Consider the following 144179-nt stretch of genomic DNA (forward strand, 5'->3'; position numbering starts at 1 on the left):
ATAATAGCAGGGAGACATAAGAAGGTTTTCTTAAATGAGCAATGACAAGAAATGGAAGAATACAATAGAATGGGAAAGATGTGGTCTCTTCAAGGAAATGGGTTGGATAAAAGACACAGATCATTGGGATTTAACAGAAGTTGAAGAAGTAGTCAATATGTCCTGCTTGTCAATGTTTCTATCTGAACTTTCTCTTATGTACTTGAAAAAAAAAATCTCCAATGACTCTCTTTACTTTCTGCATTCTGCATGGGTATATTGTTCCCTTTCTCTTTTCCTTTGTATTTGTCTTCTTTCCTCAGCTATTAATAAAGCCTTATCAGATAGCCATTTTTGCTTTTTTTGCTTTTCTTTTCCCTTCGGAATAGTGATACCAAGAAGGGCAGCTAGGTGGATTAGCAGATAGAATGTCAGGCCTGGAGATTAGAGGTCCTGGGTTCAAATTTGGTCTTAGACACTTCCTAGCTATGTATCTCAGTGAGAGCTAGCAGATGGAAGGATTGGGAAAGCAATAGATAATAGATTAAAGGAACTCTGTTGACTATGCTATAGGCATCCTAGAGAGCACAGGGCAAAGGTAATTGGGGTAGGTCATGGGAGGAGACAAGGTTTGAGAAGAATGAGAATAAGAGATCTGGCAGCAGGGAGATAAGGATCTGAATTTGATAGCTTATGAAGCTCAGAGTCATTGAAGTGGGTAATCATTGAGAGGGAAAGAACAGGAGATTGTTAATGGCATAGGAAATAATTAAAATAGATTTTCAGTGTCCAAAGGGGTTTGGCGTCTGGATAGTCTTCTCAAAGCCTTAGCCAATTTAATCAAAAAGTCCTTCAAGTCCTTGAAGCTAAGTGCCACTTCCCTTCCACCAAGTCAGGAGAGCAGAAGCAAGAAGAAGTTACAGGAAAGATGTTAATATCACTGATAACCACAATAGTGTGGTTACTAATTTAGTGTCATCATTCTAGAGAATGAATTAAATTAGATCTTAGGAAACATTGCTACCAGTAAGGCTAGTGGAGGTGATGGCATTCTAGCAGAGCTATTTAAAATCCTATAAGATGATGCTGTTAAAGTGCTGCATTCAATGTGCCAGCAATTTTTAAAAATTCAACAGTGGCTAGTGAATTGAAAAAGATAAGTTTATGTCCCACATCTAAAGAAGGACAATGCCAAAGAACATTCCAATTACCAAATAATTGTACTCATTTCTCATGCCAGCAAAGTGTTAAGATTCTGCAAGCTTCTATGTGAATTGAGAATTACCAGAACTGAATGGTTTTCAAAGAGGCAGAAGAACTAGAGACCAAATTGTCAAAATTTGCTGGATTATGGGGAAAGCAAAGGAATTCCAGAAAAACATCTAATTCTGCACTGATGACACTAAAACCATTGACTTTGTGGATCACAGCAAAATGTGGCAAGTCCTCAAAGAGATGGGAGTTACCAGGTTATCTTACTTGTCTCCTGAGGAAACTGTATATAGATCAAGAAGCAATAGTTAGAACCAAACATGAAAGAACTGATTGGTTTTAGATTGGGAAAGGACTATGATACCATAAAATATGCAGATGGTACCACTCTAATGGCAGAAAGTGAAGAAACATTAAGAATCCTCTTGATAAGGGTGAAAAAGCTTGAAGCTTAACATAAAAATACTCCCTTAATATCATTTCCTTCCTGGAAATAGAGGGAGAAGAAAAGGAAAAACAGAGTCAGGTTTTACATTCTTGTGCTCAAAGCTCCCTGTAGACAGTAACTGTGGATGTGAAATTAAGACACTTGCTCTTTGGAAGGAAAACTATGGCAAATCTGAATAGCATACTAAAAGGCAGAGAAATCACCTTACTGATAAAGATCCTTATATTCAAAGCTAGGATTTTCCCCATAGTCATATATGACTCTGAGAATTATAGTATAAGAAGTTAATTCAGACTATTTACTGGAAGGACGAATACTGAAACTGAAGCTTAAATAGTTTGGTCACATAATGAGAAGACAAGACTGATGAGAAAAAACTGATGTTGGGAAAGTCTGAAGGCAAAAGGAGAAGTGGACAGCAGAGGATGAGATGGATAAATAGTGCCATGGAAACAACAAATAGGAGTTTGAACAGACTCTGAAGGCGAGGAGGCGAGGAGGGCCTGGTGTGTTACGGTCTCTGAGATCACAAAGACATGACTTACTGATTGAAGAACATATTGATGATGAACTCCATTTCGCCCACCAAAGCCTAGAGCTATTTCATTAGGGGACAATTCTCCAGCCTCCATACTTCTAGGTGTCTTACTGTATTGAAGGAAAGGGGACATGTGATTCCTGAGGGACAGAAATCTAAGATTTTATGCTGGTTTTTAGTTTCATGAGGGGAAAATAGAATTCTTTTGGCTTGGAGAGATTGCTAAAGAAGGCAGAGAAGGAATTCAGGAGAGAGGAGGAGAAGCAACCACAGACTTTTGAATGATGGATCAGAAATTTCCCTGCAGCTGCAGTCACCCAGGAATGCCAAACATCAACATGTCCATTGATCCTTAGTGCTTATAAAAGGAGGTTTTGAAAAAAGAGTGGGGTCATTCTGTCCTTGGGCGAATCAAGATTTTGATCTCATTTTCAGTATAAGAGATCAGTTACTCTACTGTATTCTTTCACCTCCTCTGATTATTGTAACTGTCTGGGTATACCAAATATTGTTTGGAAGGAGCCAAGGTGTGAGGCTTTGGAGTGAACAGAGAAAAAAGATGTCTCAGATTCTAAAATCCTAAAGAGTCAGTCTTCTTTTTCTAGATCACAGATGTTTTAAGTGTGGCAGATACATATCTAATCTGAGATCTGGAAAGCCCCATTCCACATTTCCAAAGTGAGACTATGACCTTTCGCCTTGGTGGAGAAACCTCCAATTCCTGGTCTGCGTTTATTGGTAATAAAAGAAGAGTTTTGAGATATTGCCAAATTCCTAGACCAAGCCTCCTAGAAAGAAAAGGGGGAGTTGTGAGATAACACCGACTTCCTAGATCAATTCCAGGGCTAGCTTTAATGTTCTATGATTCTAAGCCTAAATGGCCAACAGATGGTAGCACTGATGATTCAGGCTTTTCAAATTTCTTAAAGGGTAATTGTGCAGTGACTTGATGGCTGGAAATTCCTTTGCCAGAATCCTACATGATGTCTAATAGCAGTACATATTTCACCCAGGACATATTGCCAGGATGTCCAGGCTTGAAAGGAAAGAAGGAAGGAAGGAAAAAATGAAGGAAGAAAAGAAATAAGCATTTAATAAGCACCTACTTTATGTGGGCACTATGGTAAGTGCTTTACAAATATCATCTCATTTAAGCCTTAAAGAAATTCTGAGAATTAGGCACTATTATTATCCCCATTTTACAGATGAGGAAACTGAGAGATATAGAGGTTAAATGCCTTTCTTAGGCTTACAAAGTAGTAAATATCTGAAGATGGATATCAAAAAAACTGACTTGAAGATGGCCACTGAGTAGGCGCAGAGCTCTTCTTCTCCTCTCCACAGATCAAGACAGAGTGCCTCAAATAGACAAAAATAAGATCAAACGAGTGAAGGAGTTCCACAGTAGGGCACAGAACAGAAGGTAGGCAAAATTAGGGCATTTCCACGCTTAAAGGGGACAAAATTTCCCCCACCAAGGGGAGAACTCACCACCCCTCCTCCATTTCACCTATCTTTTCAGAGTCCCAGCGAGTATGGGACAAAGTTCTAAGTTCTAGGAGGGAAGACTGGCTGAGTTCAACACAGACTTACCCTTAAGAGAAATGACTCAGAACACTGGGAGGCTGATGAAGTGTGGAGATAGGGAGTTGCGGGGCTTGGGGAGAGAGGGCAGCTCACAGCAAAAACAACACAGAGAATTGTAAAAAGCCCTCAGCCTAAAACCTCTCTAGTGCTCAATACAGAGACCTGCCTACACTCTACACCTAGACTTCTGCAAGGCAATCTTTAAGCTCTTGGGGGCTGGACCTGCCCCTAAGAGAAGCTGGATGCTGAGGACTGGGGAAAATATCCTCAGAGCAAAAACCTCTCCAGAGCCCAATACAAAGATCACCCACATTCCTCACTTAGCCATCTGACCAGGAAGGAACAAGGCAATGGCCACCAACTCCCAGGAACTAAAATCCACAAATACAAAAACAAAACAAAACAAAACAAAACAAAAAAACAAGAAGAAATGTTGACCCTTGATAATTTTTATACAGAAAAAAACTGAGACTAAAGAAGAAACAGCAGAAGATGACCAACAATTAAACATACCCAAAACTTTGGGGGAAAATGGAAATTGGTCACAAGTTCTTGAAGACTTTAAATCCGAGGTTGTCAGAAAAAAATGGAAGAGATGTGACAAGAAAAGAGAGAAATAGTACAAAAAGAAAATAATAGTTTAAAAGACAGGATCTTCCACATGGAAATTGAAGTCCAGAAATCAAATGAAACAATAAGCAAACTAAAGAGCAGAAATGACCTGCTGGAAACCATGAAAAGCAGGATAGATCAAACCAAAAAGGAAAATCAAAAGATATTAGCTGAAAACCAGTCGTTAAAATATAGACTTGCTCAAGTAGAAGACAATGAATTCACAAGACAGCAAGAATTAATAAAGCAAAGTCAAAAAAATGACAGATTAGAAAGCAACCCAAAATATCTCACTGAGAGGGTGGTTGACCTTGAAAATAGAAGTCTGAGAGATAATTTGAGAATCATAGGCCTACCTGAAAACCTGGAAATAAACAGAAACCTTGAGACCATACTACATGAAATTATCCAAGAACACTGCCTTGAGACTCTGCAACAAGAGGGCAAAATAGACATTGAGAGTCCATAGATCACCCACCACAATAAATCCTCAAAAGACAACCACCAGGAATGTAATTGCCAAATTCAAAAACTTTCAAGCTAAGGAGAAAATATTACAGGAAGCCAGAAAGAAACAATTCAGATATCAAGGAGCACCAATCAGGATTACACAGGATCTAGAAGCCTCCACACTAAAAGACTACAAGGCTAGGAATATGATATTCAGAAAGGCAAGAGAATTGTGTCTTCAACCAAGGATCACCTATCCATCAAAAGTGACTATATACTTCCAGGGGAAAGTATGGACATTCAACAAAATAGAAGGCTTCCAAATATTTGTAAAGAAAAGACCAGAACTAAACAGAACATTTGACATCGAAATCCAAAAACCAAGAGAAACATGAAAAGGTAAATAAGAAAAAGAAGGGTCTTTTTTTTTGTTTTTGTTCTCTAAGGGCCTCAAATAAGGTCAAATCATTTATATGCCTATATGGAAAAATGTTATTTGTAACTGTCAAAAACTGTATGTACTATTATAGTAGTTAGAAGAATTATCAATAGGTAGAGATTGGGGTACTAAGTTGTTTAAAATCATATATAAAAAAAGAAAAAGAAAGAAAGGGAGGAGATGGCATCAAGAGAAACTTGAAGGAATAAGAAAATTAGGATAACCTATAGTAAACAAAAAGGCACACAGGAGAGGGAGGGGAAGAATAAAACTATAAGAAGTAGAGGAAGATAGTGCTAAAAGGTAATACTCAAACCTTATTCTCAGTGGAATCAATTCTGAGAGGAAAGAGCATTGAGACCCATTGGGGTATTGAACTCTATCTTACCCTATAGGGAAGTTGAGAGGGGAAAACTACAGAGGGGAGTTGGGAGGGGAGTTAGAAAAGGGGGAGGAGGAAAAGAGGGGGAAGAGAATTTAATAAACTTTAAAAAACAAAGGGGGAATAAAAAGGCAGGGGGTAGAAAGGGAGGGTGAAGAGGGAAGTAATTCAAGGGGGGGGAGAGTATGTGGGGTAGCTTACAAAAGACCCCAAAAGAAAATTAAGAGAGGAATAAAAAGGGATGAGGGGAAATAAAAGTGAAATAAGTTTGAGGATAAGGGGGACTGATAAAAAATAGAATACTGGTGTAGAAGGAAATAATGAAAGAGGAGAGAGCAGGACAAGGAGAAAAAACGAAAATGTTGGGAAATACACAGCTAGTAATCATAACTTTGAATGTGAATGGCATGAACTCACCTGTAAAGTGGTAGCAAATAGAAGAGTGGATCAGAAACCAAAATACTACCATATGCTGTCTACAATAAAAACACATGATGAAGGTAGATATGCATAAGGCAAAAGTAAGTGGATGGCGCAAAATCTATTGGGCATCAACAGATAAAAAGAAGGCAGGAGTCACAGTCATGGTATCTGACAAAGCCAAAGTAAAAATAGATCCAGTTAAAAGAGATAGGGAAGGTAATTACATCCTGATAAAAGGCAGTATAGACAATGAGGAAATATCAGTACTCAACATGTACGCACCAAATGGCATAGCATTCAAATTTTTAAAGGAGAAACTAGTGGAGCTCTAGGATAAAAGAGATAGAAAAACTATACTAAAGGGAGACTTGAACCTTCCTCTATCAGAACTAGATAAATCAAACCAAAAATAAATAAGAAAGAAGTAAGAGAAGTGAATGAAATCTTAGAAAAAATTAGTTAGTAAATATGTGGAGGAAAATAAGAAAGGACAAAAAGGAGTACACCTTCTGTTCAGCAGCACATTCACAAAGGTTGACCATGTACTAGGGCATAAAAGCATTGCAAACAAGTGTAAAAGAGCAGAAATAATAAATGTAACCTCAGACCACAATGCAATAAAATTAATAATTAATAAGGGTATAGGGAAAGGCAAATCAAAAATTAATTGGAAATTAAATAATATTATTCTCCAAAATCAGTTAAAGAACAAGTCATAGAAACAATTAATAATTTCATTGAAGAAAATTACAATGATGAGACATCCTTTGAAAATCTATGGGATGCTGCTAAAGTAGTACTTAGGGGGAAATTTGTATCCTTGAGTTCATATATTAATAAATTGAGAGGCCCGAGGTCAATGAATTGGGCATGGAAATTAAAGAATTAAAAAGTGAACAAATTAAATATCCTCATATGAAAACTAAATTAGAGATCCTAAAAGTTAAAGGAGAAATTAATAAAATTGAAAGTAAAAGAACTATTGAATTAATAAACAAGACTAGAAGCTGGTCCTTTTTAAAAACAAATAAAATAGACAAAGTACTGGTCAGTATAATAAAGGAAAGAAGAAAACCAAATTGACAGTATCCAAAATGAAAATGGAGACCTCACCTCTAATGAAGAGGAAATTAAGGCAATCAACTAAGAGAATCAATTAGAGAATCAACTAAAAAACTAGTGGAAATAATCAACAACTTTACAAAGTTGCAGGATACAAAATATACCCACATAAATCATCAGCATTTCTATATACTTCCAACTCATCCCATGAGCAAGAGTTAGAAAAAGGAATACCCTTTAAAATCACCACAGACAATATAAAATACTTAGGAATCTATCTGCCAAGACAAATGCAGGAACTATATGAAAACAACTACTAAACGTTCTCCACACAATTAAAACTAGATCTAAATAAATAGAAAAACATCAATTACTCATGGGTAGGATGAGCTAACATAATAAAAATGACATTCCTACCCACACTAATTCATTTATTTGAGGCCTTACCTATCAAACTACCAAAAAACGTTTTTATAGAATTAGAAAAAAACCATAACAAAGTTTATTTGGAAGAACAAAAGATCAATAATATCAAGGGAAATAATGAAGAAAATGTGAAGGAAGGTGGCCTTGTAATACCAGGTCTTAAACTGTACTATGAAGCAGTGATCATCAAAACTATATGGTACTGGCTAAGAGACAGAAGGGAGGATCAGTGGAATATACTTGGGGTAAGTAAGACAGTCCATGATAAACCCAAAGACCCCAGCTTTTGGGACAAAAATCCACTATTCAACAAAAACTGCTGGGAAAATTGCAAAACAGTATGGGAGAGATTAGGTTTAGATTAACATCTCACACCCTACACCAAGATAAACTCAGAATGGGTGAATGACTTGAACATAAAGAAGGAAACAATAAATAAATCATGTGAACACCAAATAGTATACATCAGACCTTTGGGAAAGGAAAGATTTTAAGACCAAGCAAGAGTTAGAAAAAAATTACAAAATGCAAAATGGATAAGTTTGATTACATTAAATTAAAAAAAGTTTTGTACAAACAAAACCAATGTAGTCAAAATTAGAAGGGAAGCAACAGATTAGGAAACAATCTTTATAAAAAAAACTTTTGACAAAGATCTAATTATTCAAATTTGTAAGGAACTAAATCCATTGTACAAAAAATCAAGCCATTCTCCAACTGATAAATGGGCAAGGAACATGAATAGGCAATTTTCAGATAAAGAAATCAAAACTATTAAAAAGCATGTGAAAAAATGTTTTAAATATTTTATAATAATAGAAATGCAAATCAAAAGAACTCTGAGGTACCACCTCACACCTAGCAGATTAACCAACATGACAGGAAAGGAAAATGATAAATGCTGGAGGGGGTGTGGCAAATTTGGACATTAATGCATTGTTGGTGGAGTTGTGAATTGATCCAACCATTCTGGCGGGCAATTAGTAACTCTGCCCAAAGGGTGATAAAAGACTGTCTGCTGTTTGATCCAGCCATAGCACTGCTGGGTTTGTACCCCAAAGAGATCATAAGGAAAAAGACTTGTACAAGAATATTCATAGCCACGCAGATTGTGGTGGCAAAAAATTTGGAAAATGATGGGATGCCCTTCAATTGGGGAATGGCTGAACACATTGTGGTATCTGTTGGTGATGGAATACTATTGTGCTCAAAGGAATAATAAAGTGGAGGAATTCCATGCAGACTGGAACAAGCTCCAGGAAGTGATGCAGAGCGAGAGGAGCAGAACCAGGAAAACATTGTACACAGAGACTGATGCACTGTGGTACAATCGAATGTAATGGACTTCTCCATTAGTGGCAATGCAGTGACCCTGAACTATTTGGAGGGACAGATGAGAAAGAGCTCTATCCACATCCAGAGGAAAAACTGTGGGAAAAGAAACACAAGAAAAACAACCATTTGATAACATGAGTTGGTGGGGCTATAACTGGAAAAGAGGGCTCTAAGACTTCACCGTAATGCAAATAAGGAAATGGGTCTTGATCAATGGTACATGTTAAACCCAGTGGAGATGTGCATCATATATGGGAGGGTGTGGGGGGAGGTAAAGGAAGGAACATGAGACTTTTAACCATGGAAAATTATTCTAAATCACCTAATTAAATAAAATTCAAAAGTAAAAAAAATGAAACAAACTGACTCAAGGTCCTGTACTCAAGGCCCATTGTGCCAGTAATAAATTGTATTTCTATCAGTCTGATTCCAGCCTGGAATTGTTGAAGAGGGTCATTAAGAATTCATTAGATGCAAAAGGCTGATGTTTTTGTTCACAATAAATCTTGAAAAGCAAATACTTTGGCACAGAAGGGTTTTGATCTGTCAGAGGAAGACAGATGCACATGGGTGACATTATGGATCCTGGAAGCATGATTGAAATATGATTACTTTTCCTTATTATATAAGCCTTAGCTTTAGACTCCAAGCTACTAAAAGAAAGGCTACTTAAAAATTTTATATAATCTTAGGCCAACATGCACTTCCTGTGTAACTCTTAGAAGGGTTTCTAGGCTCATACTCATTGATCTGATTATCAGTCTTCGTATATTGATGATGGACCAAAGTAAGTTTTGATCTTTCAGTGGTGGGTAATCTGTGCAGGATATAATCAAGTCTAATGTGGCCTAAATGTTTTGGGACCGGGTTCCAGCAAATAAGAGAAAACATTTGATGCAGAGATGATGCTAGGGAGGACTTTGGTACCTGCAGACACTAAGCAATGGGCATTACTTGGCTGAGCATGACTTTTAGAGGAGAAGAACCAAGGGTGATAGGTGGTTAAAAAATCATCCGTATCACATCAGTATCCACTAATTAGTCATATCACTCTCTTCTTCCACATTATAGGCAGGTTGAATCCAGAAAGACATGTATTCCAGTCATTTTCTGGACATGATACCTTTTGTGACTTTGGGCCAGTCATTTAATTTCATAGTGCAATAGGCAGCTCTGACTAGAAGATGTAGAGAAGGTACTGCCTTGCCCTGGGAGAGAAAATTCTGAGAATTCCACCTATGTAAACCACAGGACCATTTCCTTTTACATATAAACACAAATACATATGTGTTTATTATCACATATTAGATAATATATTTATGAATGAGAGATACAATGTGTTATGAGATCTCCCTACTTCAGCCAACCTTGCTAATATTAAATTGGGATGTAGTCTAGAATGCCTGCCTCTGCCCCTTTTATCTGTATTCAGCGTGAAAAGTCTTGTTCCCAAACTGGTCAAGAAAAAATGGTGCAATTTTCTGTTTGTAAATAGGATAGTGACTTTCTTGATTCAATAAAATGGTGCCTCCCTAACCCAATGAATTAGGAGGACTGAAGAAGTGGCTTTCTTTCCGTTGATGATCTCGGTTTCTATTTTCATAGTTATTTTATTTTTTTTTGTTTCAGCTTTCTTCACTCTGCATTAGATCGTATAACTTCCCATATGTCTCTGAATTTTCATCGTTTCTTACAACTCAAGAGTTTTTCAGCATTTTCATGTGTTATGAGACTCCTTTCCCCCATCCCCCGCCCCCTTTGGAATATGAGAAAACGTATGAGAATCTGGGTGTTAGGGGCATGGCCTCCTGTGATCTGGAAAATGCACGTGAAATTTTTTGGCCTTCCCTTCATACTGGAGAAGTTGGAGTTTTTTCTTTTTCTTTTATGGGGTGTTTACTGTATCTATTGATGGTATTAAAAGATAAAATACTATCCATCTATTTTATGCATGTCTGAGTTTCTAAACTTTTTTCTTTATCATCTGAGCCTTCAAAACTCCCCCAAAACTCTAATTTGTTTTCTTATGGCAACCCACTCTATATCAGAACTGAGATGGGGAAGTAAGGTTGGGAAAGGGATATCTCTACTCTACTTCGTTCTGGCTTAGCATTGGTGTGAATCTCTCTGATTAGATACTGAACAGCATCTCCAGGAAGATAATAAAGGGTGGATGCACATTTTGGGGCTCCCTTTCTGTCTAGCTTTGGAGCATGAGGATGATTCTGCAAGCTGTTTGAAAGCTCAGCTGTGGGGTGTACATGTTCCCTCACCCACCACCAACAGGAGCATGGGCGTTCTTGAGCAAGTCTGCCCATGTGATGGGGGATGCTTCCATTCTTCAGCATTTTTCCTTTGGTGTGGCACACTCAGAGAGCTCAAGAGGCTGGGAGGCAGCAGCAAGTGTCTTCCACTAGGCAGTTCCATCACTGTTAGGAAAGAGCATCTCCACATTGGCAGGAACAAGCTGCTCTGAGGCAAGGCTTGGCATCAGAGGGATGGACATAGATGATCCTTCTTGGCATTTGATCAAATCATATTTATTAGAGGTGAAAGGCCAACCTCATAATTAGCAGCTGTGGAAAGAGTGGTTTGTTACTCCATCAACAAGTATTAAGTGCTTCTAGGTGCCAGGCACTGTGCTGAGCACTAGGGGATAAAAACAAAGACCCAATATACGTATACAAATATATATACGTATATATATATATATATATATATACACACACATATACATATATACATATATATGTATAAAACATGTCTATGTGTATATTCATATTTTTGCATCTGTACAGCATTCATGCATGTAGATGATGTTATTAAAGTCTTAGAGAGATTTTAAACTACTAAAGCTTAAAACGGTATCAAGACTTTGGGGACACTTTAATAAGGTTACAATTATAGATAGATGTCTACATTTATGTATGTAGGTAAGTATATATGCATACCTACATGCATATATATATATATATGTAAACTCTCTCCTTTCTCTCTCTCTCTCTCTTTCTCTCTCTCTCTCTCTTTCTCTCTCTCTCTCTCTCTCTCTCTCTCTCTATATATATATATATACACATATATATTTCTGTTTGTAAATAGGATAGTGACTTTCTTGATTCAAATTGTGCCTCCCTAACTCAGTGAGTTAGATGGACTAATCTACCTATCTAGATCCACATTCGGTAAGGAGCTAATGTTAAAGATTGTTGGGACGTTTAGGTGTGTTTATATTTCACCCAAGTGTCTATTAGAAGTTAAAACTACTCTAAGACTTTTGGGGCAAAAACCCAACCAATCCTGAGCTGCTCGATTGAACTAAAGCCTTCTACATGAAATTAGCAGTCGGGACACTCCTAAATTCGATTCTCGTCTATTTTACGGGTCTCTGTTGCTCTAGATTCTGTTTTCTGTGTGGGAAAAACAAGCCAACTGCCTATTCTATACTTCATAAACATTTGGAAACCACCTACATTTTTTTTTACTGATTCTCCTTTTGAGGAAACCCTAAATTAGAGCAGAGCCAACATTAATACGATGTATTGTCATGTAATAATATAATTTAATAATAAAAATGTAACCAGTAATTTGCTACGTGAAGCTGAGATGGGGGCAATGAATGAGTATGTGAAGTGGGGAGTCAACTTCTCCTCCTTAGAAGTCAGGCTTCCCTTAGAGTCTGCCTGCCTGCTGTGGTGCTCGATACATAGCTGTCAATGGTAGTCCCCTTAGTTTGAGAAACATGCCCTTGATTTTTCTGATGAATAAATATCCCACTTTCAGGGAGGATAACTACAACCTAACTGAATTAGTTGCTATTTTCCCTTTTCTTACCCTGAGGTTTCTTTCCATTAAGATGGATAATTGAGCTTTGTCTGTATTTGTAAAATTCCAATGTAAGGTGAAAATCATCTGTCTATAACATACTTACTTTTGCTTGTGCATTTGGTCATTTATTTTTTTCCCCAATTACATGTACTAATGAATTTTCACACAAGTTTTCCAAAGTTACATAATCCACATTGTCTCCCTCTCTCTTTCCCTCCTTCCTCCCAGAGCCGGCTTTGCTTCATATTTAAAAATTCGTATCTCCATATAGTTCCAGTTGTAAAATGGAAACATTACCTACATTCATTTTGTGAATTACAATTATTTTGGAAAGTTTGTTCATTTAATATTTTGTGGTATCAGATTCCTATGTTCAGCATCATATGTAATATGTAATTTGGAATTAAAATTCGTAATGATGCATATACACATATACATATATATTAATTTTGAAATGCTGATACAATGAAAATGGAATCTGATCAAAGATTCAAATATAAATCTCTGACTTCTTCCACAGGGAAACTTTTATTAGATATATATCTTTCAATTTGCTTTAGTACTTCTTAATAACAATACATTGCATTTTTATAGTGCGTTTTATCCAATGATTACAAAATACATTGAAATAATTTAATTCTCAGTTCTCCTTGGGAGATCAACAAATTTAATATTTTAATAAGAAAAAATAATTTACACAGGGAGCTAAAATTATGAATAGTTTACTTTTTTAGGGGTGGAAGGATTTACAGCTCTGGATTTTTTATTTTAAAGAAATCTTTAAGCCTTTAAAAGTTTAAACAAAAACTTTTCACTATTTTGAGATTCTGAAGTAACCTTTAAATAAGATTGAATAAACAAAAAAGAGAAAAACTGCACTACTGTCAGTTTAGGTCAGGAACTTGTTATTTCCTTTTAAAGAGATGTTTCTTTTCAAGTGTATCAGATTTTAAATATTAGAAGTTTGGCCTTCCGTTACATTAGCTTTAAGGAATATTTTTGATATTGATATTTTTATTAAATTAAAAATATTTAAAATGATATATTAGATAACAAAGTTATTGCTATTTGTATATGTAGGCTACATAGTACGATGTAATAATCTTCAGAAAAAGTAAAGAAAAAATAAGAATTATTTGTTGGGTCCTTTCATAGATTTTGAAGAAAAAGACCAGCTTTTCCCTTCCACCTTATTCTAACTTATCTTCTTCCTTTCCTGGATCCTAGATCCAGTATGTACTGAGCAAAATTTGAAAATGAGTTTTTGATTTTATACGCTAAGCTATCACCTCTCTGTCTTGAGGTGCATATTGTGTATTATCACTGGTTCTCTGGCATTGTGGCTGGTCATGTTTTTGACCAGAGTTCCTAGTTTTTATAAACTTATTTGTCTTTAAAACATGGTAGTCATTGCAGAAATTGTTCCCTTGGTTTGCCTCAATTCACTCTGTATCAGTATTGTTTCTTATACAAAAATATTAAAAATCTTGAGGTCCAATAATATTCCATTACATTCAAATACATGGTTTGTTTAGCCATTACAGTCTATATTGACATACCTTTACGTTCTAGATTTTTGCTATATAACCAAACAGCTTGCTACAAATATTTTTGTGCTGTCATGTAAGAAAGAGAGATCCAGGGGGTTGCAATGAGAAGCCAAGCTGAAGGAGATCTGCTGAAGAGCAGCAGAGGAGGGGCAGAGAGAGAGAAGCTCCAACAATCAAGGGTCTTCCAGCCTGGGATGGGGAGGAAGAAAGGAGGTTTTCTTGGAAACTGAGAAAGAGTCCATCAGGTTGGGACCTGTTATTTCTTCTGGGACCCCAAAAATACCTCCACTAGGACTCTTCAAGAACAACTATCTGAATTCAAAAGGGGGGTTTGGATTTGGACTCAAGCTGGCCAGAACCATCCAGATCTTTCCCTGTGATTTGTCTCTCTCCCTGACTTGTTCCTAGACACCTTAATTAAAAGCTATTTAGCTGAGGAATAGGGATCAACCAACAGCTGGCTGGAGGAGGGTTCAAGGCACTCAGACTTGAACCCTGAGAACTTGGGGGGGCAGTCTGCCAGAGGGGACCAGTGTTAGGGTTTCCTACAACCCACTTTCCTTGCCTGACACCCCTACCTCTCCTTCCCTGTGTGAACCCAAATAACTTGTTTACTACTTTAGAATTAGATCTGGTTGGTTTCTGACACTAGTAAAGGGGACAGAAGATTTGGGTAGAATCACATCTCTTACCAAAAGGGAAGGTTAGCTCTGGATCTCAGGGATCCAAACTGCCTTATCCAAGGAACAACATCTCTCCTTGACAGTGGGGTGATCCCAGGTTTCTGAAGGGAAGTGACAGTGGCTGTCCTCCAACTCCAATAAAGAACACTATTCACATTCAGAGGAAAAACTGTGGGAGTAGAAACACAGAAGAAAAACAACTGCTTAATTACATGGGTCAATGGGAACATGGCTGAGGATGTAGACTCTAAATGAACATCCTAATGCAAACACCAACAACATGGAAATAGGTTTTGATCAAGGACACATATAAAACCCAGTAAAATTGCACGTGGGGGAAGGGGAGGGAGGGAAAAATATGATTCTTCTAACCAAGGGATAATGTTCTAAATTGACTCAATAAATAAATAAATTAAAATTAAAAAATACAAAAGAGTTACCTTTTCTACAATGCCCTTAAACATAATTTATTTACACATATATTTTTTGTGTACATTTTATTGCTTCTTCCTCTGACATCATATGTGTTACCCTCATTTTTTTAAATTCACCTAAAGCCTTACAATGACTTCAATTCCTTCCTTGAAATCTATGAATCTTTATATCTCAAGAACATTTTTGTAAGTAGGGTTGATCTAAATTCTGTGGGTCCTCATCTCAAATTATAGTCAGAGTTGGCAAGTTGTTTCCTAAAGGATGAATATCTCTTCCCCTTTATGGTTCTAGGACTATCCTGAGGAATTGGAGGATACTTGTAATGCTAATTGCTGCTAGGCTCAAGCCTAGCTTCTGGTATGTTCTCCCCAGTATCAGTCACTGATGATTACTGCCCAATACAATTTTATTAAATAACATCAATTGGCTTTTTATAAAGTCATATTTATTTAAATGATATGAGATCCAAAATACAAAATGTCCCTTAGATTGAAGCACACTCATCCCTCTATCATCTAGTACCTGGAGAAAGGAGGTCCAGACATTCCTTAGTTTCTAAAAAACCTTTTCTCCAACCCCTTTATTTCCTTAGGTGGCATAGTCATTACACAAAATCGTTCTTGTGCTTGTGAATCCACTGCTGATATGAATTAAGCATGTGGTTCTTTAATTTACCTGATGGTAAACTCAGTTCACTTTTCCTAATTTTCCCAGATCTTGCCATCTTCAATTCTCTTTCATTCAAGAATAGGGAAGGGTAAAAGGAGAAATACTCTAGTACTGAAAGGAGGAAGGACATGAAGTTTGATGTTTCTTATTAATTAGGAATGTGTGAAGAAGAATAAACAGACATGGGGAGAGGAAGCAGGAAATAGCAACATATTCATCTTAAATAGGCAAAGGAGACTTTTTTTTACCCAGCAGTACAGTACTAGTCAGTATTCCTAAGACATTAAAAATAGGGGGAAAGAACCTACCTGTCCAAAAATATTGATAGCAGCTCTTTTTGTGGTGGCAAAGAACTGGAAACCAAAGGGATGTCCATCACTGTGGGAATGGCTGAACAAGTTGTGGTGTGTGCCATAACAAGTGACAAACAAGATGATCCCCCAAAACCTGGAATGTATTTGTGAAATGATACGAAGTGAAGTATGGAGAATCAGGTGAACACTGTACTCAGTTACACCAATAATGTATGATGACCAACTGGGAATGTGAAATTAACTATTATCACCAAGGCAAGAAGCCAGGACAACTCCAAGAGACTCAAAAAAAAAAAAAAAAAAGAATATCTGCTGCCATAGAAGGAAGAGATGGAGCCCAAATACAAATGGAAACTTACCATTCCTCCATGGATCTTTCTCTAGTGAAAGCAATATGTATCTTCTTTCACAAAATGATGAACATGGAAATATATACTATATGATAACATGTATATACATATATATGCATACAACCTATATATCATATTACCTGCCTTCTTAGAGAAGGGAGAGGAGGGAGAGAGAGAGAGAGAGGAAAGCAAAGATTGCAAAATGTCAGACAATGAAAATTCTATTAACATGAGCTAGAAAAAATCTATTACTTTAAAAGGCAGGCAAAGGATGATAGAAATTGCCAGCATACTCAAACATATCCAAGCACTTTGTATACAACTTTAGATTCAGCAAGGAAACAAATGTTGCATGCACTCTTTTACTTTCATTACATTTTTCTTTGTAAAGATACATACTCTCTGAATGTGAGTGGGATGAACTCATAGTAAACGGAAGAGAAATGGTTGAGAGAACAGAAGCGAGTGATGTTATTTGTGAAATGGAGGAACTGATATATAAAGTTCCCATCCTGGGAACATGAAAAATGGAGGAGGTTGAAGAGCAGCTTCTGAAAGTGTGTGATGAGGTCAGTGAAGAGGCCTCCATCACTACATCAGATATAATGCAATTATTTTCTGATTGCTTTCTGACTTCTTATTGCATGGTGAAGAAAAGCCTTTTAATTGGCTGCTGAGCTACACTTGAGTGAAGGTTTATACAAAAGCCACTAACTGGCCAAGTCAATCTGCTTTCCCTGTGAGTAAGAGAGGGAAGAACTATTGAGGACTTGCTGATGGGGAATGAGGCTCAAGCCCTCTTCATCTGGGCCCGATGCCACATGGACCACAAATGCATGGCTCTATTCTTCTATTCTTTCTGTTTTTATTCTTTTGGAGGTCAGGATGTCATTGGTTCTTTTTGAAAATGAAAGCAAACAACAATGAAAACATGAATTCTTTTTGGAATTTTATCTCAACTACAAAGGGGCCAAGGACTAACTAGAAACAGATCCAAATGTAAAATTGAGCAGAAAACCCACCCTTTTATGTAGGTGTTAGTAATTTTTCTTTACTCTTTGACTTTTAGTGGTTGTGATTAACTTCAAATTTTTTAATCTAAAATAAATTTCCTAAAGCCAAAGAAAAAGAAATCCAGCCGACTTTAGGGAAAATTATATTACCCATTAAGATGAAAATGATCTAATTATTATAATGGGATATTACGTAGGGATGGGCAACTTCTATTGCCTTACTTCCTGAAGCTTCCTGTCTCCTGCGGCAGAGAAAACCTGTTTTAACTGTTCTGCTGGTTCTGATATATATCAGTAATAAGGAGTAACATTTAACTAAAAAATGAAGTCAGTGTTTGAGTTTTGTGTCCCCCCCCCCCTCGCTTAGTTGTCAGATGTAGAATGAGTTGTCTGAAGTCTTTCATATTAGTTTGTGATTTTGAATCTCTATTATGGTGACTTTGTTATACACTTTGTTGACTAAAATCTTCCTTCATTGCTCTACTTTTTTGGTAATCTTTTTTTCTTGTTAACAATATAATTTATTATAATAGAAACATTATTTAAAACATGTTGTAGTAGAGAAGGTGATTTGTTCTGAGGGTGTTAGCCTAATTTTTTCACACTCCAAATTCAGTCTTAATATCTCAGTGGTATTACGCTTTGTTGAGATATAATCTTGAGAATCTCACTCATCTGTAACAGTTTAAACAAAACCCTTTTATCCATATTAGTAAAATAAAAAATTATTTCCTTTTAAGTGCTTTTCTTTTCAATATGTCTTATGAAATCATGAGAGAATTCTGCAACATATATAAGGAACTTTGGCTGCCTTTTGCTTGGGCTGGGACATATGGCCATAATTTTAGCTTTTCTACTAAGCCTTAGTTATTTGTCTGGATATATGACTTTGAGAAGTACGAATTAGCGTGTGAAAGATGGAAAAAGAAAGTGTATTTTTATTGTTTGTAACTCATTCCATTGTGATATGCTCTCCTTTTAACGAATATATGTTAGAGACTTCTGATAAGGAAATGGTGTCCCCACGTCACACACCATCACCCAAGCAAATGTGATTATTTTAATTGATCATTTGTTCTGTCTTTTTTAAATATGGCTTTTTTATCTATTTGTAATCTTCATATAATTGTTAATATTATTTAGGGGTACAAAAAAGAAAGAACTCTTCCTACTTGGCCCTCTCCTTCCCCTTCCCCACACATTCATATATGCATACATTCACACATGCATATTTACTTACGTGAATATTGTGTCAATTTTTTTATATAATGAAGGGTCATGGAGTCCATTACAATGACTTAGATTTTATTCCTGGTATTTGTACCTTAAAAGTGTGAGACCTAGTAGACAGATAAAATAGGGCTTACCCATGCTGCTGTACTATAAAAAGCTTAACACAGAAATTATATGAAAAAAGTGTATTAAGATGCATTTCTATTCAGTCCAAAGACCTTCAACAGTTCATGTGTGTGATCTAACATTGTATTCTCACTGAGAGCTTGTACTGAAGAGAAAACCAATATTCAAGGATGAGCATTAGAGATCGAGTCAGCAAATACCTAAAAGGTTTGACTTGAGATCTTTAACCAAATATGTTTCATAACTCATGAAATCATAGAATTAGAGCATAAAGGGACCTTTTATGTTATCAAATCCAACTCCTTCATTTTGTAGGTAAGGAAACTGAGGCACAGAGACATGGCCAGACATTAATTTTGATGGCAGTTCTGGTTAGATTGCATTGGGATAACCTCTTGCTAATGCCTATCAGAACCCTTCTTTACCTTGTCCTTTAATATAATTCTTGTCCATAATTTCCCATAAATTCTCCATTGAAGATTGAAACAATCTGACAAGAATGCTTTTCTCATTTTTTTTACCCTCTTAGGGGATCCATTTTAACTCTGTGGACCATTTGTTTATACTACCTTATTTTTTCCTTATACATAGTCTTTTCTATGTCTTTTGTGAGATTTTTTCAAAAGCATCATTACAGATAATGTGCTACAGCTTGCTTGAACCCCATTGTTGCTGTTAATTTTAATTGTGGGTTGGACCTGAATATATTATTAATTAGGTGGTTTTATTAGGTGGTCACCAGGGATTTAATTTCTAAATCTCAAAATGAATTACTAAAGTAAATAGAATTTATGGTAGTTTGTTTACAATATTTACAATAGAAGGAAGCTATTAAAGAATGAGAGAGAGAGAGAGAGAGAGAGAGAGAGAGAGAGAGAGAGAAAGTGAAAGTTCTGGCATCTTCTGATACCAGTTAGAATTTCTAAGCCCCAGCCAGGTGAAGAGAGTCTTAAGAAGATGGACCTTACCTGGAAGCTTCACACCTCCAGAAAGGCAGAGTCACCAAATCAGCTTTTCACGAACCAATGGTGATAGTCTAAAAGAAGCCTTCAGGTCACTCCTCTGAGTCAGTGCCCAAATGTTCTAAATCCTGAATGTCCATCTCTCCGAATCTCTGACTGACTGTCTGAAATGTCTGAATCTGAATGAATGATCCTTCACTCCAAGCCTACATGACTGACTGTCCTCTTCTGGCTTTTTCGTCCTTTCTTTAAAAATCTTTTTCTCTTGTGTCACCTCCCCTAAATTTTCATGTCTACTAATCACAGTAGATGCATTTCTCCAGGACAGCCCATTCTTTAGTTCTAACCTTATTTGGTTAGATTATATCTTTTTGGGTTACTTAATACCTCTTTGGTTAAGTTCACCTTTTTTAGTTACTTAACACCTTTTTGTAGTTAAAATCTAGAAAAAATTGTAGCTTACAATTCTAGCTTCACTATAAAGGAAGAACTAAGTACCTTCATTGTTACAATCAGGAGATTACAATTTTATCTTTACAATAAAGAAAAAGCTAAGTATCTTCATGGTTACAATCCAGGAGATAGCTAAATCCAATCTTCACATTGCTGAATTATTTATAACCTTAGTTTTTATGAAATGAAGGTCCATGATTGTTAGTGATATGTCATCAACAAAAAATAATGACTAAGAATATAAGTTTTTGTAGCTATGAGAAGTTTAGGTTCATTTAAAGTATGGCACAGTTTTTCAAGTGTGTTCTAGCCTGAAAAACTATATATCTAGCTCCATTTCATAATGCTGAAAATTGATCCTTGAGCTTTTCAAATATATATATGTTTATATATATTTGATATATAGTTATAGATATATAATATATATAGTTCCTCTGCTTTGTAGGCATTTGCTCGATGGGATGATTCCTGGGCTCTTTCTGCCTTCTCATTATGGCAATTGTTTTGCAGCAGTTAAATTTCTCTAGGAAATGCTGACAGCCAATGCTTTTACTCAGATCAATTTTCTGTTGGAATCATAGCATCTCAGAGTTGAAAGGGTCCTCATAGGCCATATAGTCCATGAGAAATTCCTTCAATAGAATTCTACTCTCTTCTGACTTGAAAGAGATATTATTATAAGTAAACTCAATGCTTTTGGAAAGAATTTGTTGGAAACCTGTATCCACTTTCTCTCTGTCTCTTAGAATCTCTAGTCTTATTTATATCAGACAGATCTCATATTCTTCCTCCTGTATGAGGCCATTTCTGATCCCTCCAATTGGTAGTATTTTCTCCATGTAATTATAATACACTTTTTTGTATATGTAATTTTTATTTATTTTACCCTTGTGCCTTTTGTACCTGCCCTCTCATGCCTATAAAAGCTTTAGAGGACAGTGATTAAATTTAAAAAAAATCTTTAACTTTAAAGTACTTTAAACAGTGTCTTGCATATAATGTGTGTTCAATGAGTTAATTAAAATTTTTTTCCCATATTATATGTGAATACAATTTTATATTAATTTTCTGACATTTTGCAAACCATTCTCTTCTTTCCTTGCCATCCCTCCCTATGCCTAAAGAAGGCAGGTGATATTATATAGCATGTACATATATTATCGCAATAGAGAAAATAAAGTGAGGAGTGGTATGCTTCAATCTGCATCTGGATTCCATCTCTTCTTTTTATGGCATAATAAGTCTTTTTTTTAAGTCAATGTATTATTGAGTTATTATTCTAAGCTATTTTATAACTCTAAAAATTAATAAATGAGTGACCTCTCAAAACTTTGATTAAGTATGCCTTTTTCCAAAAAGATGGTTACCTAAATTTACAGAATGAGGCATTTTCAAATATTGACAATGTGCTGATTTGTTTTGATTAACTGTAATAATTTATTAGAAGGGGTAGAAATAAAAATATGTTATGTTTCTCCTACTTCTTCATTTTTAACCCTAGCCGTATTACTTTTTTTTGTAGAATTTTTTAGGGTAATCTGAATTCTGTTTTATTAAAAAATAAACCCCAACATTTCTTTTAATTAAGAATTTCCCCCTTAGCAATAGTGAAAGTTATTCCCTTTTAATCTCTCCTAATTTTAAATGGTTCCTTTTAATATTTATATCATCCAATAATTTCTTTAACTATTAAAGTTAAGGGCATATTTTATATTTATCTTTCTTGATATTTCTATTTTTCTAAGGAGTAGCATTTTTCTTGGATAGTTTCAATTTCCCTGATTTATCCAAACCTATCTTTTTGTCTTTCTATCATTTGATGGTTTTCAGAAAAATTTCCTTTGCTGCTTTGTCATTCATTTCCTGATTGGTAAGTATAGCTGTACCGTAAAGCTGCACCTGTCTTAGACTTCTTGTTTCATTGTAAGTTTTCTAACTTTATGATATTAAAAACTCTTGTAAGCTCAATTGTCACCTCTGAGTTGATGACTACTAAATCTATATGTCTTCTGAACCTAGTTTTATACCAAGAAAAATATGAATGTCATGGAAAAAAGTGACTTGGAAAACTGAGTAATAATTTAAGAAGAATCATCACTCTTTGAAAAACATAACCAAATATACCACCTAGACAAGATATTTTAAGAAATCATGAAAGGAAACTGCCTAAACTAGAGGGCAAAATAAAAATAAGAGTTCTAGAGGGAAATATGAAAATAAGAGTTATCATAGTCAAAATCTAGAACTACTAGGTCAAGGAAAATACTGTTAAACAACTAAAAATAAATAATTCAATAATTAAAGGACCCTCATCTGGAACACTCAGAAATGCAATTACTTCAAAGGAGTGGAACTCTTAGACTATTATATTCCAAAACACACACACAAAAGGGGGAAAAAAGGCATAAACAATGGTTTTACTTACCACAAAAAAGAGTATTATTTAATACCTACAAGGGGAAAAGTGGAACTTTAATAGAATATAGAGAATGATATAAAAACTGAATTGAACAAAATCTTTTAAATGCAAACACAGGAGATTAGGGAAATGTGTGCCTTCAGAATCCAAGATTTTTTAAGTCTTTCAGAGAATAAAGAAAGAGAAACATTAAACTGTAAAAGTGAATGTGTTCTATTTTGTTGGTTTTAGGAGAGGAAGGAAAAGAAAGGAATATGGGAAGAGAGAAATGTGGAAGAAGGGGCAGAAATTTACTGTTTCTCATAATTATGGTTTATAACAAGAAGAATATATGTATACACACACACACACACACACACACACATATATATATATATATAAATGGAGGGGTAGTTTATAAACCTCACTCTAACAAAAAGTGTTCATAAAAGGGTTAAATATACATATGCAGACAATTTGGTATAAGAATATATTCAAATTCAATGCCAACTGAATACAATTCAGTAGGGAAACAGGCAGAGACAGTTACATACATATATTTTTCTAAAAACTAAAGGTATCTACTGGCTGTTAATGGCAAGTACATTGGGAAAGGCTTGAGAAGTTTGGGCACAAAGGGTGCACTTCAGAATTTGATCTGTACTAGTCTTCCATCTGGACACCCAACCTGCCAGTCTGTGAGTGAGAAGTAGCCCAAGGTGGGTATCACAAATCTTTTACCTCTAATTATATTTCCTCTTTTGGGCAGTCTGTATTAGAGAACTTGGACAACTTCTCTGTGTAGGTAGATATGACTTAGACTTTCTTTTCTACGTAGATCTTCCAACCATGTTCATTGTGGACGTAAAGTACCTAACTGGTTTTGAGTGTGTGTGTATTTGTGTGTGTGTGTTTGTGTGTGTGTGCACATTTCAGTTGTTTGGTGATATTTTAGTCACGTTTGACTCTTCATGACCTCATTTGGGTTTTCTTGGCAAAGATAATGGTATGGTTAGCCATTTCCTTCTCCAGCTCATTTAACAGATGAGGAAACTGGGGCAAATGGAGTTCAATGACTCTCCCAAAGTTACCCAGCTAGTAAGTGTCTTTAGGACAGATTTGAACTTTGGAAGATGAGTTTTCCTGACTTCAGTTTGGCATTCTAACCATTGTGCTGCCTAGTTGCCCCATTTGTATACATACATATATATCACATATGTATAATTAATATATATTATATGTATGCATGTATGTATGTATGTATCTATCTGTCTATCTGTCTATTCATCTATCTATCCATCTATCTATCTATCCATCCATCATCCATCCATCCATCCATCCATCCATCATCCATCCATCTATCTATCTATCTATCTATCTATCTATCTATCTATCTATCTATCTATCCATCCATCTATCCATCTATCTATCTCCCTGGTACCAACAATTTGGTGGCTAGCCCTTTGCTTGCAAGCCCATAATCTTTATTTTTATACTTCTGATAAGTGCCTTCTTCCAGGCCAAGTGTAGAACTTTTCCTGGCACTGGTTAGTGCTATGATTAGATATCCTGGGGGCAGCTGGGGAACATGCATGGAATCTATTGTTCTTTTGAGTTGTCCAGAAATACATTTGCTTTGAGGGGGAATGTATTTGTCCAAGGAGGAGAATAAGGCTCTTGACAAAAAGGAAAATTAACAAACAAGAAGAGGATATTCTAAATATGTTCACAATCCAATATAAGCCTTAGTAATTTGATTTGTAGGAAATGGAGAACTGAACATTACACACAGAATGCTTCTCAATAATTCATAATAATTACTTTAACGGGGAAATCCATCACTTAGCTGTAGGCACACAAATTACCTCCTCCCCCTAGGATGAAGAATGCACTCTTGGTTTAAATAGGTTTAAATAGATGTTCACACCCTCCACATCTAGAGTTACACAATTATTTGTGTTCCTTTAATTAGGGGCATTGAAGGCTTATATTCCTCATTGTCCCGTTGGAGGTATTAAAGAGTGACAGTTATACTTTTCATTAAAAGGAGCAGTGGTCTGGTTTCCATGAACAATGCAGACTTATCTTTTGGGTAATTTGATCTGTAGTATTTTAGACTTTTGGCACTTCTAATGTCATAATCTGGATTTTGATGTGTTTATGTCATAACCTTGACATAAGAGGAGACCACTGTTCCTCCTGGCATGCAGTCTGCAAAGAGTGGTGTATGGAAACTGGGGCCAGGGAATGATTTAGGCAATGGTGAGGTATAAGCAAATGCGAGGAATGGAAGAAGAGCTATTGATAAAAAATGGAGAAGGCAGAGCCTCTTTTATAGAAAGACAAGCATTAGAATTATCTAAACATTCTCACGATTTCAAGTGGATTTGTTTTTAGAAAATTGTGCTGCTTCTGCTTTCATTTTATTTTATTTTTCTGCGTATAATAGAAGAGGGCAATAGGGTCAAAGTATTCTACCAAAAAGAAATTGTGAAAATATTTTAAAATATTCTCTCTTTTACTTTTAAAACTCATTTCCCTTATCACCCTAAGCCTTCCTTTCCCTCACTTTCCCTCTTTGCAGCTGCTGCTTGAAATCCTGATCATAATCTTTTTCCTATTTTTTAATTTGCACATGATTGTTACATTTATTCTGTCAAATGGTTCAGTATGGAATCCCTATTTTGCCTTCATTAGCAAAGCAAGCCCATTCTTTGGCTGTTGAGTCCCTGGTCCTCACTTAGAATCCTGGTTTCTTTTAGTTGCAGTGAGTTCAATAGCATGTGTTTTTGTTTTGGAAGCAGCTGCAATGGTAAAACTCAGGGCTAAATTGCTGGACAAAGCCCACATTGTGCACGTCCTCGACTTGTTTGCTGTTCACTTCAGAAAGGTCTTGGGCTGCCAACTTGTCATGCTAGTATTACCCACATGCCTGCTTAGGTTTTCCCTAGCAGGCATGGGCCCGTCGGTAGCCACGACTTTTGTTTTCTTATTGGTTGGCTTAAAGCTGTTTGGTTTGCTACAGATCTGTCACTGGCAACCACTGCAGAAAAAAGTTGGAATAAGGCAGCCGATAGTCTGTGGCATTTCTGATGACATGGAATGGATTTTGGGCTATAAAACTTTACTTTTTCCTTTGGTCAGCATCTTCTGAACTAAGCAGAGGCTACTCAGCAAACTTCCTGTGGCTTTTGGGAGTGCTCTGCACTGCACTATTTTCCAGGTTTATTGGGTGGGGAGAGAGAGAGAGAGAGAGAGAGAGAGAGAGAGAGAGAGAGAGAGAGAGAGAGAGAGAGAGAGAGAGAGAGAGAGAGAGAGAGAGAGAGAGAGAGAGAGAGAGAGAGAGAGAGAGAGAATGAGTGTGTGTGTGTGTGTGTGTCCATGCACACACATAAAGAATATTTGGATGGTAAGGAAGCAGAGACCTGCTCTGGGTCTTAAATTGTGTCTTTAAGAATGAGGAGAAGGAGAAAATTCTAGTTTCCTGTGACACAATTTTTTGAATGATCATTATATTGCCCATTGCTGCCTGTCATTGGTCCCTCTTAAAATTTGTATTATTGCAATAGCTTTCATTTGGGTTCTTTCTTATCAGCATTGTTTAAGTGTCTAGTCTTTATTTTTTCATTTTTATATTTTATTTTTTTCCAATTTCATATTTAAAAATTTTAAGTTAAAAATTGAGTTTCCAAGTTATTTTCCTCTTTTTCAAATCTCCTTTCTTCTTGAAAGGGCAAATAACTTGATTTAGATTAAACTTGTGCAGTCATGCTATAAGTATTCAGATATTAACCATGTTACAAATGAAAAGACAAATCCCTCCACAACCATCAAAATCCAAGAAAATTATTGTAAGTTTTAAAAAAGTATGTCTTCCTGTGCATTCAAATTCCATCAGGTTTTTTCTTTGGAGACAGATAGCATTTTTCATGAAAAAAAATCAACCAGAATTATCTGGGTTCATGTTATTGCAGAGAATAGCTAAGTTATACACAATGAATCACCATATAATATTGCTGTAATAATATGTAATGCTTTCCTGGTTCTGCTCACTTCACTCTGCATCAGTTTATGCAAGTCTTTCCAGATTTTTCTGAAAGCATCCTACTTGTGATTTCTTGTAGCTCAGTCATATGCCATTCCAATCACATACCACAACTTCTTCAGTCATTCCCAAATTGATGGGCATCCCCTCAATCTTCATTTTTTTGCTACCACAAGAAAACCCAAACACATGGGTCTTTTTCCTTTTTCTTTGATGTATAATGGGTACAGACCTACTAGCAGTAGTGCTGGGTCAAATGTATGCACAATATTATAGCCCTTTGGGCATGATTCCAAATGGCTCTCAATGGTTGGATCAGTTCATATCACCATCAAGAATGTATTAGTGTCCCAATTTTTCAACATCTCCTCCAACATTTGTTATTTCCTTTGCTATCATATTAGCCATTCTCAGAGGTGTAAGGTGTTACCTCAGGGTTGTTTTAATTTGCATTTTTCCAATCAATAATGATTGAGCAGTTTTTTTTAATATGATTATAGAGAGTTTTGAATTCTTCTGAAAACTGTCTATTCATATTTTGACCATTTATCAATTGGGAAATCCTCTTACTTCTTATAAATTTGACTCATTTTTCTCTATATTTGAGAAACAGGATCTTTATCAGAGAAACTTACTGTATAATTTTTGTTTGGTCAGTTTTTATTTTCTTTCTCATTTTGGCTGTATTGGTTTTGTTTGTTCAAAAGTTTTCCTTTTAATGTAATAAAATTATCCATTTTACTTCCTGTGTGCCTTTCTTTCTTTTGTTTATTCATAAATTCTCCCCTTATCCATAGATCTGACAGGTAAACTCTTTCATATTCCTCTAATTTGCTTATATCACCTTTTATTTCTAATTTCTATACCCATGTTGATCTTAATTTGTAATTGATGTGAGATATTGGTCTGTACCTAGGCTCTGCCAAACCATTTTCCAATTGTCAAGCACTTTTTGTCAAATAGTGAACTTTTGTCCCAAAAGCTTAGATCTTTTTGTTTATCAAACAATAAGTTATTATGGTCATTTTTTACTGTGTGTTGAGTACCCAATTTATCCACTGATCCACTACTACTATTACAACTACTTCTACTTCTTAGTTAGTAACATTATTTCAACAATCACTCTTTTATAGCAAAATTATTTTGGGATCTAGTACTGCTAGGCCATCTTCCTTCACACTTTTTTTTCTGTGAAATTTCTTTAATTCTTTAGACCTTTAGTTCTTCCAGATGTATTTTGTTGTCATTTTTATCGAGTTCTAAGAAATAATTCTTAGTGGTTTGACTGGTTTGGCACTAAATGGATAAATTAATTTAGGTAGAATTGTACTTTTTATTTTAGCTTAACTTCTCATGAGGAATTAATGTTTTTTTTTTCAATTGTTTCGATGTGATGTTGAGTAGAAAGCATTTTGAAATTGTGTTCATATAGTTCCTGGGTTTGTGTGTTGGCAGGTAGACCCCCCTCATGTATTTTACATTAACTACAGTGAATGTAAACATCATAAGCTTATGGAATCTCTTGTCATATCTCTTTCCTATTAACCTTTTTATAGTTCTCTTGAATCTTGTATATGAAAGTCAAATTCTCTATTCATCTCTGGTCTTTTCATCAGAAATGCTTGAAAGTCCTCTATTTTATTAAATATTCATTTTTGTCCCATGAAAGACTATATTCAGTTTTTCTGGGTAGATTATTCTTGGTTATAATCTTTGCTCCTTTATCATATTCTATGCCTTCCTATACATTAATAAAAAAGTTGTTAAATTTCATGTTATCCTGACTGTGGCTACATGATATTTGATTTGTTTCTCTCATGCTGCTTAGAATATTTTGGCTATGATATTGCTGGGAGTTTTCATTTTGGAATATCTTTCAGATGATTTAGTAGATTCTTTCAAATTCTATTTTACCCTCTTGCTTTTGGATATCATAGCAGTTTTCCTTTTTAATTTTTTGAAATATGATATATAGGTTCTATTTTTGGACTCGGCTTTCAGGTAGTCCAATAATTCTTAAATTATCTCACCTGGATCTGTTTTCTTCTAGGTCAGTTGTTTTTCCAATGATACTTTTTACATTTTCTATTTTTTTCATTCTTTTGATTTTGTTTGTTTCTTGAGGTTTCAAGGAGTCACTGGCTTCCAATTGGCCAATTCTACTTTTGAAGAAGATTTTTTCTAAAGCAAATTTTTGTACAATAAAAGCCTCTAATTATTTATGTTTTGTTACTATTATCAGCATGGGGGGGAATTTGGGGAACAATTAACTCTGGAGAGAGAAACATCAACGTAAGGTATAAGAGAAGTAGAAGAGGTCATGATCTCCAATGGAAATCTTAAACATCCTAGTGATTCATGGAGATATCATCCCTTACTATATTATGCTTTATAAGCAAGAAGAATATAAAACAAAGAGAAATCAGTAACTTAAAGTGGATTAAAATCTGTACACCTAGCCCTTGAAGCAAAGGGGAAACAAAGACATGGAAAGTAATGAGACAGGGAGGAGATTTGTTACCAGAAAAGTTACCCATATATACCCTTTGGATTCTTTACCAGAGCTATTTCTCTTGACTTCAACCAACTTGTAAGTTAAAATGGGCATTGTCTGAGAACCCTCTTTATTTGAAAGAATCACTGTGTGCTGAGATTCCCTTTATATCTGGCCCAGACTCTGTGGACTCAACCAAGAAGTATTTCAGCATTGCAGAGAATAAATCATCACTCTTAAATCTTCCCTCTTTAATGTATTACATACATAATGTATTACATTTGGAATTATTATTCCAAAGAAAATAACTCAAGAAGATAGAATGACAGCACTGTAATGGAGGAAACATGGTAAGAGTTTTGGGACTGGGTAAAACCTTGGTACAATGAGCTGTAAATTCTGCAAAGAATAAATAAAGCCTATGTATTCCTCTTGTGTGTTGGGATAAGAGAAGGAAACCAAGCCTTGAAACCTTGTCTCCATATTAGATTATATCAGATAAGGGCACTTAAACATCATTGTCTATTGTTTTAGTTGTGAAATATAAGCTGTGTAGGAGGGTCACAGTGGAATAGGTCACTAGGAATTCATTTCACAATATTCTAAGCTCATCTAGTTCTATGAATCATTTTATTACTGCCACAGATCTCTATTAGATTGTAGGAACTTAAGAAAGCTCTCTGAGTTTTATGGTATTTACTGGCTGATTTCAAACTTCTTACTCTTTGAGTGCTTGATAAATACTTTCAACTGCTGATGATCATTTTAAAATTATATGATGTTGATGATAATTTAAAAAATATTTTTTAAACAAGGAGCTCAAGGAGAAAAGAACGAATGACTTCTGCCTTTGTTGACTACATTTTTAGATGGTCAGGAAGTAATTTTCATTTGAAATTCTTTTTGTGTTTTCCATAAATTCTTAAAGTGAAACTAGGTTTGATAACTAGCAAATAGCAATGGAAATATCAATGAGTATATTCCATAGTCCTACACTTACAGTCCTTAAAATGTCATCTTAGACTGGTATTAATCATTGTCAGTTTTGTATATAGCTTTTCATCAATTAAATGGAAGTAAGACTTGTCCTTTCTTAGGAAGTAAATAGCACATATGGATTTCCTCTTAGCAATTAATGGAATGGTCTGTATAGCCTTCTTGCTTGTAAAAAGACTTTGGACTGAAACCATCAGCATGTTTTTTATTTTTATTTTTTGTTGTTGGGGGTAAAGCAAAGCAGATGTGTACAGAACCTCTCTTTCAGTGAAGTTGAGTTTCCTTTAAAAGTTACCTTGTGAAAACACCCAGGGGCGAAAGCATTTTCATTGTCTTTGGGTCTGAAGGGAGGGGGGAGCTGCAAGAAAGTGGGGGCATTTTAGAGCCCTTATTATACCTGAAGCAGGAGTGAACTTACTGTAATGGCTGCACTGCTGCCAAGTTTATGGGAAAAGGAGTTTGAAACTCCTAAGCTCAGGATAGAGAGCTGATTCCAACAGGGATGCGTTTCGACAAGCTTTCTGGATTCATGGAATGATGAGGCAATTACCCCTACCCAGGCCTGATGACAGAACTGGAGTTTACACAAATGATAGTGGATTAGCACTCCAAGCACTCTCCACGTATGTTGAAACAATCTTCCATGACCCTCAAACCCTCCTTTCTTATAAACCTCATCATTTATCTGGGATTAAAAGAGCCATGTTTTGACAACACTGTTGATTTACGCATAACTCATCGTTGGGGTAGCATTAATCTGAGGTGATTAGTGCCAGTTTCTTGGGCCTGGTGCCTGTCGTTCACTTGTTTATAATGTCAGTAAAGGATGCTTTTTCTACATTTTCTAAAAATGACTGGTTGGGGTTAAGGGCAGGTGGGTGTCTCCAGATAGCCATTCTTGTAATCAGTCCATCGAAGCCTGGGGGAAGTCAAAGATTTATGACTTTTCAGCATGTTTCCCTTTAAGTGATAATCCATCAAAGTTCTGGAGCGCTCTTCTCGGACTGGAATCCAAAAAGATGCATGGGTATCTCCACTCTGGCCCCGAGGGCCCTTCCACCCCTTAGAGAGGCAGGGACCCAGGACTCTGCTTAGCCTTCTTGGAAGGTGAAATGACAAGGGCAGGCAAAATGGAAAAGTGGACACTGGCAGGTCAGCACAAAATGTCAATAAGTTAAAATGAATGGATTTAAAGCATGCCATCATCATCTCCTTGGTGTTGCTTCTGCATTGGAATCTGGTTTGTAATCACATCTCTAAGATAAGAAGAGTGCTCAGTTCAGGCTCCCCAAAAGGCTGTCTTTCTAGGTACATTGCAAAGAACACTACCCAGAAGATTAGAAGATCTGACTTCAAATCTCTCTGACCCGGACTAATCGGGTATCTGTAATGGAGTTGATTAAGCTTCTGGGATTTAGTTTCCTCATCTGTAAAAGGAAGGGATAGTATCTTCCATCTCTAGGTCTATCATCGTATAGACTAGAAAAAATTTATTTTTAAAGACTGAAGTATTTCCATGTGTAGAGTGGCTATATTGTGGGAGTAAAAGGTACTTCAATATTTTGATAATTAATTAGATATTTAATAGTATTTCTTAGGAATTTTTATTATCTTAAACGTATATTCTCATCCACGTTATTTTTTCTTCCTGTCTTTCTGTTGAGGAGTGATACCTCGCTTTGAAGTCCCATGATTCTCTAACAGAAGAAGAGAAACAGGGAAATGAAATCTGTACATGTTTTTAATAAATGTATTTTGTTTTAAATAAATGTATTTCTAGTTAGTAATACTAACTTGCATTTATAGAGAGTTTTACAGTTTGTAAAACACTTTCCAAACATTATCTCATTTCATGCTCATGACAACCCCTTAGATATTGGTGCTTATTATTATTATTATTATTTTACAGATGGGACTGTGATTAAAGGTCCTGCCTGCCATCATCCAGCCAGTAAGAATCTGAGGCAGGATTTGCACCAAGTTCTGAATCCAACTCCAACACTCTTATCAGTCATTTCATCGAGCAGCCTCATTTTCAGGATAGATTGTGGGTTCTAGCTTGAGCAGAATTCGATAGCAGGTCCTTAGGATGAATGTGATTCTGTGGCTGCTTTCTCTTGACATCCTATGAATTGTACAACTAATACGTCTAGCCTCCTACTCTATGAGGCTGCCATAAAGCTGGATAAATATGGCCGGCTGTATTTTACTGTTGAGTTTGGGTTTGTCCCATGAAGACAACTCCCTGAGTCAGTATTCAGCTGAAATAAGGAAGCTAACACAGCTGAATCTATTCTTTTTCCCTTCCATCACGATCAGAGATTGTTACAGCACTGAAAGGGCGACACAGGTAACATTGATTTGGTATTGTCCAGACAGTCAGAAGGGTCATATTGGGCAAGATACAGCCACTCAGTGCCCCCCAATCTGCATAGCCTATGACGTGAGTTTGCCTTGGTCCTAGTGAGCTGCTGCTCTCAGACGATCCCAGGGTAATAAGGCTGGATCTCTCTGTGACCTCTGCTGGACAGAGGCAAGACCAACTCAATCATTTCATCTTAAAATAATTGTTAATATTCTCTTTGTGATTATTGTGTGATTGGGGGGGGGGCAGGAAGGAATGGCAGACAGAGGTCCCTGCTTTAACCTATTAGTAATATTGCGTGTCTTTTCACAATTATGAATTTAGGTTTCCTATTTGAAATAGTCAACACCCTAGAGAGGAGTCATGAGTGAAAGCTTTATTTAGCTAGCACCCTATTTAGGACTTGTTCAGTTCATTGGAGGCAATAATGAGACACAGGATAGATTGTTGGGTGTGGAGGGAGATTGTGGGGAGAGGAAAATGCCAGGGTGGAGGGGGGGTAATTGATTAGGAAGAAAAATAGTCTCAGCACCCAACTCTATCTGCTTCAGCATTTTGTTAGGGCCCCACCACATGCAAGGATGGATGGAACATGCAGGCGCCCCTGATGCTTACGAAATTAAAACAAGACTGTGAAATGATGGGATGGTGGCCAGGGCACATTCTGGTTATGCTGCATTCGGGGGAGGCACTTAGTTTGGTGCTGGAAAGAAGACACGTCAGAATCACTCACCCTCCCTGTCTCTGCATTCCTACTAAATGATGCTCCTGGAGGCTGATTTGTATGGAACGGGAAGGATCCTGATGGGAATTGAAAGGCTTGAAAGTGATTTTCTCCAACTCAGAGTAGATGGAATTTGAAGAGTGAGAGCCTTAAGAGAAGAAAAGAAGCCACAAAACTAGACTTCATGTCTAAGGCCATCGAGGGTTCTCTTGGAAAGGGGGTAGGAAAAGAACGAAACATGACTATCGTGCCCATTATATGCCAGACCCTGTGCTAAGTGATCTACAAACATTATCTCTTTTCAGCTTCACAGCTACTGAGAGGTAGAAACGTGCCCTTCAGTTCAGATAGTCTATGATTACAGTCTCACGGGTTCTTCTTAGCGATGTACTTCTGTCTCTTCACATCATTAAATATCTGAACATCCACCACATATTCTGGGATCCCCCAAACTCACCAGTCAAGCCTTCATGGTGCCCTTTTGGTGGACAGGTAGGGCATTTTTCTTACCTCGATCATATAATCCAACAGGATATCATAGAAGGCAAAGCAGATGACAGAGTAGGCTACCTTTACTTGATCCAATGAATGGATGGGTCAAGTTGATGACGTCAGCAGGTCAGTCTTCCCAAGTATTAGAGAGTGAAGAATTGTCAGAAAAGGATGAGAGAGGGGCAGTCTGTTGGGCAAGACTCAATGGAATAGGACCATTTCTGAAGGAAGAGGGATTTTTCCTGGCAAGATGAAGGGCCACCTCTATGTGAAGCAGGCAGGGAAGAGAGGATGGCACATAGCATCTGACAGGTGATGTGGGTTACAGGGGATAAGAGGGAAGTCTCTGCAAATGATCCCATTTTTTTTCAGTGAAATATAAAGCAAGGTTTTCATCTGAGAGAGCAGAGAAGAGAAGTTTAAGGAGAAAGGAAGGAAGGAAACAAGCATTCACTAAGTGCCAGGGACTGGGCTAGTCATTTTACAAGTATTATCTCATCTGATCTTTACAACTTCTTTGAGAGGTCGCTGCCATTATGATTTCCATTTTACAGTTTAGGAAAGTGAAACAAATAGAGAGAGGATAAGTGGTTTATCTAGTGAGATAAAGAGTGGGAATGAAATTATAACCAATCTTGGAAAGGGTATTCAGGGAAGGTGGGAAGAGCCTTGGGAGAGGGCCAGGTTTCACTGAAAATCAGAAGATATAAGGAGTTGTAAAAAAACATTTCAGATGATATCTAGTTTGTATACCAGAGTAGACGTTCTAGAGAGCACAGTGGAAAGGATGGGTGGTTTTAGGGTAGAAGATGGGGAAGGCATTGGGGAAGATGGGGAATAAAGAAAAGGTCACTGGGGAAGTGAAGAACATGATGGGATTGGGATGATATGGTAGAAGTTTATAAACCATTGAAGAACAATTATAAAAATAAAGGAAAGGAAGAGGAAAAAGCATCTATTTAGCACCCACTGATAAAGAACCTATTTATTAAGCCAAGCTCTATGCAAAGTGATTTACAAATATGCTCATTTGATCCTGATTTTAACCTTGGGAGATGGGTGCTGTTGCTATTCCTATTTTACAGTTGAGGAAACTGAGGTAGATGTTAGAGGACTTAGTCAGAGTCACATCACCAGCCAGTGTTTGAAGCCAGCTTTTGACCAAGGTCTTTCTGACTTCAGCTACCTGCCCCAGACACCAAGTTGTCTCTTAAGTAGTGGCGTGATTACCTTCCAATTTATAATATGCCAAGTCTCCCAAGCGTTGATCTTAAAACTACACTAAGATGAGCACAACTACAAAACACTTTCCACACAAATAAAGTCAGTTCTAAACAAGTGGAAAAATATTAATTGCTCATGAGTAGGCCAAATCAATATCATAAAATGATAATCCTACCTAAGTTACTTTACCTATTCAGTACCATACCAATAGGATTACCAAAAAATATTTGATCGAGCTAGAAAAAAATCATCACAAATTCATTTGGAAGAACAAAAGACTCAGAATATCAAGGGTGCTAATGAAAGAAATTCAGGAAGATAGCCAATTATCCCAGATTTCAAACTGAAGTAGAAAGTGACTACCATCAAAACACTAGAGTACTGCCTGAGAAATAAGTAGTGGACAATGCAATAGATTAGGCACTCAATACACAGGAGTAAATGACCACAATATACTAGAAGTGTTTGGCAAACTCAAAGATCCAAGTTTCTGGAAGAAAAACTATTTGATAAAATCTTCTGGGAACACTAGAAAACAGTATGGCAGAAACTAGGCATAGGCCAATATTTCGTGCCATATACCAAGATAAAGTCAAAATGAATTTAGAAATAAAGGATGATATCATAATCAAATTAGAGGAGCAAAAAATAGTGTATGTCTGACCTATCAATAAGGGAAAAACTTATCAACAAATGAGATATAAAGAACATTTCATGATGGGAACTAGATAGCTTTCTACATTAAGCAGAAAAAAAATTTTCACAAACATAATCAATGTAACCAAGATTAGACGGGAAACAAAAAAATAAAAAAAAATAATTTATGGCAAAGGTCTCTGACAAAAGCCTCATTTCTCAAATACATAGAAAACTCAGTCAAATTTATAAGAATACAAATTATGCTGCCAATTGTTGAGTTGTCCAAGGATATGATCAGGCAGTTTTCAGATAAAGAAATTAAAACTTTTTACTCATCTGAAAAATCCTCTAAATTACCATTAATTAGAGAAATACAAGTTAAAACAACTCTAAGGTGCCATGTCTTGCCTTTCAGATTGGCTAACATGACCAAAAAGGAAGTGAAAAATGTTGGAGGGGATATGAGAAATTTGGGACACTAATATACTGATGGTGGAGTGGTGAACTAATATAATATTTCTGGAGAGTAATTTGGAGCCATGGCCAAGGGGTCATAATACTGCTCATACCCTTTGACCCAAGGTCTGTATCCCAAGGAGAGCAAAGATAAGAGAAAAGAATCTACTGGTGTAAAGTTATTTAGAGCAGGTCTTTTTGTGGTAGCAAAGAACTGGAAACTGAATGGAGTCCATCGACTGAACATGCTGTGGCATGTGACCATAATGGAATATTATTGTACCATAATAAATGACAAATAGAACGATCATAAAAAGTCTGGGAGAGACACAAAGTAATGAAGTGAAGTGAGAAGAGCCAAGAGTACTTTGTACACAGTAACAGTTATAATGTACAGTGATCAACTGTGAATGACAACTATTATTAGACAACTCCAAGAGTCGCATGAAAAAGACTATTGCAGAAGAAATTGATGGAGTGTGAATGCAAATTTAAACAAACTGTTTTCACATTATTTCTTTCATGAGTTTTTTTCTTGAACATGGAAATATGTATTGCATGATTTCATATGTATAACCTATATAATTTTATCTGTAATTTTAGGGAGAGAAAAATAAGGAGAGAACATGGATCTCAAGATGTCAGAAATGATTATTAAAATTATTAAAAATTATATCTACATGTAATCAGGAAAAAAGTATGATAAAAAATTAAAAATTATGCAAAGACTTTTGGGGTACCGTGTATAATTACAATTAAATAATCCTTTCAAAAGCATTTTTGCTTAATTGTTTGCCTGCCAAGCCTTTACTTGATTTTGCTTTCTTTTCATTTGAATAGAAAGAAATCCTCGTTCTGGCCTCTTTCTTGATTAATATCTTAGTTCTGTGTAATGAATAATCAAATCTGTGTTTGACTTTTTCATAGCAAGCAAATTACATTCATCTATTGTTTTATGTATTCTGTCTTCTTTTGTTAAAAAAAATCACCTATCTTCGTTTAGCTACAATTGTTTAAAGACATGGTATTGTACTTTATGGATGACTTAAGATGTTTTCAAAGGTAATTATATTTCTGACAAGATGGGGGGATTTTTAATTTTTGAAGTGATTTTGCAACCTAATCCTACTGTAAGTCTCCCCAAAATCCCCTCCAATTGTCTCTAGTGAGTAGTGGGAAGAGTACTTGAGGGTGGAATTGGAACACAGGGATTGTGTGACTTTGGCCGAGTCATGTAAGCTCTGAGCCTCAGTTTCTCCTCTAAAATTCAGCTAATAATAATGAAAAAAAGACTTGAAGTGGTATGTAGAATTTAAAGTCTAGATGCAAATTAATAATAATCATCAAAATGAAATAGAGAAAACGGGGATACAATATGACAATTTTGACATGAGACATTAATCTTCAAATGTTTATCACTACTGCTGTATAATACATCATTTTAGGCATTTTAGGCAATGTAAGAAAAATAAGAAATTCTGGACTTGGTGGCAAAGATGATAGCATCCCGTCTACTCAGGAGGTTGGGACTGATGACTCATTGACTGATCTCCAGATTTCTGAGCTGCTGTGGTGTAGACTACAGATGTTTATGCAAAACCTGGCACCAATTTGTTGAGCCCTGGGTTGCTTAAGGTGAACCAGCAGAAGTTAGAACTCTTGAGACAGCTGCTAGTGAGATTGTGCCTATGAGTGACTTCTGTATTCCCAATTTAGGAAGAAGATAGGAAGACGGAGTCTCAGAAAAACAAACAAAGAAAAAACCTTAAAAATAATTTCTTTTATTTATTTTTTTTGGTTCAGTGCATTGAGCTCCTAGAATGGAAACTCTCCACAGTTCAGGTTGGCACCTATAATTTATAATAATTTGTCAGGGCACCGACACATTCAGTCTATCCAGTTACACTTTTTGTATGCCAGATTCAGAGTTTTATTTTGGGTCTTTGCAAATTACTTCATAGAGTATCTTATTTGAACTTCCAAACAACCTGGTGAGAGATGGATTGCAGGTATTTTAAGGATGAGAAAACTGAAGTTCAGAGAGGTTGAATACTTGCCTGTGATCACTCTGCTAATGACTATCAGAGGCTTGTTTAAAACCACAGTTTTTCAACTCTAGGTTCAGTATTCAGCTCCATACTCCATTGCTTCATAAAGTCAACTAACTGATATGTTGCCATTATTTGGGGATACTGTACCTGTGAATGTTAACTTAGGAACTAGAGTCTCATGTGTTGTATTATTCTTTAAATGAGTTTCCTTGCATTATGTCTGCAAATGGATATCCTGGTTTTCATTAAAACCAATAAAGCTATGGCTCTTCATATGAGTTTCAGATGGTGATGTATTCCACACGACTCTTGGTTAGCACAACCATGAAATCCAGGTTTTTTAAAAAATCAGTGCTAGCAGACTAGAAGGTAGATACAGCAGGGATCCAATTTTATGGTATCTATTTTTCCCAGGTCATTCATTTGCTGTCCTATCTTGTCAAAATGTTTCCTGTAGAGCTTCTCTATTGTTTTTCAGAATCCTGCTGGCATATCTTTGCCCTATAAAGAGGCTTATTTTGTAGTTTGACTAGGTATTTCCAAAAGATCAAGTTTATGGGTCCAACATAACACAGACAATTTTGTTTTTGTATATTACAGCTATTTTATTTATGCATTTAGGGACCATACCAAGCTACCAGCTTCAGATCAACAGCTGTCAATGGGACTGGCAAATTAGTTTAGCTAAAGCAGTTAAGCAAGATATTATGAGATAGAGAGAGAAAGTTGCCTATGCCAGGAAAATCAAACTCTGGCCCAGCATCTTCCCTTACACTGAAAGGAGATAGCCCTTGACCATATACTCAAGAGCCCTAGGAATGGCAATGACCTTAGATCATTGGTTCTGCTTCTTGTCTCTCCCCGTTGGGCATACTTGAGAAGACCAGCTGAAATCCAGTACCAGCTTCCAAGGTTCCAAGAGATGTCTGAAGCCACAATTGTCACATAGAGAACCTAAGGTATCAGCATGATCAGAGGTCTGGAAGCCCCAGGAGAGCAGACTTAAGCCAACATTTTTTGAGTCAGTTGCTCCATTAGGCAGCCAAGGTCTAGAGACAATATTCAAGGAAATTGATAATGTCATCTAAAGATCAGAAAGGCCACAGAAAACAAAGGGACCTTATACTCTGAAGCCCAGGGTGGAGTTTGATACAAAGGCTCCATCTGGTAACCATCTCCAAGTCAAGACTATAATCCCAGAGAATTGTGAATTAGAAAGGATCCCTCCAAGTTTCTAGGGTAGAGCAGAAGCAGATTCTAGTCTTGGAATGATATTGTCCCATTATGGACTTCAGAGACAGAAAGGACCTGAATCTAAATATAACATCTAATAGCATAAGAAGGAAATTTGGCTCTGGAATAAAGTTCTTCAAGAGCTAAAGCTGTAAGAAAAAAATTAATGGGAATCCTAAGACAAAATTAAGGAGGTAAAAAATTATTCTGAAATAACCAGAAGTAGAACTTCAGAAAATACAATGGATAAATCACGAGAACTCTGAAGATGGATTAAGAAATGATGGAATAGAAGAAATAGATTAGAAACCGAAATTAGAATACTTGGAATGCAAAATAGTTTGAAGGCAAATCTGAAAATGTAGGGGTAGCAATCTTGGTAAGAATAATGATAAAAGTATAAATGGTAAAAATAGATAAGTTAGGTAATATTATGTGTTAAAGCATCAAAGTAATGAAATATCAAAGTTAATAAGTATATATATGTAATATGTACATATATATGACATTGCATCTAAATACTTACTGGACCAATTAATTACAGGGAAAAGCTCATGGCTACATGATAAATATTGAACCTAAATATAATTTTAGAAATAGTAAATATGATAGCTCTTTGGGGATTATAGAATGGGAATTGAAAAGAGTATACCTAATTTTCAGCAGTTCATGGAACATTTACAAAAATCAACCATGTTCTATGGAATAAAGACCTCATAAATAAATGCAAAAAAGAAGAAAGATTGGAAATGTGCCTACTGATCACAATACAATAAATTTTAAAATCAACAATGGATCTTTGAATAAAGGATGGAAATTATTTAATCCTAAATAATCAGTAAGTCAAAAACCAAATCATAGAAACACTATATAATTTTATCTGAAAATTATAATTAGAAAAGATAATGATACTTTTGGGATACAGCCTAAGCAATCCTAAGGAGAGAAAATTGAAGTAAAAAACAGAGATCAGCACAAAGTAGAAAAAATAAATCAGTGATTTTAACATGTAACTAAAAGAAAACAAACCAAGTATGCCCATTGTTACCAATGTAATCTAAGTAATTCTTTATATGTTAGTCATAGCAATAAGAAAAAACATCAGAGAATATATGCACTGACTAAAAAGAGACAAAGTTAATACTATTTGATTATTAGATGATAATTTCCTTCAGGAACTCAAAGAGTAACAGAAAAATAATGGAAACAATGATTTCATTAAATTAGCAAGAATATAAAACAAACCTACAAAAAAGCATCAGCTTTTGTATATGGTATTAACAATGCTCATCAGGATGAAATAGAAAAAAGAAATTCCCTTCAAAGTATCTACAAAATGTATTTTATGTCTGGAAGTTCATTTGCTCAGGCACCCTGATAACATAAATAAAAATTAAAAATGCTTTTTAAAATTAGAAATAACAGAAAACTTAAATAATTGGAACTATATTATTTGCTCATTGGTGAACTAAACTATTGTTATGAAATGACGATATTACCTAAATTCATTTACAGATCAGATTCCATAGCAATTAAACTACAATTTGATTAACAAAATACATCTGGGGGAAGAGTAAACATTAAGAACTTCAATGGGAAAAAATAAAAAAAATGACTGAAGGAAGCCTAGCAGTATCCCATCTCAAATTATATTATGAAGTAGCAATCATTAAAACAATAAGACTGATTAAAAACAAAACAAAAAAGAAAATGTGTTCTTTGGAACAGATTAGGAAAACAAAATTTAGATGTAATCAAACATAATAGTAAGAATCCTCTATTTTATAAGGTTATGGAGAAAATTAGAAAGCAATGTAGCAGTAATAGATAAATAATTTAGATTTAAAATGTCATATCATGAAAAACATAATACAATTCCCACCTAAACATAGAATAGGATAATTATGAGACAACACAAATAGGTTTGATTAAACAAGATTGAAAAACTTTTGTACAATGATATTCAAAAGGAAAACCATTTGGAAATTGGACGATTTTCCTATGATCCATTGTCCTGGTTGTATGATCAAGTCATTTAACTTTTCAGTGCTATAGGCAACTTTGTAAGGTTATACAATAGGGAGAAAGTTCTTGCTTGCATTGGTTGAGGAAATTTCATCTTCCAGAAGTTCTCTATATCAATGAAATCAGAGGTCTAATTCATGAGCCCTCTATAACAACTTTTCCCATATATAGAAGTGGAGTGTGCTGGAGCCAGGTCTAACCAGCTTGTAGATGGTTATCAATCAATCAATAAAAGTCAGGGCTTGATTTGTTATATTGTTGATTTTCTAGACTTAAGAAAGTGTTAATAATGAGGATTAAACTTGAAAGCATGTGTATAATTTTTTTCAGCCCAGTTGTTAAATATTTATCAATATACATCTATATTGCTTTATAAACTGTGCAGGGAATACAGTAGGAATATAATAGAAGACTTCGCAAATGAAGTCATCTCCAGGCTGGAGGTCTGGTGACTCTAGGCTAACAAAAACAATGATAATAATAATTGATGATAATTTGCATTTATATTGAACTTTCAGATTTACAAAGTGCTTTACATCCACAATCTCAGTTGAACATCACAGTTTATTTATAAATGATCAAAGGATGTGAACAAGCAGTTCTCAAAGTGACAAAAAGCAAAGTGTTAACAACCACGTGGGGAAAAAAAAATTCTCATGTTTTTCTTGATATCCCAGATCGGCATAGATGACAGAAGAGGGAAATAAGAATCGAAGGATGATAGGCACATTAGTGAACTCTTGGTGTAGCTCTTAGTTAAGTAAAATATTCTGGAAAACGATTTAGAATTGTATTCCAAAAGTCACAAAAACTATATATCCATTTTATTTAATGATATGATTATTAACCATGTACGCAAATGAGATTTGAACAGAGGCAAAGGACATATATATACATGCAAGAATATGTAGAATGGTACATTTTGTTGTGGCCAATAATTGGAAACAAAATAGCAATCTTTCAACTGGTCATGGATGAACAAACTGTAGTATGTGAATGCAATGGAATTCTGTTGTGCTATAATACAATAAGTGAGGCATTGGGCAGATGCAGAGAAATATAGAATGATGCAGAGTAAAATGAACACTAGAAGAACATCTTATGGGATGCCCAATATAGTATGAGGTAAATAATTCTGAAGCACTTCAGAAATTTGACTGTCAACAACCAATTATGATTACAAAAGATCAATGATGAAATATATCATCCAGCTCTTCATTAAGTCATGATGGGGTTCTCAGTATTTCATTTAATTTTGCTTGATAATGCATATTTGTGATAAGGGAGAGCTTTTGCTTGAGGTGATGGGAAGTTGGTTGATGGACAGTGATAAATATGGGAAAAAAATAACATCAAGGAAGAAACTCTATCAACAACAATTGAAAATGTCCCAAATAACTAATAATTAAAGAAATGAGTATTAAAGCAAACCTAAGATTCTATTTCACACTTACCAGATAACAAAGATTACAAAAACATGATCTCATAGAGGTTGTAGGGAAATAGGCACAATGATGCTGTAAAATAGTTGAGTCCTTTTAGAAAGAATTTGAAACCATTCTCTCCAAATTACTATATTTTATATATGTATGTTATATGTGTATCCATGCATTTATATACATTTATGCAAGACATTATATATGCATACATATGCACTTTTGACCTAGTTATAATATTACTAGGGTTATACCCAAAAATAAATGTAAATGACTTTTATGTACAAAAATATTTATAGCACAATGAGTCACATATTTTGGGTCATGGTCAATAAGGGAAATTGTTTTGCTTGACTATGCATATTTGTTAGAAGAGTTGAGCTTTTCTTTTTTTTTTAATTGAAGGTAAGTGGTTGGATGAGAAAATAAATACTTGAAAATACGTATTTGTTAAATGAAATGAAATAAAATAAAAATGTATAAAGTTATCCAAAGGGAAGGGAAAAGAAATGGAAAAGGGGATAAAATGGAGCAATTAATCATTTAAACATATATATATCTATCTATGTCTATATATTTTACATACATGTGTGTGTATGTATTTTAAAAACCTCAAAACACTGTATGTAGAAAAATCCCTATTTTGTTTTAGTCCTCTTTTCTGTTCTTCATGTCTTGTGGTGTTTGATTGTTGATGATCATTTAATTCACAATTTAAAAAATAGGCTATTAGAGAATGTTCTGCTCTGGACTTTCCTGACATAGAACAGTAATCTGAATTGTGCATATAGGGCAGTCTCTCTCAGTGGATGTCCTCAGGAGCTGAGCAATTAACATATGAGGAGAAGGTTAAATTCTAATAGAAGAGAAAGGGTGAGGTCTTTAAGAGTGTTTTGTCATAAATTGAAATATAGAAGATAGGTAGAAAGTTGAGTGTCACTCATGAGGATATTAAGGTCTTGTTTGTCATTCAACTCCCAACTCTTTGAGTTTAGCATTGGAATGTTAGAAAAAGGAGCACTTTATCTATGGGTGACCTTGTTTGTTTGTGACTGTGTGAATCATGAAAGAAAAGAAACCCGTTTTTCAAAATCATTTTGTAATTATAGTCCAGTCATTTATTAGAAAATGTTAACTGTTTGTGCTCTGTAAATTTAGTTTAAAAGATTCCTGGAAATTAGGTTTTAGTATCTGAAAAAAATTTATTCTAGAAGGAAGGAGATATGGATAAGAACCTTAAATTTGCATAGCATGGTATACCATTGAAAGCTATTGAATTTATCTTTATTACTTAAATTCTACACCCTATATGATTCCTACTGGATTCCTGTGAGTTAGGTCAGGATTAACATCCATATTTTACAGAGGAAACTAAGTATTATAATGGTTAAATGGTTTCAATAGATTGGAAACTAGTCCCTAGACTTTTTATATGAAGGTCAGAAATATTGTTAGATGCAGAAGGAAAATATTTTTCACTTGTTTCTATGGGTATTGGATGTGGGGTTTGGGTTTTTAAAAGATTATTACAAAAATGAATGTTATGGAAATAGATATTGAGGGATAATATATGTATAACCTGGTGGATTGCTTGTCAGCTCTAGGATGTGGGGAGGAAAAAAGGTGAGGGAAAGAACATGAATCATATGTCCATGGAAAAATACATAAATAAAAAAATTAAAAATATTGTTAGAAAGTAAAAGTTAAAGATGTGTTAAAGATAATGAGTTTGGGATTCAGTGAGATGAGGAATGCATAAACAATGAGAAGAACATTAGGTACAACCCGTTTGATGACCTTGTGGGATGACATGGACATCTTGGCTCACAGGATGGCCATTATGGACAGGTAGGAATCTACATTATAAGAGGGAATGTACACATTGAGGAGATCATTGATCCAGTTGAGTATCTGAATATTGAATATTAGAAAAAATGTTTTTCTGACTGAAAAGGTTATGAGATCATCACAAATACTATAATGTCAATATGGTGAACACCCTACTCCAATAGTTAGTTGCCTAAAGTAAAGGAAGTCCACTTAAATAATAATAGTAGAAATAAAAATGAAAATAAGAGAAATTATGACTTTTATTTATATTAGAACTTTAATAAAATATGAAATGATTGAAGAAAATCATGGCATTTTACATTTTTCAAGAAAACACTAATAAGAAATTGAAAGTATCTCATATGACGTTGTTGAGTTGTTTTCTGTCTAGTCCAATTCTTCATTTGGTGTTTTTTTGGCAAAGATAGTAGAATGATTTGCCGATTCCTCCCTAGCTCATTTTACACATGAGGAACTAAATCAAATAGAGTTAAGTGATTTGACCAGGGTCACACAAGAAGGGAATGTTTGAGACAAGATTTGAACTCTGGAAGATGAGTCTACCTGATTTCAGGTCTAGTATTTTTATCCATTGTGCCACATATCCACGCCTATCTTCTTTAGTGCTACCTAGGTGAAATATTGGCTAAAACATTGGACTTAGAGTCAGAAAGTCCCAAGTTTGAATTCCACTTCAATGTGACTGTGGCACTTAATCTCTCAGTCTCAAATTCCTATCTTCAAAATCAGAATAATAATAACACCTATTTTCATTGGGATGCTGTGAAGATCAAATGAGATAAAAATGTTAAATGTTTTGCAATCAGCCAATAAACATTTGTTAATTGCTACCAGGTAGTATACCATTTAGCATTTATTTATTAAAAGAGGATGCAAAGAAAGGTAAAAATACAATCAATCCTAGTTTGAGGAATTCATATTTTAATAGGGAAAACAATTTGAAAAGAATTGAATTTATAAGATAGAGTAGGGCATGGTGAGTGGGCAGAGAATGGGAAAATTATTGAAGATAACATTTAAGTTGAATCCTGAAGAGAGCCAGGAGGTGAAGGTGAGATGGGAAAGCAGCTTGTGAAGCTGAAAGGACTAGATAAACATTAGCTATCATCATTATAGAACTGTTACCAATTTCTTAAGTCTTCAACAGATTTTAATATCTATTTGACAGCAAATATAATTAAATCCCCCAAAGTCATAGTTGTAGGATTTTTCTTTCCAGAAAAGAAGAGCAATCAAGATTTTTTGACTGATTCTAATGCCCTTCCAAGGTAGATGGTGAGCAATATTATAACCAGAGGAATGAAAATTGGAGTGCATAAGTAATTGGCCTTTCAAGTAGAAAGTCAGAGAGGAGATAAAAATGGAACCCAATGGCCTCTTCCCAGTTCCCTCTAATCTACTTCTAAGTCGAAGGCAGGGATTAGAAAAGTTTGATGTGCGAGTTGAGATAGAAACTATGGGAATCCATCGAAGTGTGCCTAAAAGAGTAGTTGTGGACCTTAAGAGGTGCCTGTGTGCTCCTCTGCTCAGGGAGAAGTTTGCCTAGGTGCTCAGGCTTTCATAAACATCCTAAAGCTATTTGCTTCCTGCTAGCAATCTTCCTTCATCTCTCAGCTCATCATTGTTAAATGTCTGAGACTCATTAGAGCATACCATGAACATTCCACTTATCAAGTGAATGAAGGAATGAGGGGAAAATGATGGTGAGCAAACAGTGTATAACAAACATGTGTGGCAGGCAGCTTTGCACAGACTGATCAAATTACAGTGGGAAGAGACTGTGAACTCAGTCCAAAACAAATGTTCAGCCTCTATCTCTGCTCTATCGCTGTAAAAAAGAATGTTGCTGAATGGCATAACCTTAAATTACACTGTTAGAATTTGACTTTGTTTAATTGGATAGAGGGAAAAGGCATGGCTCATAAGAAAGAGCCTCGACAGGAGGATTTCTCCAAGAATCCGTTTGAATTGGATGAGACCTAAATTAGCTTTATGATCAGATTGTCTTAGATGATGCCAGAGAAATTTTTTAGAGGCTCAAATGAGTGTCTTCTGAAAAGGAACTACTTGGATTGCTTTTAAAAGCAAAAATCTGTTTATTACATCTCATTATTTTGGGTACTTTGAACCAAAATCTGTATAATCAAAACAATAGGAATGTAGCTTAGTCAGATAGTTATCTAATCAATTCATCCTAATGAAATAATCAGAAGGGCCCATGTACAAATATTATAAGTGCCTCATTTTCCTCCCTTCCTTCTCTGTGTCTCCCAATAAAAGGACCTGAAGAGGATTCTTGGGCAATTTTCTTTCAAGATACAAATATTATATTCATAATTTGGTAAATGAACTTTAAAAGAAATTCCTTAATGTAAAAAAAAGATAAAAAAGCAACCTTCTACCAGATAACTCAAGATGTTTTGCTGATATATTATCTAATTAGTTATTACACAAAGGGGATGATTAGAGTGGGGAGTGTTGAAGCAAAACCATTAATAATGTACTCTATGTTTTAGGCACTAATCTGCCAGAAACATTGAAACAATTTTTAATATTATTTCAAATATAAGCACATTTCGCTTAGAGAGAAAAATGTTCAAACTGCTTTGTTGCTCCTGTTCTTGGACATTTCCTAAATCAGCTGAGGTAACTGTTATTGAAATCTTGTTGAAGAAAAATCACAATATGCCATTTGAGTTAACACTTGAACTCAGACTTTCTCAGACCATTGTCCTTAAGGACTAAAAAGTGTCTTTACCATATCATTCCTTCTGAATAGAGAAGGGTGGACCAGAGCATCATTGCTTCAAGGGATAGGGACAGAAGGACTGACTGCCCTTCCCCCTTAGATGGGTCAATGCGCTAATACCTTGAGGTGACAGGGAAAGCAATGTTCCAAAAAAGACAAAGAAAAAAAAGATTCTTTGTTCAAAGTTCCATTTTAGACGTTAATTTATTGTCTTAAGAACCTCTTATGTTCTACAGCTTGCCCTCCTAAGGAAAAGGGAGGAAATCAGAAAGGGGATTTTAAAGCAGAGAAATATTATTTCTTAATATTTTCAGTTGAACTGAAAAGGAAGCTTTTACTATATTTCCAGAATTGGATTGAATCTTATCCTATGATCAGTTAGTGGTAGACAAAGTTCATTTAAATCTATAAAAAATTCTCTGCAAATTTACATGTAGATTAAAATATGCTCTACACATGATATAAACAACATTGTTCATAATATTGTATTCATGAGTTTTACAGGTGTAATTGTACCTATTTAATTGGCTATACTTTGTTCAAGCATCCTTTTAACTGCTATGCAGCCAAGGAAGCTTTAGACATGACTCAATTCATGAGCATGAAAGAATGAAAATATGGGTGTGACTGAGGAAATATTTTCTTTTACTCTATTAGAAAATGGAACGTCTGTGTGTATGTGTGTCATTATAGGAAGTCCAACAATCCACTATTTGATAAAAACTGCTGGGAAAATTGGAAGACAGTGTAGGAGAGGTTAGGTTTGGATCAACACCTCACACCCTGCACCAAGATAAACTCAGAATGGGTGAATGACCTGAATATAAAGAAGGAAACTATAAGCAAATTAGGTGAACACAGAATAGTATACATGTCAGACCTTTAGGAAGGGAAAGATTTTAAACCAAGAAAGAGCTAGGAAAAAAACACAAAATGTAAAATCAATAATTTTGATTACATCAAATTAAAAAGTTTTTGTACAAACAAAACCAATGCAACCAAAATTAGAAGGGAAGCAACCACTTGAGGAAAAATCTTCATAACAAAAACCTCTGACAAAGATCTAATTACTCAAATTTACAAAGAGCTAAATCAATTGTACAAAAAAGCAAGCCACTCTCCAATTGATAAATGGGCAAGGGACAGAAATAGGCAATTTTCAGTTAAATAAATCAAAACTATTAATAAACACATGAAAAAGCATTCAAAATCTCTTATAATCAGAGAGATGCAAATCAAAACAACTCTGAGGTATCACCTCACACCTAGCAGATTAGCTAACATGATAGCAAAGGAAAGTAATGAATGCTGGAGGGGATGTGGCAAAGTCAGGACATTAGTGCATTGCTGGTGGAGTTGTGAATTGATCCAACCATTCTGGAGGGCAATTTGGAACTATGCCCAAAGGGCGATGAAAGACTGTCTGCTCTTTGATTCAGCCATAGCACTGCTGGGTTTGTACTGCTGGGTTTGTACCCCAAAAAGATAATAAGGAAAAAAAAAACTTGTACAAAAATATTCATAGCTTTGCTCTTTGTGGTGCCCAAAAATTGGAAAATGAGGGGATGCCCTTCAATTGGGGAATGGCTGAACACATTGAGGTATATGTTGGTGATGGAATACTAATGTGCTCAAAGGAATAATGAAGGAGGAATTCCATGTGAACTGGGACAACCTCCAGGAAGTGATGCAGAGTGAGAGGAGCAGAACTAGGAAAACATTGTACACAGAGAATGATACACTGTGGTACAATTGGATGTAACTGACTTCTCTACTAGCAGCAGTGCAATGACCCAGGACAATTCTGAGGGACTTATGAGAAAGAATGCTATCCACAGCCAGAGGAAGAACGGTGGGAGTAGAAACACAGAAGAAAAACAACTGCTTGAATACATGGATCAAGGGGATATGGTTGGGGATGTAGACTCTAAATGAACATCCCAGTGCAAACACCAACAACATGGAAATAGATTCTGATCAAGGACACATGTAATGCCCAGTGGAATTGTGCTTCGGCTATGGGAAGGAAGGGAGGGAAAGAATATGATTCTTGTAACCAAGAAATAATGTTCTAAATTGACTCAATAAATAAATACATTTATAAAAAAAGAAAAGAAAAGAAAATGGAACAGCATCTGTGTGTATATGTGTCATTATAAGAAGTCCAAGGAAAACCAGCAAAGATAATCCACTGAATAAGAATTTATTATAATGCAAATTTGACTTCCTCTTTTCAATCATAATTGCATATCTTCTATCTTTATGATTTTGTTGAGGACTTTATTCTACTTGTGCTATAATAACTTTGATAGATTTTTATGTGTAAAATAAGCTAAATATTTCCCCATGTAGTTCATGTAACTGATAACTCAAATTTCTTTCGATCTATTTTCTATGGACTAAAATCCGTATTGTTTTGCCTGTCATTTAAGGTCCTCCATAATCCATTACCATCCCACTTTCTCAATCTCATCTTAGGCTTTTCTACATACTTAGTATATTTTAGTTAATGTAGAGTATTAATTCTCCAGATGTATCTGCTTATATTTTATTCCTTTATTTATACTGTTACTTTTTAATGGAATGTCTCCCTGTCTTCTATGATTATTGACTATTTCTACCCATCCCTTAAAGCCCAATTCAATTCACATGTAACATTCTCTAAGAAATCTACTCTGATCCTCTAATAGTAATAACTTCCATTTTGCCTTGTCTCACTGTTCCTTTAGATATAAAGCACTTTGCATATAGCTTTTTTATGCCCTTGTCATCTATTGTTTTGTACTTGGATAAACCTATGATCTTATTGGTTTGGACACTCTTTCCATAGGTGTTGATTACAGCTTATAGATAATTTCTCATCCTGTGCAGTTTCTTGTCTATGTACTCCTCCATAGAAAATTTACTCAACTCCACAAAACTGTACTCTAAGTCTTTGTACATTCCATAGGTACTAATGTAGCACTCAGTCTGTCCATAGGTTATTCCTTGTCATTGTTATGTAATCGGGGTTGGAGAAAAGCCATTTTAAAATAGAAATCACAATTATTATTTTAAATATAAAATTCAAGATAGTGTATAGACATCTTACAGTTATCTATGTATTTGTCTGAACCAGAATGGCCTGACTTGGTAACCCATCATTTCCAATCCCACTTTTCTGAGATTCTTTTGGCATGATATGTTATGATATAATTAGGTAATTAGGTAAGTCTGTACAGATAATGAATTATCATTTTTAGTTTATTTCCATTCAACCAGCTTTAGAAAAATGAGTCTTTTGGGGAAATAGCTTAATCTGGAGTCCACAAGGATGAAAAATTCAGGTGGGTAAGGTTAGAAAAATGACTTAATAATAAATTGAGTTGAGACTCGTTATTTCAAATTCAGAGCATGACATTCTGATCCCTTCCTGGGATGCTGCTGCCCTACATAGAATCTGATTGTTTACAGAGAGATTCATTGTGAGAAGCTGTTCTCTGGAGTCCTGGGACTCTTTGGAAGGACAAGAAAGCATGTTGTGGTATCCTCAGACTTTGTATGTTTCAAATTGAAGAGTTGGGTATTTTTATTTTTTCACTCAGTTTTAGGGCTTTGACGTTTTCTTTAGGAACAGAACAATTTCCTCCTCCAGAGCAGTCAGTATATAATTAAAACCACACCATTCTACTTTAATAATATTTCCAGCTTTATTTTATTATTAGATCCTTAAGGACTAGCTGAACAAAGCATTTTTAATGTATTCGTCATCCTTTCAAAGCAACTGTCAGCTATCAGTTATATCCCAGCCTAATTCTCTTTTTGTGCAGAATCTTCCCCCTTCGATTCCATTACCAGCAGCTCTGCCATCACCTTATGTACTACAGTATCTCTACAGTAGCTCAGACGATTCCCTGGAGCTTGATGGAAATGAGGCTGTGCCAGAGTTTATTTGGTCCTAATGTCATTCTCTATATATTTTATCCCATCTAAGACGTAGATATCATAAATCTCACAATTTCCCCTAGAACAACCTTTTTGAGTCTGTAAGGCTTTGTCTACCGTTACCAATGGTTTTTTTGGAAAGAATGCGTGCATTTAAAACAATAGTCATTGACATTTTCAGGGTAGCTGGAAACAGTGAAGATTAGCCATCTTCTCCCTTCCTTTTACAATTTAAGATTCCATTTTCCATTTTCCTTTTCTGAAATGGTACAAATATTGAAACTTAATTCATCTCATAGATAATTTTTATGACCTTCTTATGTTAACTTTAGATAAAGGTATTAATTATTTAGCACGAGGAAAATAAATTTCTCCCAGTGATGGTAGGAAAAAATGGTATTTCCCTAAACTTAGCAAAAAACAACAATAACCAAAGATTAGATGTAGCTTTATGGGGAATGTAAATAACAATTATATTATATGCTATATAGAACAAATCACATCATGGGGTGATGTCTTGACTTGTGCATGAATATAATTTAATTGAGGCAGAGTTGCACAATGTCATCATCCTCACTTTCTTTCAGAGCCATTGAAGTCTAGTGGCAAGACAAAAGCCAGGACTGAAAAATTACCTGTCAATATAAAGCAGTGTACAGGCACTGTATTCAAAATGTATGCAGAGCCACTTAGATCAAAAGGATTCTAGGTGCCAAAGGAGTACTAGAAAAATAAAGAGCATCTATATGAATTTAGACATTGACTATAAGAGTCCAAGAAGTTTGCACGGAAGAGATGTGATTTGTTCCGGGCTGGGGAGAAAGAGAAATGGGGGCATTCCAAGAAGATCTGGAGAAAAAGGACAAAGAGGGAGATGTACCAATTTGTGCAGGAGTCTGTAGAGAGATCAACAAAACTAGAGCACAAAGTTTGGGTTTGGGAAAAGTCAGAGGTAAGTCGGTACAGATTGAATAGAGAAAGATGGCATAATGCAAGTCTCAAATATCAGGCAAAGGAATTTAGACCACTAATGGTTCTTAGGTAAGAAAATAACACAAAGAATGTGGTGGTTTAGAAAGATCAATAAGCAGCAGCCTGAACAATGTAATAATAGAATCAGGGAAATGACATGTAAAAAAATTAAGGGAAACGAGTTAGGACACAATTGGAGTATAGTTTTAGAGATCATCTAGTACAATTCCTTCATTTACAGCTTTGGAAACTGAGGGCCAAGGACAGAATTCCCTAGGGTCACATAGGTAAGAAGTTTTGGCTTGAAGGGATATAGGTCTAGTTGAGAGAAGTAAAAGTGAAGGTTATGAAAAGGTGGAGGCAAGAGACATCATGAAATCAAGGAAGGACGTGGGTCATGTTTGAGACGTGAAGGATGTGAAGGATGGGGTCATATTTTGTCTGAGGGTAGGAGGGTTGACAATTCACAATTGTTTTCTCTTTGAGTGACCGAAGTATCGAAAACGTTAAGAGAAATCGCTTGAACATATGAATTGAGTCATAGGAATTATTTGAGCTGGTCACCCTGATTTTAGGAATATCAAATATTACAAATATGTGGAAGGAATAGTTTTTTTTTTCCTAACCTAGTTTGGATCCTGAAACCTTGCTGGCTTGATTGCCATTTTTTAATGTTAAATTGTAAATCTATATTCATTTTCAAAACCCAATTCTGACCACTCCTTTCTGGCATGACGTCAGGTAACCTTTAGCCATTATTAGGCACAACAAGGGATGTTAAGGTAACATTCTTTCCTTTCTACTTACTTATTCATTTTGCTTATTTATATACTTACAGAGGCAGAGGACACTTGCCCTTAGAAACTTTGAATAATTGCTTGGAATTGGAGGAATTTACCTAATCTACATTACAGAGGATGGTCAACAGTTAAATGATCCTATTATTTATTGTACAGAGCTCAAAGGAATCCTAGAGATCCAGTGTTTCAGTCCCACATTATTCTGAGCAAGAAACTGAAGTGTTGAGCATGGAACTGACTTGCCCAAGGTCATCCAGCTAGAGTGGCTATGATTAAATTCAAGCTCTATCTATTTTCCTTTTTCTCCTTTTCTCCTCCTCATTAATTTAACCATGACCCTGTATGAATTTGATTTCAGTGAGAAGCATATTACATAATTTATGGGTACATTTTCACATTCAAATACAAAGTCAACCTCTTTCTGAATTCCATAAAATCAGAATAGGGCTTAGAACTTGACATGGAACAATCTTGCATGCACAGTTTTATATACTATATAAATAATATATGTATATATTTATACAATCCTGTTAAAAAAGTCCTATAATTCCATGTTCAATGAAATAAACATTAAAGCAGGGTCTTTATAATGCCAGCTTTATCCCATGATAGGGGTGTTTGGGAGGGGAAAAAAGAAGAGACATTGTAAATGTTTAATGGTCTTTCTCGGATGACATTGCCTGAAGTCAAAGGGCAAAGTGTTATTCTTGAGTTTCATCTCCTCTCATTGATATCAAGCCATTTACTGCTAATACTGTTAATAATCATATTAACAGTAGCTTGAGTATATTATTCATGGCAATGGTTTGTCTCCACAAGCCAGCCATTGTTGATTTCATATTGGGATATTTATTTTAATTTTTAAGTTAATTAATTTAAATTTTTAAAAAATGTCAAATTGCACTCGTTTTTCTATCATGTTGATGTCTGAGGGTTTTTAAGAAGGAGGAGAGAAAATGTGTGTGAAACACTGGCTGAAGAAAAACGTCTTAAGATGCCTTAAGAACAGCGGTTATTGTGCTAGACAGTGATTGTGGCTTCTGTAGCCCAACCTTTTTTTATACATTTGATTATCATCTAAGGATGGGCATGGCACACTGTGGGAGAACTGTGAGTGCCAATTAGCAAGAATGCCTATTTTCACTTATACAAATACTATATATAACTCCTTGTTTCAGCAATGTGTTAATTGACATGACATAATATGTCTCTAATTCACAGTAGAGCAACTTCCTTTCGGTGTAGCTTTTTCCCACTACTCATCATTGTTGCACAAGTGTTGACTTGTGCAGTGGTAATAGAATTTCTAGCAGTACTTCAGGCAGGAGCGGAATGAATGGAGTAAAGAAAGTGGCCCTGAGATCTAAAATGCTGAGGCAGCACCCATCAATTAGCATGGGAAGCTTGCTCGATCTACATCCCTACTTCAAAAGGACAAAATAGACATCATTATCTTGGATTTGCTTTACTGGGAACTTGTCACCGAGTTCTTGTATCTGACAATATGAACACATTTTCAAAGGGAAACACTGAAGAGTACACAGTGATCAATAAAATATTCCAATGCTCTTCTGCATGTTAATTTGGATTGCACTTATATATTATAGATATGCTATGCCAAGGTTAAAAAGCTTGTCTGTTCAATGGAAATCTTGTCCTAATTTTAAGGCTAAAACAACATTTTGTGATTAGATGATAGGTACCTTTTGTCAAAGGCAATGCATTGCATATTACTTTTGGATAACACCCCTTTGATGCCCATTTTTCTACTTATAAAGCCATAAAATATTTTCTGATTGCCTACACTTTTTAGACATTATAACAAATATTTGAGAAAAAAACACGATTCGAGATTAGTTTTGTTTCTCGTTGCATAGGCAGGTTCAGAAAAATGTTTGAAAAAACATAAAAATTCCTAATTAGTCCTAGACCAGGTTTCCATCATTCTTCTTTATATTTGAAATAACTCTTTAGGATATATATTGGAAAATTTCATCAGTAAAGTTTTCAGTGTGATTCATTTATTAATTCAACAAAGATCAAGAAAACAAAATTCCATCCCTAGAAGATTTATGACTGTTAACACCAATATTCTTTTGGTGATGTGTGACTGAAAGTCATGGAACATCAAGTGCTTTTTAAACGTTTACTGTGTGCCAGGCATTAGATTAAGCACTAGGAATAGAAAGAAAAACAAAAAGATCCCTGCTCTCAAAGAACTTATATTCTAATGGAAGAGAAATCATGTACATGAATAGGTCTATTAAAAAAAAATATATATATATATATATAAAATAGATACAAGAAATGTCCCTGGAAAGGTCTCCTGGAGAAGGTGGTGTTTGAACTGCATCTTAACAGAAGCTAGAGAATCTAGGAGCATGGGGGACTTTGTTTTAGGGAAGAGACTGCCAGTGAGAGGCAGAGACTGGAGAAAAGAGACAGAGAGCATCATGCCTGCAAGCGAGCAATCTACAAGAAGACTGTAAAGGTAAAAAAGGTCCAGACTGGGACAAGCTTTAAGTTCCAAAGGTTAGAAGTCCCAAATCATCCTAGTGAAAGGCCACCTAGAGGTAACAGGAAACTACTAGAGATTATTACAGAAAACATGAGAATTGCCCTTTATCATTTTGGTCGCTACGTGGAGGATGAATTGGATTAGGGGGAAATGTGAATCATGGAGACAAATGTGTTTGTTAGTGCAATAATCTAGGTGTGTGGTAGCTGTGGGAGTGGAGATAAGGGGGGACACGTATATATGAAAGATGCTAGGAAATTGAACAGTGAAATCTGGCAACGGATTCAGTATGTGGGAGGTGAGCGATGGGGAGGATTGGAGAAAGACGCAAGGTTGCCAACCTGCAGTGCCCTTGACAGTAAGAGGAAAGTTTGGACGAGAGGTAGGTTGTTGGGGAAGATAATGAGTTCTGTTTTGGACATGTTTGTGTCTGATACGCCTAAGGGGAAAGAAACCTATTGAAGAGTGTCTGATATACTGAAAGGTATTTGGTCAAATCCAAAGGGGATCCATCTGAAGAAATATGTTTGCAAATTCTAAAAACATGCGATGGCTCCTTTTCATGATTTGAAAACACTATAAAATGGAGAGGACTCTTCGATTTCAGCTCAGGGGGATTGGGGCTGCCCCTCCTTAAGGAGAGAAGTCATGTGCATGACAAACTTTCAGGCAATAGAGCAGGTGTTTGGTGCACCTGCAAGCTCGATTAGAGAAATGATTACTCTGGGCCCTAGCTGGGAGATTCATTTTGGTGGCATTTGTTTATATTATGTTGGATTGCGGCGAACACTGAAAGAAATGAGGGCTCTATTAACGTGTTGTGCATAGAAGGGATAAAATGTGCTAAAAGGGAAAAAAAAAACAATAGCGATTAAAGGGGAAGATTTTATTGGCCAAGTTATTAGCACACAAGAATGTCTCAGAAAGCAGTTGGTACACAAAGCTCCATCTCATTCCCCTTCTTGTCAGAGAAAGGGAGTTTTCTCTATTATACTCCTGGAAGATTTGCTCTTTCCTCATTACACCCCTTCACTGGCAGCATAAGGGATGTGATTCTAGAGCGAGCAGGTTGAAGTTGACCTTGGCTGTACTCTCCTGCACATATTGCTCTCTGTTGAAGTCTTTGTGCCTCATATGGCTTTCACTGGGTGACCATCTGTGGCCATTCTGCAGCATATCAGTATTCATAGGGTGACCTCAGATGTTACTCTAGAGAACTGGCAGTTATTAGTGCTATGTACTTTTGTATGTAAATGTGAATAATTGTCTAAAAGTGGGGTTACCATTCAGAGTGGTCGAGGCCAGTCATGCCAAACTCAAATAGAAAAGATGGCCCACAGGTTGTGTATTGACTTCAAAAACCTCAAATTAACATTGTCTATGTTGCAATGTACTTTTACTTATTTCTTTAAACATTTCCCAGTTCTACTTAATCTGGTTCAGAACCCACTCCAGAGTTCTGGAATCTTATGTGCTTTAGATACCTTTGGTGTGATAAACATTTTTAAACCCTTACCATGTGCTAAGTGCTGGGGAAACAAATAAGAAAAAGTAAAATAGTTTTTGCCATGAAGGAGTTACTAATTTCATTGGAGAAAATAATGCACAAAAGGAAGCTGAAAAGGTCGGGGTTGTGAGGCCAGAGGCTGCTGACATCCAGCAATGATGAAGGTGATAATGATGGAGTTGAACCTAAACTTTGCAACTGGTAGTGAATGAAATGATGGCTGCCATTTTGAACTCTATATAAAGGGAGTATAGGGGAGGAGATTGTTTTTGTCTTTGATTCTGCCTCCCAACTCTCCAATCAGAAATACAAGCAACTAAAGGTTCTAATTCTGTGTGAATAGCAAAACAATATCTGGAAGGTGTTTAGAAGGTGCTCTCACCACAAAATGTTCTTTTCTCTAGGTAGTCTTGCATTAAATTCTGTGAAAACACATCTAGTCCATTGCATTAAAGAATTCATCTCTTTTAATGCTCTTTTGAAATGTTTATAACTTGTGTGGTTTTATATATTGTGTGTAATGATTATTAACATCTTGGTGTGAATTAGCACTTTTGTCTCATGAAAGAATCTTCATGCTATCCTATCATAATCTGAGTGCTAGTGAATGTGGATATTTTCTTAGGCATAGATGGAGATTTTAAAAGTAGAAAAAGAGAGAAAATCCGAGAGGGGTATTTCCAAGTAGGATTTGGATAACAAGAGAGTTCATTAGGAAACTAGATGGAAAGGTGTTGGATTTGGAGATAAAGGAGGCATAGCAAGGACAGGTGGTTTGACATTGAAGAAAAATTTGCATCTTCTATGAAGGATATTATGGAATTACTAGGAAAGGGAGGAGAGATGATGTACATTCATGTTGAAGTTCCCTCAAATTCCCTCAAATTCCAATTTCTCAATCTCTTCACATTTTGTAATCTACTATATTCCAGTTCAAACCTATTCTTTATCCTCATCTTGAATGTCCAGTTCCTCCTCATATCAGTACCTTTACAGGCTACTTTTCTTGCTCTGACTTCATTTTCCTACCATTTCAATTTCTTTCTTAAAGTTAACCAATTCAACATCACACTGTTCACTCCATGCATATTCCTCATCCCTTTTCCCTATTGCTATTCATCCCTCACTAAATTCTAAACTCAGATAACTTCATTTCTCTACATGTGCCTTCAGTCTCATCCCTGTCCATCATCTCCAGTAGATTGTGTTCTTGTATCTGTTCTTTCTTTCACCTTTTCCTTTTTATGGATTCCTAATTTACTGTCTACAAAAAAGTTCAGGTAGTCTCATATTTTGAAAAAAAAAACCCTTCACTAAATATTACCATTTCCTCATACTATTATCCTATATCTCTTCTTTTTTTGGTCAGAATCTTACAAAAAACAATCTTCAATTTTTTTTCATTTCCTCTTCACTCACTTTCCAGAATTTTTCAGTCCATTCTCTAAGTGAAATAGCTTTTTGTAAAGTTACCAATAATCTCTTGAGTCGCCAAATCGAATGAATTTTTATTATTCTTCATACTTCTAGTCCCAATGCTGCATCTGCTTTCATTGACCAAATTCTCTTTCTGGACACTGTTCTCTGTTTTTTCATAATATAACAGCCCTGATTCTCTTCCTACCTGTCTTGGCTCACTACTCAGTCTCCTTTGGTTATTTTTAAAAATTAATTTATTATGTATTATTTGTTACCATCTTCAGCTATTTCCTAAAGTTCTCTCCTTGGTTTTCTCTTTTCCTCTTCCCTTCCCTTCCCTTCCCTTCCCTTCCCTTCCCTTCCCTTCCCTTCCCTTCCCTTCCCTTCCCTTCCCTTCCCTTCCCTTCCCTTCCCTTCCCTTCCCTTCCCTTCCCTTCCCTTCCCTTCCCTTCCCTTCCCTTCCCTTCCCTTCCCTTCCCTTCCCTTCCCTTCCCTTCCCTTCCCTTCTTCTATTCTGTTCTCTTCTGTTCTTTTCTCGTCTTCTCTTCTACAATGGGTCATACCTAAAGTGGAATACCTAGGATTTATCTTGGAAAAGGGGATGAGAAAGATTTCCAAGAAAAGAGTAGAGGACATACAGAAGCTCACCATTCCAAAAACTAAGAAAAACAGAGAGAAGAAACAAAGAGGAAAAGCTGAAATGGACAGCTAAGACTTTGAACTTTGTAAATTTGTTTATATAAGAAGAGGACAGATGGAAATAAGACTTATATGTAAGGCTGAGTATGTTGAAATAATAAAACAAAAGTAATTTCACATTTTAGCGAAATAGCATGTATCACTACATACCTTGGAAGAAAGAAGAGATCCATCAGTAAACATGAGAAGTGGAAATCTGAAGAAACTTGATAAGTATTATTTCAACACAACACTATTAGACACAAAATACAAAATCACAAACTGACATATTGGGAGACCTTGTTTAAATAAACAAGTGTCTGAAATTGTATTTATGAAAAATGTAAATACGTATATAGTTAGTTCCATAAGGTCTTAGGCAAATAGAAATATCAATAGATATTTCTATTTGACTGACAAATGAACAAGGTATATTATTGTATTATATGTAAATAATCTCTATAAATAATGTATATACTCTAATTAGGTTAGTAACAGTGATAGTATCTGTAAACATTTAGCATAGCATGTATATATGTTGTACATAAGATTAGGTTATAGATTAGACTAGAGACTTAGACAATAGTTATAATCAGTAGGGAACAGATTAGGAATAAGTTAAACATAGCATAGATAACTAGTTATACATAGAAATAGACAAGCTGCATTTGCAGATAGTAAACTTTTAATTGTTTATTGTAAAGCTGATGCTGAAATAGTGTTTAATGGAAATATATATATATATATATATATAGATAAGATAGTCTGCAAATAATAATATATATATATATATAAATAAAATAGGATAACTATTTGTTTTTGTTACTTTGCAAGAGTAAGTAGTATTAGCTCTGATTCAAATTTCTTTGTAGTGGGTTTGTTCAAACATTTATTGTACTGAATTTATTGTAAAACCCTAAAACTACCCTTACCCAAACTTTCCTGCATAGAATTCCTTAGAGTAGATTTAGTAAATTGATAACCATAATAAAAATAAGTGACCTTGGGAATGTCACAACAAAAAAAGGGGATGATTGTGGAAAGGAAACAAGGAGAAGTTCTGGACTTTCTGCCATTGTGTTGAAACAAGCAACAGTGGGAATATCCATAGAGAAGAAATTGACAAGACTGACAGTTGGTGGGGAAAGGGGCAACTGGGAGTGGCAGTTGGTCTTGTGATTTGGGAACTTCCTTCCTGGCATGGGGAGTGGGAGGAGCTTGATCTTCACAGTCTCTAGAGAGTGGTGCCAATATTTTGTTCAGTCTGAAGATATTGGCCCAATCAGCTCTGAAAGTCAGAACTGTTCTTGTTGCTTGCTGTTTACTGCTAAGATTTTGAAATTAAGAAAACTAGCACTGATATAGCATAGACGGGAGTGGGAGAAATCCCCCACCAGCCTATGAGGCCAGGCCTCAGCTCCAAAGCTGAGAAAGACCTTATTTAGGGATATCCCTCTTCCCTTTTCCCTGATACCTCTCGAATCCTAAATGGTTATTAAAATTTATCTTATTTGAATATTACAGTCAGATAAGTGGACTATCGTTTCTGTAGCATAGAGGGAGCTGAACCTCAGTTCAGTCATCCAGTTACAAATGTTCCTTATCAGACCCCTGCTAGGTGACCAAAGTCAGGGGGAAAAGGCTTGTCCCTCGGGAGGGTCCATGTTTAGCCTGTTCTGAGGCAGCTTTGGTATCAATCCATAGAGAAGACATCCCCGCAGGCTATCATAAGTGGCTCAGTTCTTGGACACCCCATTTTGTTCAAAAATAGCCTCTTGGTGGGGCCATCTCTCTCCTTTTCCTCACGCAGCCATATTCCCTCTCTTCCTTCAACTTCTCCATTCCCTGCACAAACCTTCCGTATCCCCTGTTCTTCATATCCACCCATTTTTCCTTATAAATATTACAATAGATAAGATGGATGGATGGATGGATACACCTAAATTACTATCTCCCTTGATAAAACATTCTTTGAAGTTAAGAGTTGTGTTTTACTTTCTGTCTTTGTATCATCATTGCTTAGCCCATTGTAGCAGCTTCATAAATGCTTGTCATTGAGGCATGCTTCCTAAAAATTTGAGCCTATATAAAGGTGCAAGGAAGTAATCACTTGTCTGATATTATTCCTGAAGTTGAGGGAAACTAATTTGGAAGTGGTCAAGGAATGAATATGGACTGAGACATGAAATAAATTCCATTAAGGGAACATTTACTAAACATGCCCACAGAAAAAAATATCCCTGACCTCAAGAAAATTACAGTGTAAAGAAAGGAATATTTTAAATATTTGTACTGTACCAGAAATTCTTTGGGAGTGGAAATGGGCAGGTTGTAGCAGGGAGGGAAAAACATGCATACAGATAAATATAAGATAATTTGAGGAGGAAAGGAACATGAAGAACTAAAGAATCAGGCAAGGTCTTATGGAAGAAATGAAATCTGAACTGAGATTTGAAGAAAGATAAGAATTGAGGGAGTGGGAGCAAAGATGAGTTAGAAGTGAATTCAAGGAATTTGCTTTTATGAATTCATCAAGGAGGGAAATGGAATTCTAAGATTGAGAAATAGTGCGTAGTATGCTTTGGTTGAATTATAGAGCATATGAAGAGATGGAAATGAGACTCAAGTAGATTGTTGATGCTCAAGAGATTTAAATTCCAGGCTGAGGAGTTTGTATTTTATGTTAGAGACAGGGAGCCATGGAAGGATTCTGAGCTATGGAGATCTTTAAGAAGATTGTATTGTCACCTGGGTGGAAGACAGATCAAAGAGAGGAGAGATTGGAGTCAGGGAGTCCAATTAAGAGACCATTAACAATATTTAAAGTAAAAGTTAGTCAAATTCACTTCTGATGCTGATGAAATGTCTAGCAAGATTCAAGATGCTAATAAATTATCCAGGAAGAAAAGTCTAGGAAGTGGCTGGAAGAATGAGGATAGAGTTCAGGAGATCTTTGCACTACATTTGGACATTATGGAGTGAGTATATGGACTATGAGAGTGCTTGGATTGAAAGAGGAATCCCTTTAGAAAGTCTGATCTTGGAAGTTTGAAAAACTAAACAAAGAATTCAGAGTCAGAGGGTTCCGCGAGTGCATATGAGAGAGAGTGACTGACTCAGTCAGTTTTGAATGTCGGGACAAGTGCAGAACTAATGAGGCCAGGCTGGGTATAAGCCTCAATCTGAAAGATAGTCCAAGGGCAAGTTTGTGACCTGGATCCCATTCCTTCACCACCCCCTTCCCGAATATCCAAACAGTATCTAGATGCCACCACAGAGGACAGACAGGCCATCATATGATCTCTTGTACACTTTATCTGAATCAAGGCTTCTGACCATGTCTTAGTTAAGGGAATAGAGTGCCCTGGGTGCGGGTGTGACATACCACGGGCCTCGGCCATTTCTGATGACAGTTTGGTGCACAGTCTTGCTTCAGAACTTTGCCCAGGATGGGTTCTCCATTTGCCTCTGGGCATACCCTATTGTATGTTCACTTAGGAGGCGATGACAGTGTGTCCAATAAAACAAGCAACGGGCTCAGAAAACGCTTGGGGGGGGGGGAGTAACTTTCCATAAATAGGTAGTCCTCTTTGTAGCTCTGACTCTTGTACAACAGTGGAATTTCACAGGAGAGGATGCCTATTCCCAGAGACTTGGACTCAGTATATTTGTTTCTTTTTATGTCTTGAAAATTTTTATCAAGTAGGAACTAGGCTATTCTACACCCGGGGCCTCTAAATTGGCTACAGTGTCCTCCCTACGGGAATGATATGGTAATTTGTCATCTTTGCCATCCACTGCGCCTTATAGCTGATTCTTCAATTGCTTCACCATTTTATTTGTAACTATGTGGATTGAGATGACAAAATTATGGTTGGATCAGTTTTCAGAACTGCTTTGCCACCTAAAGAGGAGGTACAGCCCAAGTTAACTGGAAATAGCCTCAGAGATGAGCCCTTCTCTCCCCCCCTCCCCATTGCCTGTTTGTATCCTCCGGTCTTGTTCTCACAGAATTAAGGTAACCCGACATAGCCTCACGTCGGGCCTCAGGGATGAGCTCTCTCTCTTTTTCCCCCCTCTAGAATTGCCTGTTTGCATCCTTGGGTCTTGTTCTCATAGACTTAACTGGAAGTAGCCTCACGTCGGGCCTCAGGGATGTCCTTCTCCCTCCACCCCCACCCCCCAATTGCCTGTTTGCATCTTCCCGTCTTCTCCCCAAATGCGGACGTCAGTCCTCATAGAATTCTGGTCAAGGGCTGCCTTCTGGGTCACTGTCTGCCTCCAGTGCAGTGACGGATGATCCGGGCTGCCATGGCAGGCACGGCCCACTGTGCGCTGTAGTTTCTATTTGTAGCTTAGGAGAATTGGCAGCCGTCGGGCCCTGGCAGTCCCCTCCAACATAGTCTTTGGAGGAGCACACACTGTTTTTGCATCTGGCGCCTCTTCCCTCGGCCTCCCAGTTCAGCCCGTCTTCCCGAGCCTTGCGCTGGCCGCACACTTCATCACATTGGGGGATGGGCGCAGTGGGCTCCACACGGCACCGGCGTCCTCTCCCATTTCTGAATCCATCACTGCTCGGGAAGCTTGTTGGCCTCAGCGAGCACTTACTGTTCGCCGTGCCCAGCAGCCACGTGTGGAGCTGCTGCCAGGAGGTAGATCATGTCGGAGCTCCCGGGCGAGGAGAATCAGCCTGCTGTAAAACACACACTTCTGCCGCCGTTCTACTCCATAGCCTGTCCCCAGGATGATGGTCGCCGCTCCTCCCTCCCTCCTCCGAGGGTCTGCGAGCCTCCACAAGCCATTCCCACTGGTGGATGCACATGGCTGCCTCCCTGTAATTTGATGGAACTGCTGGGCGCGTTTCCTGCTACTGGCTAATGGAGAGTTCTGACTCCTCCATGCTCGGGTTGTTTTTTTTTTTTTCCTTCTAAGAGAAGGGCCGGGGCTTTTCCAAAAGGAAACCCCTCTTTTCTGTCCTCTGCTCTTGAAGGGACCCAGGCTTCATAGACCACCTTTTTATCAGGAAAAAGCGCATTTTTAGTGAAGCTGGCTTTGAGCATTTCTAGAATTCACAGTAAATGCACCATGAAAGAAGACCCTCAAACGAACAGGATGGGCTTTTAGAGTGTCCTGCCAAATAGAAGGGAGCAAGACACGCTCCTGATATCCCCTTCACCTTCAGTGTCATTTTTATCTGCGGTATGTATGTTTCCTGCTTAGTATTAGCTGGCAACGGACAGCGCCTGGCTGAGGGATCTGGGAGAGCAGCCAGACGACAAACAGCAGAAATTAAACAAGAGGACTGCTTGGGCATGTAGGCACATATAAAAGAAATACAATGGTAATCACGGGGCCCAAATGGACCACAAGCTGAATATGGGTCAGCGGTGGTGTTCCTTAAGAAAAAAAAAAAGGAAGAATAAATGCAGGGTAGTATAATATTAAATTAATTAATTTAGAATATTCTTCTATGGTTACAAGATTCCTGTTCTTTCCCTCCCTCCCCCTCCTGTAGCCAATGCACAATTCCACTGGGTTTTACATGTAGGGTAGTGTAATGGGAGATTTTAGGAAGGCAACTGGATTATAAGGACTGTCCTAGAATGCTGGGAAGCTGACTGACTGACAGGGGTTAACCTAAAATCTCCTATTACAATAGGGAAAGTGAGGAGGAAAAAGAGGCAGGGAGAATGTGGTCCTGTAAAATAAAATAAAATCGTTTAAAAAATAAGCAATTTTATCACCTCTAATTTGAACCCATCCCTGATACCCACCCCAACGGGTAGCACCCTTCCTCTTAAACTACCTCCTATCTGATGATCTCACTTTGTATCTAGTTGTATCCCTTCACTTTATATTTCTATTGTGTATATTTTTATTTGTACGGAAGAAGCCTCCATTGGTATGTAAGCTTCTGGTGATACAGATGGTTTGACTCTTTGTACTCACTCTTATCACTACCACACAGCATAATATCTGGAATCTGATAAGCAATTAAAATTATGTTTTGATTGATTTCAATAAAAAGGCAATTTGAAAAGTACTCAAAATGAACAAAAATCAAATGTGCTAAAAAGAGAGGAACCAGGAGAGGTTATGAAATTATCTTCTTGAGCCATTTAAAAAATATTCTAAGAGCCCCCAAACAAAATAAAGAATTTAGACAGGAGAACCACAAATATGATGAAAGAATCATAAAATAAATCCTAGGAGGTAAGAATATTTTCTTATTTGATTGTCTCAGAAAACCTGGGAGGCATAGTATCCCAATTTTATAGAGAAGAGAACTGAGATAGAAGTTAAATGACTTGCCCAAGGTCATACATCTAGGAAACATCTCAAGATAGCTTCCAAACTCAGGTTTTCTTGACTTTAGGCCCAGGGCTCTGGGTCTAGCTATTCGTGGTGGAGAGGCAATAGTTAACTAAATTTAGTTGGGCAAACTAACTGATTATGTATAGAATTTCACTTAGAACAAAAAAAAGCAAAATTATATTAATTGCCTAAAAAAATAAACTTTTGCTCAGATGAAATTTACACATGAAAATTATCTAGATAATTAATTTATGCTTAAGACTCACTACACACAGCTTTTTAACTCATTTCTTTTCAGAGTTGTTCTAGCTTCCCCAGATGATTTTTTTTTTCAGAAACATTTAAAATTATTTTGGATATAGATATAGCCAGTGAGCAATGCTTTGTCCTTAGATTTTGGTGTAGGCCAAGACTGATCAAGACATCCAGGTCTGACCAGGCCTTTGGGGACTTTCACAGAAATGAAGGAAAACAAGGCAGTGACAGTCCAATCAGAAGCTAACAAAAGGAAGTTTCTTCAGCTACTGCAGGAGAAAGACATTTAGAACAGGCAAAGGATGTTCACTGAAGATACAGGTCATTCAGGGCAGCAAAACGGTCCTAGTTTATGGTTGACCAAAGTCTGAGGTAAAAGCTCCAGCTCCTTCTATCCTGGCTGATAATGCATTTAGGTGACCACAGATATTTGTGTGTGTAAGTCTAGTTTTTGATATTTAAATATTTAAGCAAACTTTTTTTATTTTCTCTCTCTGAATTGTTAGGAAATTGCCCTAGTCCTTCATTCCTCTTTGTATATGTAGACACATCTGTGGCGTCAGAGAAAAAAGTCTTTACTTGGGTGTTCCTAAAGTTATAGAAAATAAAAAATGAACATGTAATGTATTTTTAAAAATTCGAATTCCATAAGAATCAATCAACTATTTATTAAATGTCTACCAAGTGCCAGGCATTGTTTTACTTATTCACAGAGGATAAATTTGAAAAAATGAAACAAGTCCTTCTCTCAAGAAGCTTAAATTCCTTCACGTGAGACAGTATTTAGGTTTTTAAGTATACACAGAAGGCACATAAAATAAATTAATGCCAGTTGGTTTTGAATTTCAAGTGGTGATTGGGATTATGAATCACCAACTTCTCTAAACTGGGTTGGTTGGATTTCTAACAAGTCATCACAAATATGTAATGTCTACAGTCAACGCCATGGATCTTTGTGAGAGACACACAGAAGTGCAATAACTTTGTATAGCTCCTATAAGAGCAATTTTTAAAACTTGCCTACAAATTACAATTGGGATAGTATTAATGTTATGTATAGATTACTCTGCTAAATTTAGGTGCAACACTTTGTTGCACTGACAAATTGAAACAATGGTATCCCCATCTACTTTATGATTAAAGTTGGGGCTTTGATGATGGCCTAAGATGTTTTCTTTTTATAATTAAATGCCTCAGTCAAAATATTTGCAAATCTGATCAAAATCAACTGGAAGCATCTTGTACTATTACTTTTCCCCTTAATTTCATAGCTTTGTTGAGATGCAATTACATATAGAGGAAATGTCTGTTTATACAATAGGACAAGTGAAGAAAAGCATTTTTTCAAGGAATTACATCAGAGATTATAAAAATCTCCATAAATCTCAATATCTTCACTAAAAAAAAGATTGGACAATTGTACACAAAATTATATATATTGCTGATAAAGAAACTTCAAAAATCAGATTTGACATGTCATATGATTGATTTTGATGAGCTCTTTCTTGGGAGGTAGATATACACACATATTGTCTTAAAGGATATTTTATTTTCCCAATCACACATAATAACAATTTTCCGCATGCATCTTCTGAATTTATAATTTCCAAATTTTCTTCTCTCCACCTGCTGGAGATGGTAAGTCATTGGATCTGATTTATGCATGTATAATCATGCAAAATATATTTCAATATTGTTCATTGTTAAATAAAATCAAAATCCCCCCCAAAAACACAAGTAAACTAGAATGAAAAAAAGTGTATTTTGATCTGCATTCCAACTCCAACAGTTCTTTCTTTGGAGGTGGCTAGTATTCTTTGTCATATATCCCTCAGAAATCATCTTGGATCATTGGATGCTGAGTAGCTCAGTCTTTCACAGTTGATCATTCCACACTATTGCTGTCACTGTGTACAGTGTTCTCCTGACTTTGCTTATTTCACTCTGTATCAGTTCAAGTAGGTCTTGCCAGCTTTTTCTGAAATCAGCTTGTTTATCATTTGTTATAGCACATTAGTATTCCATCACCAACACACCATTTGTTCAGCATTCCCCTGTTGAAAGACATCCTCTTAATTTCCAATTCTTTGCCACCATAAAGAGCTGTTATAAGTATTTTGTAAAAGTAGGTCCTTTTCCCTTTCAAGATTTTCATTTATTTTCTATGGGGATCACCTGTTCCAACCTTTTCATTTTACTATAGATAAGGAAATTGAGAATCAGAGAAACTGAGGGCAGATGTTCCACGGGACTTAAGAGCCAGAGCTTCAAAGCTGGTCACCTACCTTCAAATATAATCATTTCACATAATTACACAGATACAAAATTTATTACAGAAGTTGAAATAAGACATGGCAAACAATTAAGTGTATTGGATAAAGATGAAAGATGAGTCAAGGATGTCTGTGAGGGATGGATGAATTTATGACAAATAAATGAACTCTACAACCAACCTGATCTTACTTGGAATATATTTTATGTACATATAATAAAACAAAACAAAAAGAAAAAACACTCTCATTCTACAAAGGGATTCATTTAGTGACAATGGATAGACATAGCCTCCATTCTCAAAAATTTTGTCTTTTGAAAGAGGGATCAAATATTATAGAAAGTCAATCAACTGATAAATATTTAAGAACTATTATATGCCAGAAACTGTGCCAGGTGAAGGGATACCAGAAAAAAAGAAAAGATTAAAGGGAGCCCTTACTCTCAAGAAGTTTACAGTCTAATCAGAGGGACGACATGCAAATAATATGTACAAACTAGGTTATATATACAGAATACATAGGAAAGAATTAATAGAGAGAAGGCTAATTGGGAAAGGCTTCCTATAAAAGAGAATATTTTAATTGAGACTTAAAAAAATCCAGGGAAGTAAGTAGGCAGAGCTGGGGAAGGAGAGCATTCCAGGCAGAGGAGATAGCCAGAGAAAATGCTCAGTCAAGAGATGAAGTGCATTGTTTAAGGAACAGCCTACAGTCTAATGCCAGTGGATTAAAAAGTATTTGAAGAGGAGTAAGATATTAGAAGACTGGAAATATAGAAGGGCTAGGTTATAAATAAAGGGTTTTGAATGCCAAAAAAGAGTATAATGTATTTAATCTTGGAGGCAACAGGGAAACTCTGGAGTTCATTAAAGGGGGGAAGTGATATAATCAGACTTATACATTAGGAGAATCAATTTAGTTTAATGTTGAATAGATTGGGTGGATGAGAGACTTGATGTAGGGAGAATGAGCTAAAGAACTTGATACATGTATTTTCATGACTTGCATGTGATTTTTAATAATTGTTTTCTAATATTGAACTTTTTGTAATCCATATTCTCTCTGTCTCTCATCTTCCCTCCAAAGACAGTATGCAATATGATATACCTTATATGTGTACTATCATACAATATGCATTTCCATGTTTCTCATGTTGTGAAAGAAGTCACATATTGCTTAAATTAGGAAAAAACTCATGAAGGAGATAAAATGAAGATTAATGTTTCACTCTATCAGTTCCTTCCATGATGGTGTGAGAAGGGAATTTGTATTTTTATTGCATCAGTCAGAGAATTAGATTTCCCTTCTATTTATTTTAAATTTGGGACAATCAGTAACCAGGGAATTGATCCCACAGGCACTGCCCTGCTAATCGAGGAGCTAAGATTGGTTCCTAGGGAGTGATGTAAGAGAGCTAGTGGGTGTAGTAAGGATTTATAAGATGAGACCCAGCTGGAAACTTGGGGGACCGTTATTTTCTGAGACTGAGACTCAGAGACAGACACTGCGTTGTTAGGCTCTGGATTATTAGGCTAGGAAATTCTTCACCTCCTTTCTATATTTCTCTCTTATTTTCTTTATCTTATTAATAAATCTGGCTATTAACAGCCTTGTGACTTAAGAGTTAATTACAATTTTTGGCAACCACCCATTCTAACGATTACAATGGCAGATAACTGTTTTTGTCATAAGTCTCTTGGACCTTTCTTGGATCTTTGCATTGCTGATTATAGTCATTTACAGTTGATCATTGCACTTTATTGCAGTTACTACATAGAGAGTTCTCTTGGTTCTGCTCACTTCACTTTGGATCACTTCATATAAGTTTTTCCTGTTTTTTTTTTTTGAGATGGTAATTTTTATCCTTTCTTAAGACATAGTAGCATTTCATTACAATAAATCACATACCACAACTTGTTCAACTATTCCTCAACTGATGGACATTCTTCCAGTTTCCAATGCTTTGATATTCGAGTAGCTATAAAAATTCGTATCTTTGAGTAGTTTTAAAATTTTTTGTACCAATAGGTTCTTTTCTATTCTCTTTGATCTTGCTGGAATACAATCTAGTAGAACCATTGCTGGGTCAAAGAAAAGGCATAGTTTTATCAGCCTTTGGCAGACTGCTTTTCAGAATGGTGTATTACTGCCTCGATTTGTCCATGTCCCCTCCAACATATATCATTTTCCTCTTCTGGTCAAGTTAGCCAGTATGAAAGGTGAGAGTTAGTATCTCAGAGATGTTTTAATTTGCACTTCTCTAAAAGTAATTTGGAGCATTTTTTCACATGACTAATGATAGTTTTAAGTTTTTCATCTGAGAACTGCCTGATCATATCCTTTTACCAGTTCTCAATTGGGGAATGAATTGTATTTTTAAAAATTTGACTCAGTTCTTTCTCTATTTGAGAAATGAGGTTTCTGTCAGAGATAATTGCAATAAACATTTTCCCTGTTTTTTTTTTGTTTGTTTCTGTTCTAATCTTGGCTTAATAATATTTTAATATTTAGATAACCTTAATTGTGTGAGCCCTTCCCACAGCATAACCCTAAAAATACATTGTCTTGTCCTTCTTAGTAGGCCCTTCTCTACAATTAGATTGATTTTGGGGTTTCGAACATGTCACCTATTGCTGAGCTTTTACTCAGTCTTTAAAAATGTTGAAAGGTACCAGAATTTGTGAACCATGTATATTGCCTTCCATAATAGCTAGCATTTATAGAGCACTTTAAAGTGTACAAAGAACTTGAAAAACATGAGCCCCTTTTGTCTTTAGAGCAACCTTGAAAGGTAGGTGCTAGTATTACTCTGTAGGTGTTATCATTCCAGATTAGGAAACTGAGGCAGATGGAGGTTCAATGACTTGCCTGGATCCCAAAGCTAGTCATCTGAACTTCGATTTGAACGTGGGTCTTTCCAATTCCAGGTTTAGCATTCTATCTGCTCCCCCAGGAACACTGACATGTCTTGATCAGTCCCCAGAGTAGGGGCTTCGATGGAAACTTATTGTTAATAAAATAAAATAACCTCCCAAGCAAAGTGCTCTTTACCTTTATAGAAAGCATTTCTTTAGAACTTAATACCCAGGATCTTTTCCAGTAAAACGATTGCCAACAATCTCTCTCTGATCTTTTGTTCTAACTCTTGAAATTTGTTAGCAGCAACTTTATAATCTGGGGGGAAATGAAGGACAGAGAGAGCAACAGAACTGATATTAAACCACACTGCCTTTATTTGGTCCAATATGCGGGGCCACTCAACCAAACACCAGAAACCTATTGACAAGCCAGAGATTTGCCCTCTCTAGGGATAAAGATGCCTAAATGAAGGGAAAAGATATTGAATGCTTTCCAGCACTATGGCCCACTTTAAAAATGAGAACATGGAGACACACACAAATCAACAATTATACTGAAGAAGGATCTTCATGTGGCACTATGTTTATAATGAAATAATTATAATTCTACCCCAGGAATGGATTCATATTATGGATTAATGCCAACTGTTGTTCCTTCTTATTTGGTCTGCACCCACTATTGTTTCCATGGAGCCTATAGGATTTATTTTGAGGGATGTTTTTGTCCCCTGAGAATTTCCCCTTCATCTCCCTCATCCCACATTTATATCAGGACCCCTGTAGCCTACTATCTTATTTTCTATTATCTACCCTCCCCTTTTTCTGAAGATCAGAGATCGCTGACCATTATGTTTGGCTAAAGATAATCTCATTTTCCAATGATCTGTAATATCCAATGCTTCACCACTCTGTCTAAATGAAAGCAAGTAAGGCATCTCACTTTTTGGGTAAAGTTTTTCTGAAACCAATGAATTTTACCAAGATTATATTTGTAACTTATCTTCCTCCGAAGCATGGTGTTGTTGAGACTATTCCCTTTTTGTTTTTAAGTTTTAATTCTCTTCTCTGAAGTTTTATTATATAGTTTATTTATTATTGTTTATTATTATAGTTTTGGGGGGTGCCATGTGTTTAGTAATTCATCACTTATTGCCTTGCAATATCTCTTTTATCATCGTGAACCGTTTAAGCTTTTTATTGTTTAATTTTTGTCATGTTTGTTTTTTCTTCTCAACAAGATTGAATTGCCTTAATAATAATAATAATCCACCCTTATATAGTACTTTAAGACTTTTCAAAGTGCTCGCCTTATACGGTACTCTGAAATAGATGGTATAAATAATGTTAACTCTTTTTACAGATGAGAAAACTGTACCCCTTCTGGTTCCTCATACATCATTCCAGGTGCTCAAGAAATACATGGTTTGATTTCATTTTAGAATAACAAATATTTGGGACCTGCAAGATGTTTTGTTTTTATTTTTTAATGTTATTTTTAATTTAATAGCCATTCTAATGTTTTCAACTTTGGAAGAAAAACATAGACTGCACCAATTTCACCAAGGTAGTCCCCTAAAAGCTGCTTAAAATCCTAAGTGAACTGTAACTCCTCATTTATCACAAGCCGCACTCTCTACTTCCTAACAGAGAACTATGGGTAACTTATAGACTGTATCCTATTGGCTTAATTATATTCAAATGAAAATATACTTCTTTTAGGAAATCACCCATTTTAACATGACTAATTTTAGAATATTGATGATTACAAGATGTTTTTAATAGAATAACTCCATATACTTCAAATTCTCCATATTATCCCTTCTCCAATGTGAACATTCAAATTAAAGACACAAAGATAACAGGCAGCACAGAATAGTGATGGAAAGAGTTCCTGTTCTAGAGCTGGACTCAAACCACAAGTTTACCATTGGTCCATGTAAAATCTCAATTTCTGCAAGAAGCCTTTTGCAATGAACTCCATGCCCTTAATACCAGTGCCTTTCTACCCAGATTATTTCTAATTTAACTCAAATCTATTTTGCTTATGCCTAGTTATTTGCATGCTGTCTCCCCCGTTAGATAGTGAATTCCTTGAAAACAGGGACATTTCCCTCTCACTGCCCACCTTCTTTGTATCCCTAACTCTGAATGAAGTCGATACTTGACATCTAGTAGCCACTCATTCTAAGTTGTTGACTATGTGATTGGGAAGCCACTTTCCCTCTTCGCCCCAAGAGTCTGAAGCAAAGCAAAGAAGGCAAACTCTCAGCCAGATCCGCCTTCTTATCTTTCTTGAATTTTCATTTTATTACTTTCTTTCAAATTAGACCAACTCTCTTTCCCTCCTCCAATTTTATGGCAGTTGCAGTTTGATACTTCAACACAATTTTCTTTAGCTCATTGGCTGAGTCATTGGTGTTTGTGTCTTAGGGAAAGAAGATTCCTTTGGCTTTAACGTTAGATAAGATTGCCAAGACAATTCCAGTCCACCCCAAAAGGAATAGGGTGCTCTTTCCCTTTGAAAAGCATCACGAATCTTTAGTGGGAAAAGAAGTGGCTGCATCACCTCAGTCTAAATGAGTTAGATGTTGGGCTTGGGTTTTTGGAGTGACTTCATAGCAGTTGAGACAAGAATGTCAGCCTTTCTAGGTGTTCCTGGAAACTAGAGCTTTTCTTGGGGGCTGAAATCATCCAAGGGAAGCCTAAAAAAGCATCTCTCGGTATCCTTTCCATCTGAATCTCAGAGAGGAATGTTGGTCCTCAGCAAGCTGGAAGCACAAAGTAGACGCACCAGGTATTTTAGGATGCTGTGTCGGATTTCATGTGGGGAAGCCTGCTAGTGTCTGCCATTAAACCGTGAGTTATTGCTCCTTGGGCTTGGCATATTTTTTTGACCCTCAGGGCAGGCAAGTTCCACAGTTCTGTCTCTTGAATGACAACAGGGTCAAATCTCAGCTAGAAGCATGCTGGTCTGTTTCCCTTCCACTTTCTTCTCTGAATAACAGAAAGCTGTCTTTAATTTAAAAACTGCCACTCATCGTTTATGGAAATGGTTTTTCAGGTAAAATTCAGTGGCAAATATGAACTAGTGACTGCACCAGGAATTGGAGACAGGTGATAATTCAGTAGTTAGTTATGATTTTTTTCAGATATGGAATAATGGTAAAAACATAACAATTTAAAAAAAAACTGGATAAAGCATACTTCAAAATTGTGCTTTGAAATACCGTTGCTGAGTGTGATGAAGATGGTGGAGTAGAGGTAGGAAATCCCTAAGCTTTCCCAAAATCTTCTTCACACAATTTGTAAATAATGTCTTAAAATGAATTCCAGAGCCCTGGAATCAACAAAGGGATGGAGTGAGGCAATTTTCCAGATGGCTAAGGATTTCAGATATGAAAGGTCTATTTTACTGGGATGAGAGAGAAGCACCCTCTAGTGCTCACCCTTCCTGGTGAGCCTGGGCACAAGCTAGCAGCGGGGCCCCAAGCCTGGACATAAGGCAGCCAGTGGTGGTCCATACCCAGGCAAGCCAACAATAGACGTTGGCGGTGACTCAATGAGAGGAGGAAAGTGACTTCAAGAGTTCTTGGGTCATAGGTAGTAAGATGATGGGAAAACTGGTCCAAAGAGACAACAGGTGACCTTTCTCAAAGAGTGGGTGCAGATTCTGTTGTGTTGCCCATGCATGTTTCTATGGTCTCAGAGCAAGGGGGAATTGTAGCAGGACTAGAGATCTGGGTCAAAGTTCCAGGGTGGAAAGGAGTGCTTGTAGTCATAGACCAAGAGAGCACTGAACACCTCTCTTCCTTGATCACACCACGTTGGGGTAACTGAGACTTGAAGATCCCCAGAAGTAGCCCTGAAGGTGGCAGCATAAAAAAATCTAAAGTTTAGGAGTGTCTTCTCAGGAATAGAGGTCAATTTTAATATTAAAGTAAAAGTCAAGAAAAAAAGGCTGGAAAAATAATCAAACTTCAAAAGTTAAATATGGTGGCAAGTAAGAGCTAAGCACAAACACCAAAGAAGAAAATTAAATCAAAGTAGCTATATGTAAAGCTTTGAAAAAAAAAATAAATGTAATTTGATCTCAGGGCCTGGAAGAACTCAAAAAATATTTTAAAAGCCAAATAAGAGACACAAAGGAAAGGGGGGGGGAAAGAAATGAAAGTAAATAGATCTAATTAAAAGAAGAAAACTACATCTTGATAAAAGGTAGTGTAGGTAATGAAGCAATATCAATACATACATATATATGTATGTATGTATATATATATATATATACATATAAATGCAACAAATGTTATAGCATCCAAATTTTTAAAAAACAGTTAAATGAGTTACAGGATGAAATAGTAAATTTTTTCTATTTAGGGGACCTTAACTTTATCCTCTCAGAACTAGAAAAATCCAATCACCAAGAAAGAAGCTTAAAGAAATGAATAGAATTTTAGAAAAGTTACATATGATAGACCTCTGAAGAAAACTGAGTGGGAATAGAAAGGGATATATTACTTTTTCTCAGTGGTAAATGGCACCTCCACAAAAAATAACCAGGCATTAGGGGATAAAAAGCTCACAAGAAAATGCAAAAAAATATTAAATGCATCCTTTTAAGATAATAATGCAATAAAATTACAATAAAAAGACTATGGAGATAAATTAAAAGTTAATTTTAAACTAAATAATATAATCCTAAAGAGTGAGTGCTTTAAAAAACAAATCATAGACACAATCAATCATTTAATTAAAGAGTATGACAACAATGAGAAATCTCAAAATTTATCATAGGTAAGCAAAGCAATCTCTAAATGTGGATATCAATAAAATAGAGAAAAAGCAGATCAATGAATGGGCATACAAGTAAAAAAAAAGACCTAGAAAAAAGGAAAAAAATATGATTAACCACCAAATTAGATATTCTGAAAATCAAAAGAAGCCAATTAAATTGAAAATAAAAAATAGTAAATCAAACTAGAATCTGTTTTTTTAATAAAAAAACAAAACAAATAAGACAGATAGCCAATGAGTTAATTTGATTTAAAAAAAGAAAGAAGAAAATTAACTTAGCATCAAAAATGAAAAGGGTGAATTCAATACCCAAAGAAGAGGAAATTTAAGCAATTATTAGCTATTTTGCTCAATTATATGGTAATCAATCTGATAATCTAAGTGAGATAGAGAAATATTTGCAAATTTAAAAATGGCAGAGATTAATAGAGGAGGAAATCAAATACTTAAGAAAGCCCATCTCAGAAAAAAAAAAAATAAGCCATCAATGAATTGTGATAGAAAAATTCCCCAAGGCCAGATGGATTCACAAGTGAATTTTATCAAACATTTAAGTAATAATTAATTCTAATTCTATATAAATCATTCTGAAAAATAGGTGGAGTCTTACTAAATTCCTTTCATGACATAAATGTCATACAAATACCTAAATGAGAAAAAGCAAATCAGAAGGGAAACTATGGACTAATTCCTCTAATAAATACTTATGTAAAAAAAACTAAATAAAATATTAGCAAGGAGACGATGTACAAGGACCATATGGGCTTTATACCAAGATTATAGGACTGGTATAATATTAGGAAAACTTTAGCATAATTGATCAATAAAAAACGAAGAGAAATCATTTAATTATCTCAATAGATTCAGAAAAGGTTTTTGACAAAATACAATATCCGTTCCTATTAGAGCAAAGGAATAAAGGGAACTTTCTTTAAAATGTTAAGTAGTATCTATCAAAACATTCAGAGATCATTATATATATTTAGGTTAATCTTAAAAATGTCCCCAAAACATAAAGAGTAAAGCAAAGATGCTCATTATTACCAGTATTATTAAATAATGTGCTAGAAATGAGTTATTCCAATAAGAGAAGAAACAGAAATTGAAGGAATTAGAATAGGCAATGTAGAAACTAAATTATCACTCTGCAGATTTTATGAAGGTATACTTAAAGAATCCTTAGAATCCTAGAAAATCAACTAAAATTAGTTGAAATAATAACTAGCAAAGTTATAGGGTATAAAATAAACACACATAAATCATCATTCCTGTACATTACCGACAAAGCCCAACAGCAATAGAGAGAGAAATTACATTTAAAATCACTGGAGACCATATAAACCAAAATGATCTAACCATTCTGGAGAATAATTTGGGCTGCTCAAAGTGCTATAAAACTGTGCAAACCCTTTGATCCTATAATACCACTCCAAGCCTCTATCCCAATAAAAAAGAGGGGAAGGACTTATTCATTCAAAAAAATTTACAGAAGTTCTTTTTGAGATGAAAAAGAATTAGAAATTGAAGGAATTCTGAATGGCTGAACAAATTAGACTATATGATTGTAATGGGATACTAGTGTTCTATAAGAAATGATGAACAGGATAATTTTGGGGAAAAAACTGGAAAGACACGAACTGAAACAAAGTAAAGAGGGCAGAATCAGGAGAACATTGTACACAATAACAGAAATGTTGCACAATGATCAACTGTGAATACTTAGTGATTACCAACAAAACAATGATGCAAGACAACTCCAAAGGTCTCAGAATAAAAAATACTATCCACTACCATCAAAAGAACTGATGGAGTCTGAATGCATATTGAAGCATACTATTTTTCAAGTTTTTTTTTTTTATATAACACGTGTCTTATTTCCACAATATGATGAAAGGAAATATGTATTACATGATAGCACATGTATAACCTATGTCAAATTGCTCACCGTCTCAGGGAAAGGGAAGCAAAGGGAGGAAAAATTCAGAAATTGAAGTGGAACCCCCCCAATATTAAATTAAAATAAAAGTTGTTTTTAAATGTAATTAGGGAAAATAAAATACTTTATTAAAATACCATTGCCAGTTAACTTGGGTCACTATTATTTTTAATAAATAAAAGAGTGTGAAAAAATAAAGAAAAGGAGTGTCACCAAGTGGCCTAGAGTCCTAGTAAAACACTTTTGCTGTAACTAATTCCTGCTTTTTGCTCTTTCACTTCCCCACTACTCTCTCCTTTTTTTCCTTACAGCTTTGCCTCAGTCACTGAATCTATGGTAACAGCTTTGGGCATGTTGACTAGCTGCTTCTTTTCTTGTCTTTGTAGAATCTGTTGTCTGCTACTCATTAATTCAACAATGGGAACCTGCCCCACAGCCTTTATTAGTCAGTCTTCCTTCAAATCAATCTTTTGGCCCCCAAGGTTCTAGGAATTTGTTTAGCTAAAATGATTGATTTGCCTCCCCCATAAATTTTATTTTTCAATGAAAAAAGCAGACATTTCTCAATTTCTAAAAAGTTTTTTATACTTTGCTGATCAGATCTTATCCTATGTGTATCCTTGACTTTTTAGACTTCAGAAAGGTATATAAGCAGTCATAATTTTTAGATGGATAATTTTAGAACTCTTGGTAGCAGAGTGATCACATAATGTGGTTAACGCTAGCTGCTATAGAAACAAATTTAATGACTTCAGAATTTTATAATACTTTATGTAGTATTTTACAGTTTTCAAAGTATTTTCACATGCAGTTTAATGAACATCTTAAGAAACTCCATTGTGTAATAATCAACAGGAATACAAAGGCAAAATGAAAGACTTTCCTGCTCTCAAGGTCAGAAGTAAATATTTGAATTGAGGATGGAGAGAGTTTTAGGGATGGGGAGGTGGTAGGAAGTGGTTAGGGATGGCTGCACAGAACCGATGAAGAAATAGAAAGATTTTTGAGAAGCAAAGATGGGGAAAGAGTGAATTCTATGTGCAGGATATTGTTTGTGTAAAATCAAAGAGGCAGGAAATGAGATGTTGAACTTAAGGAACATCTAATACTTGTAACATGATGGGCATACAGAGATACATGAAGGGTAATAGCGTGAAAGAAAGACTGAAAGCTAGTTTTAAGTCAGGACATGCAAAGTCTCAAAAGAGTGACTGATGAAGTTGTTTTTTATCTTAGAGATGAGAGAACTACACAATAGCTAGAAAGACTTATATGAACTGATGCAAAGTGAAATGAGCAGAATCAGAACATTGTATGTAGTAACTGCGATGACCATTTGTAAATCCTTAGCTGTTGTCAACAATACAATGATGTAAGGCGACCCCGAAGGACACTGAACGGAAAATATTATCCACTGACATCAAAAGAGCTGAAGGAATCTGGATGCAGATCAAAGCATACCATCTTCCAAGAGGTTTTTTTTTTTTTTAGTGATGTGTCATTCCACAACATGATGCATAGCTGAGTAACATAGATAAGATGTTATGGAAGCAGAGTGGATGAGATTTGGCAACTGTTTTAATGTGTAGGGAGGGAGTGGTAGACTGAAAAGTCAAGTGAAAATATCCAAATTTTGAACATGGGTGGCCTGAATGATTGCAGAAATATTGACAGAAATAGGGAAATCTGGAAAAGGATTTAGAAAGAAAGATGCAAAGAGACATTTTTAGCCTGCTGAGTTTGAGGAGTTGATGGGTCATTCAGGTAGAAATGTCCAGCAGGTAGTTCTTGCCAGACTGCAAATCAAGAGACAGGTTAGGGTGTAGAGATTTAGAGAAATTAAAAAAAAGATAGGAGTTATCATTGTCATATTAAAGTCAAGACATTGAATGAAATATTTAGCTGCTTCAGTTTCTAGGTTTTCTTTTTCCTTTTGAAAACTGAAAAACCCAAGTCCTGGACAGCCCACATCAAATATGTTACATTCCATTTTTGGCATGACATTTTAGGACACTGAGGCTAGAGGGTATGCAGAGAAGGATACTCTGAAAAGTCAAATATCTTGAAGTTCATGCCATGTGTGACTTGACTAGGGATTAGAAAGGTAACAGTAGAGAAGAAAAGGCATGATAGTATCCTTAAAAAGAGCAAGTTCAAAGTATCAATGCTTGGACTTTGTGGACAGAACAAGGAGAGGGTTGAGTAGGCTTGCAAAGAGACACATTTAGGCTTGATGGAAAGGAAAACCTTCCCCAAACCCATGGAGCTACCCACCTAACACTTACTGTCGGTTTCCAGGCAAGATTGCACCAATAATCATTTTTTCTACTAGTTAATTATAGGATAAATTAATTAAATATGAAGGCTTTAATAAACAAGAGCACAAAAAGTCACAAAGCAATTCTCCCATAAACTTGAGGCATACAGTCCCATAAACAGAAGCCACAATCTTAAATGAAGAGAAAGTACATATATAGGGAGCATAAGTTAGAGAGAGCTATGTATTTTGGGAACACAATTGATCTGGGCTTACACAAAGGTGTGCACATATAGGGAGAGTGATAGGCATGACAGAGTATACTCATAAGGAATCCACGGACGTTGGACACAGGTGTTGAGGCATATTTATTTACATAAGGAACATATGTGACCATGGACTCTGGATGACTTTTCCAATGTGATTACTCGCCATTATTCTTGTGTCATGCGCAGTCTCTGATGGCTATGCACCATTTACCAAATATGAGCTTCTTTGGGATGTTGCTTTTTATTGGTCCGTGTAGAAACAGACTTCTCTGTATTTTCAGCTTCAGGTTGCAGTTGGAATCTTCATGCAAAAGTGTTGCAAGTCACTCATAATAACTTGCCATTGGTCTTTCAGTTTAAAACCCAGAAGCTGAAGATATGTATGCATGTATGTTGTTATTGTTGTTCAGTTGTGGCAGTTCTGTTGGTGATCTCATTTGGGGTTTTCTTGGCAAAGATACTGGAGGGTTTGCCATTGCCATTCCTTTCTCCAGTTTACTTTGCAATAAGGAAAGGGAAGCCAATAATATTAAATGACTTGCCTAGAATCATAGAGCTAGTAATGGTCTGAGGCTAGATTTGAACTGATGAAGATGATTCTTCCTGTCTCCTGGTACCCTATCACTGGACTATCTAGCTGCCCAGTTACATGTGCATGTGTGTATCTAGGTTTATATATATATATATATATACATATATATATATGCATAAATATAAATACATATATACATATCCACATATCTATATATAGATCAAAACTAAGATCTTTATCTTTTATCTTTCTCTTTTTGTCTCTATACCTATGCTATATATCTATATTGATCTATCATTGAGAGACAGAAAGAGAGACAGAGACAGAGAGACAGAGAGAGTCAGAGAGACAGACACAGAGAGAGAGAGACAAAAAGACAGAGAGACACAGACACAGATACAGACACAGAGACAGAGACACAGAGACACAGAGACAGAGAGAGAGAGAGAGAAGAGAGAGAAGAGAGACAGACAGACAGAGAAAGAGACAGACAGACAGACAGAGAGAGAGAGAGAAGATAGAGACAGAGAGAGAGAGAGAGAGAGAGAGAGAGAGAGAGAGAGAGAGAGAGAGAGAGAGAGAGAGAGAGAGAGAGAGAGAGAGAAGAGAGAGAGAATTTACATTCCTAGTCATATTGGGGAAAAACTCACTAGGTTTTTTTCTTCTGACAAAGAGGATCATTCCCTTTCCAGAATTAGGAACTCCAGGTTCCAAATCCTAATTCAGAGCTATCCAGCTAATTGGTGCCTTCAAGCTTATCTATTTTTTCCCCTTCAGAATGGTGAGGAACTTCTCAGTCAGTGAGGGTAGTGTGCCTGTCAGAAGTCTTATTTTGACTTGGGATAAGATTGTCCTTTTCTCTGATTAATTTCCAATTGGTAACATCTACCTCGTTAGCATTGTCTTAAGGCTATCTTTCAAGCAAACTGACAAGAGCTCTCTTGGTTTGAGGCTCCCTAGTTTCTCAACTCAGGAACCTTTTGGTATCCTATGAAAAGGAATTAGAGAGAGGAAAGACCCAACAATGAACTGGTCTCAGGTTCTTTTCTTCCTCCTTAGCCTTATTCCCACCCTAAATACGTATGTCACCAGCAACACATTTCATTGCCTTACAATTGGAGCTATCCAAAAAGCAAAATTATCTGCTTTTGGAGGCAGTGGATTCCCCTTTACAGGAGGTCTTCGACTACAGGGGCTGGATGGCCTTTGTAGAGGGGCTACTTATTTAAGTGGGGTTGGACTAGATGCTCTGATAACTTGAAATTCTGTGACTGCTGAGATCTGTCAGTATTCTGCATGGAAATGATAATTAAACCTAGGGCAACTGGGGAGATTATTAAGAGAGAGAATATAAAGAAACAAGAAGTCTAAGGAATTTGCTTTGGAAACAAGAGGCAGGGAATGAAACTGAAAAGGAACAGTTGTCAAAGAAGGAGAATGTTGTGATGGAATCCTAGGGAGGAGAGAAAATCAAGAAGGAGAGAGTGGCCAACAGTGTCAAAAATCATAGAACAACCCCCCCAAAACTGTGTAGGCAATATGAAGACTGAGGAAAGGCCCTTTGATTCAGCATTAAGGAAGGGATCACTGGTCACCTTGGAGATAGCAGTTTCAGTGGATTATGAAGGGTGAAAGCCAGAAGTGAGTAGGAGTTGAGGAAGTGGGGGCAGTGAGAGAAGGTAACTCTGCCTAGGAATTTAGCAGCAGAAGGGAGGAAACAAAAAGGATGATGTCTTAAGAGATAACAGGGTCAAATGAAATGGTAGGAAGGGTGGGTGAATAATGAGTGTGTTTTTACAGACCTGATTCCATTCTCATCCTGCTGTTGCTAAGTAGAGATAACACATTAAATGAGAAACAGTTGTCAGTTTGGCCTGAGAAAAAAGGAAACAGAAAGCAGGTGTATTCCGAATGGCATATCTCAATATACTTTGAACATCCAGTTGGAATCTCCTTGCATTTGCATTTCTCTTTGGGAGGAAAATAGGCGTTTTAGATATGCCTTCATTTGTAATGCTGGAGTATCATTTACTAACAAATGAGGCAGCCTACTCTAGTGGCCTTACAGAGCTTTAATGTGCATTCCAGATGTGCCTAATTCCTTTCCATGGTGTAACTTATGCCCTTGGAGGATGTAGCTGTTTGTCTCATTGATCAGTGCGATATTCATAGAAGTAGACAAAATAGCTCTAGCTGGGGAACCTCCTTCCATGGCCATGGAAGAGGAAATGAAATGACTACAGTAATTTAGACAGTTGTCTAATGTGTAATCCACCAGGTTACACATCTGGGCTTCTATCTCTATAAGGACTTCTCTATGAAGGTTACAGAAAGAAAACACATGTTTAGCAGGTCTCTATCAGCCTACCCTCTTTTCCTATGAGGATTGTTGGCCTTGGCACAAACAGCATTATGCCAAAAAGGAAGTCGATCAATAATTTCTCTTTTCCATTCAGGAGAAAATACATTTTTCATCGCCTTAAATCAATATAAAAAAGTTAATCTGAATAATGCAAAAAGGCATTTATTTCAGAGCAGTCAAAATTTTTATTTTGGGGAAAACATCAAAGTAAAATCCAGTATAAGTGTAAAACTCAGTGTATCAAGAACAATTATGAAAGAAGTTTTACAAAACAACTTTGGAGAATACGTAAACTACATAATTGGGTTTTTAAGAGTTTCTCACTAATATAAATGACAAGAAGTACTTCAATACATTGGTTCTAAATGTCTACCAAAATAGATCATTGAACCTGACTGATTTCAATGCATAAAAAGCAAAGTCAGATTAGCTAGTGCCTAAAAATACTCACTGATGGGAAAGTTTAAAAGCTAAATTACTCCTTTTAGTTCACAGTTTCTCTTATATTTCATAGAGGTGGTATTCACTCAGTTTCAAAACATGTAAGGAATTAAGATTGTGTCCACTTGGGATTAAATAAAAGGAACATCTAGAGTGTGAGAAGGCTGTTTGGTCTTTTATATGCGTTAGATAAACAAGTAGAAGTTAAAGCTGATAGTTCCAATGTGATTTATTGACCATATGTATAGTCCATCTTGTTCAGTTCAAGACTTCAAGACTTCAAATTGGTTATAGAAGCCTGTAAATGAAAGGAATTTTCTGAATTAATTATATGTTTTGGCAGGATGAAGATAAAGAGAAAGTAGTGACCTTACTGGTTGCAGGAATGTATGACAAAAGATCACCACCTCTATCCAGTGTTGTAAAGTCAAACTCCTAGGAAAATCTGCAGGAAGAAGATAAAACTATGTGGTATATTAATAAAAGTAGTACCAGGAGTTTCTAAAGTCCCAAATGATCTGAGACTGGTAAGGAGAGCTCAGAAAACAAAGATGGTGTTTTGGTTTTTGCTATTGTTTTAAAGTTCTATTGGGGAAGTTAGGTACTAGAGGCAGAGTAAGATTTGCATTCAAATATAACCAGAGATCATCACTAGCTCTATGACATTGTAGAAGTCACTTTCCTGCTTCCTTCTTTATCTGTAAAATGGGGGAAATAGTAATTGCTACATCTCAGAGTTGTTGAGAGGATAAAATGAGATAATAGTTATAAAATGCTTTGTAATCCCTAAAGTGCTACAGAAATGCTGAATATTATTTGGGAAAAGAGAAGAGTCAAAGAAAGATGAAAGATGAATATTCAGAATAAGAACTGATAATAATAACTGACAACAAGGAATGCTATAGAATACCATTGTACTGTAAGAAATGATGGAGTTGGTCTTTCAAAAGCCTGGAAGGATTTTTTTAATTGACGCCGTCTGAAATGAGCAGAACTAGAACAATTTATACAGTAAATTGTAATTTGTAAAAATAAACAACTTTGAAAGACTAAGGAATTCTATTCCTTTATATAACCAACCCTGATTACAGACTTCCTGAAAAAAAGATGATGGACTCAGAGTGTAGAACAAAACATACATTTTTTGGGACATGGTCAAAGTGGGAATTTATTTTGCTTAACAACACACATATGTATGCATGTAAGTGTTATGTATGTGTCTATATGTAAATAAAATTTATTTTGGTAACAGGATTTTTGTTTTTCATTAGTTCTCAGTATTAGGAGGGAAGGTAGGAAGGAGAGAAAGATTAACAAAATTAAAAAGTTATTTTTAAAATAACTGATAATAGAGAATAGGTAGTTTCATTTTACATCTTTATTACCAAGGAGAATGATCTTTGCGTTGCATGACAAAACAAAAATTACTAGTAGGCAACTGATACCCAAGATAAGAATGGAGATAGTAATAAAGTATCTAGGGAACTTTGATGAATATGTCACCAGATGCAGATTAATTATGAAAAGAATTCCTCAGTTACTAAAAGAACTGACATATGCTTAACTGCTGAGCCATTGTCAATGATGTTTGAAATATGAAGAAGGGGAGGAGGGAGAGAGAGAGAGAGACAGAGAGGAATAGATCAAAAGTAATATCAAGGGGAAGACACTAGATGTAGAGGGAATAGAAATGACATTCTGCGGAAAGTAGGATTTAGATTGAGTCTTGAAGGAAGCCAAGAAATTCTAAGAAAGGACAGAATTCCAGGCAAGAGAGATAAAATGTCAGATTAAAAGCTTGGAGGTAAAAGAAGTTGGACTATTCTGTGTCAGGAACATCAACTAGATTGGTGATTCTGGACTGAAGAGTATGAGGCATTATAGAGGTATGCGTTGGCTGGGTGACACAGTGGATAGTTACTGAACCTGGATCCAGCAAGACTTTTCTTCCTGAGTTAAATCTGGCCACAATTATTGGACCCTCCTTGTCTCAGTTTCCTCATTTGTAAAATGAACTGGAGAAAGAAATAATGAATCACTCCAGCATTCTTACCAATATAATCCTAAATGGTGTTACAAAGAGATGGATATGAGTGAAATGATTGAACAACAATAAGAATAATGAGTATGGGAGGGGAGTAAAGTATAAGAAAACTGGAAATGAAAGAAAGGCACAGTTTATGAGTGTCTTTAAATACCAAACATAATTTTGTAATTGACTCTAGAAAAAATAGGGAGTGACTGGGTTGGCATGGTCATATCTTGCCAGCTGAATGGAAGATGGATTAAAATGTGGAGAGACTTGAGGCAGAAAGACCAAGTAATTGTAATATCCCAGATGAGGTAATTAGGATTAGCATTAGGGGAGAGAAGACATAGAGGGAAAATATAAAAATAAAATCAATAAGATTTTGCAAAAGATTGGATATGGAAAGTGAGTGTGAGTGAGGAGTTGATTGTGAACTTTAGATTACTCCACCCTACTTAGTCTAACAAAAACAGGAATGTCTACACCCCTACTTAAGGATTAAATATTTCGGAGGATGGATTATGACAGCATGTGCTAGAAAATGACAAATCAGAAACAACTAACAGACCCCTGGGCTGTGGCAAGTCAAGCTTAAGCTACCATTGAGATGCAGGAAAGTGATGTAAAAACCGTCTATGTATTTCGCGTCACTTCCTCTCTCTGGCCTCTTTCCATGGAGAGGTGGCTCTGGCGGCAGCTTGCTGAGCATTTCAGCATCTTGGTGTGGTGGGAGTTATTGTACAGGGTTGGTGGTTAGTTTTCCTTGATACTATACTGGGAGAAGCTTAGTAGCCTAGTTCAGGTGAGGCATCTTCACTGAGCTCTCTCAGAGTTTAGGCTGATTCTTTTCTCCTTTACCTTCCAAACACTATTCTCTTAGAAAAGCCTCTAATCTTCAAAGACCTCATTGCAAAGGTCTTTGAACTCCCCCTGGCAAAGGCCAGGCAAGAGAAATCCTATACCCTCTCTCCCTCTCTTCTCCTTAATTCCTTCCCTCTATATTAATTAAAATCACCATAAATTTCCAAACTGATTTGGGTATTTTATTTGGGATTTTCTCTGGCGACCAAATTAATTTAGATTAAATCACAACCCTAAAATTACCCTTACATGATGATGATGTAGAAGTTGCAGGTCTGAGTTATGAGGAAAACAGTGGCCTACTTATAAGTAGTAGAAAATGTAGAAGAAAGGAGGTTTTGGAGGAAATATCTGCTTTTATTTAGATGTGTTGAGTTTGAAATGCCTTTGGGACATTTAGTTTGAGATATTCAAAGGGCAATTGGTGAAGTGTAACTGGAGTTCAAGGCAGAGATCAAAGTTAGATATATAAATCTGGAAGGGCAGTTCAGAAAGACTCATCTTCCTGAGTTCAAATCTAACCTCATATACTTACTAGCTATGTCAGTCTTGGGCAAGTCATTTAATGCTGTTTATCTCAGTTTCCTCATGGGGTAATAAAGAATCAGCCATGACTGAAATGATTAAACTATAATATATATCTGGGAATCTTTTGCATGGAGATGATAACTGAAATATTGAGAGCTAATGTGATACCCAAGTGACATAGAATAGAGAGAAAAAAGAAGTCCCAAAATAGAGATTTGTGGGAAACCCACAGTTAATGGATATGATATGGATGAAGAAACAGCAAAAGAGATCAGATAGGAAGAAAGAGAATTAGTCGAAATCAGGGTCATGAAGACCTATAGGAAAGAGAATATCTAGGAAGAAAAGGTAATAAACAATGTCAAATGATGCAGATGTCAAAGAAGATGAAACTTGAGAAAAAGTCATTGGATTTGGCAAATAGAAGTTGTTTACTAAAACAACTTTAAGGTAAACTTTAGCAAAACTGCTTTAATGGCAGCAGTTTCAATTCAGTGATGCCAGATGGCAAAGGGTTTAGAAGAGGTGAACAGAATATTTGCTACATCAGTTTTCTTAAAGAGTTTAGTAGAGAATGTGGAGGAGACATTAAATGATTGTTAATAGATTAGGTGACAGTTTTTAAATTACTGTAGTTCTATTATCTATGGACTTGAATATTCTATTTCTTCTTGATATCCATGTATAAAAAGCAGCTTTTATACTGATATTTGGTAAATTATTTTTAGCATGTTGTGAATTGGCTAAACATTAAACTGTTCAAGACGAATTAATGGTTAATAACGATTTTGAAATTTTCAGATAGCATTCATATTCTTAATCCATCTATCAACGAACTTTTATTAAATGCCCACCATTCACCAGGAGCTGTGCTAGAATTTAGACCAGAATCTTATTGCCTTAACAACAAAAGAGCATAGTGGCATTAAAAGAACTGTATTCAAATTCTGTCTCTGCAACTTGCTATTTGCATTATGATGGCTTATTCACTTAACATGTCTGAGCCTGTTCCCTCAACTACAAACTGTAAAAATTAAATTGGTTTCTCTTCTAAAAGTATTATATTTTTATGAGGTTTATTAATGATTATTAGAAATCATGGATACAAAATAATAAGCCACGTGCCTAGGGCACAATTAGCCCATTCACAGCCTACTTACAACATGTTGCAATCTCTGAGTAGAGGAAGAGAGCTCTTGAGAGGCAGAGAGCCCTTTAAATAATAAATTGTGATCTCATCCAGGTGGAGACTCAGGTGAGATTATAGGGAATTCTGGGAAGTGCCAAGGACTTCTGGGGATTGAAGTCTGGGGTTCAAATCTCCATTTTTACAAAACTACTATCTATATTATATAGTTTTATAAGGTAACATTTTACATAGTTAAAATAATATGAATGTAAGTTATTACAAAGTATAATAATTGAGAGTTACTGAACAATATATAAATTTCAGACTGTACATTAGGACTGATAAGGTAAAATATTTGTTTATTTCTGTTATATTGCTTTTCAGTTGGGTCTGACTTTTTATGACTCCATTTGGGGTTTTCTTAGCAGAGATTATATAGTTATTTATCAGTTCCTTCTCCAGTTTGTTTTATAAATGAGGAAACTGAAGCAAAGTTAAGTGACTTGCCCAGTATCACACAACTAGTAAATATCTAATATCTATTGATTTGAATTCAGGAAGATGAGTTTTCCTGTCTCCAGACCTGGCATTTTATCCTCTGTACTACTTGGTTGCCATATTAAATCTAGGCAAGTTCAGCTTCCACTCGCGTGTAAACTTGTTCTTATTCTTGGAAACATTTTTAAATAAAGCTGGAAGTGGGAGAGATTCAGCTTGTGTACAATGCTCATTTGAAAGGTTATGTTTTGATTGGATAAAATATAGAATGTGCATATATATATATGTGTATATATATATTAGAACATCATTAAGTGTTTTTGAAGACCAAGAGAACACCATGAAAACAATGTTTGAAAGAGACTAAATTTGTGCTTGTGGGCAGGCTGAATTGGAATGGGAGAGATCAAGTACAGGGAGCCCAGCTAGTTAGGTATTAAAATAGTCCAAGGGCAACATAATAGACAAGATAATTAACTTAGAATCAGGAAGATATGGGTTCAATTCCCATCTCAAACAATTACTGGCTGTATGACTTAGGCAAGTCACTTAACATCTCTTTGCCTTAGTTTCCATATTTCTAAAATGAGGAGCGTGGACGTGATGCCCATCCAGATCAGAATCAATGATTCAATGACTTGGATTGGATTATTGGCTATGGAAATTCTGGAGCCATAGTAATGGCTGGTAATGTGATGACTAAGGTAAAAAGTGTAGAGGAGTTACTGGGGAAAAGACCAAAGCAGGGTGAGGTGCTCTCTTGGGGTTTGGCAAGACCTTGGTATTCTACAAATATTGAGATACCAGGTAGCCTTCCACTTCTATGCCCTATGGTTAGCTTTCCTGAGAGGTCTTAACTTTTTTTTTTTTAAGTTTTTTGAAAATTGTATATAATTAGATGATTTAGAATATTTTTCCATGGCTACAAGACTCATGTTCTTTCCCTCTCCTCCCCTACCCCGTCCCGTATCTGACATGCAGTTCCACTGGGTATTACATGTGTCATTGATTAAGACCTAATTCCATATTATTAATATTTGCACTAGGATGATCTTATAGAGTCTACATCCCCAGCCATATCCCTTCGATCCATGTGATCAAGCACTTGTTTTCTTCTGTGTTTCTTTTCCCACAGTTCTTCCCCTGGATGTGGATAGTGTTCTTTCTCATATGTCCCTCTGAATAGTTCCGGAGGACTGCATTGCCACTAGTAGAGAAGTCCATTATATTTGATTTTACCACAGTGTATCCGTCTCTGTGTACAATGTTCTCCTGTTCTGCTCCTCTCACTCTGCATCAATTCCTGGAGGTCATTCCAGTCCCCATGGAATTCTGCCACTTTATTATTCGTTTGAGCACAATAGTATTCCATCACCAACATATACCACAATTTGTTCAGCCATTCCCCAATTGGAGGGCATCCCCTCATTTTCCAAATTTTTGGCCACCATAAAGAGCACAGCTACGAATATTCTTGTACAAGTCTTTTTCCTTATTATCTCTTTGGGGTACAAACCCAGCAGTGCTATGGCTGGATCAAAGGGCAGACAGTCCTTTATCGCCCTTTGAGCATAGTTCCAAATTGCCCCCCAGAATGGTTGGATCAATTCACAACTCCACCAGCAATTAATTAATGTCCCAACTTTGCCACATCCCCTCCAGCATTCATTAATTTCCTTTGCTATCATGTTAGACAATCTGCTAGGTGTGGGGTGATACCTCAGAGTTGTTTTCAGTTGCATCTCTGTGATTATAAGAGATTTAGAACATTTTCTCATGTCCTTATTAATAGTTTTGATTTCTTTCACTGTAAATTGCCTATTCATGTCCCTTGCTCATTTATCAATTGGAGAATGACTTGATCTTTTGTTCAATTGATTTAACTCCTTATAAATTTGAGTGATTAGACTTTTGTCAGAGGTTTTTGTATGAAGATTGTTTCCCAATTTGTTACTTCCCTTCTAATTTTGATTGTATTGGTTTTGTTTGTACAAATTTTTTTAATTTAATGTGATAAAATTATTCATTTTGCATTTTGTAATTTTTTTCTAATTCTTGCTTGGTTTTAAATCTTTCCTTTCCCAAAGATTTGACAAGTATACTATTCTGTGTTCACCTAATTTACTTTTAGTTTCCCTCTTTATGTTCAAGTCATTCACCCATTCTGAGTTTATCTTGGTGTAGGGTGTGAGATGTTGATCTAGACCTAATTTCTCCCTGACTGTCTTCCAATTTTCCCAGGAGTTTTTGTCAAATAGTAGATTTTTGTCCCAAAAGCTGGGATCTTTGGGTTTATCATAGACTATCTCGCTGAGGTCACTTACCCCAACTCTATTCCACTGATCCTCTTTTTTGTCTCTTGTTCAGTACCATATTGCTTTGATGACAACTGCTTTATAGTACATTTTAAGATCTGGTACTGCTAGGCCACTTTCCATCACATTTTTTTCATTATTTCCCTTGATATTATTCTCGGTCTTTTGTTTTTCCTAATAAACTTTGTTACTGTTTTTTTCTAATTCAGTAAAAAAGTTATTTGGTAGTTCAATGGGTATGGCACTAAATAAGTAAATTAGTTTGGGTAGGATTGCCATTTTTATTATGTTAGCTCCTCCTACCCATGAGCAATTAATGTTTTTCCAGTTATTTAGGTCTAGTTTTAATTGTGTGAAGAGTGTTTTGTAGTTGTGTTCATAGAGTTGCTGTGTTTGTCTTGGAAGATAGATTCCTAAGCATTTTATATTGTCTATGTTGATTTGATTTGATTTTTTTTAATGGCCAGAAGTTGTACTTTTTTAAAATTTATTTTTTATTTTTTTAATTTTGTTTGGTCAATTTCAAACATTATTCCTTGGGTACAAAAATCCTATTCTATTCCTCCCTCCCCTCCTCCAGCCCTTCCTGTTGTCAACACGCAATTCCACTGGGTATTACATGTGTCCTTGATCAGAACCTATTTCCATGCTGTTGATGTTTGCATTAGGATGTTCCTTTAGGGTCTATATCCCAAATCGTATCCCTCCTCGACCCATGTACTCAAGCAGTTATTTTTCTTTGGTGTATTTACTCCCACAGTTTTTCCTATGAATGTGGATAGTCTTCTTTCTCATAGATCACTCCAGGTTGTTCAGGATTACCACATATCCACTAATAGAGGAGTCCATTACATTCAATTCTACCACAGTGTATTGGTCTCTGTGTACAATATTCTCTTGGTTCTGTTCCTTTCACTCTGCATCACTTCCTAGAGATTGTTCTTGGGGTAAGACCCTGCCACAAACTTGAGTGTGTTTTTCTACAACACTGGTGATTCTCCAAACCATATATCCTCCCCTAATCTCTTTGCTTACTTCCTCTCTCATATTCTCAACTGCCTTTCAGAGATCTTGAATTGGATGTCTAGTAGAAATCATAATCTCAACATGCCTTAAAACAAACTCATCTTTCCCCCTAAATCCTCATTTCCTGTCCTTACTACTCTAGAGGACAATAGCATCGTCTCAGTCCTTCAGGCTCACAACTTAGATGCCATCCTCAACCCCTCACTGCCTCTCTCTCCTTTGTGCAATTTACTGAAAAAGTCTGAGGATTTCACTTTGCAGCCTTTCTTGAATATGCCTCTGAAATTCTTACCCTGGGGCAGGTTTTTATCACCTCACACCTGAACTATTGCAATAGTCTGCTTGCAAGTCCACCTGTTTCAAATCTCTCCTCACTCCAATCCATTCTCCACTTAGCTGCCAGGGTGATTTTCCTAAAGTGTGGGTCCAACTATATTCACCTCCTAACTCTATAAACTCCATCGGCCCCCTATAAACTCTGAGATCAAATACAGAATCCTATTTGGCATGCAAAGCCTTTCATAACTAACTTCCTGCTCTCCCCATCCCTTTCCCCCCAAACTGTTCCAGTCTTCCCAGACTTTACTCCTTGCCTCTTTGTTCTTCTCTGATGAAGATTCTCCTCTCAGCTTTGGGCATTTTCTTTGGGTGTCCTTCCTCTATCCCTGAAAAGCTCTCCCTCCTCATTACGTTTGCTGGCTTCCCAGATTTCCTTCAATTCCCAATGAAAGTTTCATCTTCTAGGAGACACTATCCCCAACCCTTTTTAATTCCAGTGCCTTCTCTCTTATCTACTTCCTACTTATCTGACGTATAGCTTGTCTCATTTGTTGGTCTGGCATCTTCCCATTACGTTGTGAGCTCTTTGAGGGGAGGGGTTGTCTTTTGCCTCTTTTTAATATCCCCAGCATTTAGCCCAGTGTTTGGAACAAAGGAGGCACCTGATAAATGTTTATTCTCTAACAGTCACCTCACTCAGCTCTTTGAGGGGGACATATATGGCTTGGAGTGGAATAGGTCTAGGTCATTTGTGAGAGAACCTGGATGGCAACATTGGAAATACTAGATGCTGAGCTATGGAAGCCTCCAGAAACCTACAAGACATGAGGACTATGGCTTGGGGAATTCTCAGCTCAGGAAGTGAATGTCTTTACAATTCAGTGCCATGGAGTAAAGGCAAAGCTGGATCAATATAGAGGCAGCTCTTGGAAACAAAAGGTAAGGCTCAAATTCTAGTTTGGAGAGCCGACTCAAAAGAAAATGGGAAAGTTGCCCAATCTTTCCATTCCTTCTGCCTGTTTATTCCTACCTGGCTTCCCAATCTTTGCTTAGGCATGGATAAGAGAACTGCACGTGGAATCCAAGGAGCTTTGGCTCTTTCACATGCTACTTATATGAGTTTGAGGAAGTCTCTGGGCCTTAGTTTGCTTGGAAGTTTTGGATCGGATTATATGCTTTTCTAAGACGTTTCTCATTGTAAATCGTACGGATATCAGCCCAAGAATAATCATCTTTTCCCTTTTCTCTTTAAATTTGATATTTTGATTAAAAAAACGAGCTGGAGTAGGAAAAAACCTTAGAACATTGGTTTTAAACATGTTGGATTAGGGTTGCATGTAGAAACCCAACCGTAAGCGGAGGGAGTAGACATAAGTCAATAAGGAACTTGAAAGCAATGAAGATATTTATGTCAAGAAGAACTTGAAAGCATGACTGGTCAGTCTAATTTAGACCATGTGCTGACAGATAATAGTGACTTGGCTGCATATCTTTTTTTTATTTTAACTTCTCAGTTACTGATTACACCCCTGAATTTGCAAGGTCATGGCAAATTGAACCATTTATTCTTTCATTTTGCAAATGAAAATGTCTTCATGTCTCCCAACCTACATATGTCTTAAAGTGCTCTAGAACTATCAGAGATGAAATTGCCGCCATCTCTTCAATAAGGGGAGGCTGGGGCACTATGAATTACACGCCAGCTCTTAAAAGCACGCAGGGTAGGGGAAGGGCCAAGGCCTCTTCAAACTGGAAATCAAGCATAGGATCATAGCTCATGGAATCGTAGATGTAGAGCTCAAGAGGCTTTTTCATTAGACATTTGCAGTAGCTTTGGCTAAGAAATGTCAAATGACTTGCCCAGGATCACATAGTTAATAAGTGTCTGATGCAGGATTCAAACGCAAGTCTTTCTGATTCCAATTCTATCCTCCATGCCATCTCGCTGCTTTAGCTGATTGCCATGTTTATCAAGCATCTACTCTGTGCTAAGCACCATGAAAGAGATTGAGGATACAAAGACATGAACGTACAAAAAACTCTCAGCTTCCAGCAGTTTACCTTTTTGCAAACTTTTAAAAGTCAATTAATTTTTACAGAAAGTTTTCTCTGTTCTTGATTGCTCATACGCATGTAGTCCGTGAGGAGAGATCACAGAAAACCTTTAAAATCAGAGTAAATTCTTTACTGGCTTCTGGAAACCAGAAAAAAGAGAAGGCAAGGTAGCCTGTGTGGATCCTAGGGGTGACCTACTTGTTCTTTTGTAGTGCTGCTGTAAATACATGCCCAATGGCTGGGAAGTTTCCTCCTTTTTAAGGTCTCTTGATCAGTTTTCTGTGTTCACCATAGAAGCAACTTCTGTGAACTAAGAGATCCCAAAATAGGGGGAGAAAAATAGGTTGGCTCTGAGCTTTTTAGAGTTAAGTGCTTTGCTTCCAGGTTTAGACCTTGAAATTCTCTCTATTGGATTTTCCCATTAGAGTGCAGAGACCCCTGAAAGGTCTCTCAGAAAGTAAGCAAATGTTTCATCTGCTTTTTGTTTGTGAGTTCTGAGCACATGGTTTCCAAATGTGACATTTGGAGTGTGGAATTCAGTAATCCTCAAGCATTTTGATCAGATCACTGGCTTTATCCTTTGCTGTCCTCGGTGAATGCACTGCACATGCGATGCTGGCCCCCTCTCAGCGGTTCTTTTTCCTCTGTCTGCTACACAATCATGTCCAGCTGACACGTTCTTTCCAAAGGTTTCCGCCATTAAGAGGGCGTGCGTTTTGAGAAGAACGGGGAACTCACTACCTTCACCCTGAGTTCTGGGACGGCGTCTTGAGTCAACTCTATCGTTTATGTTGTCATTTTTGGAGATTCCATCGAAAGGCAACACATATGAGGAAGCAGCTTCAATAAAGCTCAGGCTTTGTTAAAAAAAAGAGTAGCTTCATGCATGATCACAGCCAGGGAGATGGAACAGTAGAACTGGGTCAAGACATCCTCAGTGGCCTTTCTCCCCTTGAAAATGTTTGTGTGTGCCCCAGGAGAAAGGCTTAGGCTCTACGCTCTGCTCTCAGTCCTTCTAGCTCTTAGACAAACACCCCAATGTGGGACAGTAACCATGCTATGACCAATCGCCAATGACTCTCAGGTCTGTGAGACCTCCTTCTAGACTCGTCTATTCTCTCTCTTGCTTGTTTCAGATCTCCTGCATGACGTGTATCTAGGAATACACAGAAACATCTCCTTTAGGAATGTAATGTTCTTCGCCATCTGACCCATCTACCTTTTCAGCCTCTTTATTCAGTTGGGAAGGAGGAACCACATCAAGGCACAGCAGATGGTGCATGAAATAGCTAGAACATGTACAGGGAGAAAGGCGCATGAAGGTTGCCAATGTGAGGCTTCGGTCATGTTGGAAAGGACTGTCAGTGCCTACCGTAAGTATTTATATTTGCTCCCAGAAGTGATGGAGATTCCTTGGAGTTTATTGAGTAGGAAAGCAATGGGCAGGCAGGCAAGCCTAGCTGCAATAGCTGTGCTCCCTGAGAGAGAGAAAAGAGGGTCGTGTGCCAGCTAGGACAAACCATGAGCCAGAGGAGTATGACTTGTAGAGACTGACCTGATTATCATCTCTGCAGATGACTCCAGCTCGCCCTGCCCTTTCCCTTCCCCAGAACTCACATAGAGTTCTCATCATCCAAGTCTTTATTATGTCAGAGTTCAACATCATAAATGGATATGATTTTATCAATAGAATCTATACTAAATTAGATGGGTTATCAGCTACCTAGCTGTAAGATCCTAAAGGCCACTGGGCCCTTCTATCTGCCCTACGTCTGAATCCTTTTATGCACTGTTTCTCTTCCCTAAGAAATCATTTTGCCCTGACTCCCTTTCCACCTCATTAGCATGTGATCTTTTTAGTGCCCGAGACTGTCTTGATTTTTTATTTATATCCCCAATGTTTTGCATAGAGTAATCAATATTTTCCTTCCCTCCCTCCCTTCCTTCCTCCCTTCCTTCCTTCCTTCCTTCCTTCCTTCCTTCCTTCCTTCCTTCCTTCCTTCCTTCCTTCCTTCCTTCCTTCCATTATTAAAACCTGATTCCTGATCCTGTACTACATCCACTGTATCATTTAGCTTCAGAAAAGCATCTACTTCTGCTTCAAAAGCCTTTGACTGTGTGAATCACAACAAAAAGCATGTCTTCAAAGAGATTGGAGTACCAGATCATCTTACTTGTCTCCTGAGGAATCTATATGTGAGCGAAGAAGTAATAGTCAGAAGTGAACATGAAATAATGGATTGATTTAAGATGGGAAAAGTACAATGCTGTACCTTGTCTCCTTATTTATTTAACTTATATGCAGAGAACATTGTATGAAATGCTAGAAGACAGAATTAAGGTTGTTGGGAGAATTAGCAATGATCTCAGAAATGCAGACAATACTACTCTGATGACAGAAAGTGAAGAAGAATTAAGAAGCCTCTGGATGAGGGTGAAAGTGGAGAATGTAAAAGCTGATTTGAAGCTTAACATAAAAAAACAAACCTAAGGTTTTGGCAACTAGTCTCATTTCTTCCAGGAAAACAGAAAAAATGGAAAGAGTATTTATTAGATCTTATTTTCTTGGGCTTAAAGATCATTGCAGATAGTGTCTGCAGCCATGAAATTAGAAGTTGCTTGTTCCTTGGAAGGAAAGCTATAGCCAATCTGCACAACATACTGGCATTACCTCGCTAACAAAGATCTGTGTGGTGGTGAGAGTTGGACTCTAAGAAAAGCTGAGCACCCCAGAATCAATGCTTTTGAATTGTGGTGCTGCAGAAGTCTTTCCAGAGTTCCTTAGAGAAGAGAGAGATCAAATCAGCTAATACTTAAAGAAATGAACTCATTCTGTGCAGTGGAAGGTCAAATATTAAAGCTGATGTCACATAACGAGAGGACAGGACTCATTGGAAAAGAACCTGATATTGGAAAGAGTGAAGGATTAGGAGAAGTGGATGGCAAAGGATCAGATGCATAGATAGGACCATGCAAGCAATGAACATGAGCTTGGACAGGCTATGAGAGATAATGGAGGGTAGACAGTCCTTCAGTGCTATAGATCATGGGGGTCACCAAGAGTAGGATATGACTGAACAACAACAACTAATAAACGTTACTGAGTGAGTTTAGGGGGGAAAGGGAAGGGAGTCTTTGAGGCATAACTAAAGTTACTGGATGTGACATAAATGATAATCTAGGGTGGGAAAGACTGAGAAGGAATGATTGGAAAAGCTGAAGTATAAGAAAAAGAGATATTACAAAAATCCAGAGAGAAAAAGGAAAGGCCATGGATTTAACAATTAATAGATCTTTTAACAACCTTTTTAGAGGGCAATTTTAGTTGAGAAATGAGACTGGAAAGTCAGAGATTAGAAAACATTAAGGAGAAAGAAAGTGAAGGCAACAGTATAAATAGCTTTAAAAAAAAGAATTTAAATCCTCTGTTTTGCTTTTTTACACCAATATAATTTTTTTCATATTCATTTTCTGATATTTTGCAATTCATGTTCTTGCCCTTCCTCCCACCTCTTTCCCAACCCAAGAAGGTAGGTAATGTGATATAAGTTGTACATATATTATCATATGATGCATATTTCCATGTTTGTTAAGTTGTGAAAGAAGATACATATTGCTTATATTAGAGAAAAATTGATGAAGGAAATGTTTCAGGATGTGTTTGGACTCCATCTGTTCCTTCTATGGCAGTGGATATTTTTTTTGGTCATGAAACTTGGAGTTTTCCTGGATCTTTGCCTTGTTGATAAATAGTGAAGTCATTTATAGTTGATCATCATGCATTATTGTTACTGTGCACAACCTTGTTCTGCTCACTTAACTTTACATCACTTCGAATAAATCTTTCCAGATTTTTTTTTGTGATCATCTTGTTTGTCTTTTCTTATTGCACAATAGTCTTCCATTACAAGCATATACTACAACTATTCCACAATTAATGGACATCCCCTCAATTTCCAGTTTTTTGGCCACCACAAAAAAGAGCTGCTAAAAATATTTTTGTACAGCTTACGTTCTTTTCCCCTATCGTTAATCTCGTTTGAATACAAACCTAGTAATGGTATTGCTAGGTCAAAGGATATAAACAGTATGATGGTCCTTTGAATATGGCTCCAGATTGCTTTCTGGAATGGTTGTATTAAATCACAGTTCCACCAGAAGTAGATTAGTGTCCTGATTTTTCTATTTCCCCTTCAACAGTCATCATTTTCCTTTTTTATCATGTTAGTAATTCTGATTGGTGTGAGGTGGTACCTCAGAGCTGTTTTAATTTGCATTTCCCTGGTCACTAGTGATTTAGAATATTTTTTTTTCATATGACTAAAGATAGTTTTAATTTATTCACCTTAAAATTTCCTGTTCCTATCCTTTGGTCATTTTAAATTGGGAAATGCTTTGTATTCTTAAATATTTGACTGAGTTCTCTATATATTTCAGAAAACAGGCCTTTGTCAGAGATATTTGATATAAAGATTTCCCCCTATTTTTTTGTTTGCCTTTTAATCTTGTTTGCATTGGTTCTGTTTGTGTAGAAACTTATTCTTTTAATGTAGCCAAAATCATCTATTTTATATATCATAATGTTCTCCTTGTCTTTTTTTGACCTAAGTTCTTCCCTTATCCATAGACCTGACAGATAAAAAAATGTGATCCCCTAATTTGTTCAAGTGATATCATGCTTTATTTCTAAATCATGTATCCATTTTGTCTTTAGTATATGATGGGAGATGTTCTGCCTAATTTCTGCCATATTGTTTTCTAATTTTCCCAGCAGTTTTTTGTTAAGTAATGAGGTCTTCTTCTAAAGGCTTGGATTTTGGGGTTTGCCAAACAGTAGGTTATGAAGGTCATTTACCATTGCATGTTGGGTACCTAATCTATTCCATTCATCCTCCACTATATTTTTTAGCCAATATCAGACTCTTTAGATGTTTATTGTGGTAGAATACACTTTGAGATCTTGTAGAGCTAAGCCATTTTATTTCATTTTTCCCATTTATTCCCTTTATATTCCTGGTCTTTTTTACTTCCTGATAAATTTTATTACAATTTTTTTCTAAATCTATGATATAATTTTCATTTCTTAAAATTGTAAATAGCTTTTTTTTTTTAGAATTTGAATAATTAAAGGATGAAGCCCTCTGACTTTTTCTAAGGATATTTTAAGCCTGTGTATATTCAATAAATGAGAAAATTAAAATGCATAAAAGTTAAGTGAATTTTCCAAGATCATCACGATAGTTAGCCATAGAAAAGTAATTTGAATGTGAGTCCTTTAATTCCATAGACTGTTGTCTTTCAATTGTATGTATCATGCTGTCTGTCCCTCCGTGCCTTAAGACTACAAGAATGACATTCTGAATGGAATTTTCTATGTCAGAGTATGGAAAGGATTTTCTAAAGGGGAAAAATGAGGTTTTCAGAGGATGGGCTGAATCACTTCAAATTCTTCCTTGACCTTGGCAATATTTGTCTATGCAATGAGGTAGCCCCACAAATAGTTCAGTGTAATATAAAAAGATAATTGGAAATGAATTTCATTTCAACTGAAAATGTTTTCCATGTAGACTCATATTGCTTTCTTAGTGGAGCCTTAGTGGTTAAGAGGGAAAGGAATATGTATTTTTATGACACCTTCCAAGAGTTAGGTACTATGCTAAGCATTTTTACAAATATCATTTGATCTCACACAATCCATGGGAAGTCGGGTTTTATTATTATCCCCATTTTATAGCTGTGGAAATGGAGGCTATCAGAGGTTGTGACTTGTCCAGGGCTACCCAGGTAGTGTCTATGGTCAGATTAAAACTTGGATCTTCCTGATTCCAGATCTAGTCCTCTATCCACTATGCTACCAACTGCCTCTAGTAATGACTTATTAAACTGATTGGTTGTAAATCAAAATGTTTCAGACGAATATTAAATGGATTGAAAGAAAAACACTGATTGAGGATAAATTATAATTGGGTTTTTCAGACTGTTGATAATGTTTTCTTTGATATTCATATAAATGTAAATATGCATATATGGCTATATGAATATCAAAGAAATAGAAGCAGTTAGGGTGGCAGTGTAGGAGGGGCAGTGTATCATACTACAGCATGCCTCTAAATATATGAAAATGGAATTTGAGTCCTGCCTCTGCCAGTTAAGAGTTGTGTGATTTTGGGCAAGTTGCTTTATGCTTTCAAGGCTTGTTTTCTTCAGTTGTAAAATGGGACTCATAGATACATAAAAAATTCATTTCAAAAGTTTTTTGAAGAATGCCTTTTGAAATTTTAAGTGAAAAAATGTAAATTAAAACCTTAATTTTAAAATGTAATATTAGTGTGAAATTATTATTGATAATATTTGTGGCAAAATCTAGCTTTTTAGTTCTGCCCTCAGGCTAACCTAGAACAAATTAAATTATAAAATTTGTCTCTATTTTATGAAATGTTACTGAGGGAGTTCTGAGGTTAGTCAGAATTAAATCCTTAATTTCAAATGTTTGAGATTCTTCAAGTAATTAGATTATTGACCTAAATAGATATGACCCAGACTCATATGAAAAGATGATCTCTAAGAACTATGTTCTACATGTTCATCAAACTATTTGGGGAATAAGATGGAAACTATGGTTAAGGAGAGAAATGAAGCTTTTTCTGTTACTAACATTTGACTATTCTTCTCTCCAGATTGATGTCATCTACAACTCATTCCATGTGTCAGGGACTCATACTGCTAGGGCTCTTTAACTCTTAAGCTTGGTACCACTTTTTGCCTCCACCATCATCAGGACCGATCACGAAGAATTAACAGAATTCATCTCTATGATAGCCCTTCTGCTTGTTTCTAGATGTTACAATCTATCCTTTGGAATGGGTTCCTCCAATCCTACTCATGGGAAGATCTCTAAAGATTTTATTTACCCTTGCTTCCTATAGAACAAAAACAACATACCACCCTTCCTTTAGATATTTTAATAGGGTATGTTTGCAAAGAATAGTCTCTAAGGACTTCTTCCTTTACCTGGACTCTATCCCTTCCATCACCTTGGCAAATACCTTTTGTGAGCATATATTTGCCTGGTTTGTGTTCTACCTACTATTTTTAATAGAGGGTCATTGAATAGTGTTATTTCTATAGGTATACATTCGAAGTAATCCTGTATGACTGTAAAAAGTTAGATAGTCAATAACATTTATCAAGTGCCTAGTATGTGCCAAACACTGTGCTAAGTGTTGAGGGGCATCAATCTATAGACAAAAAAGTAAAGTAGCATTTTAGTCTACTGAGATGTTTTCTCATTTTTTTTTCAGTAATTTTTCAGTCATGCCTGACTATTTGTTACCCTCTTTGGGGTTTTCTTGGCAAAGATACTGAATGTGGTTTGTCATTTTCTCCTCCAGCTCATTTTACAAATGAAGAATTGTAAAGCACTCTTACCAACCACAAGCTTCTGAACAAGCCAAGGACCATCTTCATCTTTCCTTTTCTTTTTAATAATTTTAATTTATTTTTGACATTCATTTAAAAATTGAACTCTATGTTCTCTTCTTTCCATTTAGAAGGCAAGCAGTATGATATCAATTACACATGTGAAAACATGCAAAATCTATTGCTGTGTTATTATTGTTGCAAAATAAAAGCCTGAAACAAAAACCAAAAAAGCAAGAAACATAGGGAAGCAAAATAGCTTGCTTCAGGCTCTATTAGAGTTCATCAAATCTCTCCCTGGAAATGGATAGAATTTTTTATAAAGAGCCTTTTGGAAGTGTTGTGGAACATTGATTCCAGTAGCTAAGTCTTTAATAGTTGATTTTCATTACAATATTGCTGTTACTACTTACAATATTCCCCTGGTTCTGCTCATTTCACTTTACATCAGTTCATATATATCTCCCCTAGTTTTTCTGAAACCACACTGTCATTTCTTATAGTACAATAATATTCTGACATAATTATATATCATAACTTGTCCAGTCATTCCCAAATTAATGGGCATCACTTCAATTTCCAGTTCTTTGTTGTCACAAAAAGAGCTGCTATAAACAATTTTATGGAAATAGACCTTTTTTTTCTCTTTATTTTCTTTGATAAGCAAACTTAGTACTGGTATTGTTGGTCAAAGGATATGCACAGTTCTATAGCCCTTTGGGTATAGTTCCAAATTATTCTCTAGAATGTTTAGACTAGTTCACAATTTCACCAATATGCATTAATGTATCTATTTTTCCACATCCCCTCTAGCATTTATCATTAAATTTTTCTGTCATGTTAACCAGTCTGATAGCAATTGTTGTACTTTGCATTTCTCTAATCAGAAATTATTTAGAATGATTACTGATAGCTTTTATTTTTTTCTGAAAACTACTTGTTCATATCCTTTGACAATTAATCAATTAGGGAATGACTCAGTTTTCATAAATTTGGCTCAGTTCCCCATATATATGCTAAATGAGGCTTTAATCAGAGAAAGCTGTTATCAAAACATTACCCCAACCCAGTTTCTTGCATTGGTTTTGTTTGTGTAAAACCTTTTAAATTTAAAGTAAATGAAATTATCCATTTTATTTTCCATCAACCTCTCTACCTCCATCTCTTATCCATAAGCCTGACAGATAAAACTTTCCATTTTCTCCTAATTTACTTATGATATTACCCTTTGTTTCTAAAGAATATATCCATGTTGATAACTTGGTATGTGGTGTGAGATATTGGTCTATGCCTAGTTTCTGCCAAACTGCTTACCCATCTTTTCAATACAAATGTTATTTTGGTGTTGTTATATGGTGGTAAGTAAGTCATGGAACATAACTGCATTTGAAGAATTAAAGATGAATATCACACAGAGAGCAATGGAAAGCTGGAGGGTGGATGTGATCAAGCTAAAACATGTAACCAGTGGGGTATTCTGAAGAACAGGTGTAAAAGATACTATCAAAGAACTGAATGGCAGAAAAAGATGTGCCAGTAATATGGCAAGATGCATGACAGAAAGGATGATCAGAGTATTCTCTTGGAACCTCTGAAAAGTCAAGAGAAATCAAAGAAGTGGCTCATCACTATCAATAGTGGCAATGAGATGCCATGCATTTGGGTAAATCTGCATGGTTTTTACTTAAATCTTTTAATCACTAGACATGCTCTTCTAATACTCTATGGATTTTTTTTCTTCTTATTTGCCATTAGTTGGGTGGCAACATCTTGGATACTATAAACTTCACTATTCATTTGTCATCTATCAATGCCCCAAAGCCTTCTCCAGTTTCTTTCCATACCCCTGTATTAATCAATTACCAGCCATTTAGGAGAAAGCTACGCTTAGCTCTCACTTCCTGTTTTCTCATCATTCTTCTCCATCCTACCCTGTTCATACCCACTCCTTTCTGTTGGGTCTTCTGGAATTCTCAATCCATGTGATAAACTTCCCTTCATCCTTGACCTCTTCCTACTACGTTCCTTCCATCTACTAGGCTGTGCTGAGATTTGGATTCTCTCTGATAACACTGCATCCCACGTGATCCTCTCTGGCATTGGCTTTCCCTTCCCTCAGACCTACAAACACTGTTTCCAAAGAGAGAATGAGAATACTCCTTGATCTGCACTACCAGAGGAGTTTGTTCTTTGTTTTAACTATAATAACATCAGATGAATAAGCAAGTGGTGGAAGAATGAAGCCTCTTTTTAACCTACTGACTAAAATGTTGGGGTAGCTCTTTTGGTTCATATGCAAAACAATAGAAATATAGATTTAGAATTGAAGGGATTTTTACTTCTTCATTTCACTCATTTTACAGATGAGGAAACTGAGACTCAGGGGGACTGAAGGGTTTATCCAAGGAAATAAATAGCACAGCTAAGATTCGAATTTGGATCCTCTAGTTCTAAATTCATTTTTTTTCTACTTTATCATATTTCATCTCTACAGATTGAATAGTTATCATTTAGTTAATTACACAACCAATTCATGATTTAAAGATGCAGGCACGCCCATCTTTGGGGATGTGACTGTTTATTATCCTTTAAGTAAAGGCTAGTTGCTAATAGTTTATGTTTATATGCTCAGTAGGTAAAGCACTCATGATGTACGAATTCTGGCCATTTTTCCCAACACAGGCACTGGGAGTGGCATCAATGTACCCAGGAATCGTGCACATCCCCCCCTACTTTGGCAATGCATAAAATCCAGCTCATTTCAGAAGTGCTAATTTTCAGGATATATTTGAATTTGCTCCTCAGGCTATGATTGGGCGATCCCTCGTCTTCCCCACTTCCTTCCACAAGCACTTGTATATTAAACAGTGGAAAATAAAACAACAAATGCTATTCTGCTGAAAGATAAAAGCACAATCTATATAAAGTGAGAAATAAGAAATGAAAATATGGCCTGTGGATTTCTGCATGCTGAGCCTTATAAAATGTGTGCATGAATTTCTGCTCATAGTGAGTGTGGTCCAACATTAAACAAAGCATGGGGCATGATTATGGGCGATAAGATCAGTAGTTGGAGAACATGCAGCAAGCTGTTTTACCCACACTGAATATAATTTCACTCTTCTGATCTATTAGACCCTCTTGGTACACATCTTTGTAGAGTTGTGCTGGTTCCCAGGAATGTATTAAAAAAATAACAACCCTATAGGCTATCACTAAAATTACCGAATATATTTTTAATGTGCTGCGTGTTGACTTGCCTGCCTTTCGTTATATAAGAAATAACTGTCGATAGTGTCATTTAAATCCCTCTCTTTAGACTTGCGGATGCTAATGGTTGGGCTGTAGAACTTCAGTTTTTTCTGTAATCGTTATTCCTGGTTTCCTGCTGTGGAGATGTATTGAACATAAGAAATTAGCTGCAGTGAGAATTAGAGGGTGTAAGTCTGAGTCATGTAAATGCCAAAAGCTTTTTGTGACATTTTTCAGACTTTAAAAATGGAAATATGTTATTTGCACAGTAGTTCCTGATGGAATATGACACACTGCTGAGATGTGGTAAGTTTCAGATTGGGCTTCAGGCCATTAGACGCTGAGTATGGGGGAGCCCCTGGCCTGGAAAGAGGAAAGAAATGGACGGCTTGGTGCATGGATGGCATTTGATGAGGAGCCAAAGACTCTTCGCTAGATCAATGGCAACTGCTAATGAGAATGAAGAACTTGCTTGAACCTGTTATTCAGAATGAAGGCTTAAGAATGTAATTTTCAAGCTTGATGTCACTTTTGTCTTTATTCCAGATAACCTTACATCATCATCATTAGATCAGCATGTACAATTTCAGTGGTTTCAGTACATATTTTACCTTTCATATTTTAATTAGGGCTCAAGCTCTTTAATTCCATCGAAATAAGAAATCTTTGCAAAGAGATTTTAAGCCTTTGTTGTTCATTGAGAAGGCCAGAGGATGAGAGTGAGAATGCATAATCATTTTTTCTAGAGGAAAATGGAGAATTCCCTTCTGTCACTCTGGCTTCTTGCCTCTGAATTCCCACCTATTTTAGCTTCAGTGGGAGGTCTAATAGGGACCCAAAAATCCTGTTCTGTTTTGCCTTAAGGAAATAAGGTGAATATTTTCAGTTTTGGGGGGGAATAGTCTAGGAATGTTTTTCTCTGCTAATTCCTTGACTCTCTTATTAGAGTAGGGGAAACACAGAAGTAGAATATTAAGTGAGGAATGCTTGTTTAAAGACTCTTCTTCCAGCCCTTCCCTCCTGAAGTTCTACGTTTCAATATTAGGTTGTTTCAGAGAAGGTGGACATGCTAAGCCCTAGATCAGTTCCCATTTCTGATGCTTCTACCCGTTGGATTGTGGACAATGGATTGAACCCTCCCTAAGTTTCAATTTCCTAATTTATAAAATGATTTTGGCTCTTGGAATCCTTCCTAGCTTCAGATCTATGAGTCTTTGAAGCCGTTTAGGAGAAGGAATTTATAGGATTGGAATCTTCAGTACTGCTTTGGGGACTTTGTTTTAAAAAGCTTTGGGTTCAGGTGATTAGTGACCAAGAAATATTGAGATCCTTGTCCTTACATGTAGAGTCCTTCCTCTTGGCGTATATTGAAGATGATAGTGATATTCTCTGATCCTATGATATTTTGCTTGATTTAGATCATATATAGACATATTTAAATGCACAAAAGCTTTGGTTTCAGGTGATTAGTGACCAAGAAAAGATAGAGATCCTTGTCCTTATATGTAGAATCCAATTGTAGAGGTTTTCCTCTTGGCATATATTGAAGATGATAGTGATATTCTCTGATCCTATGATATTTTGCTTGATTTAGGTCATATATAGACATATTTAAATGCACAAAAGCTTTGAATAAGTTTCTGCATTTTTCCTTGATGTGACATTTGCATACTTTGAGGTTTACCCATCAGTTGCAATTGAGGCGACTTTGTTCTGCTAACAATGTGCCACTTTGTTGAATTCTATTAGAGGATTTCTAGACAGTTTTAATTATTGCTCACCTTGGTGTCAAGTTGCTTTCTCATTATTAACTAGTCATCTATTGGCCCAGTGGGGTTCCCATAGCCTCCAGGTTTCTTAAGAGATGTCAACTCAGATTATCTGCTCTTATTTTACATAGATTAAAACTGAAGTTTCTTCTAAACAACCTCCCGCTGTTAATAGATGCAAAATATACCAGGACACACATTTATGTAACCTGCACTCTGTTAGCAATTGTAGTTTTTCTTAATTAGTTTAGGAAAAGAAAGCTAGTGATAAGCAGCAGTATATTAAGAAATGTATATTGTATGTTATGCCCCAGCGTGTTTTTAGTGTTATGATTGAGGTTAGATGACTTGAAATAGAATCGACTTCTCAGTCTTTACAGAAAAGATCTGTGTATACAATGTAGACAACATAGTTTGAAATGTTCTTTGTTTTCTTGCTAATTTTTGTTTCAGAAACTATTATAAAAGGGGGTTTATTTTTGGTTGATTTGTCCTTAAAGAAAGAGTTTAGAAATTATTCTGGTTTATTTCAAAACAAATTGCACACATATGTTTGCAATTTGTACATATATTATATATATTAATATTTATTATATATATATCATATATGTATTTTTATATACATATATATGAAACTGTATTTTGCTGGAAATCTATGTTTACAAGTAATCTAGTAATTCATAGACTATCTAGATGAAAACTTTCTGTAAGATAAGAGAGTGGGTAATATAGTTGGAAATATGATACAAAGTACTACACAGTTCACTGTATTTATTTTTATTCACATTTAAACTCTTTAGCATCATATAGTCACTTTCAGATGAGAGATTAGAATTCATTCAATAAAAGGTGCCCCCAGAATCTTAGTGCAGTTAAAAGATTAAACCTGCACTAAGACTTTTGGGGCATCCTCTATTTGTATTTCTATGAAGTAATCCTTGAGTTTACATTCTGTGTGGCAGGAAAAATACAATCTGGAGGAATAAGACCTGAGTTTGAATTCTGGGTCTGTCGTGAAACAAGATTGTTGTATTCCCTTAGGCAAGTCTCATAGCCTCTCTGAGCCTCAGTTTTCACATCTATAAAAATTAGATGTCAGATATATATAAGATCTTTTCCAACTCTACAACCTTGGGTTATATTAGTTTAACGATAATAAAATTTAATTTTTTATTATTCTTGGGGATAGGTTTCATTTGTAATTCTTACATATAGTTCATGAAGTGAGAGATCACTTCTATTAAGAAAAATCCAAATTTTCATTATGTAAATAAAGTAAGAGAATGCATAATTTAATGAATACAATATATGGTTATTTAGAACCAGAGAAAAGACCCAAACTTATCAACTTTCATTTAGAAGCAATTTAGTAATCAGTAGGCTATAACTGAGATATTATTTGGAAAATTGATTATTGATAACTTGACACCCTTCCTGGAATTTTTTTATTATTTTAATTTTGCCTTTAATTATATCAGAGTTATTCTTCACATTATTTTCTTTCAATAACAAAAATCTAAAGAAAGACCAATCTAAACACAAAACAAATAAAATATTTTAATTATGGATCTGATTTTATTTGCACTGAATGATATTGAATAATCTGAATTTCAGTACAATTTCATGTATGGAAATGAGGCAGAAATTCTCTTCACTTTTAATGGAATGTGACTTGCCCTGAATTTCTGACTTAATTCTGTCACTAGTAGATTTTGAAATATGTTCTTTTCTTCTCTGCTTTTTTTAATCTAATAAGTTGTAAGTCTTTTATGTTTTTCCATGATAAATATATATAGTGTTTTTTGGGTGACCTTTATACTTGATTTCCCAAATCTCTTTTTATTGCATATGGTGCAGATTGCCATGCAAAATGATGTTTATTAAATTAACAAATAATTTGGAATGTTTTGTTATTTACTTATATTCAGTAAAACCCCAGATAAATACTAAAAATGTTCAAAAGAAAAAAAGCCTGTATTTTTTTGTTACATGTTTTGCTATGGGACTAACACAGATTGATTTTCAATTCTTCTATTCCTCTACACTAAATTTCACATTAATTCTTCTAAGTTGTGCAATGATTCTTTATCTCTTTCAAATTCTCATTAGCCTGTCTTCACAAGGGAGGGGATCACCACTATCATCATCATTGTCATTGTCATCACCATCATCATTATCACCATCACATCATCATAATCACCATAATTTTCTAGCTCTCAAGAGATAATGGAACTGGGTATAGCAGTGACTATCATGACCCCTCCTGTCTGAAGAACAAGTATGTTACATTTGACCCATCTCTCAGGGTTTCTCAGTACCCTAAAATGTGACTGGGGGTTTCAGATCTCCATTCCATTGACTCAAGTACCTACCAACCCATATATTCCCAGGTATTTTGAAAGCCAGATAAATTTTTACAAAGGAATATTTACTTTAAAGATATAGTCTATGAAAATTCCCCTCCAATGTTTGAGGGGGCATAATTACCCATTTTGTCTCTGAGTATAGGAGATATATTAGGTTAATAACATAACTAAATGCCTCTATAGTATGTTTATATCAACTCTCTTGAGTTTGCATCCCAGCACCCTGACTTTTCAAAGCTTCCCTATATCCCTGGCAACATCATTTTGTCTTGAGATTTTTGAGGTTTTGTCTCCAATGCTATGGTCTTCAAGCTCCTGGACCTGGTTAGACGGCTACCTGTGTCTAGAACTGAAAAGTACAAATGAAACAGATCAAAAGCCTAAGCCTGATTCCCTAGGTTATAGGACCCGTCTTCTTCCCTATCTCCAGCTTAGTTTAAGGTGCCCATGATGTGGGTGAACAGTATCTTCACCTCCCTGCTCATTACTGAAAAGAGAAAGTGCCACCGTCCTAGGGTGGTAGTTCTAAATTTTACACCTATTTTGGACACTTAGACAATGGAAAGAAGTTGTTCTCCCTAAGTGATCATGGGATGCAGGAGATCTTCTCTGAGAAGCAAAATTCTGCTACCTTCCACTTGGGTGCTTCCATCTACAGGGGAGCCAAATATATGTCAATCTTCATTACATGTGTTTTTGTAGTGGCCAAAGTGATTCATGGAGTTGCTGTAACATGTTTCACAAGGTAATGACACCAGATTTCACCTTGAAACAAAGGTTCAACTTTATATTGTTTAGATTTTTCTTCTTAGATGAATTTTTCTAGACCTCTTTATGTTTTCTGCTGGGGTCACTCATATGTCTTTTGTTTCTTGATTGCATAGAAACTCAAAAAATATGCATGGATATTTTCACTTTCTCCTTGTGAAAGGTAGAACAAAATGTCTTCCTTTCATTTGTTTATGGCACATAAATTTCCATTAGGCATGGAATGGAAAGGGCGATGCAGGTAAAATGCAAGTCACCTATTTAAGAATATACATGAAGTGTAGTGTTATCCACTCATTGTAGAGATGAGGTTCCTGCCAGTGGTGTTCCAGAATTAACCAGCAGGTGACATGTCTAAACTTGAAGTTCTGGACCTATGTTTTTGAAACTGCTGAAAGACAGAAACTTTTGAAAGACAGAATTCAGAATAAACACCTTCTTTTTGTTATCCATCACCTTGGAGGAAGCCAAGCAAGACTGAATTGAGTGCCCAATGCCTGGTTATTGGAGTTTTAGTCCTTCCTTCAAAACCCAACAATCTCTTGCATCAAGTTGGGAACCATTTCTTCCAATACTATAGTGTTCTAAAACTTGTAGGTACATAATGCCACAAGAATATTAGCAATATAAAGAACCTTTGAAATGTTGGTGCCATAAAAGAATTCTGAATTTCCCCAAGGCATTCTAGCCTGTTTAACTCCCCCTTTTATAAATATGTGTGTATATACTGATATTTGATGTTTATATATACATACTAATGTGTGTATATATACGTGTATGTATATATGTATTTATAAATGCATATATATATGAATGGAGTGAATATATATATATATATATATGGTAGCTCTCCTTTCAATGGCAAAAAAGTCGTTCTTCCTAATATTGTCTGAAGTGATTATGGATTTCATTTATGAGACACCAACATTTGTAGAAAACACTCTAATAGAACCTTATGAACAAATGGGATCATCTGGAGAACTTGACTTTCGGGAAATTCTCTTTATATTGGACACTCTATTGGATTACCTTCTTGTCAGTGACGAGCCCTTTTCATGTGTCTCTCTCACCGTTTTATCCATTTCTAGATGTAAGTGTTAAAATAAACATTGAACAAGGCTGCTTCTGTTGCTACATTTTCAAGGACTCATAAATTTGGCATCTGCACTAAAAACATGATGTTGGAAATTCCTTTAAGGCCACATTTTACCCTACCAAAATGATTGCTTAGTCAACAACAATGAACACAGTGAGATCTTTTATTCCCTACAACTTTAAGTCAATTATGTGATAGAAAAGATGAGGTCTACTGTGGAATGCAACTTGTAAAAACCTGCCTGTGCTCTTTTAATACCCTTATTAAGGATACCTTCAATATATATGTAGATTATCCTCATAAAATCTCAGACACTGTTATTACTAAAGTAAAAGCAACCGAGAGAACATTAATAAGTACCAACCTATATACCTATTTTCTTTCCCTCTAATTTTCAACATTTCCCCATCTATTCTCTTTCCCTGCTTCTTACACAGAAGCTTATATTTTCCACATCCTTATAAAAAGCCTTCTTTGATCAGACTATCTCTCCTCATTAGTGTCTTATATCTTTTCTCCTCTTCTTGGCTAACTGCTTGAGAAAGATGAAAACACAATTGGGGAGGGATTAGCCTTGGAAAGGAGAAGGGCCACCTCTTCATAAGAGACTGACGGTAAGAAAGGAAAGAGCAAGGGATGATGTTCAGAGGTTTTAATATGAAGAAACTAGAAAGAACTCACCTCAAATGGACTCCGTTTTCTCAGTAAAATGAGAGGTAAGATCCTCCATGGAAAAAGGGAGCAGTTTAGGAAGTCTGAGGACAGAAAGAAGAACTGAAATACCCTGATTGTGAGACTTTTTCCATCTCTGTTCAACCACTTGTACAAAGGGTCAGAGTAACCAGAGATAATACATGCCTGACTCGTCATTTAGATCATGCCCTTTAACAATGGTGTCCCACAGGCTGTCCTGGGTTTTCTTCTCCTATTGTACTACTTCATTTAATGATTGTGGGAAAATCATTTATTATATAGTTTTAGAAAAAAAAAACCAACTGTTATCCTCCTTAAGTCCAGCCCTATTTTTGTACCAATGGTCACTCCCATAAATATGAAGGCTCTCTGAGACCATGGAAGATTAGCAATCATCGGTGACTTTAGGAATGAGTATGGACAGGACTGACCAGAATAGGATCACATTGCAAACAATGAATCCCCTCTGGTCCAGTTTGGCCACAATTCAGGCTCTTTCTCGGTGTCCAGAAAATTAAGAGGGTGAGCTTGGTCTTAGCGTAGAGAAAGACTTGGACAGGGTTAGAATTCACCTAGGAAACCCAACAGTCTAATAAATAATCTCTTGGATCTGTCAAGTATCTGCTTACTAAAAACTAAAATATCTGGTGAAAATAAGGCTAGGAGTTCTTTGATAAAGTTTTCCTTTTTCTCTTCTTTTTCTTCCTACTTTTCACCTCACTTTTCCTTAGACAAGTGGTCTGTGACTGCCCAGGAGCCACCCAGATATGCTGGTGGAGATGGGCAATAGTTCTATACTTATTCACTCAGACTTACCTTATATTAGTAATGAAAAACTGTATTTTGAAGATAGTATGGTGAGCTTTGACGAGGCTTCCATTTCTGAAGTTCTCTTGCACATATATGAGGTTTTGATGAAATTTGAAGGGGAGCATTTCATCATCCATAAAAAACTGCTGTGAGACAGAACAGAAAGAAAGCGTAGAAGACAAAAGATGTTTTATATTCAAAAACAGCTCTTTCCACTATCTGTAGAATATCTGTGAATTACTCTCACTGACTTTTCCATTAGACTTTCAGTGGGAGATATGGAGGAAAACTTCAAGATTCTTTCTTTCTCGGTTCCTTTCTTCACAAGCCTGGCCAGGTTGGATCTTGCAGAATGTAAACACATAAACAAGACAAGAAAGAAAATCTTTTCGCCAGATATGTAGTCATTTTTGGCATTATAAACTAGAGGCTAAACTTATACCTGAAATGTAATATATTTGCTGTATTTTTCCCTTCACCTCTCCTAGAGAAGGTAAGCAATTTAAGCAATTTGATATAGATTATGCATGTGCAGTCATGCAAAACATATTTTGATATTAGCTGTGTTGTGAAAGAAGGAACAGACCAAAAACCAAAACAAAATAAAGTTAAAGTATGAAAACTCCGCTTTCAGATTCATTAGGTTTTTTTTTTTTAAATTTTCAATTCTAAATTATCTTTCTCCCTCCTCACAGTCTTCCTTGAGAAAGCAAGCAATGATAAAGACTATACATGTGTATTCGTGCAAAAATAAATATTTCAATTTTAACCCTGTTATGAAAGAAAACAAAGACCAAAAATATACCCAGGAAAAATGAAGTTAAAAATACGTGTGTTTCTATCTGCATTCAGATCCCATTAATTCTTTCTCTTGAGGTAGATTGCATTGTTCATCATAAGTCCTTTTGAATTGTCTGGGATTTTTTTATTGCTGGGAATGGCTAAATTATTCACAGTTGATGATTATTCAGAATATAATATTCTTTTGGTTGTAAAGTCAACTTTGCATCAGTTCATAGAAGTTTTTACAGGTTTTTCTGAAAAGCATTCTGTTCATCATTTTTAGAGTATAATAGTATTCCATAGCAATCATATACAACTTGTTCAATCATTCCCCAGATCATAGTGATCCCTTCAATTTCCATTTTTGCTACCACAAAAAGAGATGCTATAAATATTTCTGAACATATTTTGTACTTTTTCTTTGTAGAAAAATCTCATTGGGATACAGAGTTAGTATTTCTGGCTATGAGTATGCACACTTTTAAAGCTCTTTGGACATAGTTCCAAATTGTTCTCCAGAATCATTTCACAACTTCATCAATAGTGCATTAATGTCCCAATATTTCCATATGACCTCAGATCTTTGTCTTTGTCCTTTTCTGTTATACTAGTCAATCTGATAACATTGTAAGGAGTTGCTCAAAGTTGTTTTAATTTAAAATTTTCTAATCCATAGTGATTTTAAGCATTTTCTGGGAATATAGAGCTTTCATTTCTTCAGAAAATTTCTTGTTCATATCTTTTGACCTTTTATTAATTGGAGAATGAAGCACTTTAATATAGTTGACTCATTTATCTATATATTTGAGAAATAAAGCCTTTATCTAAGAAACTTGCTATAAAATTCCTCCCCACTTCACCCCTTAATTTTTAATTTTATTTCTGATAAAGGCTGTATTGGTTTTGTGTGTGCAAAACCTTTTTAATTTGATGTAATAAAATTATTCATTTTACTTCCTATATTGCTTTTGTATTTTTTGGAAATTAAAAAAATAATTTGGAATATTTTCCATGGTTTCATGATTCATGATTTCCCCCCACACCTCTTCCTTCCCCCCTCCCAGACATGATAATGAATTCCACTGGGTTATACATGTATCATTGTTCAAAGCCTATGTCCATATTATTCATATTTGCAATAGAGTAATCTTTTAATGCCAAAACCCTAATCATATCCCCATCTTACCATGTGATTGATCATATGTTTTTCTTCTGCATTTCTATTTCCACAGTTCTTTCTCTGGATGTGGATAGCATTCTTTCTCATAAGTTCCTCTGAATTGTCCTGGATCATTGCATTGCTGCTAGTAGAAAAGTCTATTACAATTGTTTGAGCCACAGTGTACCAGTCTCTGTGTACAATGTTCTTCTGGTTCTGCTCCTCTTACTCTGCATCAATTCCTGGAAGTCTTTCCAGTTCACATAGAAGTCTTCCAGTTCATCATTCCTTTCAGCACAATATCATTTCCATCACCATCAAATACTACAATTTGTTCAGCCATTCTCTAATCCATGGACACCTCCTCATTTTCCAAATTTTTGCCACTATAAAAACCATGGTTATAAACATTTCTGTACAAGTCTTTTTCCTTATTGTCTCTTTGGGGTACAAACCTAGCAGTGGTATGGCTGAATCAAAGGGCAGACAGTCTTTTAGCACCCTTTGGTCATAGTTCCAAATTGCCCTCCAGAATGGTTGGATTAATTCACAACTCCACCAGCCGTGTATTAGTGTTCCAATTTTGCCATATCACCTTCAACATTTATCATTTTCCTTTGCTGCCATATTGGCCAATCCAGTAAGGTGGTACCTCAGAGTTGTTTTTATTTGCATTTCTATAATCAGGAGGGATTTAGAATACTTTTTCATGTGATTATTGATAGTTTTGATTTCTTCATCTGAGAACTTCCTATTCATATACCTTGACCATTGGTTGATTGGGGAACAGCTTGGTTTTTTGTGAATTTGACTTAGTTACTTATGTATTTGGGAAATTAAACCTTTGTCATAGGGTTTTGTTATACTAATTTTTCCCAGTTTGTTGCTTTCCTTCTAATTTTGGTTGCATTAGATAAAACTAGATATTTTGCCTTCCTGAATATAATATCCCATGTCTTCCAATTCTTTAATGTGGAAGTTTCTAAATCCTGTGTGATCCTGATTGTAGCTCCAAGGTATTTGGTATTGGTTCTTTCTGCCTGCTTGAAGTATTTTCTCCTTGTCTTGGTTGTTCTTAAATTTAGCTATTATAGTCCTAGATGTTGTCATTTGAGGATTTCTTTCTGGGGGTGTTCTGTGGATCCTTTAAATTTTTATTTTATTGTTTGAGAATATCTCAGCAGTTTTCTTTGATAATTTTTTTTTGTATTATGATGTTAAAGATTTTTTATCTTGACTTTCAGCTAGTCCAAGAATTCCTAAATTGCCTGTCCTGGATCTTTTTTCCCCTAGGTCAATTATTTTTTCAATGTGATATTTCATTTTTTCTTCTTTTGATTTTTTCATTTTTCCATTCTTTTGATTTTGTTTTATTATTTCTTGATGTCTCATGAAATCACTAGCTTCTATTTTTTTTTCTAATTCTATTTTTTCAGTTCTGATTTTTCTAATTTTTCAGACCTGATTTTCCTCTGTCAGCTTTTGAGCCTCCTTTTTTATTTCTTCTTGCTTTGCTTTCATTTCTCTTCCCCATTTTCTCTCTGCATCTCTTAATTGGTTTTGAATTTCTTTTTGAGCCCTTCCACTATCTGTGTCCAATTTATATTTTTCTTTTGGACTTTACATGGGTTTGCTTTGCTTTCATTGTCCCCTTCTGTATCTGTACCTTGCTCTTTGTCTCCTTAAAAATTCTCTAAATTTTGGTGATTTTTTGTTGTCTGCTCATTTTTCTAACCATTTTATAGGTACACTGTATTGTCTGGGAAGTTAGGGTACCCTCTTAAACTTCAGTCATTTCTTGACGCTCTCCTTAGCTTTATTTCTGAGTTTCTGCCAGTTTCAGATCTTTCAAGATGGTATGATGGCCTGAGGGATGGGAGTTCTGAGAGACACCTCCCACTGCTAATTCAATTAACACTTGAGATGGCTGATTGCTGAAATTCTCATCTCAGTCTTGAGTGAAGTTTTTGGTTTCAGTGTGTGCCTGATCAAATCAGGCACACAGTAGGTTTTTCTGTCCTGGGGCTCCACCTTGAGTTTTTGGCAAAAGGATCAGATCCCAACCACAGTTTTTCGTCAACCAACTACCCCAAACTGGGACCTATGTCCTTATCACAGGCCCAGACTGGGACTCCTGATTTTGCTCTGGGCCCTCACAGATCAAGCTACTTCAGCAAAGATTTCCCTGGGCTGGAAATACGGACTTCACTGAAGGTTTGCTTGGAATTTCAAGGAGTATACATTGGCTTGGACCTCTGTTTTCCCAGGCAGGGTTTCAGACTCTGGATTTTGGCTTGGGCTAAGGTTCAGAATCTGGTACAGCAGATGTGAGCTGGGGGTGTGTGGCTTGCTCTTGGCTTGCTCTTCACTCCTTGTTGTAGCCTTCTGCTGTCTCTGTTCCCTTCTCACCTCAGAGCTGCAGATATTCTCTGCCTACCTTTTAGGTTTTTCTCTTCTTGAAAGTTGTTTCACTCTGTCTCCTTATTGGTTCTTTTACTCCTGTATTCATTTTGTGGCATTATTTTAAGATTTTTTGGAGAGAATTCTTATGAAGGTTTTGAGCTTCCCAGCTTCTACTCTACCATCTTGGATCTGCCCAGTGATTTTTGGCTCTTCCCTTGTCCTGTGACATGAAAAGTGTATGCACTACTCTCCTGGCTGGTCCTCTGCTCTGTGAACAACCATAAGCGCCCTTCCCTTACATGCATCTGTGTGTGACCAGGTTCCCCGCTACCCAGTGTCCATAACCTTGTGATCTGGTGCTCCTCTCAGCTCTGGGACTGTCCTGCAGTGGCATATAGTCAATGGGACAGGGTCCTGCACCCAGTCCCAGAAAAGGGTGCCCTGAAATCTTTCTGACTAATCTTTTGACTCTCTGTCTTGGTTGAGAATTCCCAAAGCTGTTGCTGCCAAGGATGAACTACCTCAAACACCTGCTGCTGGTAGCCTGGTGCAGCCTGTGTTGTAGAGTCTATGCTAGCCTCCAGGTTTTACCACCACCCCATTGAGACTGACCTTTCTGCCAGCATCCTAAGTGATTCTGGGCTGGAGAATTATTTTACCCTGACCTTTTTTTAGATTTTCTGCTTCAGAATTTGATTTGAGGCTTTATTTTAAAGTTGCTTGGAGGGGAATTTCAAAGAGTTCGGCTGAGTCCCTGCCTTTACTCAACCTTCTTGGTTCCCTCTCCTCCAAAAGCCCATCATATGCACATAAGGTTTCACACAAAATTAAAATAAGAGATTAGAGCAGGATCTATTGATCTTTGGGCGCACGTAAGTGAGCAATGATATCAACTCTGAAGTCAGACAAGGCTATAGTAAAAATAGACACAATTAGGAGATGAGCAAGGAAACTATGTGATACTGAAAGGCATCACAGGTAATGAATCAATATCAAGAATATGCATATGTGCATATGTATGTGCACTAAATAGCGCAATATCTAAGTACTGAATGTATAAGTATTTGGAAGTCTATCAATCAAAACTTACGCATGCACCATATGAATACAATTATGAAACACTCTATAGAAATACTATCCTAGACAGTTAGAAAAATATCCATTATTCATGGGCAGGCCATGCCAATAGAATAAAAATGACAATGCTGTCTAAATGAATTAGCTTATTCAGTACAAGCAACATTAATTTATAGATTTAGAAAAAAATAATTAAATTCAGTAAAAATCTCAAGGTGAAAAAAAGGACAAGGACCCCAAATAGTAGCAGATCTTAATATTTACTTTGTTGTTTTTCAATCATGTCCAAACCTTCATGCCCCTACGGACCATAATGTCCAGAAAGTTTTCTTGACAAAGAGAGTGAAGTGGCTTCCCATTTCCTTTTCCTGTGGTTAAGGCAAACAGAGGCTAAGTGATTTGCCCAGGATCACACAGCTAGTTAATGTGTAAGGCTGCAATGAAATCCAGGACTTTTAAAATCTAGGCTCATCCCTCTATCCATTTATCTGCCTCCTCAAAATTGCTCCAAAACACAAAGAAATAAAGAGCAGGAATCCTGAATGAACAAGTGAAAAAAATTGAATATTTGTTATGTGGGATGGATTGTTCTAAATGCTATACAGAGTGAAAAATAAGGTAATCCTTGCCTTCAAAGAAAGAGATAACATATATGTATATATATATATTATATAATGTATACTTTTATACACATATTTTAGCTGCAAGTCAGCTAGAAACATTTCATAGTCTTAATAGTTGGGCAGAAAATAGATGGTAATATAACTCTATCTTTAATAACATTGATCTAAATTATGAAAAAGAAAGATTGATCAACAGAATAGGCTATGTACCCCAATATGCAAAAGCAAATGAATATAGTAGCATAGTGATCTACAAAATTGAAGACCTCAATTTCTGGGATAAAGGCTCATTCAACAAAAACTGGTCAGAAAACTGGAATGTATTCTGATGTAAATTAATATCACTGTTTTGTGAATGGAAATGCTCATTTTATTTAATTTAGTTGAGTTGAGTATAAAAGAAGAACTCCAAATATATATATGGTCTGGTAAATAAATTAGTGGAACAAGGAAGGAAATACTTTTCACAACTATGCAGATGGGAAGGATTGATCACCCAAGGGATCAAGAGAATCACAGATTACATAATGGACAAACATGATTAAAAACAATAAAAAGATTTGCACCCAAAACAAAAACAAAAACAAAAACAAAATGGTGTGGCCAAACCTAGAGGGTAAATAATTAAGCAGGGGGAAATAATTTCTTTTCAAGTTTCTCTGATATCCATGATGTGTAGGAAATGGATTTAAATTTGTATAAACAAAATCCATTCTTTAAAAGATAAATGGTGAAAATATATGAATGGGCATTTCTCAGAGGAAGAAATACATATAAAATTGTTCTAAAACACAAAGAAATATAGAAATAAAAATCAAACCATCTCTAAGTTTACATCTTATTCCTATTATATTGGAAAAGATGCAAAAACTGAAAATGACAGTTGTTGAAAGAATTTCAGGAACATAGACATATTAATAACTAATAACTATTAGATCTATATTCCACCATTCTGGAACACCGTATTTAACTATTTTCCAAAAGTCATTAAATGGCACATTGGCAAAGAGGTCAAAGAGTGAGAGGAAAGGACTCATCTCTATGAAGATATTTATCAAGTTGTTTTTATTTTGTGTGTGTATATCAAATACCTAGAAACTATGTGCCTACCAACTGAGGAATCATTGAATAAATTATGGTATGGAACTATCAAGGAATATTATTACAATATAGAAAATATCAAAAAGGGATGGTTCTAAAAAACCTGAGAAGATTTATATGAATTGATATAAAGGAGCCTAAGTAGAATTAGGTGAACAATTTATAGAAAAACATTAGAAAGAAAAACAACTCTGAAAGTCTCAAGAATATCAATTTATACAATGAACACCTATTATTCCAGAGGACTGATAAAGAAGCATTGTAATCAACTCCTGACTGAGAACTGCTATACTTTTGGTCCAGAATGAGATTTATATTTTTGGACATAATTGATGTGAGAATTTATTTTGCTTGATTATTCGACCTTGTTATAAGAATTTCTCTTTCCTTTTTTTTTTTTCAGTTGAGAGGGGGGATAGAAAAAATGTTTCGATAAAAAAAGAAAGAAAAAGAAATTAAAATGTTAATAGATGTGTATATATGTATAGAGAAGGAATATCAGAAGAAAGCACAGAAAAGCAAAATAATATTAAAAACTAGATGTTGAATTTATTTTACTTAATTGGAAAAGCAAGCAAAACATACTAAAAATTCATATTTTCATGTTCAAGTCTATTTTCCTATTCTACTTTACATATGGAAATACTAATTTTATTTGGTGTTAGTTCAGTATAAAAACATTTAAAATATTCAGGCTAAGTAAAACAAAAAATATACAAACAAAACCCCTAAGCTTTAGAGCTAGGGAGGCCTCGGGAACATTGGCCAAAGTTGGGGAAAAGTCCGGGAGGCCTTGATAGGGCATCCTGGATAAATTAGATAGATTCAGAGAAGTATGGACTGATATGCGTATGGACATGACCCAAGGTACTCTGAGATCTCTCCAAGTTTTTCTGAGAGTGGGGCCATTTTGCTGAGGTCTGGGAAGGAATTTGTCTCTTATTGGATTGGGGTATGGTTAGAGCAGTTTTACTTGGCAATATGGGGAGAAGATTAATTAAACACCACAAAGAATCAAAAGATATTACTTTAGGGCAGAAGAGTCAAGAATGGATCTGAGGACTGTAAGTCTTCATTATTTTGGGTCATAAAGAGTTGAAAAGTAAGATTAGGAATTCCCCAGTCTTTGGTCAGGTCAGAATGGAGAATAAATGGGAAGAGATTCCACTCAAGTGGGCCATGTTATTGTGTCAGGGATCTAGGGGGACTTTCCTGTCTGAGATTTAGTTCTCATTCTGGTCATCCTTGTTTAGGTTCTGCACATGGGTCTGTCTACATGGAAAGTAGTCTGGGAAATTTCATCCCCTTAACCCAGACTAATAGGGAGATGGGGGAGGTGGCTGATATGTGGAATAACAAAAGGGTAAAACACTTGTGAATCCATGCAGTTTCAGAGACTCCAGGAAAGTAGGACAGGGAACAGCAGCTACAGCTTCAACTTTCCTAGGTTCTTCAGTTGATTTTTAAAGAGTTTTAATAATTATCTCATTTTATTACCAGTGAAAGCATATGGAATATTGGATCCTATCATCTTTATCATCCATAGTCTATACAAGAAAATGGAAATTGCCTTTGCAGTGAGATTGAGAATTGCATTAGGACCAAAACAAACACACAGAGAGGAAATCAGTGTTAATGGAACAAACACAATATTAAAGCATTAAGATAGTTCAGGGTAAAAAGAAGCCAAAAGAATAGGGGAAAATGATGGACCCCCAAAAATGTAGAACATGGAAACAACCCCATATCAGAAAAAGAAATTGAACAAGCCATCAAAGAACTCCCTAAGGAAAAAAACCCAGGGCCAGATGGATTCACAAGTGAAGTCTATCAAACATTCAAAGAACAACTAATCCCAATATTATACAAACTATTTGACAGAATAAGCAAAGAAGGGTTTCTACCAAATTCCTTTTATGACACAAACATGGTACTGATTCCAAAGCTAGGCAGGTCAAAAACAGAGAAAGAAAATTATAGACCAATCTCCTTAATGAACATAGATGCAACAATCTTAAATAGGATACTAGCAAAAAGACTCCAGCATATTTCTAAAGGACTTGGAGAGTAATATTGATAATAATAATATGCTGTATCTGTTACTCATTAATCACTTACAAAAATTATTTTACTCCATAGAGGACCAGTCAGGACCCACATGTAAAAGTTGTGAAGAGACACATTTAAGCTTCATGTTGGGAAAAATTTTTTTTTTAATAATTAGCACCATACATCAATGGAATGGGCTATTTCTTTATGTGGTTGTTTTCTTAACGGTGTGGGTTTTTAGGTGGAAACTGGATGACTGCCTGAGGATTCCTTTTAGGTATTAGATTAGATGACTGCTGAGGTCCCTTCCAGCTCTGAAATTCTCTCACTCTGTGTTTCTAGAATATTTGAAGCCAAAGGATAATTGGCTTCTCTATGTTGGCTAGAATAAACTATAGCTTTTGTACTCTGCTGAATGGAGCTGTAAAATTAGCCCTCTTCTCTGCTTGATGGGATGCAGCTGTGCTCTTGTAAAAAAAGGCTGGTGCCTTATTTTGGTGGGACTTTGCCTGGCTAAGGATCTTGGTTTAGATTTTATAGGCAGTTGGGTGTTTGTCTATCACCCTGGCAGAAATGGGAATAATGGAGTGAAAAGAAGAAAGGCAGGAGGCAGTGAGAATGGCAGCAAAGCTATTGTCATAGTTAAAGTCATAATGAATGAAGACCCTGTATTTAGGTAGTGGCTTTGAGACAGAAAGGAAAGGAAAAATGGAAAAGTGGGATCTATAGCAATCAGTAATTGACTGGAGATAAAGGAAAGGAAAGGGAAGTTAGATGGCTAAGTGGAGAGAGCCCTGGGTCTGGAGTCAGGAAGAAGAGTTCAAAGCGAGTCTCAGAAATTAGCTTTATGACCCTGGGCAAGTCACTTAACTGTGTTTGCCACAGCTTTAAATGAGCTGGAGAAAGACATGCCAAGCTACTCCCCTATCTTTGCAAAGAAAACCTCTAATGGGGTCACAAAGAGCTGGATACAACTGAGAAATGACTGAGTAATAAGGGAAAAGGAAAGGTCAGAGAAAGAGTAGATTTCAAATATGCATCATATAAATAACATGTAAATGCAAATTTGATGTTTAATTATAACCCTGCAAGTGTTCATTTAATAAATATATTTATAAATCAGACAGCTAATCTTGCCCTCAAAAAATATGGATTCAAATCCTGCTTCTGACGCAAACCTGCTATGTGATACAAGGCAAGTAGATTAATCTCTTAGTGCCCTAGGCAATCCTCTAAGACTGTATGTTGCATAAAAGGTACTAACCTGCTTTGGTAAAGGAGATACCCTCCGGGGAAAAAGATCTCAGGAAGGGTAAAAACTAAAAACAATATTTACATTATTAAAATAAAAATATTAAAATATTTACATGATTAAAATCTAAAATAAAATTGTCATGCCACCGTATCTATGACAAATGTTGATAGCACACATTCACTTGAACAAATTCATTTTTAATTATAGTGCTATTACCACTAAAAACTTATTTTAATACACAACATTTGGGTCATTCAAAATTTGAGAGACAAGAGTGTTTTTCATAGGCAATACAACAAATATCCTGCAATAAAAGAATAAGAACAAATCAGTAGTAATGATTGTAATGGGCAAAATGTACTTTGTACTCATAATGCTATTATTCTAAAATACACAAGCCATTTAGAGGTCCTTAGTGCTGGATGGAAAGAAGATGGGGAAAAACTAATAGCAGAAAAGGTAGGTGCTTGCTTTCATCATATAAATTTAGTGCTTCCTTAATTTTTCATTCACTAACTAATGGTGACTTTATTCAGTCCTAGGTGCTCTTCTATCTACTCTTTCAAAAAAAGACATTTTCCTTTTTTTTCCTCATTTTCTTTTTCTGTAATTGCAAAGTCCAGATAGGGAGCTCCTAAGATTCATGGGGAGGCACATTGGAAATTGGCCTCCATATTAAGCCATTTTAATAGCTCTCTACTTACTTTTCTTTCCCTCTTATTAAAAAGAGAATTAAAGGTGAAAATATTATATACTATAACATTAACATAATATATTCTACTGTACCATTATCCAGAAACACAAATGTTTAAAGTTATTCTGATACGATTCATGCATGCACATTTCACCTATTTATCACATTTCAATGTTTAGTAATTGAAAAGATGTGGATGAATTAATGTATGTTGAGAGAGAACATTAACTTTGGGATTTTCCTTCGTTTGAGTGTTTTTAAGGCAGTAATTTTATTGTTATACTAATGAAACTTTTGGTTTTGTATATTTTATAACAGCAGGAGTCTAAACCCAAAAGGGGGAAAAGTTTTTCATCACAAAAGTCCATACAGTCCAACAGAAATGGCATAGTTTAAGTTCCAGTGGCTGTTTTAAAATTTGAGCACAACAATGCCTGAGAGTCTCTGACTTGGAGACTTAGAAGTGTTGATCCCCAGCCTCTTTAGGATTAAACTAAATATACTAGATTCTTCTTTTCATTTACTTTTAACCTTTTCAAAAAGCTAAAGGAATAATGTGAATTCAAATAACTCTGATGCTTCATCTCATAGTCTGAAAAGTGCCCAAGATAAAAAAGAAATCCCCTAAATTGATGCTGTGGGGACTTTTGGAAGACAGGAGGTACCCTAGTATGTTGTTGTTAGTAGAATTATAAATTGTTCTACATTTATCAGATGAAAATTTGGAATTATTCAAGAAAAGTGATTAAAATGTCTATCACCTTTGACTAGTGAGCCCATTAATATTATGTAAACATTTTCAGGAATTAAAAAACCCATAAAATGTTATATGTGTGTATATTGTATGTATAAACACATATATAAGTAGTCATAGAATCTTTTGGGGGGAGTAGCAAAGAACTAGAAATAAAGTGGTTACTTGATTAAAGAATGGCTGAAAAAACTGTGGAATATGAATGAAATGGAAAAATTACTGAAAGGAATAGCAAATAGAAATTCCAAGAAAAATGGAAAGATTCTCATAAATTGATGGAGTGAAATGATTGTGAAATAATTGTAAGCATTATAATTACTAGTACAAAAAATGATACAATGGAACGCATGAGAGATTAAAGGGCAGAATATTGTATACATTACTAAATATAGTCATTGCATATATTCAGTGTTGTTGATGAATTGCAAATAAATTGAATTAGAAAGGAGTTTTTTTAAACTAGAATTGACTGTGAGGTAATGACAAGAATCAATGAAATGCATAAAAAAATAAAGCCTCTCCATCCACACCTTTTAATCCCATTAATCACTGACCTTCTCTTGGAGGCTCACTGATTTCCTCATATTTCTCTTATTAGGTGTAGCTCCCATCCAAATTGAGAAGCCCTGAGCAGTCTACTTAGATTCTAAGTGGAGAAGATTCAAATAAATACTTCTTGATTCCCTTCTCACTTAATAAGCAATGTTGAGGATGTTGTATACAGTAACAACAAAAAAGTACCAACAATAATGTATGATAGTTAATTGTAAATGACCATATTATCAACAAGACGAGGATAAGAAAACAAAAAAATCCCGGCACCTCTAATAAGCCATCTACTAGTAATATAAAAAGAACAAGACAAAATGATAACAATAACTCACAAAATAAAGAAAGTAGTGAAAAAAATTTGGTGTAAAGAATGGAATAAACAAAAAAGAAAAAAAATTTGTTTAAAAGAACAAATATCAGAAGTTGTGGTAAATATAGGAAAACAAATCTGTTTAACTAATATAGAAAAAAATCCTAAATATTTTTTAAAGAAAAGATGAAAAATGTAAATTAGGACGTACCTGGAATGTTTGAAAAAGCTTAGCCATTATTTTTCAGAAAATATTTTAAAATTTTTCCCAAAATATTAGATTTAAGGGAACACATAGAAAACATTATATCAATGTCAAATTCTACTCACTCAGATACATTGTCAACAAATTTCAAGGCTCTATGTAGAAAGAAAAGATCTAAAATACCTTAAAATGGGATTTAGGGACAATCTTCAAGTCACCCCATTTTAAATTACTCAATATAAAGACTTAGAAACCCTAAAACATTAGAAATATATTCATTTTTAAATTTTCTAAAGTCAACAAAAATAGGAATATGTCTAAAGGATGAAGGGGGAAATGAGTGGATGAAAGTAGACACAGGAGCCCTTGAGAGTGGCAAAGTCTCCCAGACCTGATACCAATTCAGACCTTACAGCCATCAACTACGGAAATAGCTCTTATGGAGAATAAACTATCCCAACCAAGTGCCATACACAGGACAGGTAGAGACAGAAGGTAGCAGGAATCAGGCAGAGAGAGACTACTCCCACCAAATTGACCACCATCTTTTCTCTGATCCTAATGGAGAGAACCCAACCACCTTAACCCAAGAGCAACATTTTCTGTCCAGGGCTCTCAGATATCATACCAACTCCTTTGGAAATGCATCTTGGCAATTAATCATGCAAGTGCCGAAAACCCCTAAGATCACTAAGATCCAGAAAAGTCTTGCCACCAAGGCCCTTGGCCCCGCAAAATAGGTCTACATTCATCCATATGTGTTATTTCTCCCAGTGGTATGGGAGCTCCTTGAAAAAATAACTTGTTTTTTTGAAATCGCAACACTTATCATAGTGTTTTGCCCCTAATATGCTTAATAAATAAACAATATATATTTTATTCTTTAATTCATGTCACCAATATTGTTCAAAATGCAGTCCTGAGCAGTTGTTAAGATACATAGATTTTTAGAAAATTAAGACCCCTTCTATAAAGATTTATACATTACAAAGTAACTCTCTGATCATTTCTGGCTAAAATGAGAAGGAAAAAAATTATAAAACTGCAAATGTGAGGACTCTGCCTTAGACTATAGGGAGACCTCATCAGGGACTAGATAGTACATAAGGCTTTGGTCTGAAATATCTTGTTATAATAATAAATAAAAGAAAGATATTTTTCACAATATTTTAAATCCTAAAGGTCTTTATGGAAATTGTCCTAATTTTCTAAAAGTCTGGGTCAGATTTTAGTGGGTTGCCAAATCAACTTGGATTTGGTTATTGTAATGTCAGTATCACAGAATCACAGGCATTTTGACTTTTGGAAGTCACATAAGAGGAATTTCAACTACGATTTACACAATAAATTATCAACAAACTTCTTCTTGAAGAAGTCCCAAGAGACAGAGATCCTCATCTTGCAAGAAACCCATTATATTTTGGAATAGCTCTAATTGTTAAGAAGTTATTTCTAACACAAAATTGATCCAGGAAACTAAGTCTGATTAGTTGAATCTTGTCTTGAATTAGTCTGAATCTTGAATCAGAATTTATTTGATCAGATCAAAAAGTTGTAAATAGGCATGTGAGAGAGACTTATGTTTCGACTTTATAAAGAGGATACGTCATATACAATTTAGCGAGGGTAGAAATCCAACAATGGATTTGGATGTATGAGGAGGGAAAGTATGATTTATCCAGGAAGCCTTTCCCAGGGAATTACCATTCCCAGATCCAGAGAAACCAGGATGTTTCACTTTTCCCAGAGAATAAAAAAACAAAATAATATTACCAAAAACTCAAGAGCAAAAATCCAAAGAAAATGATTTCTAAAAGCAGTATGACTATTATCAAACTAATAATTAATCAGTTTCTTTAGGCTCATTGACCAGAATTACCAGATTTATATATGAAATGCATTAAAGAGATTATCTCTAAATTTTGTAGAGGAAGAAACTGGTTTAAAACGTTTGGAGTTGAATTAATTTTGGCACATTTCATATGGATTTCTTTTCCAGAATTAGATTAGTGCGTCACTCTCTTCCTTTCTTGACTTGGCTTCAGATTAGACTAGATAAAAGGGAAAATATAACAAACTAATTATTTTATATTGTGCCTTTACTAGTCTAAAAACCCATCTTTGATCTGTTCTTTTCTAGGTCTAGGACCAAGTAGCCCTTAGTGTGCCATATTTTCTGGTATGAGGAATACGTATGACAGAGAGTATAAGAAATAAGTATTGCATTGAAATTGGAGTTGGAGGGGAAACCCCCAACATTAGGAAATGTATTTAATGGCCCATATTTAATCTCTGAATATAAAATAGTGACTATAAATTATAGAGATAATACAGAGGATAATCACAATGTATGCTTCATAGTAGAAATCATGAATAGGGATCAAGAAAGAATTTGATCAGAAACATTATATATGTATAATGTGTGTGTGTGTGTGTGTGTGTGTGTGTGTGTGTGTGTGTGTGTAAGTGCATGCACTTTCACCTGTTTTCCTTCTTTCAGGCAGGCAAAATAAATAAAGTAGAAGGTCCATCAGTTTATCTGATGAGCTAAAGCTCGGGAGCTCAGCTACTTTATCATATTTACAAATAATGCACATATTTTGCTTTGTATATTCAGGACCAATTCACTTCAATTTATTCAGTATGCACAATTTCACTGCAAATGAATCAAAGATAAATTGTATTATTTAAGCATTTTCAGTGTGCTTTGAGAAAAGCAAGATGGAAATGCATTGCAAAGCACTTTTAATGGAAATGAATGCCAACTTAAAGGCAATAATATGCTTCCTTTCAGTTTTTAACACAAGACTGCATCTACCTAGCAGCAAACCATTTTGGGGGAATGAATAAAATGTTAACTTTTTAATACAAGGACTAGTTTCAACCATTGAAACTTTCCAAGCACCTCTACCCTAACTCTTAAGCCCATTTCCTTAGCTTTAATGTTTTCTGTTGAGTTCTTTATGGAAGGGTCAAACATCAGCCAAACTAAAAAACATGGTTTTTGGAAATGGGTTCTTTTGTAAACAAATAGACAATTATTTAAAAAAAATTCTTTAAAGCAAGTCTTGCAAAAGATCTGGGAGGATGATGGAGGAAAGGAAGAAAACATTATGAAACAATGAGAATTAGTGGCCAGGGAAAAGAACTTGAAGAGAAAATGGTACAAGATCAAGCTACATGAGAATTTACAAATTAAACTGAAAGAACAAATAGGCATAGAACTGAATGATTTTTCTAACATTTCTACAGAGATGAATGTTCATTGGTGGCAATAATGACCCTACTGTACTTGGACTCTTCTACCTCAGTATCTAATTTACAAGATAAATTATATTTGCTTGCAGAACAAAAACGAAAAATAAAACCAACAAATTTTGTCTCTCTTACAATAAAAGTATGTCCCTTATCAAGCTGATAGTTTGGTTATAAAACTATTTGGTTTGAGTTTTCCATCCAAACATATAATTCGTTATCTTTCCATATCTGTTCATCCTTTTGGATTTTTCTTCATTTCCTCTTAGAAATTGGCAATAGTGTATAGTATGGTAGAGTATAGTAATAGTACTTCCTAATGTTCTGGGGCTTATTCTAGATTCTTTGACATTTAAAGGATAGCAGTGAACATTGCTGGTTATCCACCCATTTTCTTTGTTTGTTTGTTTGTTTCTCTTTTACCTTCCATTTTAGAATCAATACTAAGTATCAATCCAAGGCAAAAAAGCAGTAAGGACTAGGTAATTGGGGTTAAGTGACTTGCCAAGGATCACATAACTAGGAAGTGTATGAGGTCACATTTGATCCCAGGACCTCCCTATTTCAAGCTTGACATTCTATCCTCTGAGTTATTTAGCTACCCCTTATACACCCATTTTCTATTTAGTATGTGACCAATCCATCTTTTTCTTTTTTTCCAGTCAGATATAAATATAAATCAATTTGAAGAGGATTGTTATCATCAGTGTGACCTAATTATGAACATTAGTGTTGCTCCAATTATTTCACTATTCCTTTATTTTGAACCTTATAGTTTTGTAACTGTCCTTTTTTGCATGCCTATATTTCTAGGAAATGAGAGCTATTATTGTAAATGGGGAGAACATTCATTATTTTTTTTAATTTATATTCTAAACAAAAATGCAAATTAATTTTGTGGTTTATTCTGGCCTATGATACTGCTGAACTCATTTTTTGACAGTTGGATTTTTAAAAAAGGTACATTAAAATGTCATTTTCAAATAATTATATTTTCATCACTTCACTTTTAATGTTAATTAATTTATTTTCATTTTACTACCTTAGTGCAATCTCAAGAATTTTTACCATAAGGTCAAATAAAAGCATGCTTACTTTGTATCCATTTTTATCAGGATGTGGGGGGGGGGGGAGGGCTCACACTCCTTAGATGGAGAAATGAGGATTAAAGGCAGTGAGGAAAGGGTTGATGAAAATGGCTTCCCTCACTACTCCCTCCTGGAATCCCTGAATTATTTGAGGGAAACAAAATGGAGATCTCCCCTCAGTGAAGACTTGCACCTTGATGGCTGTGTTGGCTCTCAAGGGTGGCAGGGAAGTCTTCTCTACAAGGAGAGGTATATGGGATCTCAATCTGGATATGTGCTGCTTTGGGGTGCTCACAAGCCTCCCTCTCTTGTCTTCTTGAAAACTGGCATCAAGATGGAGTCTGCCAATGGGCTTACTCTCTAGATATAAATAAATGAGATTAAATTTGCTATCTGACTGCTTTTTAGATGTAATTGTTGACTGGGGCAAAGGGTCGAGGTCAGAGGGGTTCTGGTTTCCCTAAATCTCTTTTTAAAATAAAACTAATTACTGAAGTAAAAGGTTTTCTCATACCCAGGGGAGAGGCAGAATAGGGGAGAGAACTCTGCTCACCAATTTGAGTCCAGTATCTCAATAGTTCATGGAATGTAAGTCTTTGAAGAAATTAGGTTTCTTGACAGGAACCAGAGATGTTTAAACAGGAGCCCTTGACATTAGGATTTCTGTCAGTGACAGAAATCTCCACAGGTGTCTTGAATGACCCCGAGAAACAGCTCCTCCTTCCACTCCCTTCTGTGTCTCCCCTCAAGACCCTGCTCCTCAGAAGAATTTCCCAGAAGTCCTTGTTCAGTTCACAACTGTCATTCTTGCCTCATGCAACTGTCAATCCTCAACATTCCATTCACCCCCAACAGTTCTCTTTCCTACAAGGACACCTCTTAATGTTTCTCTATTACATAATATTTTGGCTTTTGGCTTTAAAAAAGCACTTCTCTTTTGTTGAGAAAAATGCTCTTTATGTTTTTTTTTTTATCATGAATGCTTATTAGATTGTATTTGAATAATTTTCTAACCTAATGACTTTTGAAGTTTTAAAATATATTTGGTTTATTGTAATTGATGGTCTTTCTGATATTCAAGTTGCCTTGCAGTATTGGTTAAAACTTCTTCGATATGATGAGAATTATATTTTACTGTATTTGTATGTTCTTTTGGTGATTTATTTAATACTTTTGCATTACTATTATATTACTATATTTGGTGCCTAAATATTGATTTTAGTGATATCTTCACCTAGTTTTGAAATCAATAGCATCTTCATGCTCTTCACTCTTTACTTCTGATCTGGGTCCATAGTTCCTTCTCTGGTGCCCTAGATTTTATATTGGTGAGTTATTCCTAATCATTCCAAATCCATCAGGGTGCTGCTTCCTAGCCAACATCATGAAGTGCATCATGCACCATGCAATAGCCCAATCCCCCTACCCCTCACTATTTTCTACTTCTACTTCTTAGAGCAATAATCAAAAGAAAACTTTGATTCTGGAAAACACAATGCAAAGCAAGGCAAAAAATTCTTTGTGTGAAGCATTCTGATCTTAAGAACTAATATGAACTCCTGTTTAACATGGAGGATACAAATACAACCAAAAAGAAAGCCAGCTCTTACCCTTAAGGCAATTGTATTTTAATTGGAAAAAGACAGCACAGAAAAATGAACCAAAAGGGGACAGCTATGTAGCTCAGTGGATAGAGAGTCAGACCTGGAGATGGAAGGTCCTGAGCTTGAATCTTGCCTCAGACCCTTCCTGCTGTGTCATCCTGGCAAGTCACTTGACATCCATTTCTGGCCCTTACTGATTCTCTGCCTTAGAATTAATACCTTGTATTAATTCTAAGATGGAAAGGGAAGTTTGAAAAAAACTGAAAAATGGGAGGGAAGAATAATGGAAAAGGAAGGGTGCCTGCTTGGGCATTGGGGGCATGACATCAAAGTAGTCAGAAGAAGATCCTGGAGGGAAATGTAAGTTGGCCCTTGAATAATCTATGAGAAACTCACTTATGGGAATGGAGGGGACAGAATGGCAGAGGGACATTCAAGGGTGGGGTTAAAAAACAGTATATATTAGAGTATGAAGAGGCAACCGGTATTGAGGGAGCACAGTGGCAAATATGTCAGATGAGGAGGACTACATTTGCACTTCTTTTCCACAAAGTTAATGTGAGAATAAAATGAGATAAGGCACATAAAAGACAATACCAAAATCGACAATTTTAAAAAGAGCAATGGCCATTGATGGATGACCAGGAAGGACCTCTAGAAAGACTTTCGAAAAATCTAGGAAGGTGACATTCTTTGATTCCTCTTTAGTACACACCTATTACTACCTCAAAGAAATGAACTAAATCAGGAAAGACTTCTACTTTTTAGAAATCATATTGAATCACTCAGATTATTTTTATTTAAGAATTTATAATATTATATTGAAGAAAATACCCATTAATCCCTGTTATTATATACTCTTTTACCAGAGGTATGAGCACTACACATATTACAGCTTCTTGGAGCCACAAGTAAGAATTAGGCACAAGGCAGACACTAAAAGTGGATGAGCAGCCCCGAGAAAGACTCAGTGAGCCCTTACAGCAGAGGCACTTGTCCTCCCTGAGCACATCATACAAATATATAGGTAGGGAGGTTAAACCAGGCTTAGTGTTGGTGAGTTAGGGGAATAGCTGCTCCAAGCAAGTAAAGATGTCACCCAGCAGAATGGGCTGATTAGAACACCTTGTTCCACTGGGCTTGAGGGTGGCTAATGGAGGCAACGTGAAGTCCCTAAGATTTGTCAGCCGTGGAGGTCATCTACTCCATCCCAAGCCACTGCCAATGGTTAGAACTCTTGTCATGTCACTGGATTTCAATGACTCTGGAAGAGTGAAACTGACTGCAACTCTGCCTCACTTAAGTCCAGTGCATAAGCAGGTCAAGATATCACCCTGTGATTTCCTTGGACCTTTCCAAAATGAATGATGAACACCATATGCTCTAGTAGATCCCACAGTATGGCGATGAAACTCAGTGATTGGAAGTTTTCCTTGCTTCTTTCTTTAGCACTTTTTCCTTTATAGGACTCATATCTGCAATAAGCCAATATTCTTACAGAGGGATTATTTGTAACGACATATCACATGTTTTCACTAATATTTGTTCCATTTAATTCTTTATTTCATTCAAACTTTTTAGATTGGTGCCATTTAGTACCGATGACTTTGTATGTTTTTATTGTCAGTATCACATAATCAAAATCTTAGGATTCAAAAAAAATTAAGTAGTCACAATGCAATTTCTCATCCACTATTCATTCTTTTTTTTTGTGAGCCATCATGTTTCTCCCAGAATGTTTACAATTTAACTTAAACCATGCTGATTTTATATTCTTTGATCCAGAAATTTATTCAGTTCAGAGAACAAATGAGAAATGGAAATCATTCTTATCTCTTCTTTGGCAAAATTAGGGAATGTTAACAACCTCCTTTTTTCCCCCTGAGCATGCAGTTTGCCCTATAATCACTGAACAACTAAATTGATTCTGTAGTTGACTCCTTCAGTATATTTTGAAAAAAAAATGCCATTAATATAGGGCTGTTTAACAGTATTACTTGTACTTTCTCTTTTTCTCCCACTTGTTTTTCTTTTCCTAGTAAGAAAATTGAGTGTATAGAGAACAGAACATTTTATAACGTGGAATCTCAAATATTCTCTTTCTGACTCTAGCATTCCTTTTACAAATAAAGGAACGGAAATGGGATTTGTTTTCTACATTTATAAAATGAAGGTATTGGGACAATTCTGGTTGAAGAACTTTTATCACTGCATGTCATTCTCTTCCCTCAATTCTCTCTGAGAAATACTCAGCACTAATTTATATGTAGAAGTTAGGACTTTAATGCAAGTCTTTATGGCTCTGAGGTCACCTTATTCTTTGAATCTCTTTTAATTCTATACTATGATAGTGGGACCTTCCCAGTGTATTTCTGTTACTTCTTCCCCATTCTAATGACCCTAATTAAATCAGTTTCTAACAAATGAGATAAAGAAACAACGGATGTGTAAAGTTGGCTAACTAGCCATTAGAAAATCGACAAAGACAATACCAAAAGCAAAATCATATTTGTGTATGAAAGATAATTGGGCATATTTAATATATATTTATAGTACATTATAAAAGACATATATTTCTTGGTATGATGTTTGGAAGTCTAGGAAGATGGAATAGTTTCCCTTATTTCTCAATTGCACAATTTGGGTATTTCAAAGAGCTACATAATGATCTTTGCCTCCAAAATTATACCTTTTAGTTTTTGTGTAATTTCGGGTTCTCAATTCTCCCTTTTGTTTTTACGTGTCCAATAAAGGAAAAGTAAAGTGGGAAAAGGCTTTGATTCAGTAGAAGGGTAAAATAATATATTGATGAAGAGAATGACTCTTTCTGGGCACGTCAGGTTCAAATGAGAGAGAAGCCTTTGGCCGGTTTTAAATTTTGCTGCCCAGAGCTCCACAGTAGATTACAGATTGCCTTTGGCTAGATTGCAGCCATCATTCTCACAAACATGACCTAGGCTTCTTACATTTCCCATCTCTGTTTTAAGTTCCTTCCCATAGTCTGGGCTCTTTGGATCCCCAAACTGAATTTTCTACATGCAGTTTTAGTTGCTTTTACTTTATTTTTCTTGGTGTTTTCTCTCTGCCTCTGTCTTTCTGTCTCCTCCCTCTATCATGTTATTTATTTTTGCCTTAATTTTGCCATACATCTGCTTGTCTGTTGTGACATGCTGGCCAGTTATTGTGACATACCAATGAGAACATCAGTGAGCCCATATAAGCAATGTCAAGTTGTATCAGATGATGATCGATCAAGTTCAATATTATATTTCTTCAACGGAACCCAAAGCCATGATTTGAAAGGACATAATTGTTTCTTTCATGTCAGTCTTGATGAACCCCTAAACCATTTTTGTTTCTGTAGTAATTTATTATGTGTCTGTCATCCAAAAATGTAGGAAAGCATTTGTAACTTCACTCTGTGAATATAAAAGCAGAACCTTTCAATTTAAGGGTACAAATGATATTTCCTTTTAGTTTTTCTGAGTTTTACTTATTTGAAAACACCTAGTTTGATCAGCTGAACTTTTGTCTGTATGTCTGTATTACCTTCGACATTTCATAAACTTTCAGGTAGTAGAAGAAAAATAGGATTTCATGATTTAGAGTAAGGGAGCTAGATCTAATTCCTTTCTTGTGCCATTAATGAGCTATATGGCCTTGGAAAAATTATGTAACTTTTCTTAGACTGCTTTCTCATCTGTAAAATGAAAGGATTAGCAAAGATATTCTTTAGGGCTCACTTAGATTTAAAGCTCTAGTTCATTTTCTCCTATGCTATAATAGCCATTTTACAGTCTTTCTCACAAATATCTTTGGATTATTTTTGCCTTAACACACTAGTTTGTCTATTCTGCTGGCACTTTTTCTGTTCCTCATTTGTAAAACTTCTGGAAATCCTTTCTATAATTTTTTTAATGACTTGAAATTATTCTCATGAAAAGGAGATCTGCTTTACCTTAAAACTTGATTATTTCCATATCATATTCATTCTTTGAAATAATTTTAAAGGGACATTAATAGTCACTTATATTTATGAAATAGTAAGGAAGCACTCCTCTGGGATACTTCCTCAACTTGCATGCACACTTAGAGCTTGGATCCTAAAGTGGTGACTACTACTTGTAGCTTCTAGGCATAACCACTTCTACAGCTCTTGAGTCCCCACCACTATTTTTGCCACTAACAAAAAGCCAGTAGAATAATTTAATTTTTAGGAAAGAAATTAGTTAGAGTATATTGTTAAAATTCTTAGTAAAAAACATTTCCCTGAAAGTGAAGGACATACCCTGAGACACATACATACTGTATCCATGGGATGAGGGGGTTCATTCTGAGACTACAATGTTGATGAGTTCTACTATGAGGGATCTGTGTCTGCCAAAGGGTAACTCAAACATCCTGGTCCTGGAAGTCTTCTCTTTTTTCTAGAGTCTTCATATAGCGTTTTGTTTTGTTTTTAATAACTTTCTGATGAACAGGCCATTCCACTGACCTACCAAGTTCTTTTCCTTTATTGTGTCCATAGCTGGCATTTCTCTTTCATGAAAGAGTCCTCTGAAACTGCTGAGTAATTGTGCCTCTGTATTGGTGTCTATCTTTGGCATGGTCTCCATTTCTGGCAAGATGTATTATATCTTATTGGTTCAATAACTCTGATGAGATGGATGAGGGCGAGGGAAGAGGTGATCTCCTTGTCACTTTTGTTGTCTTTTGGCGCAGGAAAAGCAGTTTCCCTCAGTAAAGTGCTCCTGAGTCTGTAATTTTTCACTTATAGAATTGTTTGCATGATTAAGTCTCTGCCAAACACATTGTTTTCTTTTCTATTCCAATTAAAAAGATTTGAACCCCATAAAGAAGTCAAAGGGTATACATGCATTTCATTTACCCATTAATAGATAATTGTATGACTACATTACCTAAAAAAGGGGGGAAGCCATAATAATTTTCCCTTATACTTAACATCTTGTGTTTATATTAATTCAAGTGGAGGTGGTGGTATTCTTTCTTTACAGTAATATAATTTATTGAGAGTTTATGTCATAGTGAATAAGGATTAATTTTGGAATCAGAAAGACCATGGTTCAAGTTCTGACTGTGATATAGACTGGTTTTGTGACTCTAAGTCACTTAATTTTTCAGTTTCCCAGGAGATTTTCTAGGTCTACATGCTATAAACATAAAGCAAAATGCTGAACTCTAGAAGTGGGGGATAATTTGTTCTCAAGAGTCCTCAACATGAGTAAAATCATAGATTCGTATCACCACCCTCATCACCATTATCCTTGGGATGAAGATGAATACTATATATTTTATATTTTTGTTTTCTAAGGTATAACTCTACTGATGTCTCAGCTATGCATGGATAATTTTTATCAGGTTCCCAAAGCAAGAATGATACATAGTACTAAGAGTAGCAGAAAAATTGGTTATAGTGGTCTGAAAGTAAAAAGCATCCTGGTATTGTTTTAGATCCCTTCTTTTTTTTAATTTTATAATATTTTATTTGATCATTTCCAAGCATTATTCATTAAAGACATAGATCATTTTCTTTTCCTCCCTCCCCCACCCCCATAGCCAACGTGTGATTCCACTGGGTATCACATGTGTTCTTGATTTGAACCCATTGCCATGTTGTTAATATTTGCATTAGAGTGTTCGTTTAGAGTCTCTCCTCTGTCATATCCCCTCAGCCATTGTAGTCGGGCAGTTGCTTTTCCTCGGTGTTTCTACTCCCACAGTTTGTCCTCTTCTCATGAATAGTGTTTTTTCTCCTAGATCCCTGCAGATTGTTCAGGGACATTACACCGCCACTAATGGAGAAGTCCATTACTTTCGATTATACCACAGTGTGTTTGTCTCTGTGTACAATGTTCTCCTGGTTCTGCTCCTCTTGCTCTGCATCACTTCCTGGAGGTCGTTCCAGTCTCCATGGAATTCCTCCACTTTATTATTTCTTTTAGCACAATAGTATTCCATCACCAACATATACCACAATTTGCTCAGCCATTCCCCAATTGATGGGCATCCCCTCATTTTCCAGTTTTTGGCCACCACAAAGAGTGCAGCTATGAATATTCTTGCACAAGTCTTTTTCCTTATTATCTCTTTGGGGTACAGACCCAGCAGTGCTATAGCTGGATCAAAGGGCAGACAGTCTTTTATCGCCCTTTGGGCATAGTTCCAAATTGCCCTCCAGAATGGTTGGATCAGTTCACAACTCCACCAGCAATGAATTAATGTCCCTACTTTGCTACATCCCCTCCAGCATTCATTACTTTTCTTTGCTATCATGTTAGCCAATCTCCTGGGTGTGAGGTGATACCTCAGAGTTGTTTTGATTTGCATCTCTCTAATTATAAGAGATTTAGAACACTTTTTCATGTGTTTATTAATAGTTTTGATTTCTTTATCTGAAAACTGTCTATCCATGTCCCTTGCCCATTTATCAATTGGAGAATGGCTTGGTTTTTTGTACCATTGATTTAGCTCTTTATAAATTTTAGTAATTAAACCTTTGTCAGAGGTTCCTATAAAGATTTTTTCCCAATTTGTTGTTTCCCTTCTGATTTTAGTTACATTGGTTTTGTTTGTACAAAAGCTTTTTAATTTGATGTAGTCAAAATTAATAATAAAAATAAATAAGAAAGAGGTAAAAGAAATGGACATATGGAGAAAAATAAATAGGGATAAAAAGGAATACACCTTCTTCTCAGCACCACATGGCACATTCACAAAGATTGACCGTACATTAGGTCATAGAAACATGGCACACAAATGGAGAAAAGCAGAAATAATAAATGCAGCCTTTTCAGATCACAAGGCAATAAAAATAATGATCAGTAATGGAACATGGAAAACCAAATAAAAAGCTAATTGGAAATTAAACAATATGATACTCCCAAATCGTTTAGTTAGAAAAGAAGTCATAGAAACAATAATTTCATCGAGGAAAATGACAATGGCGAGACATCCTTTCAAACCTTTTGGGATGCAGCCAAAGTGGTAATCAGAGGTAAATTCATATCCCTGAGTGCATATATTAACAAACTAGGGAGAGCAGAGACCAATCAATTGGAAACACAAATAAAAAAACTCGAAAGAAATCAAATTAAAAACCCCCAGCAGAAAACCAAACTAGAAATCCTAAAAATTAAGGGAGAAATTAACAAAATCGAAAATGATAGAACTATTGATTTAATAAATAAGACAAGAAGCTGGTACTTTGAAAAAACAAACAAAATAGACAAAGTACTGGTCAATCTAATTAAAAAAAGGAAGGAAGAAAAGCAAATAAACAGCATCAAAGATAAAAAGGGGGACATCACCTCCAATGAAGAGGAAATTAAGGCAATCATTAGAAATTACTTTGCCCAATTATATGTCAATAAATACACCAATTTAGGTGATATGGATGAATATATAAAAAAAATACAAACTGCCTAGAAAAACAGAAGAAATAGAATTCTTAAATAATCCCATATCAGAAAATGAAATCCAACAAGCCATCAAAGAACTTTCTAAGAAAAAATCCCCAGGGCCCGATGGATTCACTAGTGAATTCTATCAAACATTCAGAGAACAGTTATTCCCAATACTATACAAACTATTTGACATAATAAGCAAAGAGGGAGTTCTACCAAACTCCTTTTATGACACAAACATGGTACTGATTCCAAAACCAGGCAGGTCAAAAACAGAGAAAGAAAACTATAGACCAATCTCCCTAATGAATATAGATGCAAAAATCTTAAATAGGATACTAGCAAAAAGACTCCAGCAAGTGATCAGAAGGATCATTCACCATGATCAAGTAGGATTCATACCAGGGATGCAGGGCTGGTTCAACATTAGGAAAACCATCCACATAATTGACCACATCAATAAGCAAACTAACAAGAACCACATGATCATCTCAATAGACGCAGAAAAAGCCTTTGATAAAATACAACACCCATTCCTATTAAAAACACTAGAAAGCATAGGAATAGAAGGGTCATTCCTAAAAATAATAAACAGTATATATCTAAAACTATCAGCTAATATCATCTGCAATGGGGATAAACTAGATGCATTCCCACTAAGATCAGGAGTGAAACAAGGATGCCCATTATCACCTCTACTATTTGACATTGTACTAGAAACACTAGCAGTAGCAATTAGAGAAGAAAAAGAAATTGAAGGCATCAAAATAGGCAAGGAGGAGACCAAGTTATCACTCTTTGCAGATGATATGATGGTCTACTTAAAGAATCCTAGAGATTCAACCAAAAAGCTAATTGAAATAATCAACAACTTTAGCAAAGTTGCAGGATACAAAATAAACCCACATAAGTCATCAGCATTTCTATCTATCTCCAACACAGCTCAGCAGCAAAAACTAGAAAGAGAAATTCCATTCAAAATCATCCTAGACAAAATAAAATACCTAGGAATCTACCTCCCGAGACAAGCACAGGTACTATATGAACACAACTACGAAACACTCTCCACACAACTAAAACTAGACTTGAGCAATTGGAAAAACTTTAACTGCTCATGGATAGGACGAGCCAATATAATAAAAATGACCATCCTACCCAAACTTATTTATCTATTTAGTGCCATACCCATTGAACTCCCAAAAAATTTCTTTACTGATTTAGAAAAAACCATAACAAAGTTCATTTGGAATAACAAAAGATCAAGGATATCCAGGGAAATAATGAAAAAAAAAACACAAATGATGGGGGCCTTGCAGTCCCTGACCTTAAACTATATTACAAAGGAGCAGTCATCAAAACAATTTGGTACTGGCTAAGAGGCAGAAAGGAGGATCAGTGGAATAGACTGGGGGAAAGCGACCTCAGCAAGACAGTATACGATAAACCCAAAGATCCCAGCTTTTGCGACAAAAATCCACTATTCGACAAAAACTGCTGGGAAAATTGGAAGAAAGTGTGGGAGAGACTAGGAATAGATCAACACCTCACACCCTACACCAAGATAAATTCCAAATGGGTGAATGACTTAAACATAAAGAAGGAAACCATAAGTAAATTGGGTAAACACCGAATAGTATACATGTCAGACCTTTGGGAGGGGAAAGACTTTAAAACCAAGCAAGACATAGAAAGAATCACAAAATGTAAAATAGATCCCTTCTTAAAGATGAAACTTCATCCTTCCATTCCTTGAAATCTCTGAGTTTTCTGAGTACTAAAGGATAGATTAGGTTGGGGGAGCCAATTATATAAAGTTCTCTTTTATTTATTCAGTGGGAGTTGGGGATATGGGCAGTAGATTTATTTTTTAAACTAAATGCACCTCTGTTGTTTAGATAGCAAGCCCTTAACCAAAAGGTTTTGAACAGATGGAATGAAACCTGGGAATATGAGGGAAATCTTATGGTTCTTGATCCACAAATGAAAGGACTATGCCTTTAAGAGGTAGCATTATTTTCCCTTCAGCAAATAGTGAGATCTACTCAGGCAAGGGTGAGCTTAAATGCAACATAAATGAATTGCAAGAGTGACTGGTATGAGTATGGAGACAGAAAGCATTACTGGAATTTTAGCAGTCAAGGGAGTTCTGCCATTGCCTGTGCTGCATCTCCCTTTTGTGGTCTCAAGAACAATAATGAACAGGAGTAAGAAGCACAGTTGTTTGTATTGGCCATTGTTAAATTTTAAGTTTAGAAGAACTGATACCAGATGGTAAATTTTGCTTCCCTTTCCTCCCCCTCTCTTATCCAGGGGACCATATGTTAAAGCTAAAGCTTAGTTCTTTAAAGTTCATTTATGTTTCTGTTTAATTAGTATCGATGGATAGTAAAAGGTAAAAATGTAGTAAAATAGTGATTTCTGGTACATGTTTCATTATTGGATATGGGATCCAAGAAATAGGGTTAGTAAGTGACATGTTGAACATGTAAAGTCACACAGAATCAACTGTGGGAAAATGGCCAAAAACTACTAGAAATCGTTCTGACCGGTAATCAAGTAATTAAGTGAAAGTGAATATTAGTGTTTTATATCCCACAACTTCCAAAATAATGCTACAGGATGGATTTGGTTTTCTTATAGGTAAAAACTGAACTCAGGAGCAATCCATCTCTGGTTTACATGTGTCATTGTGGTGGGGGTGGCAGGATTTGAGTGAGCTACCATAAAGGAACATATGGTCTTCCCCATTGTTATAGTCTCTGAATTTTCAAGAACAATCCTCTGAAAGGGTGAAGTCACAGGAGAAGATTGGAGTGAGAAAGTCATTCCCAGTGGGAGGCAAGGAGAAGAATCTGGAAATGATTGGTGATATCCACAGTCCAAAGTCTGGGTATCATAAGATGGAATAAGAATCCCAATATTCTATAGCAGTAGAGTAGAAAATTTTCACCTAATATGTTATATAAACAACATCACACAGAGATATGGCTACAATAGAATTATATCTTCAACCTTTGCATTGGATATGTCTCTCATCTGGAAATACTTTCTTTTTTGTCGAGTTTTCATGCAACTAATCTTTTTTGTAGCTTTTGGATACATAGACCTTTCAAAAGACTTTCCACGTGTTTCTCCTTTTTTAACTCCATAGTTCATATAAAGATGATGACCCAGGGGTAGAAATTATGGTCTCAGACAAATAAACAGTAAAAACTGTTATAATTAAAAAAGATAAGGAAGGAAATTACATCTTGATAAAAGATACCATGCACAATGAATTCAGCACTATTAAACATGTATGCACCAAATATAGCATAGCATCCAAATTCCTAAAGGAGAAGTTAAAGGGGTTACAAAAGAAAGTAGAGGAAAAACTACATTATTATGAGATACTAATATCTGAATTAGGTAAGCCAAATAAAAATTTAACAAGAAAAAAATAAAGGAGGTGAACAGAATTATAGAAAAGTTAGATAAGATAGACATTTGAAGAAAATGGAATGAAAAGAAAATGGAATGAAAATAAAAGGGAATGTATTCTTTTCTGGGCAACACATAAAATTTTCACAAAAAAGTGATTATATAATAGGTCATAAAAGTCTCACAACCAAATGTAGGAAAGCAGAAATATTAAATGCATTCTTTTCAGACCATAATATTATAAAAGTCTACAGAAAAAAAGACTAAAAATTGTGCACTAAATAAATGTATCCTAAAAATGAATGGGTCAAAGAATTAGTCAGAGGAGCAAACAACAATTTCATTAAAGAGAATGAAAAGGAGTCAACATACTAAAATTTTAGGAATGTAGCCAAAGCAGTTTGTAGGGAAATTTCTTACATAAATAAAATAGAAAAGGAGTAGATCAATGAATTAGCCATGCAACTGAAAACAAAAAGAATTAGAAAAAGTGTAAAGTTTAAATTCTCATTTAAGTACCAAAATGGAAGTCCTGAAATTCAAAGAAGAGATTAATAAAATTGAAAGTAAGAAAACCATTCAACTAATAAATAAGACAAGGGGCTGGTTTTACCAATAAACAAGACAAAACAAACAAACAAAAAACCCAAGTAGGCAAACCTTTGCTTAATTTGATCAATAAAATGAAAGAATAGAATGAAACTACTACACCAAAATGAAAAGGGTGAATTTACAATAAATAAAGAAAAAATCCATGGCAGAAATTAAGTGAAGAATGCCATATTTCAAAATCTTTTCACACTCTATCATTTTTTTCTGAGGTGGTGGACAGCATTTTTCATTGAGTCCCTTGTGGATATCTTGGAAACTTGCTTTGCTGATAATAGTTTAATTCTTCACAGTGGAATATCTTATACTATTTCTGTTTCTGAACATAGTGTTTCTGTGTTTGCCTGTTTCTGCTTACTTCACTTTGCATCAGTTCATATAAATCTTTACTGGATTTTCTGATGGTATCTAGTTGTAATAGAATACTACTGATCCATAAGAAATGACAAAGAGGATGATCACAAAAGAAAGACTTATATGAAGTGCTACAAAATGGATGGAGCAGAACCAGGAGAACACTGTAAACAACAGCAGCAATAAAGTACAATGATCAACTATGAAAAGCTTAACTATTATTAGCAGTACAAGGATCAAGAAGAACTCTGAGGGACTCATCAAGTAAAAAGGCTATTCACAATCCCAGAAGAAACTGATAGAGTCTGAATGAATAATGAATCATACCATTCTTCATTTTATTTCCTCTATGGGTTTTTTCCTACTGTTTGCAATATGTGTCTCTTTCACAACTTGATGAACATGGAAATATATATTATATAATAACATATGTGAAATATATATTATATTAGCTGCCATCTGAAGATGGTGGAGTGGTGGGAGGGAGGGAGAAAACATGGATCACTCAGTGTCAGAAAATGACTATTGAAAATTGTATTGACATGTAATATGTGAAAAATTAATTTTATTGTATATTTTTATGTTTTATAATGATGTATTTTTACACATATATACACTCATATAATGACAGTGTGGAGAATTATTCCTGGAAGGAAAAAAAATGAATTTCAGTCAGTTAGGTAACTGCCACCACAGCTAAGACAACTAAAGGATAGGAAAGGTGATATATGTATATTTCTAGTCAGTATAATTTCTTCTGAGGCATTAAGTGTGAG

Source organism: Monodelphis domestica, chromosome 3 (assembly GCF_027887165.1).
Source record: "Monodelphis domestica isolate mMonDom1 chromosome 3, mMonDom1.pri, whole genome shotgun sequence".
Lineage (NCBI taxonomy): Eukaryota > Metazoa > Chordata > Mammalia > Didelphimorphia > Didelphidae > Monodelphis > Monodelphis domestica.